General features: G+C 42.1%; 12 protein-coding genes and 2 long non-coding RNA genes across 14 annotated transcripts; 8 read left to right on the forward strand and 6 right to left on the reverse strand.

Annotated features, from left to right (window-relative positions):
• Positions 1–3,289: 3,289 nt before the first annotated feature.
• Positions 3,290–6,515, reverse strand: ccdc122 (coiled-coil domain containing 122; the record flags this gene model as incomplete). Its single annotated transcript, XM_079581740.1, has 7 exons — positions 3,290–3,406; positions 3,629–3,702; positions 4,763–4,879; positions 4,958–5,038; positions 5,172–5,489; positions 6,158–6,270; positions 6,500–6,515. 7 exons carry the CDS (start codon positions 6,513–6,515, stop codon positions 3,322–3,324), a joined length of 804 nt encoding a protein of 267 aa, XP_079437866.1. The 3' UTR covers positions 3,290–3,321.
• Positions 6,516–6,773: 258 nt separating this feature from the next.
• mtrf1 (mitochondrial translational release factor 1) lies at positions 6,774–10,487 on the forward strand. Its single transcript, XM_079581562.1, has 9 exons — positions 6,774–7,268; positions 7,345–7,442; positions 8,493–8,574; positions 8,644–8,751; positions 8,824–8,996; positions 9,061–9,178; positions 9,246–9,382; positions 9,797–9,895; positions 9,974–10,487. Exons 1-9 carry the CDS (start codon positions 6,920–6,922, stop codon positions 10,106–10,108), a joined length of 1,299 nt encoding a protein of 432 aa, XP_079437688.1. The 5' UTR covers positions 6,774–6,919; the 3' UTR covers positions 10,109–10,487.
• A 285-nt stretch (positions 10,488–10,772) lies between these two features.
• Positions 10,773–15,027, reverse strand: wbp4 (WW domain binding protein 4; the record flags this gene model as incomplete). The annotated part of the gene is made up of 10 exons (XM_079581741.1): positions 10,773–10,980; positions 11,075–11,283; positions 11,361–11,566; positions 11,644–11,719; positions 12,116–12,186; positions 12,274–12,567; positions 13,013–13,142; positions 13,324–13,386; positions 13,649–13,721; positions 14,921–15,027. The coding sequence occupies 10 exons, from the start codon at positions 15,025–15,027 to the stop codon at positions 10,773–10,775; spliced, it is 1,437 nt and encodes a 478-aa protein (XP_079437867.1).
• On the forward strand, positions 14,901–27,332 carry LOC306982107 (glycerol kinase). The gene is made up of 21 exons (XM_079581905.1): positions 14,901–15,118; positions 16,297–16,370; positions 16,439–16,545; positions 18,629–18,706; positions 18,782–18,861; positions 19,774–19,911; positions 20,150–20,259; positions 20,346–20,412; positions 21,236–21,253; positions 22,766–22,801; positions 22,875–22,942; positions 23,014–23,056; positions 23,297–23,377; positions 23,581–23,659; positions 24,594–24,690; positions 24,790–24,874; positions 24,946–25,066; positions 25,567–25,710; positions 25,778–25,864; positions 26,353–26,439; positions 27,079–27,332. Exons 1-21 carry the CDS (start codon positions 15,026–15,028, stop codon positions 27,087–27,089), a joined length of 1,704 nt encoding a protein of 567 aa, XP_079438031.1. The 5' UTR covers positions 14,901–15,025; the 3' UTR covers positions 27,090–27,332.
• A 4,842-nt stretch (positions 27,333–32,174) lies between these two features.
• Positions 32,175–33,580, forward strand: LOC306981795. The gene is made up of 3 exons (XR_013794149.1): positions 32,175–32,282; positions 32,348–32,424; positions 33,497–33,580. It is a non-coding gene; the product is annotated as an uncharacterized lncRNA (long non-coding RNA).
• A 587-nt stretch (positions 33,581–34,167) lies between these two features.
• On the forward strand, positions 34,168–36,515 carry nfkbiz (nuclear factor of kappa light polypeptide gene enhancer in B-cells inhibitor, zeta). Its single transcript, XM_079581533.1, has 7 exons — positions 34,168–34,310; positions 34,370–34,516; positions 35,287–35,350; positions 35,435–35,604; positions 35,672–35,782; positions 35,849–36,016; positions 36,434–36,515. Exons 1-7 carry the CDS (start codon positions 34,266–34,268, stop codon positions 36,470–36,472), a joined length of 744 nt encoding a protein of 247 aa, XP_079437659.1. The 5' UTR covers positions 34,168–34,265; the 3' UTR covers positions 36,473–36,515.
• Positions 36,516–39,624: 3,109 nt separating this feature from the next.
• On the reverse strand, positions 39,625–40,449 carry LOC306981899. Its single transcript, XR_013794156.1, has 2 exons — positions 40,385–40,449; positions 39,625–39,744 (listed from the first exon to the last, which is right to left on the reverse strand). It is a non-coding gene; the product is annotated as an uncharacterized lncRNA (long non-coding RNA).
• An 11,995-nt stretch (positions 40,450–52,444) lies between these two features.
• On the reverse strand, positions 52,445–65,559 carry LOC306981926 (uncharacterized protein; the record flags this gene model as incomplete). The annotated part of the gene is made up of 5 exons (XM_079581665.1): positions 52,445–52,722; positions 53,194–53,514; positions 57,016–57,142; positions 65,181–65,473; positions 65,556–65,559. 5 exons carry the CDS (start codon positions 65,557–65,559, stop codon positions 52,445–52,447), a joined length of 1,023 nt encoding a protein of 340 aa, XP_079437791.1.
• A 13,092-nt stretch (positions 65,560–78,651) lies between these two features.
• On the reverse strand, positions 78,652–88,440 carry LOC306981846 (actin-related protein 3-like). Its single transcript, XM_079581572.1, has 12 exons — positions 88,311–88,440; positions 86,763–86,818; positions 86,299–86,423; positions 85,376–85,486; positions 85,020–85,115; positions 84,827–84,934; positions 82,766–82,909; positions 82,504–82,677; positions 80,986–81,078; positions 80,793–80,918; positions 80,552–80,635; positions 78,652–79,456 (listed from the first exon to the last, which is right to left on the reverse strand). The coding sequence occupies exons 1-12, from the start codon at positions 88,352–88,354 to the stop codon at positions 79,361–79,363; spliced, it is 1,257 nt and encodes a 418-aa protein (XP_079437698.1). The 5' UTR covers positions 88,355–88,440; the 3' UTR covers positions 78,652–79,360.
• A 1,201-nt stretch (positions 88,441–89,641) lies between these two features.
• Positions 89,642–92,302, forward strand: LOC306982000 (sulfotransferase 2A1-like; the record flags this gene model as incomplete). Its single annotated transcript, XM_079581742.1, has 6 exons — positions 89,642–89,780; positions 90,010–90,221; positions 91,274–91,400; positions 91,555–91,649; positions 91,943–92,117; positions 92,187–92,302. 6 exons carry the CDS (start codon positions 89,642–89,644, stop codon positions 92,294–92,296), a joined length of 858 nt encoding a protein of 285 aa, XP_079437868.1. The 3' UTR covers positions 92,297–92,302.
• A 1,050-nt stretch (positions 92,303–93,352) lies between these two features.
• On the forward strand, positions 93,353–96,108 carry LOC306982001 (3-beta-hydroxysteroid sulfotransferase-like; the record flags this gene model as incomplete). Its single annotated transcript, XM_079581743.1, has 5 exons — positions 93,353–93,491; positions 93,589–93,800; positions 94,875–95,001; positions 95,868–95,962; positions 96,094–96,108. 5 exons carry the CDS (start codon positions 93,353–93,355, stop codon positions 96,106–96,108), a joined length of 588 nt encoding a protein of 195 aa, XP_079437869.1.
• Positions 96,109–97,102: 994 nt separating this feature from the next.
• LOC306981850 (sulfotransferase 1B1-like) lies at positions 97,103–97,447 on the forward strand. Its single transcript, XM_079581576.1, has 2 exons — positions 97,103–97,259; positions 97,329–97,447. The coding sequence occupies exons 1-2, from the start codon at positions 97,109–97,111 to the stop codon at positions 97,436–97,438; spliced, it is 261 nt and encodes an 86-aa protein (XP_079437702.1). The 5' UTR covers positions 97,103–97,108; the 3' UTR covers positions 97,439–97,447.
• Positions 97,448–97,809: 362 nt separating this feature from the next.
• On the forward strand, positions 97,810–104,089 carry LOC306982002 (sulfotransferase 2A1-like; the record flags this gene model as incomplete). Its single annotated transcript, XM_079581744.1, has 6 exons — positions 97,810–97,948; positions 98,120–98,331; positions 99,979–100,105; positions 101,040–101,134; positions 101,207–101,380; positions 103,994–104,089. The coding sequence occupies 6 exons, from the start codon at positions 97,810–97,812 to the stop codon at positions 104,087–104,089; spliced, it is 843 nt and encodes a 280-aa protein (XP_079437870.1).
• A 1,557-nt stretch (positions 104,090–105,646) lies between these two features.
• LOC306982122 (ly6/PLAUR domain-containing protein 1-like) lies at positions 105,647–121,395 on the reverse strand. Its single transcript, XM_079581926.1, has 4 exons — positions 121,141–121,395; positions 115,037–115,171; positions 108,208–108,474; positions 105,647–106,040 (listed from the first exon to the last, which is right to left on the reverse strand). The coding sequence occupies exons 1-3, from the start codon at positions 121,187–121,189 to the stop codon at positions 108,221–108,223; spliced, it is 438 nt and encodes a 145-aa protein (XP_079438052.1). The 5' UTR covers positions 121,190–121,395; the 3' UTR covers positions 105,647–106,040; positions 108,208–108,220.
• Between the last annotated feature and the right edge of the window lie 501 nt (positions 121,396–121,896).

Genomic DNA, 121,896 nt, shown 5'->3' on the forward strand with positions numbered 1-121,896 from the left:
ATGGACACAGATCCAAATCGACCAGAAACCTAAAAAACCCATACAAACACTGGGTCACTGAAGCATTATTTTAAAGGGGCTAGATGCAAGTTGGCCATTTTATACTCACTACTGCCACCTCAGGTCATACGTGTAGCTGCAGCTTCTATATTAAGCTCGTGCATGACGGCAATTCTGACCCGAGGTGACACCTTTTTGAGTGACAGTGCAGGATTTTAGAGGCAGTTGTGGTGAACAGGTTTGAGCTCATTCAGGACTAGAGGAGCTCAGAATGGGAACTATCAGATCCCGAAACGAAACACTTCATTTGGACAATCAGCTTTCTCTGGACAAGGCACTAAAGCCTGGAACTGTTTACCCACTGACCTGAAGGGAGAGTCAAACTGGGTCCTTTTCGAACACAAACTTAAAGACTTTTTAATCAGAGGTCAGAAATGTGACCATGACCATGACATGTAAAGACCCAACTGGGGACGGACATTGGGAATGTTGTAGTATGTAACATGAGTTTATGTGACATACTTGTCCCTATTCAAATAAACTTAAATAAAATAAAATAAAAAATTCCTTAGGACATTGCTGGAACATGTAGGGGGAGGAAAATACATAATTTTAACATTTAAACGCTATATAGTCCCTTTAAACAAAAGTCTGGGCTTAGATTTCACACATTCTCATCCGAGAGAATGGATCCTGACATAGAAAAAGTGAGCTGTGTTGATTTGTATAAGCCCCACATTTGTTCCGTTTGGTGAATATTTTGCTCTAAACTGGTGCCACCGAGACATGAGTGGCTTTACTACACCCCGGCTCGTATTAAACACACGGTGCACTTAACAGTGACACAAATGTGGCGACAGACTCACGTCCCTCGTGGGCAGTGAGTGATGGCGGGGGGACATACGGCGGGCATGCTCTAGTGGGTTCGCACTTCAGGTGAAAGACACAGAGCTCAGACTTACCATAATTATAGTAGCAGGAAATTGTTCACTTTGTGCAATAATGTTGAAACATATATCATCCTGAACACAGCACAACCTCCAAGTGATATCAGTCAAACTATCTATGGCATCCAGTTCATCTTACAGTCCAATGGAGTCACTAAATAAGACAATTGTAATCATTCTGCCTGCAAAAAGCTTTTATTTTAAGTTCATATCAAAATGAGTAAAGCTAACCGTTTAACTCCACAGACTACACTCTCCGAGCCCAAGGCATGATCGCTGTAATATCTTCTGCTTTTACGTAACTGTCCTGACCACTCAGACGGCAGAACGCGAATAACCCACTGAGGCGTGCGCAGCTAACAGGCAAACCCAGCCAAACGCCGCGCCAAAACCCCGGGCCCGCTTGGACAAAGACGCTCCGCTCGCTGACGCACTTTGGGTGAAAAAGCTCCGGGATGCTCATTCAGGGCCGTGAATCGGTTCGGTGTTTGTGGACGGAGGAGCACAGGCACGCCCTTGTTAGCCGCCCAGCGCAAGTGTCCCCTCGCAGAATGTCAACGCGGCCAGTGGAGCAGAAGCTGGAACACTGTGTCCCGCAGCAGCAGAGAGAGACACTTTGCTGAAGGAATGTACTCCAGTATTGTTCACAGACACTCGAGTATTGGTAAAGTATCATGGGGAGGAGTAGGAGGTAACTGTTCAAGTAAGAGAAAATGCAAAAGATTGGCATAAGCAGGACTGAAGACAACGGGCTGCACAACATATCGCATAAAAAATATCGCATTGCTATATTTGGTGATGCAATGTCCGATCAACACTCCACTGGACATATAAATGTGTGGAAGTTCAGTTTTAGTTAAAGGCACTCTGCGTAACATTTTGGAATTATACAAAACATGCTACTCATAACAAGTTATTCACAGAAAAGGCTTCTTGTAGGTCGGTGGTTAATTAAATTCATTTAAATCTCATATTTGGCTGCCTTTTGTCGACATCTCCATGTACAGTCAAGTCGTAGGAGCAAAGAAACATGTTTGTTGTCAATGTTTTTTTTCCAACAATAACAATATCTGTAATAAAATCAATGCTTGCATCTTCTTCTATTTATGGGGTGAAATGCTACGCGGTGTGGCTTTAAACATTTCCTAATTTAATTCAATTTTTGTCTCGTTTTGGTCCTGGTGTGGTGTTTTTAAGTCCACTTTGGGCACAATTTGCTGAAATACGAGTTACTTGCGACTTGTGTTTAATTAGAATGGAACATATTGTGTTGAAATGAAGCTTCAGTGCGAATTCAGCCTGGATGGCGCACCTGCATCGCCTAATCAACGCCAGCCTTTACCAATCACAATCACGTCAGCCAATCCTCGCAGATGCACAGGCCGCTTCAGCCACTCATTGCCCAGGATCCCCTTCTTAAGCCTCCCGGTCAACCACTCGGCCGTGCTGTGACCCTCCTCCACCCCTCCTCCTCCGCCAGGCCTCTCCTCGGTGTCGTCAACTGGCCGCCCCAGGTCTCGTCCTACCACCACCACCAAGGAGGATTCCGGCTATTTTCCATATTCCACATCATCACTGCAATCTTCCGAGCTCAAATCAAGATTCACGTTCAATAAAACTAACGCAATCTGTCTCGGAGTCTTTTCAGGTTGAAATGGTTTCGTGAAATATTGCAGTGATATCACAATTTTGCAAGTTATTTGAATATGGTGCTATAAAGGAGGACTAAACCAGGACTAAAAAAGGACCGAAGCAGGACTACTGTTAACGGATGAATATTTGGACAAAAGAAGTGTTATCAAAAACACCAGAGAGGGGAAGTATGTTGTTGGAAGTGTACCCTGTCTTAGAAGTACAATATGTTCCTCCTGTACAATCGCCCAGGGGTTTACACTGCAGCACTTATGTATTCCTGAAAGTCTCTCCTGCTCTTCTCACCCTTTCACGGAACACCATCCTGTCTAATAAAGGCTCCGGGCCAAAACTAAAGTACAGTATGTTCAAAAAGTTACCCCCGCATATGCAACCTGCTAATATGGTCTCACTAACCAGCCACAAAAATACATCCCCCAGTCTCCGAAATGTGAAATATCAGTTTAAATCTGGAGACAAATGTGCGATGGTTGGTCAAAAATCTCGGTTTAAGATGTAGCCACAGATTATTTGTCAAAGGGAACACATATTGCAAACAAACAAAGGAAAGGCCTTTGTGTAAAATGTGGAAGATGCAACAAAGATGTCACAAACTTTGCTGCCCCCTGTTGGCCTCAAACAGCAACTGTTCATCCCCGCCTGTTACACAACCAGAAGGGCTAAGTAAGGCTTTTTATGCGTAAATGAAATCCCTACGTGTAAAACAAGCCGGACGTGCCGTTCATTTGGGAGCTGGGGAGGTGTCCAGTTGTCTCTTGAGCTCGGAGATCTGTGTCTCCATGTGGTGGACATCAGCGGACATCTGCCTGCGAGTGCACACACAAAGAGCTTTTATTTTCTTCTCCTTCAAGCAAAACAGATGCACAAGTGAAAATAATCAGTAGATGGGTGATGGGTCACAATAGGTGTTCAAAATAGATTACTATATCGACTAATCGTTCGATAAATGACAGATAGACAATAGATTTTTCGTCATATTGTCGTCATATGTTTTTTCAACTGTGGTGTAATGTGAAAGAGCTCGTTACCTGTGAGACATTTGTGCTTTGCTCAGTTGGCAATGGAGACGCTTCAATATGGCCTCGTAACGTCTGTTCTGAATCTGCAAAGTACAAGGGAAAATAGTCGATACCTGTGTACATTTTGGAATTCTGCAGAGGGGCATCAAATACAGTAAGATAAGTAAGATAGTCTCAATAAAGGCTGCACTAATTGAGCCTGAACTGAATGTCGACAAACTGTTTGCTATTTCAATCGAGTGTCTGGATCGTAATTTTTATAAAATCGTAAATATATTTGCAAAATCACTGAGGTTTTCCATCTGACGGAGATTTACTCATTTTTTCCCGAACACAGCCTCAAAGAAAAACGTAAAAGAACCCAATAATGTGCAAAAGTTTAGTTTTACTCCTGATTGACCTGTTTCTGTTTCATTTTAGCCTTTGTTTTGGTAATGACTTCATTTTCAGGAAAAAACCAAAAAAACTTTTTGTACATTTTTGTTTAGTCTATTGGCAATACTTAAGAGCAAAACGCCGGATTTCTGTGCAGAGTTCAGTTGATTTAATCATTTATCATATATTTCTTTCAAAAAATATCAGGAAAATTTGAATTAGGGTTTGGCCCTGGCCCGCAACCCACTAAAAATGGTCCCCTTTGGATCCCGACCCACCAGTGGCAAGAAAAATGTGTGCTACATCATATTGTTTTATTGTAGCATGTGTGTGCTATTTGACCAGGGTGCCAATATTCGTTCGTAATGAGGTTTATTGGATTTGTTTTTTCCTTTGTTTTTTTAAGAATTATATCAGCTAATGTCCCCCATTTCCCACGGAGTGACCCCTACAGCGGGACTAAAGACACATACATACATCCAGATGGAGCTCACAAACCCCATTACTTCTGATAAAGGGGTACGTGGCTCCTAAAGGTTGAGAACCACTGGTGAAAGTATAAAAAATATATATAAAAAAAGTCTCCAATTGCTGTGTGTATCCTTTGATTCACCTTTGGATCCAGAGCGCTGCCTCATCGGCTTTTGGGTGTGCGTGTCTTTTTCTTTTTAAGTTGCCATGTGTCTATCTCAGTCCGATGGAAGACCTTCAGCTAACATTATAATGACGATAACATGGTGCGCTCCTAATATTAGCTAATACCCAGACCTCTATGTCTTTCTTAATCTGCACGTGCGTCTCCATTTCCTTTTGCAGTTTACTTCTTTTCTCCGCGATGGCCTTTTTCTTCGCAATGATCTGCGCCTTCAAATCACTGGTTTCCTTCTGTGGGGAAAAAAAACAAACCACAGAGAACATTATATCTCAATTAAAAATCCAATACATCACGACATGCATTCATACCTTTGCCATCTGCGCAAACTTTCCACTGGGGTTCTCCAAATCTTCCTTCAGCTCCTCTTTCTTCTGCTGAAGCCTCCTGACCTGCATTTGGACAACTATGTGAAGAAAGTTGATTGAATGTAATAGAGAAGAAGTGAAAAGCAAGTGCTGGTATTGGGGAAATCGCCACAAGAGGGCAGGCTTTATCCACAACCTCCTACATCTAGCACCTGACCTGAGCTCTCTTCTCCTGCAGCTCTTTATGGGCCTGTGTCTGACCGAGCGCGGACGCCACAGCAGCTCTGTGTTCCTCCATCTTGGCCCGGTAAGCGGCGAACCCAGCCAGGGCGGTGGAGGCCTTCTCCCGCTCCACTTTGATGAGGCTCTCCAGCTCGGAGTTGTCCACAGCGATGGCCGTGCTGCGGTCCAACAGCACCTGTGTCTGGTGCTCCACATGCTCCACGTCGCTCTCTAAAACCAGGAGCGTCCTCACTTTGGAGCGCAGGTCGATCTCGGTCTGAGTGCATTTGGTCTGTACTTCAGTCAGTGTGGCCTGCAAAGCAGAGTTGGAAAGTAACCAAGTCAACACACATTTTAAAGTACTCAGTTATATGTTGAACGCAGGAGTTTTGTCAAGGATCAGTCTGGGGACGCGCTGTGAACCTGAAAACCACAGTACATTTGTTCTGATCACACACCAATAACAAAGACTGAACAAAGACTGAACACAGCCAGCGGCTCATTCAGTCTCTTCTCAAAAACAGCACAAGTCCTTATCAAAATAATGAACGTAATCTGTGTTATATACTGTTACTGTATTATTACTATTACATTTGAAAGGGGATACTTTCATACTTTTTTACTTGAATATTCATCTGATCATTCACTAAAGTCCTTTCTTTGCTCCTGTATTAGTGTTCAGCCTGATCATCCTCCCATGAAGATCGCTGGATCTCTTGTCTGCTGGACACAATCTAATCTTTCACAGTAATCTTCCATTTTTGCAAATACAAGTTTCATAAAAGTAAAAATGACCAAATTGACACTATTTTTTGTAAAGTAGGAAAAGTTCCCCTGCACAGAGCAAGTTGTGCGACCTTAAATGGGAGACACTATGAGGTGCAACAGCCATAATAATGCAAACATGGGGGAGGATGAGAATATTATGCAGAATGCATTGCATTAGTATTACAAATTACAATTAATGATGAAAATATAAACCTGCAGGGACTGTAGAGTCCTTTCTTTGTCTTTCAATGCTTCTGTTTGGGCAAGACTATGTTGGCTGACGTCCTCCACCGCTTTGGATAAAGTAAAGTCAGGGTCATGGGCTCCTGAGAACACAGACCAAAGTTAGGACAATAACCAATGAATATAACCAACACTTATTGTTCCTAATGACAGGCGGGTCAAGCTAGCCAGAAATGCTAACAAAACATTAGCTTTATAATTTATACTTCGAATATAACACATTTTATGAAAAATAATGGCTAGCTAAATATCCGTAGCACACTTGTATTTTAAAACAAATAGGCGAACTAAATATTACATTATGTTACTAACCATTGTCCAGTGACATTTTGTTAAAAAACACTTTACAACCACGTTGGCAAAGTTTGTCTGCGAGCCGTCTGTCTGTTCGCGCTTATTTTTGTATTATTTATTTTTAAACAATGTTTTTCTTATTTTTCTTATTTTGTAGAACTAACTTGAGGGCAACGTTAAATAAGTTTTTATTGAATGCGGTAAATAATCTTAAATGTCACTTTCTAACTAAACTTTTGCGTTGACGTCCCGGCCTGACTAACTATACTACATTACCCATAAACCAATGCGTCAAATGTGCTTCCTGGTCAATGCCGGTCACGTGGGTGTCATGGCAAAACACATAACAAGAGAAGTCTTTTCTGCGTGACTCAAGCCGTTTAACTGAGTATTTTATTCCATTTTACACCTTCCTCGGCTGATAATCAATGCAGTCAGATGCTGGTCACTCGGTGCGCTCGGTTGAACACTTTGTGTAGAAGTTTGACTGCGAGAGGAGAAGGATGGAGGTCAGTGGTGCCTTCTGGACCTTGGCGGTGCACACCGTGGCGCTCCTGTCACAGAGCTGTGGGAGACCTGCACAGCGATGCTTCTGTGCAGAGGTACATCCAGCAGCTCATGGAGGACTTCACCAAGCTGGACCAGAGGCTGCAGCACGCGTGTCTGAGCGAGGCCGACAGGAGAGCCATTCTCAAGAAGCACACCGAGCTCCTGCCACTGGTCAGTGTGTGCCAGAGGATTGAGCAGGCTGTGGAAGACCACCAGGAAGTGCTGTCTCTTTTACAAGGTGAGTTCATTTTCATAGAGGTTTGACAAAAATGTTATAGCAATACAGCAGTGGCATGGTTGTTTGTGTGAACTAGGTTCTGCTGGGACCAAAGATGAAGATGAGCAGTTGACCCGTCTGCTGAAGGAGGAGGAGACTCAGCTGTCCCAGAAGATCTTAGATTTGAGAAAAGAAGTAAGTTTTGTCACTGAGAATTTCTGAACATTATGGGTGAGCAATATCTACAAAAAACAAGAAAGAATTCCAATAGAATAATCCCAATTTCAATATAATTTCATCCATGTAGACTACACAGAAAGCAAAATATTGGCTTTAGGAGGTAATAAAGCTGATCTGCTTCTTTTAAGAGTTCCCACTTCACTGTGATTGGTAAAGAAATGTTATTACTACATTGTTTTATCGTAAATAAAAATAACAATGATGGTGGGAAAACAGAACTGCAAAGAAGAATGGAAAGCAGCTCATAGTTCATCCTGATCGCTCATATAAACAGGGGCGGACTGGTCATATGTCCATTCTGGAAGCGCACAGAAGGGCCACTGGCTCTAGGGCCACCGGTCTGGCCTCTCACTTTACCTTACCCTTCCCCCCGGGCGAAACCGAGCTTTACCCAAATCTAAAAGCTTAAAAGAAAAGCATCCAAAAACAAAAATGTGCTGGAAAAGCAACAAAAAAAGGGACAAAAACACAACAAAATGTGACGAAAACGTGACGACAAAGCGATGAAAAAACTACAATAACATGAAAAAAAAAAACGAACAAGAGACGAAAACACAACGAAAAAGTGACAAAAAAGTGACGAAAACACGGCAAAAAGCCACAAAAAGTAATGAAAAAGCAACAAAAGCATGACAAAAATGCAGCAACAACGTGACAAAAAGTTACTATAAAGTTATTATCACTTTTCTAGATTTGAGCTTTCAAATGAGGCGCTACAGTGTTGCTCTCCAGTCAAGAAGCCTTTGGATTTGGGTAAAGCCAAACTGGAGAAAATGCTGTCGGTTAAGGCGGGTGGTAAGAGGTTAACGTATGTATTTGTGTCGCATCTACGCTTATTTGGGCCAGACTGGCCAGAGTCCAGGGCTGTTTTTCAGTCCCAGTCCGCCCCTGCATATCAATGTGACCATCATGACTCAACTGTATGTCATCACATCACCCAGTCATACTTAATATATTATTTATTAAAAATACCTATCTGAAGATACCATTTGTCTTTTTCCTCAGATGGTAAAGACCGTAGTTCCCACTGACCCTCTGGACTCCAGTAATGTTTTCTTGGAGGTTGTGTCGGGGCGCACCACTGGAGGCAAGTGAAGATCCAGGATTCATCTGGGAATGTAGCACATGCGTCCACTGACTTGCCTTTGTCCTTCAGGAGACATCTGTCAGCAGTTCACCAGCGAAATGTTCGACATGTACCAGGGCTACGCCAGTTACAAAAACTGGGACTTTGAGCTCTTTAACTACACACCCTCAGACTATGGTGAAGGCTCTATAAAATAATGCAATACTATCCATTTTGTTGTGTATATGTTAACTGAAGTCTGTTCTGAAGGCGGCCTGCATCACGCGGCGGTCAGAGTAGCCGGGGAGGGCGTGTACAGACATCTGAAACACGAGGGGGGCACACACCGGGTGCAGAGGATCCCTGAGGTGGGCCTGTCGTCCAGGATGCAGCGGATCCACACAGGGACCATGACCGTCATCATCTTACCACAGCCACAGGAGGTGTGTACCATACAACATCCAAGCGTGTGCTGAATACATATTTGAACAAGTCACCGTGTTACAGTTGAACATCACTGTGGACCAGAAGGATCTTCGCATCGACACGTTCAGGGCCCGAGGGGCTGGGGGTCAGAGTGTTAACACCACAGACAGCGCTGTGCGGATTGTGCACCTCCCCACAGGTAAAGCTCACACAGCATCAGGAGTTTGTAAGGTTGTTTGAAATAACCACTGAACTGTTGTTTGAAGGGATCTCAGCAGAGTGTCAGCAGAGCCGCTCGCAGCTGCAGAACAGAGACACTGCTCTGCGCATGTTAAAGGCACGGCTGTACCAGAGCCAGGCGGGGAAAGAGACTGAGCTGCGGCACACTGCCAGGAAACAGCAGGTACTTGGAAGAAAACTCATGCCATTGTCATAGGGGAAACAAACAAGCCCCCTTTCCCCATAGATACAGACAGCAACGTGTCAAACAAGGGGGCGTGGTCTAGCCGAGGGGGGACGATAAACATATTTATCAACACCAATAAAGTCAAGGATGTTTTTTCATGGCAAAACCCCCCCAAAAAAACAGCACTTGTTGCTAACGTTAGCATATGTAGCATGAAGCTTCACATAGTTTCCTGGTTAGCATTGTCCGTATTTTAAGAATTCATGGGTTGATGAACCACTTTGCTCCTCTCCATGTTTCTGTATCTTCATGTAGTAAAAAAATCTAATCATAATTCAGCGTTTGTTAAAGTAATGGTTAAACATGTTGAGTCATCACTGGTTCTCTAACTGCATGTTGCCGTTTTCACAGGTGGGAAGCCGGTCTCAGTCTGACAGGATTCGCACGTATAACTTCAGCCAGGATCGAGTCACAGATCACAGGACGGGCTACACGGTCAGGGACATAAAGGTCTGTTTATTCACATGGCCGCCTCAAACAACAGAACTAATGGGTTTGAGCTCAACTGCACTGCCTGGTCTGTTTTAGGAGTTCATGAAAGGAGAAGAGGCTCTCGATGACCTGATTGTGAATGTCCTGGAACAGGCGGAAGTAGATGCTCTGTTGGACTTGGTGGATGAGAGCATGAAAACAACAAAGTGTGAAAACGCCACTGAAAAATAGCTTTATATCATATTGATATTTGGAAGATGCACAAAAACGTTAAAGTGTGTACTGTAATAAAATATTTTACTTTGTTTAACTTTATTTGTTTTGCAGCGTTTTGAGACTTAGCTGTGATTGGATCAAGCATACCTCGTATTAGCCAATCAGCATTAAATACCACAATCCTTTTCCTGAACTACAACTGGAGCCTTTCCATATTGATGGTACTGTGTTCATGAATTTGCCCTGTAATATCCATCTGGCTTTTGCAGATAATCTCTCAAAAAAAAAGAAGGTTAATGAACTTTTACAATCTGATTTATAAAAAAACAAACAACAGAGGTCGAAAATGCAGGTTTTACACATAACATGAACCTAGGAAGTTGTTTGCCAAGAATATTGTACTGTCCAAATAATTGCAACCTTTACAATTTGATAGTTCATGGTTGTTTAAGTCAAGCCCTGGTTCCGACTCTTAAAGCTGCAATTCCAATTAGCGCTGACGACAGTGGTTATCGGCTTCTGTTGATGATTGTGGAGGTTTTTTTTGTATCTAGTCACATACAAACACATTGAAAAACTTGCGATTCGTAAAACATCCAATTTGTTGTGTCCAAAGAGGTAAAAGTTTCCAAACGAGTGTGCACTTTCCATGTGCTAAAGTTCCCTAAACACTGGCGCGTCAGTCGTCCTCGTCTCTCTGCCGCAAGCTTCTGGATTTGCCGTTCTGCGTCTTCTTCTTCTTAAACGACACGGGGCCGCTGCTGCCGACGCCGTCTCCCAGAGAGGTGATCACGCGCGTCTTAAACTTGTGCTTGGGCTCCGGAGGAAGTTCCAAAACCGTGTCCTCCACGGCCTGGACCTGCGGGAGCTGCCAGTCCACGCTTGTACTGAGGAGAGAGCAAAAAGTTCAAGTTAAAGTTTTTATTACTCAGCATAAAACATTCACATTTGTTAATACATTGAAGAAGAAGAATGACTTACTATGGATCCTTCTGCACTTTGATGCGCTCCCAGGTGCCATAGGGGTTGCGGGGCCGGAACCTTCCGGCGGGAGTCTCGTCCTCCTTCTCTTCCTTCATTTCTGATTCAGTTGTTCCGCTCTCCTCGCTCTGGTCCTTCTCCCCTTCTTCAGGAATGTCCTCGGCAGCTTCTGAAGTCTCCTCAGAAGAATCAGCCTCTGCCTTCCTCTTCCTCTGCAACCACAAATCAAGAGGATTATGGTCACTTTCTCTTTACCACCGTGGGTAAATCAAGCTCAGTTTGGTACCCTGAATTGGACTTTGGGGACTGTGGGGTGTTGGCCTTCATCTTCAGTGGTTCCAGTCGATGGCTGCTCACTCGTGGCCTCTTCCTCCGCCTCCTCTGCCGCTGCTTCCTCCTCCTTCTCTGTGTTTGGCGGCTCCCCCTGACCCTCTCCCTGCTCGCTGGGCACTGCTTTGGGGATATAATCTGCAGGCTTTTCCCAACTGGATGCTAAGTTATTACAAATATATATAAAAAAAAAAAATCAGGGATGAATCATGCCACTGTGAAAATATCCTCCACCTTACCTCTTGTCACAGTGTTGTAGTAATACGTGTGTCCTTCTGGGCTGACCGCTTCCATCCAGGCACAAACAGTAGAGATCTGAAGAGAAAGTTCCATTTACACCTTCTTAGTGTTAGCCTTTTTCTATTATTTACAAAGACGTGATGATTTTGACTTTTTGGCAGGATTTACATGAAAAAAAAACTATGGTTAACTTGATAAATGTCGCTCAACGTCTATAAAAGTGCCCTGCTCCAGTGTAAAGAGACAAAAAAGAGCTAACAAACATCACACAGAAAAGTGACAAGCACGAGTTACTTAGTACTGCTTTAACCTATTGTACGTGTTTTTAGTGGTAGAGGAAACCAGAGTACCCAGAAGAAACCTATGCAGACCCCGTCCCTGGTGGGAATCGAACCCAGACCCTTTAGCTGTGAAGCACACGCGCTAACCCCTTTGAAAGTGGTTTAAATGATTGTCAGAGGAAAAGCGTACCTCAGTGGTCCCTGGTGGTGGTGGTGCGTCATTAATTCCTTTGAATCCCTGTGGTTTGTCCCACCGAGACTCTGTTGTGGTCCACACAGCACAAATGTGTGATCAAACATGTCCGCCGTGTTCAAACTGTGTTACAAATATTCCTGAAATACACTTACCGCCGGAGAGTCTGTTGTAGTAGTATATGTGCCCGTCGGTGGACATCGCCTCCACCCACAGCGCAGGCTCAGTGCGCTGCGGAACATGCTGCGGAATATGCTGCGGGTGCGGTAGATGCGGTGGATACTGCGGATGCGGTGGAAGCTCAACCGGCGGTTTGGGCTCCGGGGGCTTCGGCTTTGGCCCCTGCTTTGGCCCCTGCTTGTTCGTCTGCGGCTGTTTCTGAGGCTGCTCCGTTGGTTCAGGTTGGTATGTGGGCGTTGTGGATGTCGGGTCAACCTCTGGGCCAAACGCTGGAAGAAAACACGGGGGGGCTTATTTCGAAAATGAGTTTAGTTCACTGTAAACGAAGTACAGATAAAGTACTGGGACCAAAACAACAACTCCTCCTCCTCCTCCTCCTCCTCCTCCTCCTCCTCCTCCTCCTCCTCCTCCTCCTCCTCCTCCTCCTCCTCCTCCTCCTCCTCCTCCTCCTCCTCCTCCTCCTCCTCCTCCTCCTCCCATCTCAGTCTATCCACTATGGTTGGGATTCTTACGTAGATTTTTGACTGACTTAACTTCTTAGATCGATTGGTGAAATAGTGGTTTCTCAGAGGAAAAGCTTGACATGTTTTCAAATGTAGTACTCTTGTATTGGTTGAGCAAACTTTAAATTCTGTTATCGTCACAGGCCTATCACTGATTCCCTTTAGCTCCTTTGTGGGACGATGTAAAATGGTAAAAACCACCCGCACGTACATGTACTCCCCTGTATCCCCATCCGTTTCAGGTCTTCCTCATAGGCTTTCGCCGCGGCTTCCTCCATCGCCGCAAACTGTTTACACATCTTCTTTTCTTGCTTGGCCTTCTGGACGCTCTTCTTTTTAATCTGCGGGAGGAAGACAGACCAAGGCGGGTAAACAGGAGCTTCAGTACCCGATAACTGCGAGACAAAACTACACCAAGAAGTAGTCAATTCAACAAGTTAAAGTAAACGTCACTGAGTCCTGCCTGTGCTGGGTTTTAACTGTTTGTGACATGAAGTGCAGGTGTATAAGAACATTTAATACCTCTGCAATTTTGGCTGCAACATTCTCCTTGTGATTCTTCCCTCTCTCGTGGAAATCGACGCTCTGCGGACCAAAAGGAAAAGAACAGATTAAGGAACCATTTGTGCCACTTTTTAGATGCTGCCTAGGAACTATCTTTTGAGCATTAAGGAATCAGCCCATGTTTCTTCGAACTTATAACAAATAAGTACAGGCAGGTAAGTTAACACAAAAGTCAGCTCTTTAATTATCATAAAGTCACCGACAATGCAAATCCCGAGCGGGTTATCAAAAATAAATCATTTATGTATTTAAAACTCATCTTTAATCTTTAGTGTTTACTCACGGGCTTGTTGTCCGCGATCCAGCACTTGCAGTACTGGCAGAACTTCCTCGGTTGTGATTTCCAGTAATCAGCCCTGAAAAAGGATGGAAGATATTTGTGAATTTTGTGGTCAGCACGCAGCCTAGAGCACAAACTCAATGTACTTTGACTAAAACGTTTACAATGGGTTATTACATTTTATAAAAAGCGATGAAGGACAAGCCAAAGCGTAACAATATTTGGATAAATTAGTCAGAAGAAAACCCCTTCAAAGCATTTAGGAACTGCACGACAACAAAGTCCACTGGCGATGACGTCACTATTAAGCGACGTGAGCAAAATTGTTTATGTTTTTTTATTTTTTATTAAAACCATTAAATGCTACAAAATACAATTCCCCCCCCCCCCCCCCCCCCGCCCCCCCATAAGAAAATGTATAAATTTATTTTAGACACAAACTTATTCTGGGATATTTTCGCCCTCTTCCGGGTAATTGATAGAACACAACGACCGCAAAAAACACTGAAATCTTGATGGCAAATGGGAAACAGTATTGAAAAACCTTGAAATGTCCGTTGTGATCTTTGTGTACAAATGTAAATCTAAATGTGATCTCTGACTTTTTAATTTCCTTTAAAGTGCCTCAGTTTTTTTTTTCTTTGTTTTTTTTTGTAAGACTCAAGACTCAAAACTAGCTGTTCTGTGTTAATGGACATTCACTGGAGAATAAAAACAGATTAACTGCTGAGCTCTTCCCAAAAGATGGTGAGAAAGACTGTTGTGGAGCGGAGGGAGCTGCGCGGGAGGAAGAGGAGGTCGAGCTGAACAGTGCAGGACACCACGCTCTGAGGCAGGAGGAGCTTCACCGTTTCAGAGGACATTCTTCTTTTCTTTTTCATTTATTTATTGATTAGAAAACAGTAGTAATGTCTTCACGCTTTTTTCCCCCTATGTGAGCAACTGCCTTGAGCCTAATTTAACGGTTTTAAATATGTGCTTTACGTTTGTAGAAATACTAAACTTTTGACGAGCTTTTACATCGTCCCATATGGTCTAGCGGTTAGGATTCCTGGTTTTCACCCAGGCGGCCCGGGTTCGACTCCCGGTATGGGAACGTATCTTTTTCAGTCTTATTTCGGCAGTTGTCAATGTAACGGTTTTTTTTCCCCCAGCATCACATCCAGAGATTCATTTTCAATTTTTTAACAACACGAAAAGGCGACGAGCTGAAAAACGAATCTCGCATTGCGTCATCAGTGGGAGACGGTGACGACTGAGCTGTGCGTCAAAAACCGGTTGACCTGCGGTTTATATCCTGAGCCTCCGCGGCCGGTGCTCCCCGGTTTGAGCCCAGGTTTGGAGTCCCCTGCGGCCGGTGCCAGAGCTCCAGAGCTGCCCATGAACGGGACCATGGCTGCGTCCTCACACCGGGTACAGCTGGGGCCGCTGGTCGCCGCCATCGACCAGGGCACAAGCTCCACTCGCTTCTTGGTAAGACTTGACAGGGCGGGGGTCTGATGAAGGCTATTCAACACATTTCATTATGCTTTTTAAGATCCATGTTTGTAATGACATAGTAATATCCTCCTACAGGGGTTGAGAATGTCCACATTTCTCGTAGGAAACAATAAATTGCCTAAACTCTTTGAATGTTGATGTTTTTTGCAGAAGGACTTTTTGATATAGAAATCTTACCTTTTAATTTAATGATGCAAGTTTTTCTTCCGTTCAGCTCACGCATATTTAAAGGGATATTTCAGGATTCTTGACATAGGGCTTCATTTCCTAGTTATCCAGAGTGTTGTTGATTTCTGGAGATATTTTTTTCCTTAAATTCACGCAGTTCTTATATTTGAAGAGCTTCGTGGCGCTAGGCTAGTGCATTTCTATGGTATCAGCTAGCCTGCATTTAAAAACAGTCGGACCCGCTCCACAGGGCACCTGAGGCAAATCACTTATAACACCAGACTAACCATATAAATCATTATAAATATTTTGCATTTAAAAGACCTTATATTTGAGCAGCACCAACTTCGTGGGTGTAACCTACGCAGTGGCGGAGTGATCTGCGAGAAACTAGTCCCTCAAAATGCAGTAATTCATGTGATTCAGCTCTTTTTCAAACATGATTCTATCGACACAGACATTTATGTGGTAAGTCTGGCGTTATAAGTGATTTGCCTCAGGTGCGCTGTGGCTGTGTTTAATGCAGGCTAGCTGATACCATAGAAATGCACTAGCCTAGCGCCACTAAGCTCTTCAAATAGAAGAACTGCATGAATTTAAGAAAGAAATATCTCCAGAAATCAACTACATTCTGGATAACTAGGAAATGAAGCCCTATGTCAAAAATCCTGAAATATCCCTTTAAAGCATTAGTGTGTGTCTTACAATCTTACTCCCATAACCTTTTGGAAGTTCACGTTAAGGGTTGAGTTAACCTAGTGCTAGTGCTGTGATATATTTATAAGTGAGAGAATGGCTGCAGTCATAGGTGAGAGCAGTGAGTGCACAGCTGTTGTGCCTTCAGCCACCTTTGTGCACCCGGATGAGACATTTTCTCCTGACATTTTGGATTATTGCGCTTTATTTAGAACTAGTACTAATACCGATCTGCCTTTTTCTTTCATCATAACCACATTCTAATGCTGAGTTGTGTGTTTTTGTAGGTATTCAATTCCACTACTTCGGAGCTGCTCAGCCATCATCAAGTGGAGATTAAACAGAGCTTTCCCAAAGAAGGGTGAGCCGCAGAGCCGCCACGTCGAGCCGAATGTGCGACAACGTGTCTTTCATTGTTGTGTTTTGCAGCTGGGTGGAGGAAGACCCCAATGAGATCCTGCAGTCGGTGTACGAGTGCATGGAGCGGACCTGCGAGAAACTCACTCAGCTCAACATCGACATCTCAAACATTAAAGGTGCATCATCCCTAGACTAACAACGTTATTACTACAGAGAATGTCGCCTAAAAATATAATTATTACAGAGAATGTCGTCTAAAAACATAATATTTACAGAGAATGTCATCTAAAAACACAATATTTACAGAGAATGTCATCTAAAAACACAATATTTACAGAGAATGTCATCTAAAAACACAATATTTACAGAGAATGTCATCTAAAAACATAATTATTACAGAGAATGTCGTCTAAAAACACAATATTTACAGAGAATGTCATCTAAAAACATAATATTTACAGAGAATGTCATCTAAAAACACAATATTTACAGAGAATGTCATCTAAAAACACAATATTTACAGAGAATGTCATCTAAAAACACAATATTTACAGAGAATGTCATCTAAAAACACAATATTTACAGAGAATGTCGTCTAAAAACATAATTATTACAGAGAATGTCGTCTAAAAACAATATTTACAGAGAATGTCATCTAAAAACATAATATTTAAAGAGAATGTCATCTAAAAACATAATTATTACAGAGAATGTCGTCTAAAAACATAATTATTACTGAGAATGTCGTCTAAAAACATAATATTTACAGAGAATGTCATCTAAAAACATAATATTTAAAGAGAATGTCATCTAAAAACATAATTATTACAGAGAATGTCGTCTAAAAACAATATTTACAGAGAATGTCATCTAAAAACAATATTTACAGAGAATGTCATCTAAAAACATAATATTTACAGAGAATATCGTCTAAAAACATAATTATTACAGAGAATGTCATCTAAAAACATAATATTTACAGAGAATGTCATCTAAAAACATAATATTTAAAGAGAATGTCATCTAAAAACATAATTATTACAGAGAATGTCGTCTAAAAACATAATATTTACAGAGAATGTCATCTAAAAACATAATATTTACAGAGAATGTCATCTAAAAACATAATATTTAAAGAGAATGTCATCTAAAAACATAATATTTAAAGAGAATGTCATCTAAAAACATAATTATTACAGAGAATGTCATCTAAATACATAATATTTACAGAGAATGTCATCTAAAAACATAATATTTACAGAGAATGTCATCTAAAAACATAATATTTACAGAGAATATCGTCTAAAAACATAATTATTACAGAGAATGTCGTCTAAAAACATAATTATTACTGAGAATGTCGTCTAAAAACATAATATTTACAGAGAATGTCGTCTAAAAACATAATATTTACAGAGAATGTCGTCTAAAAACATAATTATTACTGAGAATGACGTCTAAAAACATAATATTTACAGAGAATGTCGTCTAAAAACATAATTATTACTGAGAATGTCGTCTAAAAACATAATATTTACAGAGAATGTCGTCTAAAAACATAATATTTACAGAGAATGTCATCTAAAAACATAATATTTACAGAGAATGTCGTCTAAAAACATATTTACAGAGAATGTCGTCTAAAAACATAATTATTACTGAGAATGTCGTCTAAAAACATAATATTTACAGAGAATGTCGTCTAAAAACATAATTATTACAGAGAATGTCATCTAAAAACATAATATTTACAGAGAATGTCATCTAAAAACATAATATTTACAGAGAATATCATCTAAAAACATAATATTTACAGAGAATGTCATCTAAAAACATAATATTTACAGAGAATATCATCTAAAAACATGATTACGACAGAGAATGTTACAATAAAACAGAATTATTACAGAGAATGTCATCTAAAAAGATAATATTTACAGAGAATGTCACCTCAAAACTGAAATATTACAGAGAATGATGCCGATATTTCTAATAAAGGACTGTAATATAATTTTAACTCTTGTGTTTAGGCTTGATTCTAATTGAGCAATGATGGTAATTAATTTCTCATTTATTTATCTAAAAAAAAAACTATATGTCTGATAGTTGTTGGAGGCTCGCCAATGACCTCCGAATAATCTGGCCCTGTAAAAATAATTGAATAGCCCTACCATGTACTTTTCCCACACACATACTGTCAGAAATGTGAATGGCCATGGCTCAGCTGTCCTTTACTGACCGCTTGTTTGAACTGCGCAGCTATCGGAGTGACCAATCAGAGGGAGACCACGATTGTTTGGGACAAAGACACTGGGGAGCCCCTCTACAATGCAGTCGGTAAGGACACGAGCCATTATTATTTCCACATTTATTGTAATAGATACATGTCTTAGGAATGTGGTATGGTTTTAGTTTGGCTGGACCTGCGGACTCAATCAACGGTAGAAAATCTGATCAGCAAAACTCCCGGAAGGAACAAGAATCATTTAAAGGTGACGTATTAAACTTGAATAGTAAGGCTGTAATGAATGATTATTATTGTTTAAAGTTGTTGTTGTTTTTTTGGCATTTTATCCAGATCTATGGGCCAGAAAGTGTTGACTAAATTAGCAGTTAATAATTGTATAGATCTACTTAAACACAGTAAATGTACTAACAGTAAACAGTAACACAAAGCAATAATTGGAACTGCAAGAATAATCACATCTATATCACCATTTGTCACAATTGGTGAATTTCTTGCTCAAATTTGCTCAGAATTGCTCAAATGTTTTTACTGTGTACATTTGTCAGGAATAGAAAATCTAGGTTAAAACAAATACTTCTTCAATCTTTTGCTCGATTGTTTGCCTGTTGTGTCCAGTTTGGTTTTGAGTGTCAACAATTTCCCTCATTCCTCTGTTTGATTGAATGTTTACAATTCTTGTTAGGGCTGAACGACATGGACAAAATTTCATATCTCGATATTCATGCCAGATATCTCAGTATCGATACGATATAACTATGGGTTCGGTGAAAAACAAGCATTTTCAGAAATATATAATATATTTCAACATAATACAAAAGAGTGCAAGTCTATATCATTTATATCATTGCTTTTTCGATATTAATATCATGAATGTTGTTCATATCTCGATATCGATAACGATGTATCTTTCAGCCCTAATTTTTATGAAAGTAAAAATGTTTTTGCATTTGCAGCATCAAAAATATTGTACTTAGGCATTCATATTGCATTACAGAGGATTCAATTTGACTTGCTGCCGCCTGTGGAAACCCTGTTACAAAATATACATTCAATATACAATTCAATTTGATATTTATCGCTGTCTTAGCAATAGTTTGGTGAGAAATAGTGCTGCCAATCTGCCTTTGTTGACGGTGTTGCATTTCTAATGTTGCAGCATAAAACGGGCCTCCCCATCAGCACGTACTTCAGCGCAGTCAAGCTCCGCTGGCTCATGGACAACGTGGAGGAGGTGCAGCAGGCCGTGCTCTCTCACCGCGCCATGTTCGGCACCGTGGACTCGTGGCTCATCTGGGTAATACTCAAGTGTCAAACTTAATGCGCTAATTGTGTGCAGTTTTTTGTCATGTGGCAACAAAGCATTCTAGATATGGAGCTGGAATAAATAGAGGGCAGGTCAAAATTCTAAGTTTAGCGTCAATCTTTACCGTGACACAGACGCTACTGAAACTCGTAAACCAAGGCTAAGATGTGCAAAAACGGCTGTAAAATGTTGTAGTGTAGTAACGTCGAGCCCTCCCTGTGTGTCCCAGTGTTTGACGGGGGGGAAATCGGGCGGAGTCCACTGCACAGATGTGACCAATGCCAGTCGAACTATGCTGTTTAACATCCACTCCATGGACTGGGACCCGGAGCTGTGCGAGTAAGTCGCCATCTTTGCTCATTTAGATTTATTCTAAAGACAAGCACAGATGAAACGCCAGTGTAAATGTTGTTTGTCGTTGTCAGATACTTCGGTATTCCAATGGAGATCTTACCCAAAGTGCGAAGCTCTTCAGAAATCTATGGCCTTATGGTAAGAATGCTGTTTTGTTTGTATTGCTTAGGATACACACTATTGAAAATGTTCTATTTTTGTCATTTGTGATTAATGGAAGACTCGTTGTACAATATGAAGTAGGGCTGGGTACTGCTAAAAGTGACCTCTGTACAAAGACCTCCAGTACTTTGTAAAGCCAAAGCACTGTGTTTGCCCAAAGAAATTGTCTGTATACAACAGGCCCATTATACCCTTCTATGATTTTGAGTTGTTCGTGCTCTTGTCCAATCCAATCCACTTTATTTATATAGCACATTTTATAAACAAGTGTTTCCAAAGTGCTGCACATAAAATCGTCAATATAGGAATGAAAAATAAATAAATATAATGAAATCAAGTGAAACCAAACTATACATTCAGCTAAAACGATAAAATAAGATAAGATAAGATAAGAAAAAATTAAAAAAGTAAAAGAAAATGTGTCTCTTTCCCTAATACTGTATGCACAATAGGATAATCTTTCAGTCATGTCATTCTGACCATTAGCCTAGCTCCATATCTGCCGCATCAAATGATGGGACAAATTTTGCTACGGGGACAATAAAGGTCACCTTATTAAGACAAGCCTGATAGTGATTAGTATTATAGTAATGAATCAGTGTCAACAAGAGCCTCTTGATATAAACATATCCCAAAGATTCGGCTCCATTTAGAGAGTCATAAAGCTCACCACTACAGCTGTACCCAGCCCTGATCTGAAGCTGTTTTTACATGGTCTGTTTTGGACTTATGCATGACGGTTGTTAAAAAAAACATCTTAGGCATTTTCTGTGTGCCATTCTCTCTTCTTCTCTGGTAGAAAATATGCTCTAGTCGGGTAAGTAGCCGCAGCCATCTCTCTCCTCTTCATTCCTGTCCGCTAAAGTCAAGTCCCGCCTCTCCTTGGTCAGGCTAACACCACCGCATCAGTCAGCGCATTTTCAAGACTAACCCTTTTTATTCACAAAGGGAAGGGTGTGGCTTAAAGGGTTTTAACTACACTCAAAATAAAAAAGAGTAAATATACATAAATAAATGTTTTCATGAATTAACACTTACTTAAGCTTTTTATTGTTATTCTATGCTGATTAAAATATTGCAATTCTTAATTACCTTAAACAATTAGGTCAAATAACAGAGTATTTTGACAATACAACATACATGTTTTGAGTGTACTAGCAATTTGCTCCTAACCAGTAACACCACAACTAACCATTCTGACTAACTCATGAATTAGACAAGGTTGCCCAATTACTCTCCTTTTATTTGCTGCAACAAATAAACAATAGACCTGACAAACTGCAGCAACCCCAGATCAGGAGTTAGTTACATGGTACAGGAAGTACTTATAAAAAACTTTAATTATATGTATATTGTCTTTTTTTTTTTGGCTACTTTTTTCTTCTACTTGGGAAATGTTGTTTTAAAGCAACATAATACTTGAATAGATAAGTGCTTAAGCAAGGTAGCCCACTGCTTCTATGAGTGGTTAGCCTGGCTACTTTACTTTTGGTCACGGTGGTGATGATACTCCAGGATCAATTGTTTAGTAGGTTTTCTGGTGTGAGCAGTGAAAATATACAAGAAACTCTGAACACAATTGATCCTGGAGCATCATCAGTCGTACAGCCACTGGGTCATTCAAAGGTCAAACACAAACCCCGACGTTGTTGGAAATGTGCTAATGGACCCACATTGCTTGTGTTGTGGAATGCTGCGGACAAACACCTACGTCTTTACTCAAATCTCTTCACTCTTTCGCACTCCTTTGGTTCGCCAATATCACACACGTGGGAGTGAAGAGGTTTCGAAGGGTTTCCCTAAACATGTGTACATTACTGTGTTTTGTTTTGGACTCCGGTCACTGTTATTTGGCTTTGAACCGTCAAATAACAGACACGATCTGCCTATGGTGATTTTGGTGTTTGGTGTAAACATCAGTGTAGCCTGGCCAGTCAGTCCTTTTTTTCTTTTTGAACACAGGAGAATGCAGGTCAAGGCTGCATTATGTGAGAAAACAATTATTTTAACTTTGCCAAACCATTTCTACACTGCCCCTTCTATTGAATAACAAAGAAATATTGTAATATTGCAAGAGGAAAGGACTGGAGGCTCGGCTGGCCAGGCTAGTAATGGTCGCTTATAGTGCAGTATGTAGCCTTTTGACCAATCGTGTGCTGTTTGTCAACTTGCCTTACTTGCCTTACACACACTTCATTGAAAAGTTAAAAGGTTTTCTATTAAACAAAAAACAACAACCACATGAATATTAAAGACGAGAGCATCTAAAAACCACAACAGTATTCTAAATTTGTTTGGTAAGCATTCATTCATGTACCTTTTTCCACAGAAATCGGGAGGCCTGTCAGGAATTCCGATATCAGGGGTAAGAATCGACACAAGACAGTGTTTCGTTTGTTGTTGAACTATAAACCCATGTGTGATTCTTGGTGATGCAGTGCCTGGGGGATCAGTCCGCCGCACTGGTTGGACAAATGTGCTTCCAGGACGGTCAGGCCAAAAACACGTGAGTACCGGCGCTGCTGGACTGTGCGCCGCAGGTTTTCTCAGCTGAACTGTGTGTGGTTGTTGTTGTAGGTACGGGACTGGCTGCTTTCTGCTGCGGAACACCGGATCTAAGGTGAGCATCACAAATGACTGCTTTCACTGATGCACTCGAGCTGCTATGGCAACTCAACTATTAAGATTTCTTCTATTTTGTTCTAGAAATTGACTTTGATTGAAATGATGTTACTGTGACGTGATTGTATTGTATGTAAATAAGAACTACATGAAGTTACAGCAGATGAAGTACATAATGAATTTACCGAAGAGATTCTAAATGTGCTCCCCGGTACGTGTCGTGTGTGTGCTCTTTCAGCCCGTGATGTCTGACCACGGCCTGCTGACCACAGTGGCCTACAAGCTGGGCCGAGACAAACCTGCCTGCTACGCTCTGGAGGTACAGTCCAGTGTTTCACAACATGTTTGTAGAGCTATAAACCTGTGGGATAATAAAGTGGCACACAGACAGGACCAGTCAGTGGGCTGTGGGCCAACTACCAAACTCTGGGTCCCAAAGCTGCTCCATCTGAGAAGGACGGGTCTAAAGTGCAGGCGTTAGCAGGTTCTTGACAGCTTCATACATGATGCTACTTTGTGCAGGGCTCCGTGGCCATTGCTGGAGCTGTGGTGCGCTGGCTGCAGGATAACCTGGGCATCATTGGCTCCTCTGAAGAGCTTGGTATGTATGGCGTCTGTCACTAGATGGCAGCAAACATCTCCTTTTCTCTCAGTATATACTTTATATACAATAATAGGCATTACATAAAATATCCTTTGTCAGAATAATAAATCATAGACCTATTGCATATTATAATACAATAGTTCTACCTCTTAACGTCTATTACAGGTCTATGCATTTCTATTAACAAGGTTTAAATTTAGCTTTACATTTAAATTAAAAGGTTTTGGTGATATTTAGGCTAAAATGGTAATTAAAACAGACTCTTTTTTAAACAACTGAAAAGTAGCAGATATTGTTCAGCTCCATCTGATTGTAAAGCATATTCAGATTCCTTTATTATATTATGTTTAGGAGCTCTTAAAGTCATAAGCACTAGGAGCACATGGCTAATTATTCTACATAAATACATACAAGATCGCCGTCATCGCTGCTGTTTGATTTACTTCTGCCTGAGTCTGATTCTGTAAAAACGAAATGACGGCACTGTAAAGTAAGCAAGGAGCTTCTCTCTGACATTATTATGTTCTAAGCAGCTGCAGAGCGTGCTCGGCGAATGATCAAGATGCTGCCGTTAGCGGTAGTAGCTTAGCGATAGCATTAGCAGCGCTGCGGTAAGCCTACAGGCTGGAGCCGCTGCAGATTCACGACCATCTTTTAGTTTATCAGTCCCAATCCAGTCAATGAATCAAATCAAAGCAAATGAAATGAAAATCCCACTCTCATATACTGCAAAAAGCAGCTGAACAGAGGATGCACTTAGATGCAGCTGGATGCAATGACACATGTACGGCGACTATGAGAGGAGGCATTTTGGCCCGACAACTGCGCATCACTTTTCTAAACTGCACGGTTAACATAAGGACGCCATATTAAATTTGACGCCCTGTTGTTTACTTTTCTTTTGAATTACTCTCTGCGTGTTCTTGTGCAGAGAAGTTGGCGGCCTCCGTGGGCACATCTTACGGCTGTTATTTCGTCCCGGCCTTTTCGGGTCTGTACGCACCGTACTGGGAGCCCAGTGCCAGAGGGTGAGCCCACACTCTCCTCGATCACCTTTCACCTTTTGCTGGACTGCTGAGCCAACTTATTAGAATAGAAATGATGATGAGTTTCTTTCTGTTTGGCAGAATCATCTGCGGCTTGACGCAGTTCACGAACAAGAGTCACCTTGCTTTCGCGGCGCTGGAAGCAGTCTGTTTTCAAACCCGAGAGGCAAGTTATTTAAAGCAAATGTGCCAAATATTCTTTCATGCACTGACACTCCTTTTCCCGTTCTCCTCCAGATTTTAGACGCGATGAACCAGGACAGCGGTATCCCCCTCACGCAGCTGCAGGTGGACGGAGGAATGACGTCAAACCGGTTACTCATGCAGCTGCAGGCCGACATTCTGTGCATCCCTGTGGGTACGAGACACAAGTCAAATCTGAAAGAGAAAGCGTTTGGGCCCTGATCTCACCTGCTCCGGCACCTCAACTGGTTTGTGGTGGCCGCGCTTTGCATAGTTTTGCATAATCTGGAGGAGGCCGACTCTCAGGAGGAGCGCGGCCAGCTTTCACACTCCAAAATGAGCTCGCCACTTCCTCAAACGGTCCACGTTTTCTTATAGCGAAAACAAACAAGTGTCTCTCTTAGTTTCTCTTTCTCTCTGTCTGATGCTTGGGCTCACTGAAATATTCAAATGACCTGTAGCTAAAATCAACTGTTAATTTCAACTCAACTATGCAGCTGTTCCGTGTTGTAGTGTATTCAGTGTCACGACCTTCCAGCTGAGAACCACTGTTTAAAAAAAGGGACATGGTGAGACAACTGGGTCAGAACATCTCCAGGGCTTTTGTGGGGTGGTCAGTGTGATAAAAGCCTGAGAGCCTAACTTGTGTCCCTGCTGTGTGGCCTGCCTTGACAGTGAAGCCATCGATGCCCGAGACCACAGCGCTGGGGGCAGCCATGGCGGCCGGGGCGGCTGAGGGGGTGAGCGTGTGGAGCCTGCGCCCCGAGGACCTGAGCGAAGTCACCTCAGAGAAGTTCGAGCCACAGATCAACCCTGAAGGTACCCACATTTACCGTAAGGGCTCAGGGTACTCGAAACCGTGACTGACTGGAGGCGTTGGTTTCAGAGAGCGAGCTGAGGTACGCCCGCTGGAAGAAGGCCGTGCAGAGGTGTATGAACTGGGAGACCACCGAGCCGGTCGGCAACGGGAATGGTACGGCTGCGTCATCCTTTCACAAAGACTTGACAGTTGTTTATTTTGTCTGTGAAGTGGCCTGTGTCTGTCTAGTGTTCTTGTGGTTGTGTTGATACAGAGTTACTGAACCTTGTAAAACAAGTCTGTCTGTCTAGCAAAAATGACAAAAGTTACATAATCGAGAGAAAAAACCCCACAACCGTTACCATCTGCTATGTCTCATCACATTTTAGAGATCTCTTTTAAATTTCCTTTTCAGCAAACTCCCTCACTACAAATCATTTGAATAACTGTGAATTCAGTAGTGGCTAAAATGGCTTTGACCATTATTTTTGCATTAGGGAGCAGCCTTCGTACGACAGAATACACTTTTAGCCTTCATCAATGAATCTTCAAAGTAGGAATGTGTGGTACAAACGTAAATCGGATTTTTATACAGTTGTATTTCGGAGCACATGTGTAGGGTCTCTTGTCATCCATCTCTTCTTCTGTGTGGTGACCTCCAGGTGAACCCAGCATCTTCTGCAGTGTTCCACTGGGCTTCTACATCATGGGCAGCATGATCATGTTGGTGGGAGCCAAGTACCTGGCAGGTCAGACTCTGTCTTTGCACAATATCATGCTCTTACATAATATGTCCCCCTGATCAGGCAGTCAGGGTTAGGTTTAGGGTCAGGGGTTAGGGTTATGATTCACTCACATTGATCTATATATATAGAAACTAGTCTTGGCTTTCTAATGAGGTATCACACTGGCATATAACGTAATGTAATGTATATATGTAAGCTCTCCTGACAATACGCTTTGAGATTTGGATATGCAAAATTGCTAGCCCTAGCCCTTTACATTTTATCAAGAGTAGGGCTGCACAATTCTCCACAATCAAATCGAAATAGAAGAAGAAGAAGAGAAATAGCAGTTTTAATGATAGCAATTAGCAAACCACAAAGGCTGCAATTATTTGAAGTGATATATTTGCTTTGATATAATGTGCTCCATGTCTCCATCTCCGTACTTCTACGAACATCTGAAATCCAATCGCTAGCCTAATCCCCATTACGATGCATAGGAGAAAAGTTGCAATTAGGTCACAGTTTTCAAACTTGTGCAGCCCTAATGAAGCATAATCTATGATCTCCACATGGTGCCGAAGCCATAACAAAACACAATCTATAATCATTCGTCCTGCAGACTCGTCCAGATCCAGCTGAAGAGTATGTTTGTGTGTGCAGGTAACGACTAGACTGTGCCTACTGGAGGAAGAGGACGTCCAGTCGTGTCTCTGACATTCCACCTGCCCGACCCGACCGCCGAAGGACGCTCCGCACATCGCACTATCGGACAGTTTTAGTTAGACTTTGGAAAGCTTTTTGCTACTGAACTCAAAGGAAATCGGTACTTCTTAGTCGTAGTATCCATGCAGTATTGTTTGTACTTTTGTTCTGAGCCGGTTTGCTTGAAGTTTTTTTTTTTTTTTTTTTATATTCCTACTGCGCTGCCAACCTACCTGTGGTGAACCTGCATGGGCGTGGCCACTGTGAGATAGTCGTGCCACGGGCTGCTTTGTTTTGTACTTATTCTAGCTTCAGGAAACTTTTAGAGCACTTTATGTTTTTTTTTATTTTTTCTAAGTTCATTATTTTTTGGGAGTCACTGTCAGTAGATGGGGGAAAAAAGAGAGAACGCTAAAGGCCATGTTGAGTAGGAGTTGAAGGAATCGAAGGGCAAATATGTGCATGAAGTAAATGCAGATGTGGGATTTTTATAGTTGTATATAATCAGAATGTTGATGTTTAAAGCCACACAACGGAACATTGACGGTTATATGTCACAAGAGCCGCAAAACTGTCGTAAACTAGGGCTGGGTACTGTTAAACAATACCAGTACAGTATCGGAAGAAAATAATAACGTTACCCAGCCCTAACACAAAAAACACATCCGCTCTGCAATAAAGCATTTGAGAACCTGTAGTCAAAAAAAAAGAGAGAGGCCAAATCGGACACAGTAAACTACACACGCTTTAAGAGGGATTCTTGAATAACAGAAGCACTTACGATGGAAAAATAAATGTTTGTATTTTATTTTGGTTATTGGGTAAAGTTGTGCAGTGTGGCTTTAAGTCATCTTCCATGTGCATTTGTTTTGTCTGCTGCTCTGAATGAAATTGAATGCACTGAATTGACAATAGGTTGCGTTCACATGAGATGTCGTGATGGAATCTGAAGCTTTACCTGCTTTATGGGTCATATCTCTGAAATGATCAGACCGACCTACATGACACATTGACCTTGTTTGATGTTATTTGTGAAATGGCCATGAAATTTGACAGAAGAGGTAAACAAACTCTGTCCCTCGGCCTCTTCCTGTTTTTGCATGAACGTGACGGGGCGGGCAGTGAGTTACTGAAGCACGGTCTACATTTTAACCAAAGCATGATGGATGTACATACTTGACTGGAGGATACTTCTGTGTTACAGTGGGTGTTTCTGTTTGAAACTCACAGATAAGAACAAAACCCTTAACCATCACAAGTTAAACAAACTCTGACTTTGATCCAGTATTTGCATCCTACGTAATGGCTTTAACATTACATTGGATTTCATGTCAACTCTACCGATTATTCCGGTTGCCTAAACCTACCCGATTCCATAATTTGTTTATGCAAAAGAGGCCCCTATGCACTCCCATAAGCGCACACTGCACCACATTTTCTACCTTTGCCAAAACAAAACCTGCTCCTCATTAACAGCTCCATGGAGACGAGCTGGAGACGTCCCGCTCCCAGTAAAGTTTACACTCAGAACCGAAGAAGAAATGCTCATATATATTTTTTTTCATTGGGTGAAACGCAGTGTGACTTTTACTACTGGCTGCGGGTCCTGCAGGCACTAAAACCTTCAATTCCAGCATATACATTTGTCATCAGTTTGTTGCCTCAGTAACCCCCTCTCCGCCGCGAAATCCTGAACTGCAAGGTGTCAAAAAGTGCTTGCAAAACCCAGTGAGGTCATAACGGTGTGAGGTCACTGACACATTTGTGGACAAAACAGCAAATCTCCAATAAATTCTCCAATGTGTACCTAACCCTCATTTAAAGGGACAATTGAAAAAAAGTAGGTTGGAGCCTGCCCATTGTCTGCGCCATTGTGTGGAAAGCTGATACTTGAGCCAGTGTGTTTTGATAGAGATCTGTTTGTTCCGTGGAGTTATTTATTAAACTGTACAGCGAGCTGCTGCAGGCTCATGGATCAAAGGTCTGTGTGTCACTGTGTACTCTGACATCAGTTTTACTACTCTTTTAGGAGGTCACTTATCAACACAGGTGCTAGATAGGAAGTGCAAGCTGGAAAATAAGTATATGACTATCTTCCAGCGAGGTACTCCGGTTTTCCTGGCCTACCAACTCATCTGGAAAGACTTGCACTGACACGTTTGCCTCGCTTCATTCACACAATCCTGTTTTTTTTTTGATCGTTTCGGTTGCTGAAATGCTCCCATGTGTATTTCACAGATTTCGTTGCATCACACAACAGTCTTCACCATTTTTGAAGGCCATATACTTTGCAATCGCCCCATGGAGTTTGGTAATTCCATAGTTACCATGGAGATCCGCCATCTTTGCAGCTGTTAGTTAAAAGTGGAGAAAATAGCCGTGGAACAACTCGGTTAGCTGCTGAGTTACTGCTGGTAAATACATCTAACTCACTGTGGTGTCCAAGTGTTTTAATGTGAACAATAACTCCAGTATTTTAACTTTTAAAATCACCATTACTTTACAATTGCTGCTAATCCCATAATGCTTAGCGATATGCAGAAAAAAAACTTAACTTTCTCCCATTTCTCCACCATTACTTTACACAAAATGCTGAATTATGAATATATTTTCCTACTAAATACAGATATAGGGACATGGAGAGAAGCAAAGTGGTTTAAAAGCCCATAAAACGGACAATGCTAACCAGGAAGGAAACGTTAGCTTCACGCTACATGCTAACGTTAACGAGTGCCGCTTTTATTTCGCTTCTACTGAACAATTTGCTGTGAAAAAACATCAACCCGTACTGCCTTTGCTTTACAGAGGCATTAAGACCAATGAATAAACATCTCACTTTAAACGTAAAAGAATATTTGTGATAGTTTTAGCCAATTTAGCTCTTCCTTCGCTTTCTCTGTGGACATTTCGACAGCCTTTTACAGACACTGCTGAACACAACACTGGACTCGTTTGGCGGTGTTGGCTTGTTTGCTAAGCAGTGCGGAGTGATCTGATGGTGAAAAAATGCGAGCGTTTCCTTGTAGCGGGGGGAGCCCCAGCGGAGGAAGCAGTTCACAGGGGAGTGGTTTGGCAGCAGAGCTCATATTGTACACTGTGGGAGAGCGGCGCACCACGGCACAGGTAAGCTCTCAAACGATCTGTTTACTGTGGACTTTAATGGGCTTGGCTTTTAAAGTGCTTATGACAGCCATTTTCACCATACAGTAGTTTAACATATATTTATAATTATCATATTTAAGGTGAGATTCTGGGTCTAGTTTGCTGCAGGGGCGGACCGGCCATATGTCCATTCTGGAAGAGCACAGAAGGGCCACTGGCTCTAGGGCCACCGGTCCCGCCTCAACCGAGCTTTACCCAAATCTAAAAGAGACAAAAAAAAGCGACAAAAAGAGGATGAAAAGTCAACAAAAACGTGAGAAAAACACAACAAAAAATGATAGAAAAAAATCATTAATAAAACAACAAAAATATGACAAAAATGTGGCGACGTGACGAAAAGTTTCCGTCACTTTTGTAGGTCTTAGCTTTCAAATGAGGCGTGACATTGTTGCTCTCCAGTCGAGAAGCTTTTAGATTTGGGTAAAGCCCAGTATATAAAAAACATGAATCTAAAAGGAATTCTGTAGAGTATGGTGTACCACAAGGTTCAATTTTGGGCCCATGATTATTTATTTATATTAATGATTTTGCTTCTGTTTCTACGACAACCTTTCCCGCTCTTTTTGCTGATGATACCAATCAACAAAATAATAATAAAAAGCCGAACTGGGGAAAATGCACTCGTTATTGTTAGGGCGGGGGGTAAGAGGTTAAAATATGTATTTGTGGAAGTCACAATTACGCTAGTTTGGGCCAGGCTGGTCAGAGTCCAGGGCTGTTTTTCCGTCCCTGGTTTGCTGACATATTAAAGGCACTATATCTGTTTGTTTTTTTCCTCTAGTATTGGAACAGAAAGTATATTGTGAGTTCAGACACAGTTTGTGGGAAGAACACTGTGATTCTTGCATTTCTGTGACAGTGACCCTGCAAGTTGTGAAATGTGTGAAGAATCGGCATGCTACAAATATGGAAAGTAATGGTGGTAGGCTATATAAGTTTTCCCAGTCAAAACTTATATGATTAATAAGTTTTGACTGGGAAAAATAAATCATATTTTGTCTCGATTCGGGGATTTAACCCTTATAATCAACAACTCATTTCCAGTTCTGAAAAACAAAACAAAAACAATTCAGTATGAGACTGGACTTTCTACACTTGAAATCAAGCTGGCTGAAAACATGATAAGTGAAACCAGATTGCTTCGCCTACACCCTACAGTGTTCTGAATTAATTGATAAAATTGCTTTGAAATGGCACTTGAGGAGACTTTGCTTTATTTATTCATTTATCCCTTGTTTTCCCTTTATTTTTTGTGATGTTTATTTTTGATCTTCCTTGTTAAACATGAGCTAAGTTTCTGCAATGTCCAAAAGATCCAGTGTTGCATTCATTCTTCACCAAGGTCTTGTATTGATGATTGTATTGATGATGGGAGAGTGTGATCATGGCGCAAAGCCTTCTCCAGCACATCCCGAAGATCCTCAGTGGGGGTTAAGATGGCCTGATCCATGTCACCATTCACACTAGTTTCATAGTTTGACTCTGTCAGGCATCGGGAGGTGTTTGTGTGGAACTCTGCCTGTTTTTCATTGCCTTGTTGGTACAAGCATGAATAAGATGTGATGAGTAAGACTTTGTGACTGTCTTCAGGTTTTTGTTCTGGAAATTTCCATTGTAATCATAATGGATTGAGTCAAGGATGTTTCAGAGGCTTCTCCTCACAGATGTCACTCTCTGCATGCCATGTTCCATAGAAACATGACGCTAACTTCTCCAGGATACTCTCATTGCAATAATCCAACAGTATCCAGGACACTGTGTCATGGAAACAGAGAATCCTGATATCTGACTCACTGAGCATGTGCAAACTTAAAGCTGCATTATGTAACTATTTATGTAGAAATACCTTTCCCACAGCGATTGTAGCTTGAACCTGAGTTTTTTCTTTCTTTCTCTTTTGCGTTGGCAGCATCAGGCCCTCCTCCACGCCGCTGGAATGATGGACCTGCTGGATCCAGGCTGGGGCGACGGCTGTCAGGCTGGACTCGTGCCAAATGAAGGTATGGAGGAGCAGGTTTGACAGAAGGCGTGTTCGAGGCTTATGTCCGTGCTTCTTATGGAACAGGATGTGATTTCGCTGGGGCATGGCCAGCCGCGGACCGCAGGACAACAGTCAAAGACCTGCTCAAGATGAAACGCCAGGTAAAGGCTGGAAAAGTCTTCCATTTAGAGGTGGATAGGATTTATGTGTAAGTACAAATCATGAAGTTGTGTGTACGATGGAAACGTGTACATTTGAGAGCTTGCCATACTGTCAATGGAGCTTCCACGGCCTCTGTTTGAACATGTTTACGACATACAGTATAAAACTTGTGAAGATAGACCCAGGGGCGGACTGGCCATATGTCCATTCTGGAAGAGCACAGAAGGGCCACTGGCTCTAGGGCCACCAGTCCCGCCTCAACCGAGCTTTACCCAAATCTAAAAGCTACAAAAAAGCGACAAAGAGGATGAAAAGTCAACCAAAACATGAGAAAAACACGGACAAAAAAACACTATAAAAACGTGAGAAAACACAACAAAAAATGATAGAAAAAAAATCATTAATAAAACAACAAAAACATGACAAAAATGTGGCGACGTGACGAAAAGTTTCCATCACATTTGTAGGTCTTTCAAATGAGGCGTGACATTGTTGATCTCCAGTCGAGAAGCTTTTAGATTTGGGTAAAGCCCAGTATGAAAAAACATGAATCTAAAAGGAATTCCGTGGAGCATGGTGTGCCACAAGGTTCAATTTTGGGACCGTTATTATTTATTTATATTATGATTTTGCTTCTGTTTCTACGACCACCTTTCCCGTTCTTTTCGCTGATGATACCGATCAAAATAATAATAATATAATAATAATAAAAAGCCGAACTGGGGAAAATGCATTCGTAATGCAATTTCTCCATCTGTGAGATCAATAAAGTACCATCTTATCTGTTATTGTTAGGGCGGGGGGTAAGAGGTTAAAATATGTATTTGTGGAAGTGTCACAATTACGCTAATTTGGGCCAGGCTGGTCAGAGTCCAGGGCTGTTTTTCAGTCCCAGTCCGCCCCTGGATAGACCTGAAAAAAGCTACAGTAACTATGAAGCCCCATAATTGGTCTCATTGTGAAAGAATGAGGGGCTAAAGAATGATGATCTCAAACAAACCCTCACAACAGGAGTTTTCTTTAGATGCAAACCCAGCAATCCTCATTTTCATTTTCTTACTTATTTTCCAGGGTCCTTGTTGTCAGTGGTTGGAGCCTGAAGACCCCTGTCCGTCACCCCGACCTCACTGTAGCCCAATGCAAATAAACACCGTCAGCGTCACCCCAGGGGCTCCCATCCCAGCACGCATGGATCTGAGTCCTACCCATGCCCTCACAAACCCACCCTCACCTTACCCTAACCTGCCTGGGAACCTCCACCTACGCCCTCCAGGCTACCCCAGCATCGCCCCAGGAGCTCCCGTCCCGGCACGCATGGATCTGAGTCCTACCCATGCCCTCACAAACCCACCCTCACCTTACCCTAACCTGCCCGGGAACTTCCACCTACGCCCTCCAGGCTACCCCAGCATCGCCCCAGGGGTACCCATCCCAGCACGCATGGATCTGAGTCCCACCCATGCCCTCACCGACCCATCCACACCTAACTCATCCCTACCTGGTCTCCATTACTCCGCCCCCCCAGTGCCCCACCACAGTGCACCCCCGCAGCAGCAGCCGGCCGGGGCCCACATCACCACACTGTTCCAATGGCAGGTCCAACAGCAGCTCAACAGAATGAAGGGCGTTTCTTCAGAGCTGATGAACATGCAGGATTCGGAGGGGGACACGTGAGGCCTGAACACAACTCAAAACAATCGACAATAGAATAACAGCTCCATATGCGTCCAGTTATTGTATCCTACAGGTACTGACCCCTGACTGTTGTCTCTCTCCCAGGGCCCTCCACATCGCAGTGGCCCAGGGGAAGCGAGCCCTGGCTTATGTTCTTGCTGCCAACATGGCTCTGAGCGGGACGCTGGACCTCCCCGAACATAACGGACAGGTGCGTATGGATGTCGCCCCTCATGAAGATAATCCCGCTGAGTCCGCTTTGTTTCCCAGACTGCCCTGCACATCGCGGCGGCCACCGACCAGCCCCTGGTGGTGTGCGACCTGCTGGAGTACGGCGCGCACGTGCACCGGCGGGACACCTGGGGGCGCACTCCTCTGCACGTGTGTGTGGAGAAGGGCCACGTCCTCTGTCTGCAGGTAAGACCACACTTTTGAATATGTAGGAACATTCAGGTCAGGGTCTCGACTGTTGGGAGACATGTGACACCTTTGAACAATATCTGGATTTGACTGAATTAAGTGATAATGGTTTAATGAAGCTCATGATGTGAATAACATTAGTGGCAGATTGGAGAGAATTTTTTACTCATCAAAAGTACCATCTATGTTTAGCATTTACCACGTGGCTATAATGTGTTGTTTATATCCTGATCTCCTATTATCCTATGATCAGAGAAACATTTTTCATTTTAACCACACAAAGAGTGTGGTTAACCTCTTAACTCCCACCTGAACGGATCCCATTTTCTCCAGTTTGGCATTACCCTAATCAAAAAACTTCTTGGGGAAAAAACACCAAAACAGCCACAAAAAATGAGAGGAAAACAAGGATATAAACGCAACAAAAATGTGACAAAAATTCAACAAAAATGTGGCAAAATTCAACAAAAATGTGACAAAAATTCAACAAAAATGTGACAAAAATTCAACAAAAATGTGACAAAAATTCAACAAAAAAAATGACAAAAACTCAGCAAAAATGTGACAAAAAAAAACTCAAAAAGGTGACACAACACAGCAACAATCTGTTAATCTGGGAAAACGAGTTTATCTCTATTCCAGCTGTAAAAACAAAACAAACATTCACAACTTCCTTAACCTTTTATCCACGGACTGTGCCCTTGGATCCAGATAAAATTCTAGATAAATATGTTTATGCCAGAGTGTTGACTCCTTGTTCCCCTCAGCGCATGCTCCAGACGCTCAAGGCCACAGGGACAGACTTCGATGTGGACATGGTCAACTATGACGGTCAGTGCCAGTGGACAGAGCAACAGCAAGTCAAAGAAATATGGCGATAACTCTGTCAGTCTTTCTCAAATGTGCCTCCTGTAGGTCTGACTTCTCTGCACGTGGCCGTCCTGGCTCACAACGCCACGCTCCGAGAGGCCGGGCGGCTGAAGTCCTGCTCGGGCGGAGAGAGGGAGTCTCTGCTGAAGAAAGCACAGGCGTCTCTGGAGTGTGTGAAGGCTCTGCTGCAGATGAGCGCCTCCTGTGGGGCCATGGTGAGCGCTGCACTCAGGGGGTGAGTGGAGTTTGTGAAAAGGTTTGATGACTGTGGTTTTGGTGCAGGATCAGAAAAGTGGGCGGACAGGTCTGCACATGGCTGCAGAGGAGGCCAACACACAGCTCCTCAGTCTGCTCCTCAACCAGCCCGGCTCACTGGCCGTGGTCAACCTGCGGGTAAGTCACGCCAACATCGAACTACAAACACAAGCAAATATAAAAGGATCCTCGTGGCTTTTTCAGACGTTCAGTGGGAACACTGCCCTGCACATCGTCTGTGCTCATCAGAGCTGTAGGAGCCAGCTGGAGGCAGTGCACATGCTCCTGAGGAGAGGGGCCGATCCAGGGGCCCGCAACTATGAGAACGAGCTGCCCTACCATCTGCTGCCTGAGAGGGGCAGCACAGAGAAGGTACTTAAAAGAATAAACCACCAGTTTTCCATACTGAGATATGTTCTTACCTGAGCTAGACGAGTTGATGCGTACCTGTCTGTTCTTTGTGCGTGCACTCAGTCAGCAAATGTTGTTAGCGTTTAGCCTCTACTAGCATAGGTACAGTGCCAAACTGGGGGAGGTTAGAAGCTACCAAGCTGTACAGTTACGTGAGCCTTTACACAATCCAAGTCTAGTTTCACAAAATTAAACATTTCCATTTTCTAAGCGGATAAAAAAGGGAACTATATTGTGAGGCGTAGTAACACCTGGAGTACTTCGACACCCGTGCAGTGATATCGTTTAAGTACTCAACTACTCGTCAAAGATAAGCTAAGAACATATCTCAGCTTCGTGTCCCACACTGAGATACTGAGCTCGTCCTCTGTGTTGCAGATTCGGCAGGTCCTTAGAGGGAAGTCCCTTCACATGTAACAGACCACTGTCAGTCAGACAGTTACTCTTCATATTTGCCTTTGGGCAGATGTCTGTGGTTTCAATGAAACACATGTTCATTACTATGTAATGTACGTTTGACTCGCCATTAATTATTGTTCCGTATGTAAAGAAATTGAAAGTTTGAAGTTACTTCCCTAAAATAGTAAGTGTTGTACATGTTTTGTGAACCAATAATTGTAACCTGTGTATCACCAATGATTAAAGTTGTGCCTTTTCATTCATATGAACAGAACTCTAAACTTTACATGTAGAGATATTAATTTGATTGTGTTCAGTCTTCTTTTGTAAAAGCCAAATAAAAATGTTTAAAACGTTTTGTCAGTCTTTCTTTTTTTCTGGCGAAACATCATGACTAATATTTGTCAGAACCACCTAAGTGATTCTTAGTTTACAGTCGGTTCTGGTCAGTTCTGACTCTTCAAAATTCTCCAAAGCCTAAAACAGCAGAGACTTTGCAGGTGAAGCGGTGATTGGCTCTGCGGCTGAGAGACCCGCCCCCTGACCAATCAGCGTCGAGCGTCCCTCCAGAGCCGACTCTCTAACAGCGGCGGTTTGGCAGATGATCTTGTGGAGCGACCCAGCGTAAAAGAGAAACTTTTCTGCTGATCAATAAAGGTTTATTGTTGTATTTTATTTGTTTGCACTTTATTATCATGTACATTCTGTAAATAAACAATGAAAAAACTAAACACACAATATTTTTAATTACTTAAAAACTTCATTTTTGATTTTTCTTTTAAAATAAGTAAAGCACAAGTTCACTGAGCACAAATGTAAACTACCAGGCCTATAAAAGTCTGAAACTTTCATCATTTTTAAAAACATTTTTTCGAGTCTCACGAGTCATTTTGCAGCTTCTCCAGAGCTTGTTAGAGAGTAGGCTCGGGAGGGACGGGCTGCGCTGAGGGAAAAGTCTTTTCTATATTATTTACCGTAAATACCAGATAAAACGCGCAAGAGCTCGTTGAGGAAAACAGCACGAAAAAAGTTCTTCATCTTCATCATGATAATAATAATAAAGTGAGAGATACTTTTACAGAGACTTTTTGGATTATTTAAACTTTATTCCTTATTGTGACGACGAAGAATTTTGAAGAGTCAGAAAGTTACAAAAGCACTTATTATTATTATTATTATTATTATTATTATTATTATTCATTATGAGCCTTTAGCTTTATTTATCAGGGCTGTGACGTACAGACGTAAATCTTCATGACGTCATCGTAATGATACTCGCTGAGCTCAAGTTTAAATCTAGACTTAAACTTGTTGAACAAGAGAAACCGAGTTTATTTCGTTCCCAAAACAACATGAATGAGTTTGATGAAAATGTCCTGTATAAAACCAGGCTCAGCTGTTCCAGCTCAGAAACACTGCGGGCAGATCAGCGCAGCCCGTCCCTCCCGAGCCTACTCTCTAACAAGCTCTGGAGAAGCTGCAAAATGACCCGTGAGACTCGAAAAAATGATTTTAAAAATGATGAAAGTTTCAGACTTTTATAGGCCTGGTAGTTTACATTTGTGCTCAGTGAACTTGTGCTTTACTTATTTTAAAATAAAAATCAAAAATGAAGTTTTTACGTAATTAAAAATATTGTCTGTTTAGTTTTTTCATTGTTTATTTACAGAATGTACATGATAATAAAGTGCAAACAAATAAAATACAACAATAAACCTTTATTGATCAGCAGAAAAGTTTCTCTTTTACGCTGGGTCGCTCCACAAGATCATCTGCCAAACCGCCGCTGTTAGAGAGTCGGCTCTGGAGGGACGCTCGACGCTGATTGGTCAGGGGGCGGGTCTCTCAGCCGCAGAGCCAATCACCGCTTCACCTGCAAAGTCTCTGCTGTTTTAGGCTTTGTTTTTAGGTTTTTTTTTTTTCAGTATCTCTCAATATATGTTACCCTCATGTCAAGGCAACTTTATTTATACCGCGCATTTCGTACACAAGGCAACTCAATGCGCCTTATGAAAAACAAACACCCCGAACTGACGCTGATCTCAGTGTTGTTGTTTCCTGAGCGACCACATGGGGTCAGTGAGGAGCTGCTCATCCTCCTCCGGGTGAATGGAGTAAAATACAAGTGTTTATTTAATTACAGATCAAACTAAAGAAAAGTGTTCATGATCCAAACCTTTGTTCTTTCTGACAAACCTCATGATTTTTTACTTAAAAGATGCGACACAAACACAAGCAGAAGTTTAATAGAACAGTTTTATATTAATCTGATATAATAAACGGTTCATCTCATTTTACATCATTGGATCTTCTCACATAGACGACGGTAACGGCGCAGACACAGAACACAAAGAGAACCCTGTGAAAGAACCGGGCGGACCAGGCCAGACCTGGAGCCCTGTCGGCACGAGAGGGCGCCAGGTCTGGCCCTGTTTGGATGAACCGACGGGAAACTCTCACATTAGAAGCAGAAGTGAATGAGTGAATCAGTGAATCAGTGAAGGCCGTGATGAGTTATTATGGGGTTTGTGTTCATATTCACACAGGATGATGAGTCACTAAACTCACCTCCTGTGTTTGCTCATTTACCGCTGTTTGGAGACAAACTCTTTCTTTTTCTTCCACGTCCGGCTCGAGAACAACACGTGATACAAATAAACAAATTTGTCCCGGGCTGGTTTGAGTTTCTGATCCTGTTCCAGACTGATCCTCTGTGTGAAACATATGGGGGGGGCATCACTCTGGTCTCACCAGGCTGTACCAGGGGGTAGAAGAGCTCAAACGTGGGACTCGTCCAGGTCCAGGTCCACAGGGGACAGGGGCAGGGGGAGCCGGCGTGGAGACCTCCGGGGGGAGGCGAAGGACAGCAGCGGGGCGAGGAGGGGGTTCTCCGTGCCCTCCTCGCTCAGGTGCAGCAGGGTGTCGGAGCGGGGCAGCAGGGCCGCCGTGTCCTCGTCTCCGGGGCTCTCCCGGACGCTGCGGGCCGGTCCGAGGGCAGGCAGCGGCGGGGGGGCCGAGGAGGGCAGGGGCGGCGGCGGAGGGGGGCCCGGGGCGGGAGCGGCGCTCAGGACCGGCAGCGGGGGAGGGAGGGGGGAGGAGGTTGTGGACAGGGGGAAGGGCGAACAGGTGCGGTTCAGAGGGAGGGGCGAGCAGGTGCGGGGAGGAAGGAGGGGCGAGCAGGTGCGGGGCGGAGGGGTGGGCGTGGAGGGACGGGAGATGGAGGGAGGGGGGGGCAGGCTGCTCCGGAGGCCCCACTGCTCTCTCTTCTCTTTACTGCTGATGGTCGGGACCTGTGTGCACCAAACAAAGACACATTAGGGGACGGGTGGAACACAGGTGGAACACGGGGGGAACACGGGGGGAACACAGGTGGAACACGGGTGGAACAGAGGTGGAACACAGGTGGAACACAGGTGGAGCACAGGTGGAACACAGGTGATCAGGTTAGTTCTTTGGTTCTGACATGGGCCAAGGTGCAGAGGTTCTTAACTGGTCGGTTCTCAGTGGGTTGTTTGTTTTCCTGTTCGCCTCATGATAAATGGAACTTTCTGTAATTGATCTTCTGACATGTTTGAACCTCCCTCACTCACAGGTGATCACGGCCCAGTTCAGCTGTTTTTAGGAGCCACATCAGAAGGAACGAACCGATAGTACTTTCTGAAACACCTCCTAGTACTGAGAACTCACACCAAAGTCAACTACATGTGTCTTAAATTTAGTCGACTAAATTTACTTGCACTTTTAGTCGACTAAAACTAGACTAAAATTGAAGATATTTTTTTGACTAAAACTAGACTAAAATCGAATTACATTTTCGTCAAAAGACTCAAACTAAATTAAAATATGTTGTCAAAATGAACACTGATCAGAGGTGACGTACAGTAAAGCTGGTCTGAAATGCCTGGATGTCAGTGTGTGCGTCGTCCTGACCTGTGCGGGGCCGGGCGTGTGCAGGTCAGCGGTGACCGTGGATGAGGAGGGAACCTCCAGAGTGGCAGAGGCCGGACTCGACTTGCGTGCCTCGAGGGTGGGGTCCAGAAACTTAATTTTTAATTATTATTTTTATTATTAAATGTGCTCCTGTTAACAGTGGTTGCGCATGAAACACTCCAGGGTGGGGGCGAGGGGGTGGGGGGTTTGGCGCAGTGGCTTGTGGGATGGCACATAGCTCCTAATCACCCGTTAGTTAGCATCAGAGGTCCCTATGCTAAAGTGGCTATGATAGTTAGCATCAGAGGTCCCTATGCTAAAGTGGCTATGATAGTTAGCATCAGAGGTCCCTATGCTAAAGTGGCTATGATAGTTAGCATCAGAGGTCCCTATGCTAAAGTGGCTATGATAGTTAGCACCAGAGGTCCCTATGCTAAAGTGGCTATGCTAGTTAGCATCGAGGCTCCTTTTCCTAACTACTTCCTAACTGACTTACCAATTCGGAAGCATCTTGTCATGGCGGACGCTGACGCACATCCGGTTTGGCTCTTACCAACCTGCTGTTTCGGACGCAGCCTTACAGTTTTCCATTTGCCTCGCAGCGCAAAATGAGAAACCAGGATCATGAAAAAGCCCCCACCATATAACATTACGCAGCATGTTTTGAATTATATCTGGTGTGAATAAACATTCATATCTCACAGGATCTTATTGACTAACTCTGCTCTCATGAAGCACAAACAGCCCCACAGTCGGTTCTGGTCAGTTCTGGCTCCTCAAAATTCTCCAAAGCCTAAAACAGCAGAGACTTTGCAGGTGAAGCGGTGATTGGCTCTGCGGCTGAGAGACCCGCCTCCTGACCAATCAGCGTCGAGCGTCCCTCCAGAGCCGACTCTCTAACAGCGGCGGTTTGGCAGATGATCTTGTGGAGCGACCCAGCGTAAAAGAGAAACTTTTCTGCTGATCAATAAAGGTTTATTGTTGTATTTTATTTGTTTGCACTTTATTATCATGTACATTCTGTAAATAAACAATGAAAAAACTAAACAGACAATATTTTTAATTACGTAAAAACTTCATTTTTGATTTTTCTTTTAAAATAAGTAAAGCACAAGTTCACTGAGCACAAATGTAAACTACCAGGCCTATAAAAGTCTGAAACTTTCATCATTTTTAAAAACATTTTTTCGAGTCTCACGAGTCATTTCGCAGCTTCTCCAGAGCTTGTTAGAGAGTAGGCTCGGGAGGGACGGGCTGCGCTGAGGAAAAAGTCTTTTCTATATTATTTACCGTAAATACCAGATAAAACGCGCAAGAGCTCGTTGAGGAAAACAGCACGAAAAAAGTTCTTCATCTTCATCATGATGATAATAATAAAGTGAGAGATACTTTTACAGAGACTTTTGGATTATTTAAACTTTATTCCTTATTGTGACGACGAAGAATTTTGAAGAGTCAGAAAGTTGCAAAAGCACTTATTATTATTATTATTATTATTATTATTATTATTATTATTATTATTATTATTATTATGAGCCTATAGTTCTATTTATCAGGGCTGTGACGTACAGACGTAAATCTTCATGACGTCACTGTAATGATACTCGCTGAGCTCAAGTGAATCATGGAGATGTTTAGTTTAATCTAGACTTAAACTTGTTGAACAAGAGAAACCGAGTTTATTTCGTTCCCAAAACAACATGAATGAGTTTGATGAAAATGTCCTGTATAAAACCAGGCTCAGCTGTTCCAGCTCAGAAACACTGCGGGCAGATCAGCGCAGCCCGTCCCTCCCGAGCCTACTCTCTAACAAGCTCTGGAGAAGCTGCGAAATGACTCGTGAGACTCGAAAAAATGATTTTAAAAAAGCTTAAAGTTTTAGACTTTTATAGGCCTGGTAGTTTACATTTGTGCTCAGTGAACTTGTGCTTTATTTATTTTAAAAGAAAAATCAAAAATGAAGTTTTTACGTAATTAAAAATATTGTCTGTTTAGTTTTTTCATTGTTTATTTACAGAATGTACATGATAATAAAGTGCAAACAAATAAAATACAACAATAAACCTTTATTGATCAGCAGAAAAGTTTCTCTTTTACGCTGGGTCGCTCCACAAGATCATCTGCCAAACCGCCGCTGTTAGAGAGTCGGCTCTGGAGGGACGCTCGACGCTGATTGGTCAGGGGGCGGGTCTCTCAGCCGCAGAGCCAATCACCGCTTCACCTGCAAAGTCTCTGCTGATTTACGTCTATACATTACAGCCCTGATGAATAAAGCTACTTTCTGGCTCTTCAAGATTCTCCAAATCCTAAGGAATAAAGTTTAAATAATCCAAAAAGTCTCTTTAAAAGTATCTCTCACTTATGTTCCTCTAATGAAGCACAAACAACCCGACATGACAAAGACACAAAAGCAGAGGAGTTTAATAGAACAGTTTTATATTCATCTGATTTAATAAACGGCACATCTGCTGCAAAGGATGTATCAGACGAGACGTGTTTTTATTTTAAAAGCATCTCTCACTTGATGTTCCTCTAATGAAGCACAAACAACACAACATGACATTCTGACCGAACAGTCAGTCCAAGTCCAAGTATTTGAACCCAGTGAAGATCCTATCGTGTTAAATTCATTCAACCAGCTCCAGTTTGGAGGTGGGCTTAGCTCAGGGAGTAGAGGAGTGGGTAAAGAAACCAGTGTCGCCCCTGATCTGAGGCTTGTGAGTTCAGACTCATCAGGCCTGGACACTTGTCTTAAAATGAACTTGTTTTACTATTAAGTGTCATTACTAAATTAGACCCAATTTCACAAAAAACACTGCCGCTCTCAGAACCATCAGGCTCAAGTCAAACTGACACAGAGAACAGAGCTCCCTGAGAACCCAGGACCTCCGGGAACGGGACACTTTTTAAATCCTGCAGTTTAACAACATCAGGTCATGTGTTTATTTTACTTTACTTTAGAGACGTACAGTTCCTTTTGTTCAGACTATAGATGTTTAACTGGAGTTGTTTGGAGAAGGTCATAGCTCAGTGACTAGAGCAGATGGTTCAAGAGAAAAAAAAACAACATCCAAAGGTTGAGAGTTCGATGCCCGCTCTCTCCCAGCAAGGAGTAATTTTCAACTATAGTGCAGTTTATTCTTTACAATTGAAATGTAGTGAGCCGGACCAGCAACAGGAGGGATTGAACCCAGGACCACAGGGCAGAGGAGACTTCCTAATGCCCTTTGATGGAACCACTCGACCACATCAGCACGGTGTCCATTTACTTAACTAAATGGATGTGTACATTTAATTTTGTTCACATTAAAAACATTTAACTGGAGCGGTTTGGAGAAGGTTATGACTCAGTGACTAGAGCACATGGTTTAAATGCATCATCCATGAGCCGAAGGTTGAGAGTTCAATCCCAGCTCTCCCACAGAAAGTAGTAGCTTTAAACTACCGTGCAGCTTATTCTTTGCAGTTGAAATGTAGCTAGAGGGACTAGCAACAGGAGGGGTTTGAACCCAGGACCACAGGGCAGAGGAGACTTCCTAACACCCTCTGCTAGACCCACATCAGCACACCATCCACTACTGTCCTGGGTTTATTTGACTTAACTAAATGCATGTGTACAGTTCATTTTGTTCAGCTTAATGACATTCAAAGCATTGCGTTTGTAAAAGGCCATAGCTCAGTGAGTGGAGCCATGGCGTGACATCTGTTATCCAAAGGCTGCGAGTCAACTTTCTCAGGAAGTACTTTTGGACTGTAGTGTTGTTTGATTCAAATTTCACAGACAGAAGAGAAAACAAAAGGACTATGACCCAGGCGGGACTCGGACCCAGCACCTCTGTGCAGGAGAGAGGCTTCTTAAGTCAGGCAGCTGAACCACTGGACCATCTGAACACTCTGAGTCATGAAAAATGTTCAGTTCATTTAATGGACGGACACAGGTCATGTTTCTTTAGGCATTACTGTGAACTATCACTACTGTGAAGTATTTGTTTCTGTGAAAATATTTTGACATTCCAATAAATAACGAATATTTGTAACAACTTGGTTACTTTATTTAGAAACAAAGCCGTGTTTCCCGGAGGAGCTGGGGACAGGGACGGGGTGATGTGTGAGCACAAGCCTGACGTCAGCCACCACGGCAGAGCCAATGATTCAAAACAAGGTATATTTTTTAACCACAAGAGGGCGACACACAGTAAAATTACGATTTAAACCAACATGCATTTGAACGTCAGTACTATCAAACACCCATAATACAGACGGCATCTCTGGAATCGCCCATATATGGTCATGTTTGAAAACAGTTAAGTGGGAAAACAATTTTGAAAAAATCTAAACTTTCTTTAATTATTCAAAAACTGCTTTAACAAATGCAGAATTATGAATATAGTTTCTACTAAATAAAGAAACAAAGACATGGGGAGGAGCAAAGTGGTTCAACAGCCCATAGATACATAAAAAAACGGAGAATGCTAACATGATGCTACATGTTAGCATCGGGCTAAAATAACAGTTAGCTAGCGCTAGTAACAACTGCCGTTTTTTCACTTCTACTGAACAATCTGCTGTGAGAAAATATCCATATGGGCCTGATTTACACTTGACTTTATTTGTTTGTGATAAATAAGTTCATATTCCAGCAGAAAATGGCTAAAAAGAGTGAAAAATTGTGTTTCCCAAAAGATTCTATTTTCCCCCTCAGCGAGGCCACGCCCCCTTCTATGGCGAGATGCCGTCTGTATCTTGGAGGTTAGTTGTTTCCCAACTGTTACATTATCATTTTATTGTTTGTTTTTTCCCTTTGTTTAATCAGTAAATCGTTGGAGGTGGTCATTTCCTGTGCAGTCATGTGACTCTTCAGAGAATGCAGCTCCTATCGCCATGGGAACTTACCTGTTCATTGTTTACATTTAAAGTGCATTTAAATCAACGTTCTGATGTATCGCCATGGCAACAGAATGTACTTATAAGGACGTTGTGTGTTCTGTGCCAACTGTTAACTCATAACTCATTCGCAAGTGAAGATCGCAGTGACACAGCTGTTGTGAGCTCCCAGATTATTACGGTCTTATCTCTTAACGTAAGACATTCGCAAGATGAACAACGCACAAACCGCTGTGATACAGACGACAGCAAGTCGCAAGACAAGACGGCTTCAGCGAAGGGCTCTGGAACGCCAGGCAGCCCTCGCTCAAGCCCCAACTACAGCTGGCTCGGAGAACTGCGACGTATTACTGGAAGCGTTTTGTGAAACAGTGATGGAAACGTCTCAACAGGAAACACATCTCCTGATGGAAAACCCTCTGCCGGACACAGAGGAGACTGTTCTACCGGACACACAACAAACCTCTGCACAGGACACAGAGGAGACCTTTCTACCGGAGACACAAGAAACCTCTGTACAGGACACAGAGGAGACCGTTCTACAGGAGACACAAGAAACCTCTGTACAGGACACAGAGAAGACTGCTCTACAGGAGACACAAGAGACCTCTGTACAGGACACAGAGGAGACTGCTCTACAGGAGACACAAGAAACCTCTGTACAGGACACAGAGAAGACTGCTCTACAGGAGACACAAGAAACCTCTGTACAGGACACAGAGAAGACTGCTCTACAGGAGACACAAGAAACCTCTGTACAGGACACAGAGGAGACTGCTCTACAAGATTCCCAATCACAGAGTGTGCAGAGGGAACAAACTGAAGCAAATTGTCTGCCAACAGTCCATGATTCTCAACAGAAAGCACAGACCCTCATGGAGACTGTCGAGAGGTATGAAATTGAGACAAATCCGCCTCCGATTAACAATAGATTCAATGTTGTGGATGCAAATCAAAGCCAAACCTCCCGAGAGGATCTTCTTAAACAAATACCGCTCCTGAGAGCACAGGTAAAGCAGCACGCAAAAAATCTTAAAGACGTAGACGACGTAATTGAGAGATACAAAAAGGAGAACGGAGGTGTTTTGACTAAACAGATGGAAAAGACCAGGGAAGCGGTGCAGAAAGACTTCGAAGCGTTCAAAGGAAAACTAAACGCTGCAGAAGAGAAAGTAAACAGTCTCCCAAATAAGCACGACGTCGATCCTCCACAAGAGGGGGGCCGTGCGGCGTCCAAACAACGGTGGTCCTCCAGTGAAGCAGAAACAGACGACTTTTGTCCACACGTAAAGAAAATAAAGTCTCTCTGTGAACAAGAGGAAGTTAGAGCAGCTGCTCTGCGCAAAGTGGAGACAACGGAGGAAGAGAAATGCAGCGCCTCTTTGCAGTCTCTAGAGAAGATTAAAACCCTGCAGGATCATGCATGGGGACTACAGCTGGAGGTCCATAGACTAAGAAATGAGCTCCATGATGAGAAAAGGGCAAACAAAGAGGCCCAGGACAAAGTCAAAAGTCTGGAGGAGCAGAAAGTTGAAGCAACAACGGTTACTGACAATAATTCTCATGTCATGGATGCAGGAGAAAGCCAAACCTCTCAGGAGGATCTCTTGAAGCAAATCCAGCTTCTGAAAACACAGGTGAAGACACAACAAGAGCAATACGACACTCTGCAGTCTTTCCACCAGCAGTACCGTGACCAACAAGGTGAGAGGATGAGTCAGACTTTGAAGAGTCACGAAGGGCAGCTCCGAGCTCGAGACAACATCATAAACCGACTGAAAAAGGAGAGGACTGCTAACTACAGTCGACACGAGGAGAAAGCCAGAGAGGCAGAGAAGGAAGAACGAGAGGCTTTAAAAACAGCCAACGCCTGCCTCAAAGGAATGCTTAACGCTGCAGAACAGAAAAACAAAGACATGTGCAATTGGATCAAGCACTACAGTGGTCGCCGACAGGACGGGGACAGTCCGAGCCGACAGGAGAGGCGTGACCAAGAAGAAGGAGAGGCTGCTGAGAAAAACTATGCTCCTCCACGGGACGACCTTTCTGAGCAAGTGGAGCAATTAACATCTGCTCTTCTTGAACAAAAGAAAATCACAGCAGCTGCTCAGAGCGAAGTGGAGAAACTGAGAAGCAGCACCTCCGTCCAGGATCCGGAGAAAATAAGAAACCTGCACGATAAAGTGCACAGACTACACATGCAGGTGAATAGATTAAAAGTTGAACTCCGTGAGGAGCAAAAGACATACAAGGAGGCTGAGAGCGAAATTGTCCGTCTGAAAGAAGAGAGATCTGATCTTCTGACTGAAGTAGATTATCTCAGCACTTCTCTCAGTACTGCATTCACTGAGAAGGCTGACTTAGAGGAAGAAAGGGACAGGCTACACTTGCAGATCAACACCCTCAAATCTGAAATCAGTGAAAAGACGTCAGCTGACCACGAGGCCCTGAGCAAAGTCAAAAGTCTGGAGGAAGAGAAGGCAGGACAGCAGGCAGAAAGAGATGGATTAGTCTTGAAAGTGCACAACCTCGAATCTGTCCTGCTCGAAAAGACTGCAGCTCTGCGAGAGGCCCAGCGCAGAGTCACATCTCTAGAACAGGAGAAAGGTGATCTGCGGACCTCAGTGGAAACTCTCAAAACAGCCTTAAGCAAGCAGCAAAAAGACACAGAAGTGACCCGCTCCAGAGTGACCGAGCAGGAGCAGGAGGTCAGAGAGCAGAAGGCCACGGCACAAGCCTTAGAGCAGGACTTAAAAACCATGCGGGACATGTTTAAGACCCTGGTCGAGAAGTCCGACGCCACTTTCTCTGCTCTCAAGGACCAGAAAAAGAAAGTGCTGGACCTCAGCCGTGAAATGGAGCGTCTCAGGGCCGTCCACAGAGAAGAGGTGAGCGCGTTGCAGAGCTCAGAGGAGGGGAAAAGGGCAGCGCTGCAGCGGGAGGTACAGAAGCTTTCTGACGCTCTGAAGGCTTCACAGGAGAACAAGTCTGCCCTGCTCACACGCAACCGCGAGCTTCAGGACGTGCTTCAGGAGACGGAGAAACAGCGCCAGAAGAAGAAGGGCTGGTTTAGGCTTTAAATTATGCCTCTGAATCTTCTCCAATCCTAAACCACAGCGTTGAAGGCTAAACCAAACAGTTTGAATCACAATTAGACGTCCAAAAACAAAACTGACACTAAAAAGGTTACTGTGAGCTCCTTCTGTTCATCTTGGACAAAGAAAATGAAAGCTTTCCACACGTCTTAGATGTTTCTGCACCTGCTAACGCTAAGCCTTCCCAGAGGTGACAATGCTCTTGGTGACGTGGTGATGAGGCAGAGGTCAGGCGAATGGACACACCAGGTCTGTCTGACTGACCACAGCTGAAAACACCATGTCAACAGGAGCGTCGAGACCTGTGAGCCTGGCGTGTCGTCAGCAGGTAAAGAAATGTCTGAGACTTGTGTGAGCAAAAGAATTGGCAACTATTTCAAGAACTAAAAAAAACATAAAAATCATCCAGTTCTCTTCTTCAAAGGGCTGAAGATGTAAAGTCCCATCAGATGGTAGATTGGGCAGTGACATACTCTCCAATCTACCATCTGATGGGACTTTACATCTTCAGCCCTCTGAAGAAGAGAACTGGATGATTCGATGATTGAACGTTGGGCAGCTATGTATGAAAATGTCCAGATGAATTGATGGAACTTCTGTGTTTTTAATTGTCACTTTAATTGGAACTCAATTTGTAAGATATTCAATTTTTCCCAAAGTAGGTCAAACCAAAGCTAAAGTAACGGAAATCAGGATCATAATCAATCACATAATCACTGGAGACAACTGCTGTCTGAGGGTCAATGCTCTTGGTGACGTGGTGACAAAGCAGAGGTCAGGCGAATGGACACACCAGGTCTGTCTGACTGACCACAGCAGTCAGCAGGTAAAGAAATATCTACGAATTGACAACTAACCCCTTTAATTAATACTCAAATTGTTTGAATCTAGATTTTCCTAAAGTAGGTCAAACCAATAATAAAGTAACCTAAATCAGGCCCATAATCAAGTCTAAATGTAGCTTATTTTGCCCATACTAATAAATTAAATACTAATAAATTAAATACTAATAAATTCAATTCAATTCAATTCAATTCAATTCAATTCAATTCAATTCAATTCAATTCAATTCAACTCAATTCAATTCAACTAAACAAACAAACAAACAAACAAACAAACAAACAAACAAACAAACAAACAAACAAACAAACAAACAAACAAACAAACAAACAAACAAACAAACAAACAAACAAACAAACAAACAAACAAACAAACAAACAAACAAACAAACAAACAAACAAACAAACAAACAAACAAACAAACAAACAAACAAACAAACAAACAAACAAACAAACAAACAAACAAACAAACAAACAAACAAACAAACAAACAAACAAACAAACAAACAAACAAACAAACAAACAAACAAACAAACAAACAAACAAACAAACAAACAAACAAACAAACAAACAAACAAACAAACAAACAAACAAACAAACAAACAAACAAACAAACACTCAACTCAACTCAACTCAACTCAACTCAACTCAACTCAACTCAACTCAACTCAACTCAACTCAACTCAACTCAACTCAACTCAACTCAACTCAACTCAACTCAACTCAACTCAACTCAACTCAACTCAACTCAACTCAACTCAACTCAACTCAACTCAACTCAACTCAACTCAACTCAACTCAACTCAACTCAACTCAACTCAACTCAACTCAACTCAACTCAACTCAACTCAACTCAACTCAACTCAACTCAACTCAACACATTAAATAAATAAATACCCCTCCTGGAGCTGCCACCTTAACGTGGTGGAGGGGTTTGAGCACCCAAATGATCCTGGAGCTCTTGTCGGGGGCTTCGTGTCCCTGGTAGGGTCTCCCATGGCAAACAGGTCCTAGGTGACGGGTCAGACAAAGAGCGGTTCAGAAGCCCCTTATGAGAGACCGTCCTCCTGTGGACCCACCACCTGCAGGGGGAGCCATAAGGGGCTGGTGCAATGTGATTTGGGCAACTCCAACAGCTGCCCCCACGACCCGGCAACGGACAGGTGCTAGAAAAAGGATGGATGGATGGATGGAAATAATAAATGAATAAAAAATAACCCTGCCCAGGTTAATATACACAAACTGTTCAAGTAATGAACTGATATTGCAAAGTGTACAATTGAGCAATACGAGATGCTGATTTCCTCTGTCAGCGACATCCACACAGAAACAGCAGTATACACAACCACTTTGTACAATACAGCAATCAATACATAAATAATAAATAAATAAATAATAATAAACTTTCACACATACAGTACAGGCAAAGATATCTCAAATGTAACATTATGATTTATATCTGCAAATCTAATCCAGTTGAGTGTATTTAATCGATTGGACCAGTATGAGAGATAGAGAGCTCCAACTGAATTATATCTCTGTACACTCTAAAAAGTAATGACTTAACCCAACGAGAAAAATTGAGGCAACCCTCTCCATTGGTCTTTTTACATTGTATCAACTGAATTGAAATTGTCTTCAACTGATCGCTTCTTTCAATTTGAGGTAACTTGATTTTCTCAACAGTAAAACCTTTTATTAACTGATTACATACTCAATAAATATCTGCATTGATCTACATTTTTGAGTTGCTTCCATTGATATTTAATTTTAACCCATTTTAAAATGTTAACAGCTTGAATTTCTTTGTTATTCACAATATTTTTAAGTTAGCTTAACATAAATTTATCTTGCATTCTAACATTTTTAGTTGCATTTTACAAAGAAATGATCACAAACAAACGTATGATTTGACAAACTGCATTCATTGTGTACTTGAGCGAATGGCTGCCTCTCGACATACTTTTTACTAAAGTATGTTCAAAATACATACCTGAAAATGCGAGTCTTTAATTTTCCTCTTTTTGATTTTTCTCTTCAGTCGCTCCTCCAAACCATGATCCCAGTTCCAATAGCTTCAACGAACAAAGATCCAGCTGTGCCATGAATGTAGACTTTTTTTTTTTCATTCAGCTATAAAATACACAACACAAACAATTATCACAGTTAAAAAGCCCAAAATAAATCAATAAAGGTAATGTATTGCAATATGCAAGACTTGAACAATCCATCCTAGTATAATACAAAGTGATAGACATGAAATATATACACAAATGCCTAAAGAAAAGTGAAAAAATAATAAAATGAATTACCTGTGATGGATTGAAAAGGGCAGGCCTTCACAGCAGACTTCGCAGATCGAGTCCATTTTGAAAAATGTTATCGCAGAATGTTACAAACATTGGTTTCCTTACTCAGACAGGCCAAAAAAATCTATTTGAGCAAAGGGAGAAAAAACTAGATTTTCACTGTAGTTGTTTTAATGAGAAAATGTCTCTCTTAACAAGGGTGTATTTTAACCTAATTCAACATCTTGAGTTTTTGAGTGAAACTAAAGATTAAAATCACAAGTAAAGCACTTAAATTTGAGCTGTAGTAAACAATGCACATGTTCTGCTTCCATTAACACAATAATTAAAGTCATTGCAACAGAGTCCATGGATGAGCCAATCCCTCACAGTCAGAGGTTGCACCGTCTTCCATCAGCGAACTACCGTATTTTGTGAGGCCAGCGAACAATATTCGGCGTTTTTTTGTTGTTGTGAGATTTGATTTCAACATTTTAAAACTCTGTATAGTCCCTTTAAAGAGACTAGATGCAAGGTGATAATTGTATACTCACTACTGCCACCTCAGGTCATACGTGTAACTGCAGGTGTATAAACACTTCAGAGTCCTCATTCTACAAATTAGGACATGGCTGGAACATGTAGGGGGATGAAAATACATCATTTTAACAATTTTAAACTCTGTATAGTCAACAAAAAGACAAAAACATGCACATTTTTAGTTTCACAAAAATAAATATCTTTATTCTTTACAGTCTGAATGACGGTTTTCTTGGTTGCTCTTGGTCTGGCTCATCCTCTGGGACCTTCGTTGCCGTGGGAAACCCCGCAGGAGCTTCTTTCACACTACAGCTCCCAGAATCCTTTGAGCGCGCTAACCCCTCCGCCACGATAAGGCGTCAACCACAGGAGGGGGATGAGTAGGGTAATCATAGGGGAGACTAGTGTACTAAACTACACTATTTCAGGGCGGTGAAGTACATTAGTCTCTTGGTACTGGGGGTTGGGGGGGTTGGGGGGGTTGGGAGGGTCGGGGGATTTCAAACAAGAGGTAGACGTTAAAACTTCTGAGCGATATTTCTGACGTATTTCTTTCTTTCGTTGCAAACATGAGTAGGTAAGGAGTAAACTTAGTAAAATCAGAGTTAAAGATATAGAAGCTATAACGCCGTCTCTTCGTCTGGGGAGATCTTCCTCGACCCTTTGTTCCCGGTTGTGTCCACCTGGTGGATCTAAAAACACAAACACAAGTAAATATTAGGATTTATATATATCAATGGTTAAGGTGCACTGTTCAGATCATTTTGTCCAGTATAACTTGTTCTATAGATCCTATTGACCACAGCTTATTTTGAAAGTCAAACTTTTTTGCAGAAAACAAAGGCATTGACCTTTTATTAGGAAGTATATGAAATCTAGAAAACAGTTATATAGTTATATATTAAAAGCAAAGATGAATAGAAGTTCCTTTTGCTGCTCATATGTAGTGATAGGAGGTGATGATGCTGACGCCCATACAGCCGCTGGGTCTGGAAAGTTCAAATATCAACTTTTCACATAAAAAGTTGCATTGTGCACCTTTAAACTAATGTTATTGTAACTAAGCATAACTTTATTTACAGTGAATGTCTGTAAATAACCTTCCTAATTCCCTCACTGTTTGTTTTGGATCTCAGTAAATTTGACCCGACTGCTTTTCTCACCTTCAACCTTCAGCTGGACGACATGGCAGGACTCTTCCCTGTCGCTGCTCCCTGGGGTGTTGAACAGCACCCTGCACTCGTACTCCCCCGAGTAGTTGCTGCTGGTGTTGGTGAGGACCACGTCACAGCCGAGCCCCGGCTGAACCCGGCCGCGGTAGGACGGGTGCAGGTAGGAGTGCGGGTAGCCCTCCCTTTGGTCCCAGACGTACCCGTCCTTCTTCAGGTCGGGCCGGGTCCACTGGAGCACCATCCACTCGGGGGGGCAGGGGCAGGGGAGCACGCACTGTGCTTGTTGATGAGAGCATGTGATGTTCAGGGGAACTGGGAAAGACAGAAACAAGTATTCACAACTGTTATCATCCATATATATATCCATCTGTGAGATCAATAAAGTATCATCTTATCTAGTATCATTTAATATCACTGCAAGAAGATCCAAGAACAACTTCTTTTCAGCTCCTCCATGAAGAGTTTACAAACTAACTTCAGAAGTAGAGTCGCCAAAATAATTATTCAACCAAGAGCACACTGCTTAACCCCTTAACTCCCACCTGAACCGAGCACATTGTCTCCAGTTTGGCTTTACCCCAATCCAAAAGCTTCTGGGAAAAAGGTGAGAAAATAAGACAGAACTGAGACGAAAACAATGATGAAGATGTGACAAAAAAGTGAGAAAACTTTGACAAAAGTGACAAAAAATGGACAAAAAAAATGTTACAAAAAATTGACAAAAAAATGAGGAAAAATGAGGAAAGAGATTCATTCAGATGAGTTTTGTAGATCTTAGCTTTCAAATGAGGCTGGCCTACCGGATTTGGGTAAAGCTGAACTGAGGAAAATGCTCTCGGTTCAGGCGGGAGTTAAGAGGTTAAATATCATATAACAAAAGAGGTCCCTATGCTAAAGTAGCTATAGTTAGTATAGTTAGCATACAGGCTCCTTTATCTTTCTCCTTCACTCACAGCTCTATTCGGATGCTTCTTATCATGCCGGACGCTAACGCCCATCCGGCGTTTTACTGGTATCGGATGTAACCTCACTCAATGCCCACTAACTTCACGTGGTTGGCATTTCCCGTCAGCGTCCAGTAAGGAAGTGAAACTCTAAACATCACAAAAAACGGCCAAACTAAAGAAAGCTGGGTACAATCGTTAGCTAAAACTTAAATTATGTTAACTGTGTTCTAGAAACACATTGTGTCTAGTGTGTCATATTCTGTCAATGTACGGCATGAATCTTACTTTATGATAAAAAATATGAAGCGCACTTAAAAATGGTGCAAATGTTTTTGGATGTTGAGCTTGTTTTTCTCTGTTCATAACACACGAGTCACTTCTTCCCATACACCGTAAAGAGGAAGTAAAGTCCGTTGCCGCCTTTCAAATAACAGGAAGTAGGGGCAAAAAAACTGCGTCACAAGTATATGATATTTATATAGTCAGAAACAACTGATGATGGCACTGACTTATTCAATCAAACTCTGAAGTTATAAGTGGTTTGTGCCATAAGACCTACTTGGATTTTTCTTCATTTTTTTTCCATTTTAAGTGCTGAAATCAACAAGGAAAAAAAACCTGCATTTTTATCTGCTGACACAGTAGAGTAAAAGTACTGTATAGTAAAAGTAGAAGTACCTGGAGAGTCCTGTTGCAGGGCGTGGCTCCAAACTACCGAAAAGAAGAACAGAAATGGTCCAGATCTTGAATCCATGACCGTAACTTCAGAGACGGCAGTTTGAACCAGCTGAGGGGAAATGGTGGAGCGAGGACAACCAGGAAGAGCAGGGGTTTCATAGAGGAGAGGAAGGGGCGGGGCTAAGATAAGAGGAGGGAGGAGCAAGACAAAAGTGTGTAAAGTGTGTAGGTGCTTGAAGTTCCTCTGATTACTACTTCCCTATTGTTACTTTACTCTGAAAACTACTCCCATTACCATCACTATATATTAAGAGAAGTCACAGAATCAATTAATGCAAAATAACTTTATTTTTTACAGTGTGTTACCATACATTTAAACAGTGAAATATTAGGACACAATAATATAAATATTCTATCTGGTGAATGGTGAAATAGTGTCAGGAGAACATCATGAGACTGAAGTCCATCTGCAGGTGCTTGGTTGCTCTTGGTCTGGCTCATCCTCTGGGACCTTCGTTGCCGTGGGAAACCCCGCAGGAGCTTCTTTCACACTACAGCTCCCAGAATCCTTTGAGCGCGCAAACCCCTCCGCCACGATAAGGCGTCAACCACAGGAGGGGGTGTGCGGGTGAATTTCAAATTCTAAATTCTATTCTTGGAAAAAATGTGTCTGTAAGTGGGAGGATTACTCACTCATTCATTTTCCTCCCACTTTAGGCGCTTCATTGTCCTATAAATTGCCCTATAAAATAAAAAAAATATATATTTTATATATATAATATATATATAAAATATTCACCCGCATAAAGATTTTAAAAATAAATAGATAAAAAATATCAAAAAAATGTCAGTCTTCTTGACCAACATAATTTTGCGTTATATTGTTAAACATATTCAAATTTAAGTGAAAATGATATTGCGTGGGGCTCAAATTTTGTTGTTCGTTCCTAGGGTAGAAAAAATAAACATTATTTTTTTTATTTTTTTTTATTTTTATCAGGACGATGTACAGTTACATTATGCTCGTGAGCAAAGATGCTTGTACCAGACTGTAGCTTTTTCAAGCTACTACTAAAGCCTCGACATTATCCCAAATCTTCATGACACCCCCCAAAATGTGCGTTTTCATGGAGATGTACATGGTTTTGATCATAAAACACAAAAAAAGTGTGACACCATTAAAATAAACAAAAGCATACTTTTGGGTTTGAATGGAGGTGCAGTGATTTGTGTTGTGGGGAGGGCTGCTTATTTATTATATATTACTTTATTATTTTCCACTACAAGTTAAATGCTGTCCTGAGAGGAAGTGATGTCAGAGCGATTGCCTGGCCATGCTTCTGAAACGTGACAACAATCGGCACATGCACCCCCTCCCTTACCTCCCTCCCTGTGCCGCAGGGCTGAACTACAGAGCAACTACTCTATTTTATGCTAAGTATAATCACATTTTGTTTAAAATAGACTATGCCTATAGTTTACATTTTATTAGACATAACAATGACACTAATAATAATAAGTATAAATGTATAATCTTGAAGCCGTCATGCGTGATATCTTGGCTGATCCAGGCTCGAGCATAACATCTTACCTCTAGTGTGTTGTGTGTAAACATGGCGATTGGACTTCTCTTTCACTTTATGGTGAAGTGTTATGTGACTGACTCTGTTATTGAAGAACATCTGTATTTATATAGCGCCTTTCACAGACATATAGTCACAAAGCGCTTTAGTGTTTGTAGCTTCAGTTTCCCCTGGGGGAGACTGACAGAAGCACTGTCGTGACTGCACACGTCTGCACCAACGGTCCCTCTGACCACATCACTCACATCATTCTGGCCTATTGTACATGTTTTTAGTGGTAGGGGAAACCCGAGTACCCGGAGAAAACCTACGCAGACACGGGGAGAACATGCAAACTCCACACAGAAAGAACCCGGGACCTTCTAGCTGTGAAGCCAGAACGCTAACCGCTGTGCTACCGTGCCGCCCAGTGTTAGAAGAATGAATGTGGTCTTTTTATGTGGACTACGGATGGAAACTAGCTATTTAGCTTTAATCTGGTGCAGAACATCTCTGTCTCTTTGAGCTGAATGTCTCTGTACATTGTCCCTTCAATAAAGATTAAAGTAAGTAAGTAAATAGACCTCATAAACACTGTGTCCCTATATACCTTAAATGATTTTGACTTGGAGCTGGAGGATTTGGTGGATCGTTGGTGACCCGGCTGGTCCTGATGTGTTGAAGAGCCTGTTCTGGAGGACCCAGTTCCTGTTGGTGTTGAGGGTCCGCAGGCGTCTGCCGCAACTGCCGCAACTGCAACAAACACAAACCAGTGTTCACCAGTGTTCATTTTCTTTTAAACGTATTAGTCTTAACCGTCTTATATTTCAGGATTTTTTTTACATAGGGCCTCATTTCCTAGTTATCCAGAGTGTTGCTGATACCTGGAGATATTTTTTTTGTAATTCATGCAGTTCTTATGTTTGAAGAGTTTCGTGGCGCTAGGCTAATGCAAGGCTAGCGCATTTCTATGGTATCAGCTAGCCTGCATTAAAAACAGTGTGACCCGCTCCACAGAGCACCTGAGGCAAATCACTTATAACACCAGAATAAGAACACCAAAAATAGAATAATGTTTGGAATATAACTGAATAATAACTGAATGATTGCATTTTGAGGGACTATTTTCTAGCAGATCACTCCGCCGCCGCGTAGCTAATACAACCACGAAGCTGATGCTGCTCAAATATAAGTTATTTTAAATGCAAAATGGTTAAAATTACTCTATCCACACAGACATTTATAGGTGCTCTGTGGAGCGGGTCAGACTGTTTTTAATGCATGCTAACTGATACCATAGAAATGCGCTAGCCTTGCATTAGCCTAGCGCCACGAAACTCTCCAAATATAAGAACTGCATGAATTACAAAAAAAATATCTCCAGAAATCAGCAACACTCTGGATAACTAGGAAATGAGGCCCTATGTCAAACATCCTGAAATATCCCTTTAACCTGCTTGTCAAGATATATGTGCCTTCCGCATGACGTCACGCCAACTAAGTGACTCCATCTTGATGCATGCAAATGAACTCCAGATAAACTCACACCAACGTTTCATTTAAATCTACATTTCAAAACCGCTGAAATGCCTGAAACCTGTTGCGTCTCATCAAATTATCAGCCTATTGAAAACTACTGTAGCATAGAAGGATTTACTGTCAATGTGAGATTTACTGTTCGTCAATCTGTGAAAGATGGGTATCTATACAACGAGCTGGGTGTGTTTTACAGTATTATTAGCCTGCTGGTTTAGCTGGTTTTACTCCTAACAATGAGAATATCCTTTCTTTTTGGTGCCATACAGATGTATTCTAAACCCATCCTGACTCAAAACATCTGTATGCAGAAAGGCTTTTATGCTTTTAAAGATTTTCCTGTGTATGAAGACGGAAAATCTATCAAGAAACTATGTACTATGTAAATATGGCCAAACTCGAGTGAAGATATGTTGGACGAGAACTTCACGCCAGTAAATAACTCGGCTGAAGCGTGTCTGGGCCTGTGATATCCAACTCTGACAGTTTGTTTGCATCTCCTTGTAAGTGAGTTGTAACAGATGTAGGAGAAGAAACACGGCACCATTGTGTCGCAATCGCTTTCTGTTGCAATCGCCATTTTTGTTTCCCTTCAAAATGTTGCGTACTTGCATTTCTACTCACGTGACTGGGAGACGCCTATAGTCAAACAACTCTTTTTAGTTTAGTCCGTTACGTTATATGACGACTAAATGTGAACCATCTATGACACCCTTCCCACATGTGCAGAGCAGCAAAATGTTTTTACTTCATAGTCAGGTGAAAGGAATGTTTGTGCTTGGCTGTGGTATTTCCTGAAGTTCTGTACGTTGGTGTCTTTTACCAAGCCACATAAAAAAGCTTTATAACAGAGTAGGTAGGTATAAATACTGTATCGCATATCTACTATCTAATATTAAAACTGCAAAATACAAATCCATCCCACCAATCTTAATGTTAACATAATTTAAGGTATATCAAGATGCATCAAATATATATTTCTATATATTTAGGGTGATTGAGTAGTCCATACCTGAGTCCAGTGTGGAATCATCATCATCAAAAAAGTCTTGAACATTTCTAAATACATATTAAATTTTGGGGGTAAAGAAGACGCCCAAGAACAGGCCCTTTATACACAGAAAAGGAGGTGGAGTCACGGTAAGGAGGTGGAGTCAGGGCCAAACCATTTTTAGTGGGAAAAAATTCCAGTACCTATGAGCTGAGCAAAAACCTCTGGCGTAACAATTGTCACACTAGCTTTCTAGTGGATATATCCATCCATTTTCTTCCACTTTTCCGTTGCCGGGTCGTGGGGGCAGCCTTTGGAGCTGCCCAAATCACACTGCGCCAGCCCCTTATGGCTCCTCCTGCAGGTGGTGGGCGATTCTCAGGCCTGTTGGTCTCTCATAAGGGGCTTCTGAACTGCTCTTTGTCTGAGCCGTCACCTATAGGACCTGTTTGCCCTAGAACTATTTTTTCTGCAAATGCCAAAGTTTTACATCAGTCGGGACCCAATGTTACCCTCGGATGACAGGCTCAAACAACCCAAATAAAACCTTTATTTTTCATACATCATACAAAAATATTGTGTTTTCCCACACAAGTTTTTATTGAACAAGCAGTAGAGATGCCTTTAAATCTGAAATTCTGTGCAGTTTCAGAGGGAAAATATTGAAAAAAAGTTCCCCCACTGAAAAAGGTTCCGCAAACTTTTGGGTCCCAACCCACCAGTTGAGAATCACTGTTTTACGTTACATACTGTATAGTAGGACCAAGTGGGATATTCTGCCAGGGCATTTTTAAAATACTGACACCATATTCTTGCATTTTTAGAGTACTGTAAAAGGAATTTGATCTCTTATTTGCATAATAATGTTTCTCAAAATCATCTTGAGGGCCAGAGGTTCTGTGCTCATGAAACAAACCAGTTCAGATGACTTCTTTTTGAAAACCCTTGCAGGGTAATATAATACAACACACACTCAAACCCAAACTCCTGAAGAAATAATGTTCCAGCCCATTTTAGCACGTCCTCAAGACTGCTATTGTACATGTTTATGTTTAATATACACAGTTTTGTGTTGGCCTAATTTCACCTATGTTATGTTATGGACTTGCTGTTTTTTTGTGTGAAATAATTATGGAAAGAATTGAAAACAAAAGCCATATCGCTGGACCCTGTGAACTATGTGTACATGTTGTGCAAAGTATTTGTTTTTGTGGAAATATTTTTTAACATTCCAATAAATGAGGAATATTTAGCAACGTGGTGACTTTATTGAAAAAGAAAAAACGTCATGTTATGCTCCGTTACGCCACAAGAGGGCGACATTATACCATGAATGGCACTTTAAAGCTACTCAGGCCCAGGGGCGGACTGGGACGAAAAACAGCCCTGGACTCTGACCAGCCTGGCCCAAATTTTCCCAGTATTTTCTCCAGCTCGGCTTTACCCAAATCTAAAAGCTTCTCGACTGGAGAGCAACAATGCAATGCCTCATTTGAAAGCTAAGACCAAAAAGAGGGATTCTAACTTTTTGTCAAGTCGCCACATTTTTTATCACATTTTTGTTGTTTTTTTCATTACTTTTTTGTGGCTTTTTGTTGTGCTTTTGTCACTTTTTTGTTATGTTTTTGTCACGTTTTTGTGGCCTTTTCGTTGCTTTGTTGTCGTGTTTTTGTTGACTTCATCACATTTTTTTGGTCATTTTTCGTGTTGCTTTTCCGGCACATTTTTGTTTTGTTTTCATCCTCTTCTTTGTCGCTTTTTTGATGCTTTTCTTTTTAAGCTTTTAGATTTGGGTAAAGCTCAGTTAACCCCTTAACTCCCACCTGAACCGAGCACATTTTCTCCAGCTTTACCCCCAGTCCAAAAGCTTCTGGAAAAAAGGTGTGAAAATCGCAACAAAACTGAGACGAAAACAAGGATGAAAATGTGAAAAAAGTGACAAAAAATGTACAAAAAAATGACAAAAATGGACAAAAAATTGACAAAAAAGTGAGAAAAAATTGACAAAAAAGTCACGAAAATAGGTGAAAAAAAGTGATGAAAAAAAATCTGATGAAAAGTTGGGACCAATATTTATTTTAAATTCCTTAAACATAAGTGAAAGGAAGAAGGAAATGTCCATGTCCCAAGCAAAGAACTCGGACTCACTCACAGCCAGAGTTAGGCTACTCAAGCACAAGTACTTAGTAACTTTCTGAAGCGACTTTACTTTGGGAGAAGTTTTTTTTTACTCACTGCTTTCAAATTGACTTAACTTTCTGGTAGTTCGTTCAAAGACGTATTGTTGTTTATGATGTTGTTTTGTGTTGTAAGTTACTCAGTAGCAGAGGTGGGAGACTCAGTCAGACTCCAGTAGCAATTTTTGGGACTTGAGACTGACTTGACCAAAGCTCCAAAAAGACTTGACTTGACTTGGGACTTGCTGTTTGTGACCATTGACAGTGGATTGCTTCTAAATATACTGTCAATGTTTGTGACTCGAGACTTAAAGGAGCTATATCCTGCTCTTTTAGCCATTCCAAAGTTAAGTATAGACATTTATATGATATATTGTACCTCTACCACTATGGAGAACTCATTTTTGTGATAAATATAAGTGTTTTCTGGAGGTATTTTTCAAACCCGGAAGACACAACGCTTGGATTCAGTTAACTCCGCCCCCTCTCTCCGCACATACAACTTTACCGTAATATAAATAAACAGCAATAAGAGAAGTTACTTCACGATGCAGTAATACGGAGTTGACATCTGCAACACAGCTTCATAAATGGCTAACACACATGCTAATATGCTAACACACATGCTAACACACATGCTAATATGCTAACACACAAGCTAACACACACGCTAACACAAGCTAACCCGCGTTTGGACTGACTCACCGCTCTGGTCCATCGCTGTTTACATTATGGGACTCGCGTTGGTTATAAAAGTTAATCCACTTTGATTCTGGCGAAGGTTCCCCAAACATCCATCAGAGACAGTCACAGAAAAACAATATTTTGGTGATAGTCGCTGAATCCAGGAGAAAAAAACAGCTAGACGAGTGGCCTCTTCCTGAAAAAGGTTGAATAAACTCCCGTCCTTGAAGCCAAACGCGCTTCTTTTTCTCTGTGACATTATCGTTAGGTAAGAATAAGAACAGGTGTGTCCAGAATAAGTAACGAGCTCCATCTTCAGCTGCAGCGCAAACATGACTGATCTGACGCTCAGGGGATGTGTTTGTTTTGGCCACAGCTGACCTGGAAGCACCTCGGGCACATCCTTTTTATTTTTTATTATTATTATTATTATTTTTTTCTCTTTGTTTCTCTCTTACGACAGAAATAATGAAAACGCTGTTTTACAAATTAAAATCAGGCCGTAAGCATAGAATTAAGACATTACATTACAGACGTCGAGCACTTCCGTTCCGCTGTGACGACACAACTGAACACTCAGTCGTTCACCAGGAGAGGGCGGAGCAGCTGCTCAGAGAGCAGGAGGGCGGAGCCTCAGAGAGCAGGATTCAGGAGGATTACTGAGAGCTGCGTGAATGAAGCCACAAACCACTCTGGGGGTGTTTTTGATAAGGAAATAGCATAACAACATGGCTAAAAGCTCCAAAAAGTCGATTTTGCATGATATAGGACCTTTAACTTGGACTTGAGGCCAATGACTCTCCATGACTTGCTGTGACTTTATAGTTATTATTTATTTGAGTGAAACTGTCGAAAGACCAGGATTCATTGCGTAAAAGCGGCGCGAAAAGGCAGGAGGAAATACGATTAAATATTCTTTGGATGCATTAGAAGTTTTCAAAAGAGAGTGAAAGTTTACAGCATTTAGAGGCTATTTTACGCATCCGCACACAGCCCAGTGACAGCGGGACTGAAGGTTGTGCGGAATCTATTTTGAGCAGGGGCGAATCCGAGTATACAGGGGCTGGGGCAGTACAGGGGAACCACTGACAGAAACTGTATGGATAGACTCAAACAGACAAAAGCAGCGATTAGGAAGATTTATTGACATGTATATTAGTTTTGGCGATCAGACCCCGGCGGTAACATCGATGTATGAAAGTCAGTGTGGATGAACAGGTTGGAGTTAGGGATGTCTTCCCCCGGAGCCTGGACACTGGTGGTGGTATGGAAGATCCGTGAAGCTGCAGCAGGGAGAAGCCTTGGATGGAAGAGGCGGGGATGGGGTGGAGGCGGGTCGCAGCGCAGCTGGGAAGCGAACGAACCATGATTGCTGGGGCTTAAAAGCGGGACCGAGGGCGATGATTGGCTGCTATGGAGGTGCGGCTCTTACGCTGATGGCTGAGGTGGAGGTGTGGCCCTCTCGGAAGCGATCATTGGCTGGAGGAGGTGATGCTGAAAATAGTCTCCCCGGTTGAATTAACGCCTAGGCTTCATTTTTGCGTACTAAAACGATACAATATCATCGTAAAAATTAACAAGTGACAACCATTCTATATATTTTCACTGTTTGATATTAACTACAAAAGAGTCAAGTCTGGGTCAGCCAAAGAGCCCAAACTATACAATTTCAAAATCCCAGGGTCCAGATTAGTTCTGTGTGATTCTCAGTGGTGTGCCGTTCTCTGCTAGCCCTGGCCAAATGAAGAAAAAACAAGTGTAATGGTATATCTAATTTGTAATTTATTTATATAATGTACAGTTCAGTACATTATATACTGAACAGTTGAGGTGTAACTGTAAATTCCCACCCAAAAAAATGCCTTGAACACCTCTGATGAGCTGCTCCGCCTCAGGGCCTGCTCCACAGTTTGAGACGCCCCTGTGTTGTCAGGCCGCACTCATGACTGACACACAGCGTGACTGACAGAATTATCAGCCAATCAGAACTCCATGAACAATGGCAGTGCGTCCCCCCAGGCTCCTTCGCTTTCCTCGCCTGGGAAAACCGTCAATGTGACTGCGCATGGGCAAGACTTTCCAATCTCATCTCACATAGCACCAAAACTGTAAGTCTAGTGTCTTTTTGTTACTTTGGATTGTGCGTTTGGTTGATCTCTGGATGACTCATGGATTTGGCAGGTTATTATTAAAACCAAATAAATACATTGTCTTAAACTCTGGGGTGTGTTTTGTTGTGTTTGTTCAGTGTTTTACTCACATTTTGAAATATATCATCAGAGAGAAAGCAGAATCAGACTCAGAGAGACCCAGACTCCCACTGGACTCCCCTGTGGCCGCTGTGCAGAGATGGACCGAGGAGTTGGCCAAGAAGACGAGTCTTTTGTAAACAAACACAACACATTACAGCACAGGTGCTCGTCATGTAATTAGAATATCATGAAAAAGTGCATTCACTTCTGTTATTCAACTTAAGGCGAGACACTGCAGGTGAATAGGGAAAAAATGTATATTTACAGATATCAATGTGAAACTGTTGCTGTAGATCACTGGCATAAATGTGAGAAAAAAATACATGGCAAGTTTTCTGTCATTTTATCTTTTCATATAAGAACAAGGTGTTTTATGCCTAAAAATGCCTCAAATTTCCCATCTTTCCGGCGACGAAATCTGAATAATGGACAGAGCTACATTCAAATTTATGGTTTCATTTTATTGATGAATGAGTTACCAAGACGTTTTCAGAGGGGATTTTGGATTTCTTGTTTAGTTTTAAAATAAGTTTAAGTTTAATTTAGTGGAAAAATGTGTAAAAATTTAATTTTCGCCTTTTTTTTTTGACATTCAAAACTCAATAAATGGGGCTTAGGGATTAAATAATAAAAAATCCCTCAGAAAAATTGTTCCAAATATTGTTCAGTCCAAGGCTGGAAAATGTGAAGTCTTTAGGTCCGACTGACGTGGACATAGTGTCGCCACAATGACAGAAAAATGTGTTTTGAGAAAAAGGCCTTTGAAATTGCATTCTCCCATATAAGTCTATGGGGGAACATTGAATCAGCGCAATATTTAAACATGTTATTGTGAAGATTAGGTATATTTTCTGTTTCCGGGTGAAAGCTTATATGTTCAGAGACCAATTTGGCCCAAAACCTGAAAACTGAAAAAATTTAGTTTTGCCTGTAGTGTCTCCCCTTAAAATGTGAAACTAATATATGATAGACTCATTCCATGCAAAGTGAGATATGTCAAGCCTTACAGTCCACATTAAAATATGGTATAACAAGGTTTTTACAAGCTGAGCCATAATAATCAAAATGATGACAAATAAAGGCTACATATGTAAGTATATAAGTGCATGGTTGTATTATTTACCAGGAACTTGATGCAGCCGCTCCGTTACATTCAGTCTAATGGTGGCAGTTTTTTTCTTGGCATTAGGGTAGGTCTGGAGACGATAGGATTTGCTGTCCTCCTTCTGAACACGTGTTACGACGATAGATCTGCTCCCAGGGACCCAGTGGATGCGGTTGTTTTGCACGCTGTCGAGTTCATTCTCCAATCTGAGTAGAACTGCATCATTATCATCGGTGAGGGTACCATGCTTGCCGATGTCCACTCCGCTGGCTAAGGTAACGTTGTCGCCTTCTGTCGCGGTTATCTCTTCTAATTGAGCGGATGCCGTCTCCACAGCAACTAAAAGGGGAAAAAAAGGTGAAGACAAAGCAGTTATTTCGTTACATTTATTATCTGAATACACTTGTTTTTGCCCAATGACGCATGCTTGCTAGAAAAGTGTGAGTGACATGCATGCACCACCACAAATGGCCATTAAAAGCCATTTAAAGTGTGGGAGGATCACTTTAAGGGGGGGTTTGGAGGTCCTACCCCAAGAAAGAGTTTATAATTCAGATGTGATTTCCTGCATTCTGGTGGATTTTAGATCAGAAATAATACTTTTAGCTGGTCTATTTACTGCTGTTAAATAATTGATTTTCTGAGGCCCCCTTCAAATTGGGACCCTTCAGCAAATGCCCAGTGAGCCCCCTTCATCGTTACAGCCCTGCCAAAAGGTACAATGAAACAGCTTTGTGCATGTTTGAGGACAGTCAGTCACATGAAGGTCAGACCCACGTTTAAAATCACGATGACCTGATATCACTTTTAAAAACATTTGCGTTGGTCGTGATTCCACTTGAGTGTTTTAAGTCCTGTCCTGTTTCTGTTGCCTCATGTCAGTCATTCTACTTCTTAATGCCAACAAAAAGCAAGCAGCATGTAATTAAGAGAATCTTCTGGGAGTATTTTTATAGCATGTTTGATTAAACTTTCTATATAATCATTCCTTTTAATAGCTATCAGAGTCACAAAAAGAACACTGTATAAAGTAAAACAGCATTAAACTAGAAAAAAAGCAATAAAACTCTATGCTCTAAATTGTACAATATGCATGATGAGCACACACAGGACTTTGCATCATACTTTTTTGTCAGGCTCAACAGAGAACACACAAAAAAATATATGGAAATGCCAGAGTGCTGCGTTAGGAAAAAAAGAAATACATCAATGACTCTGCTGCTCATGTGAGCTCATTGGGCTTATGCACATGAGCAAACGTGCCTTCACCACAATGGTCTCTTCTTGTAAACGACATCCTGTATTTGATTCAGCGGAATTCTCCACCTGCTGCTCTTACATCTGATCATGACAAACTCCCGCAGTATGAAAACCTCTGCTTTAAGTAGCAGACTCCCTACTCCTCAGTCCACAGATCTAACTGGACACTTTACACGCACAGAACATTGGACTGTGTCTTCACCCGCTCTGCATCGTGTCTCCTGCTGTTCCAAAATCAAACCTTTCCTTTTTGTCCCCACGCCGTTTGGCCACGCTGGGGGTGTTGCAAACGCCGGACCACAAATAGCGCAAAAGGACCATAAAAGGACCGCTCTCACAAACACACACATAGGAACAGAGGAGCTGCAGCACGTGCACAGATAGAGCCCAGGTGGTGCCTTTGCCCTGTGCCCTTTAGGTGCCTTTCTCAAGACCTGTTTTTTTTTTCTCCCCAAATTTAAGTATTATTTCTTGTACTGTTCTTAGATATTTGCCCTGCTAAGCCAACATGTGCTGAAAATACAGTCTTAATGTTCAGCAACTTCATATCGCGCTTCATTCCTCCTCCGCCTCTGAGCCGCGGCGGCGCTGACGCTCCTGATCACAGAAGGGCAGCTGTGCTGTCCCCGGGTTTCCCCCGTTTGAGAAGATGGTACAGCGCGACATGACTGGATTATTAAAGGGAAATAAAACGAGAGGGCCGTCAGGGCGAGGACGTCTGCGCCGCGTGTCGAGACCGTCCAGACAAAGTCAGCATTAAGAAGTCAGGAACTTCAGCGGTTCTGTTTTGTCGCGCTATAAAATGGTCTGAAAATGAGCTGTAGTCAGGGCTGAGCGTGGACCAGGGCCAGAGCAGAGTGAGCTGAGCAAAGGAGACAGAGGGGAGAGAAGGGAGAGAAGGAGAGAGAAGGAGAGAGAAGGAGAGAGAAGGGTGAGGAGCTCTGGACATTGTGCCTCTGTGGGAGGTGCACGGAATATGAACCGAGCAGTCCAGTGGATTATTGTTATTTACGATATTTTTGACATGGACAAAGCAACCAAGCCCTTTTGTCTTGGTTGAGCACCTGCCCCTCAAAATGTCTGTGCACGCCACTGGTCTATGGGACAGGCACACGAACAAGAAAACAACGCGTCTGCAGCCGCTCGCTGCTAAAAGAAAGTCAGGGATGTACACTGCTCACAAAAACTTAGGGCACACTCAAAAAACACATCCTAGATGTCAATCAATTCGATTTTTCGGATGAAACTCTTTATTCATAGTGTAGGGCAATGTGTTGAGAACAAAATAACATAAGAATGATGAATGGAAATCAAATTCTCAGCCCCTGGAGGTCTGGATCCAAAATTATGGTCAAAATCAAAGTGACAAATCAGGTCACTGGTTGATCCAAATTCTGTAGAAATTCCTCCAAACGAGTCTGTATCATCCTCAGTCGTGTGTGTGGCCTCCACGTGCCTGAATGCACTCCCTACAACGCCTGGGCAGCTCCTGATGAGACCACGGACGTCCTCCTGAGGGATCTCCTCCCAGACCTGGATTAGAGCATCAGTCAGCTCCTGGACAGTCTGTGGTGCCACGTGGCGTTGATGGATGGACTGAGACATGATGTCCCAGATGTGCTCTATTGGATTTAAGTCTGGGGAACGGGCAGGCCAGTCCAGAACATCAATACCTTCATCATGCAGGACCTGCATCCCGGTCCCCAATGCCAGTCAGGGAACCTCTGGCTCGCACATGGAGGGCTGTGCGGCCCTCCAATGAAATGCCTCCCCAGACCATCACTGACCCACCACCAAACCGGCCATGCTGGATGATGTTGCAGCAGCAGAACGTTCTCCAGGGCGTCTCCAGACTCTGTCACGTCTGTCACAGGTGCTCAGGGTGAACCTGCTCTGATCCGTGAAGAGCACAGGGCACCATTGGCCAATCTGCCAATCGCTGTGTTCTCGGGCAAATGCCAATTGGGCTGCACGGTGTTGGGCAGTAAGCACCGGCCCAACGCCCTCATACCCCCCTCATACCCCCCTCATACCCCCCTCATACCCCCCTCATACCACCCTCATACCACCCTCATACCCCCCTCATACCCCCCTCATACCCCCCTCATACCCCCCTCATACCCCCCTCATACCCCCCTCATACCCCCCTCATGGAGTCGGTTTCTGACCGTTTGAGGACCAGCATGCACATTTGTGGCCCTCTGGAGGTCATTTTGTAGGGCTCGGGCAGTGCTTCTCCTGTTGCTCCGTGCACAAATGAGCAGATAGCGGTCCTGCTGCTGGGTTGTTGACCTCGGTCGGCCCCTCCAGGTCTCCTGGTGTACTGGCCTGTCTCCTGGTGTCTCCTCCATGCTCTGGACACTGCGCTGGGAGACACAGCAAACCTTCTTGCCACAGCACGAATGGACCTGCCATTTTGGATGAGCATCACTCCCTGAGCAGCTTCTGTGGGTTGTAGATGCTCCTCATGATGCCTCTAGTGGTGAGAACACTGGACAAATGCAAAAGTGTTCCAAAAATACGGTACAAAGGATGAAGACAGGGAAATGGTCTGTGGTCACCACCTGCAAAACCATTCCTCTTTTGGAGTGATCTTGCTAATTGCCTCTCATTTCCACCTGTGTCTGTTTAATTTCCACAACACCAAGTGAAACTGATTCACAATAAGCGTGGCTTCCTAACTGGACAGTCTGATGTCCCAGAAATTTGACTGACTTGGAGTTACATTGTGTTTTTTGAGTGTGCCCTAAGTTTTTGTGAGCAGTGTATTTAGCGGGTGTGGCGTGAGAGACTCAAATGCGTGTGGCTCACGAGGACACGTGAGAGTTGTTTTTTACAGTCAAAGGTATCTGACGAGAAGGTGACACCAGGATTAATCTGTTATCCCTAAAATCGACAGTGCTTTCGAGGGTTCGCAGATCTTACTTCATCATTGTTTGTCTGCTGCTGTTCATCTGATTGCAGACTATATTCTTTCAAAGACTCGTAAAGGTGTGAAAAAGAAAAGATAAGGAAAGCACCACGTGAAAGTCCGGGCAGTCATAGTACTACTAATCTACAACTCACCACCGGAAAGAGCCAAACTCCAAAGCAACACGACATCCATCTGTAGGTGATCCAATGAAGACTTGTCCACACTTGTCTGCCCTTCACTCTAGAGTGAGAGCGCAGGCTGGAGCTGTAACGCCGGGCTCACACCAAGCGGGGCAAAAAAACGCTTTCCGTCGCTCAGCTTGCTCTACTTCCTTGGCCAGCCCCCCCTTGTGCAGGAGCTCGTGGAAGTGGGTTTGAGACGCGGCTTTTGCTTTTGAATTTGAATAAAACATTTGGTTACTCTTTCCTCTGTACTAAATACTGTATATATAGATAGATAGATAGATAGATAGATAGATAGATAGATAGATAGATAGATAGATAGATAGATAGATAGATAGATAGATAGATAGATAGATAGATAGATAGATAGATAGATAGATAGATAGATAGATCACATCCAAATAACACTTATTATATTAATTGCCATGCTGGTCATATTTGCACTTTCAATTTTGAACATTTCTACTCACTGCGCCATTGCGATTGACTGCGGAAATGCGGGAAGCGAATGTAGAAATTGCATAAACTCTTCAAATTGCATAATCTAATTTGCATAAACTGCATAAAGTGGTAAAATGCATGAATGGGTTAATTTGCATAAATTATGTAAATTGCATAAACTCTTTAAAATTCAAAAGTCCTAAATGGCATAAACTCTTAAGTTGCATAAACGCTTTAAAATGCATAAACTGGTTAAATCCCATAAAGTGGTTAATTTGCATAAATTATTAATATTGCATAAACTTTTATATTCCATAAACTGGTCAAACTGTTGAAATGGCCTCAGTGCTTGATTGGCAGAAACTGCACAAATGGCTGAAAGTCCTGGAGTCTCCCCATTGGCTGGATTCCCCCATACACACTAATGCAAAAATTTCAAACTCCCGTATAAAAAACCTGGAAAACTGCAGAAGGACAATTTTTTCTCAAAACCCACAAGTTGCATAAGCTGAACATGCACAAAGTGCAGAAATTGCAGAAAATGCAGAAAAAAGTGCAGAAAAGCATGGATTTGCGGCAGCCCCATTATAAGTCAATGGGAAAAATCTCCGACATTTTGGCCGATTGCGGAAAAACCGTAAGTTGCAGAAGTCCCAAAAGTAATAGCACCCTTCTCCTCAACATGCGGAACGTTTTGATGCATAACTTGCATAAATTGCACAACGCATGAAGGTGCTGAAAGCTCTAGAAAATCGGGAAAAAGATGGAAGAGGAATAATAATAAAGAACATGAAAACCAATAATTGACTGCGGAAGAATTCCGTAGTCAATCAATAAAAGAAAAAGGAAACCCAACTGGACAGAGGAAGGTTTGCTTCTGGCTCAATTGGTAAATGAGAGAGAAGCAAACATGGGAAATGTTCCTATAATTTCAATGCCTAATCTTAAAATGTGCAGTCATCTCATCCCACTAGACATTTGTAAGTCCGTTGCACACATGACTCATTTTACCCATGAGCAAACAGTTAGTTGAAAGCGAAAGTAGTGCCTGACCGGGAGAAACCTGACACCAACAAACTCACTAGCTTATTTGAAAATGTCTCGTAAGATGTGTAATGGAAAATAATATGGCCTAACTGGAACATCTGACAAAGAGAGACTCAGCTAACAGTAAGTGGCATTATGCTTCACTGATATCTGAGGGAAAGTGTATCAGCCCCCGGTTTGTGGTTACAAACACGTAAATGTCACAGATTATCTCTGCTAGTCAATCCCTCAATAGACTCAAACATCAGCTTTGAAAATGATTCAAAGATTTCTAACACCAAGACTGGAGAGGAAAAGACATGAACAATTGAACTAATACATGAAGTACAAGCCTTTAAGGACTTGCTAGTAGAGGTCAGACCGGGTTAGATCCCAGTCACTTGTTTTGTGGAAGATCTGATCGGCTTTTTAATGCAATTTTCATGCCTCAATACCATATTTTTAATGTCACAAATGCAAAAAGAAATCTTGGCATATGTTATTTTGTAGGATTTGTAAACAATCAAAATGGAGGAATGAGGGGAGGACATTTTGATATAAATTAGACACTGCAACTTTTGCAGGTGCATGGAAATTGTATTTGTTTAAACATTTTTATCACATAGAGCTAAAGAGAAACTTAAAGTAAACGTTTCTCTTTGTGCTACTTCTGCTTTCTGATTGGACGAGACAAAGGCAGATGTTTATGAAATTTACAATGTACAAAACACTGCAGACCCTCACTTTAAAAACAAAGTAGGTTTTCATCCAAAACACATAATAATTTTTATCTTTGCTCTATTTTAGTCTGTGTTTACGAGAAAACGATTAATCGATTACTGAAATAGTTGACAACTATTTTTAGAAATCGATTAGTTGTCGATTAATCGATTAGTTGTTTCAGCCCTAATGCAAATTTGAATCAAATTGAATGGTCTTAATTGAGGCATAATTCATTTATTACGTTTTTTAATGCCCTGCGAAAGACACATGTGAAATCTAAATCACATGTGTCTTTGCAGCCACTTGTTGCCAGATTCTATTAGCATTTCACTTGGTTTTCTTTAAAAACCTGCCTTTGTAGTTCAACGTTTGTACCGTTTCTGTTTATTTTTATCCACCAAACACGAGGCCTTGAACGATATATTATTATGGTATCAATGTCGAGATATGAATTTTCAAGATATTAATATCGCAAACATAACGATATAATGGATATAGATTTCCCACATCATCACAAACATCATTTTTACAATTGCCCTTGAATAATTCCCCATGATAAGAATTCGTCTCTGCTAGTGTGAATGATAACTCACGTGCAAGATGTAAAACATTGTAGCGCAGCCCAAAAGGGACAACTACTGTTTGAAAATATTACATTTTTTGATTTATTGTTTGGTGACTTTATGTTAATGACTGGCAGTGAGCTCTCATTAATAAAACTGCACTCGTTTGTATTATGTTTAAATTTTTCTGAAAAATGCCTGTTTTTCACCGAACCCGTAGTTATATCATATCGATACAAAAGCGTTTACATTGTCATTGAATCGAGGCAGAGGAAGTTCCTAGAGGTTCCTACTGTCTGCGGTAACACTCCAGAACAATGAAATTCACTTGCTGTATCTAGGTTTACGCTAACGTATGCTAATTGTGGTGAGTGACTACAGTGACTCATAAATCCAAATACACTAGTCATGTGAAATCTGGAATATAACCTTCTGCAGTGTTTGGTCGGGCTGAACGATATGGACAAAATTTCAGATCTCGATATTCATGGCAGATATATCGATATGATATAACTACGGGTTCGGTGAAAAACAGGAGGCTCTTTGTGCTACTTCCATTTTTGATTGTACCTGCTTAAAGGAGCTATATCATGCTATTTTAGCCATTCCAAAGTTAAGTACAGGCATTTATATGATATATTGTACCTCTACCATTATGGAGCACTCATTTTTGTGATAAATATAAGTGTTTTCTGGAGGTATTTTTCGAACCCGGAAGACACAAAGCTTCGATTCAGTTAACTCCGCCCCCTCTCTCCGCACATACAACTTTACCGTAATATAAATAAACAGCAATATGTGAAGATACTTCACGATGCAGTTATACGGAGTTGACACCTGCAACACAGCTTCATAAATGGCTAACACACATGCTAATATGCTAACACACATGCTAATATGCTAACACACAAGCTAATATGCTAACACACATGCTAATATGCTAACCCACGTTTGGATTGACTCACCGCTCTGCTCCATCACTGTTTACATTGTGGGACTCGCGTTGGTTATAAAAGTTAATCCACTTTGGTTCTGGTGAAGGTTCATCAAACATCCATCAGAGACAGTCACAGAAAAACAATATTTTGGTGAAAGTCTCTGAATCCCAGAGAAAAAAACAACTTCGATTGGCCTCTTCTTGAAAAAAGTTGAATAAACTCCTCCTCGTAGCCAAACGGCTTCTTTTTCTCCGTCCGTGACATGATCGTTAGTTAGAATAAAGAACAGCTGTTCAGAATAGATGACAACAAGCTCCATCTTCACAGCTGCAGCGCAAACATGACTGATCTGTTCAGATGCTCAAGGCAATGTGTTTGTTTTGGCCACAGCTGACCTGGAAGCACCTTGGGCACATCCTTTTTTTTTTACTCTTTCATCTCTCTTACGACAGAAATAATGAAAAAGCTATTTGACAAATTAAAATCAGGCTGTAAGACATTACATTACAGACGTCGAGCACTTCCGTTCCGCTGTTACGACACAACTGAACACTCAGTCGTTCACCAGGAGAGGGCGGAGCAGCTGCTCAGAGAGCAGGATTCAGGAGGATTACTGAGAGCTGCGTGAATGAAGCCGCAAACCACTCTGGGGGTGTTTTTGATAAGGAAATAGCATAACAACATGGCTAAAAGCTCAAAAAAGTCGATTTTGCATGATATAGGACCTTTAATGCTGATTTAAGTTTAGCCCTTCTTGTGTGTTTTGACTGAACTCTTTAACTGTTCAGTCATCGTGTGTCTATGGAAGACCATACACAACACTGACCTAGTCTACACTTTCTGATGGAAACAGCTGGCTATTGATTTACTTCTACTGATGATGACGAATTACTCACTATTTGTTCACTGGATTACATTGCCAGTGTAACCGTAGGGAAGGCAGGGGTCTCCCTTTTTGTATGGTATGAAATAAACACGCTTTAGGTAAGCCTGGCAAAAATAGGAACAAAGGCAGGAGTAGTAAAACATATGTTCTTTTATTAATATTTAACAATGTGTTGAAATGATGTTATGTTATGTTTAGTGGTGGGCCGTCATCGGCGTTAACGCGAGACTCTTATCCGGCGGATAAGAGTTGGGAGTTTTGAATTTGTTGAAATATTCTTTTCTTTTTACTAAAACTTGACTGAAGTTATTGTCAACTAAAACTGGAGTAAAACTATCACATACAAAGACAAAAAAAGCACTTTTGTCCAAAGACTAAAGGGCAGATAAAAACAAAACTACATGTATACATTATGCTGGGGGTAGGCCTATAATTCCCTCTTAAACCACATGAAGAGAGTTCATGACAAATCAAATCTATAGGTAATATTTTTAACCGCTCAAATGTGAAATACTAAGATTCAGGAAGCCCACACTTCGAGCTTAAGGGAGCTCAAGTCTGATCATTAACATTGGACATGTCGCGTGCCAACAGTAATCTGACAGTGCACTTCAAATCAAAAATGTGCCGGAAAAGCAACAAAAAAGTGACATATTAACGTGGCCAAAACATGACAAAAGGCAACAAGGGGGAAAAAATGGAAAAACCAACAAAAGCATGACAAAAAACATGACAAAAAAAAACCATAACAACAAATTAATAAAAAATGAATAAAAAAGTAATGAAGTCGAGAATGTTTTAAATTTGGGTGAAGCCGAGCTGGAATTAAAGAGGGGGTATTATGCTTTTTTCAATCACATAGCACCAGTCTATATCACACTACAATGATGAGCAAACCTTGTGTTGGTCTGTAAATGCAGTAAATTAGAATAACTGCCTTGTATAAAATGTCTCTCTCAAAATGGCTGTAGTGAATGTCTTGAAATAGGCCTCTGTCTCTTTAAGAACCTCTGAGCCTTTCCGACACGCCCCCTCCACACGCTGTCTGTGGCATCAGTGGGGAGGGGGTTCTGCTGAGGAGCAGTGGTTGGTTACTCGGCTGGTGACGAAAGCTCGGAGGCGTCTCCAGGAGGTGGGGGCGTTCCTAGGAGGACTCAGGCAAACCTATCCCTAAAATGGCCGCCATCAGAGTTTTTACAGATTACTCAGAAATACGTGAATGTGCCAAGGCAACACTTCAGGCATGTTTTTAATGAGGGAGTGACAGAATAACATGATGTAAAGCTTGAAAAAGTCAATTTTGCATAATACCCCCCCTTTAAGGCGGGTGGTAAGAGGTTAAAACATGTCTTTGTGGAAGCTGTTAATAGTTTTTCCACTTTTATTTAAACGAACAATGCATTCAAATCACAAAATACAGAAACACATGGGGACATAATGTGGTTTGGATAAGAAACTGGCCAAAAGATTCGATTTCAGAAACTGTTCTTTGACATGGCTTAAGGCAAAGGCGCCTGTGCTCAAGATGATATGATCCGGACATTTCAGTGTTGTGAGTTCATCTGCCGCCCTGGCATTTGGAAGAATTATGTTTTCGTGTGGCGCAGGGCTCGACACTAACTTTTTTCATGACCGTCCCGACACCGTCCCGAAAACCATTTGGCATCGTCCCGAAATGGATGTGAACCGTCCCGAATTTTATAGAGCTCTCGCTCTTTTATAGGGAAGAGGGGAGCATGCACACTCGCTTACATAAATATTAGGGCTGCAACTATTGATTATTTACATCATTTTGTCGAGTAATCAGATATGTATTGCATTTATATTGAAAAACTACATTTCATGACTTTAGAGCAGATTATAAAAGGAGAAAAAATGTTTTTAACAAAGGATTTTTCTGCTAGAAATAACATCATTTATTCGTAATTTCTTAGTTTGTCCCAAAAGCAGCAACATTTGACGCTCATTAAGAGACGCCTGTCCTCATGTCCATGACGAGGAGCGAGAGCAGCTTCAGTGTCTTTTAAATCAGTACTTTTATTCTTATTCAAGTGAAGTAGGTCCTGACTGGAAACAGAATCTTGAAATGTTCTGCTGAAGCTCAGGTGATTCATTTCTTTCCCAGGATCTCAACCAGAGGGGTTTCCTAAAAGAGGAGAAACATTTTAAGTATTTTTGTCATAGTATTGCTATAGCAGGGATTAATGTGTCAGTGTTTATGGTTCATAAATGTATTTGTTGTGAGCAATGAAAGGATGGATATGAGAAATTTAAAGTACAGATGAAACAGTGTGACTGTTGGAGTTTTATTCTGCTTTTGAAATAGTGTGACCACCATAAATAGTTTAAACAGACCAGTGGGACAATTTGGCAGAACTTTGAAGTACAGAGAAATTAGTTTAGTTTTTTATAGATCAGGGTTTTTTTTTTATCCCACTAAAAAAGACCAACCTTTTCATTATTACAACTTTTATAACACTAGCAAGCAACAGATTGCAATATATTATTAAGCAGTTAAACACAAAAATCATGAGGGCTTCAGTGATAAAGTGGGACATGTTAAGCAGGAGAACGACATGGCTCTGCAGGACAGTCAAAAGAGGGACAGGTGGTCACTCTACGTAAATCTGTGTTTTTATTTATCTTAATTTAAATCGTAGATACAGCGTAAAGATATTTAGCGCAAACCACTTTGAGTAGATACAGTAGGATGTAAAGGTCTGTGTTTGGTGAGGGGGAAAGGAGAGAAGTTACCTCATGTCACACTTTGAAGTAACAGTGGATGAAAGTGTAGATCGTCCTGATGGTAAATCATCACTGATGCCGTTGTCAGTATTGTTGTGGCGGTAGCGGGGGAGTCGGGTCCTTTAGCCTCGTTCGCCTCCGTCCCGTCTTCGCCTCTCGTTGCGGAGTTTCTTCTTCTTTGAGCCGTGTTTTGATGATTACAACAGCCTGGCTCTGCCCGGCTACGAGTTTTAGCACTGCGAGCTCCGCTCTGGTGTTTACAACCATAGAGCTGTGCTCTTGGGAAGCGGCCGTGCGGAAACAAGCGCCACTTAGTTCCGAGCGCGTAGGCGGCCCCGTTTCATACGGTTTTAATGAGAAATATTACTTAAGCAAATCATCGAAGCGGGAAAATATTATTCAAAGCATTTTACTAATCGAGTTCATCGATTTAATCGATGAATCATTGCAGCCCTAAAAATACATATATATTAAAAAGGCCTATCGTCCCGAGACCGTCCCGGGTAAGATCTCATCTCGTCCCGTGCATTTTTTTTTTCCGTCCCCGGGACGACGGGACTACGTTAGTGTCGAGCCCCAGGCGTATGTGGTGTAACAAGTACAACCCGCATCAAAGCGTTTCGTTTTACTCAATGGTAGTGCTACTGCAATATTTACGGTAACTGCTTGGTTTCCCATGAAATGCATGGCACATCAGTCAATACACAATCACGACTTCAAAAAGGACAGGCGGCGCCGAAACAAAAGGAAGGGGGTTGTTAACAGATGATGATTTATGAAAAAAAAAATGAGGAAGCTGCAGGAGTGGGTGTGAAGGCAAGTAGGTCTGTGTAGATAGATACACAGCTTTATGAATATGTATAGTTTTAAAGAATGTGTGTTTTGTATTGCCCTGTCATGTTTTGTTTAAATAAATAAAAAGTTAAAAAAACACACAAAAAGGACTAAAAGGTGTGCACAGATAGAATGGGGGGCAGAACATGTATTTGAGGAGATAGACAGGACAGACATGGATTTTACATTTACAGCATTTCTACTCACAGTTTTAGTTTAATGATTTTACGGAGCTTGGAGCTACAGAGACCTCACTCGTGGATAAATCATCACAGTCATAAATTGCCGATTCACGATCTGAGGACTTGTTTACCTGATGTAACGCAGCTCACTCTGTCAAACCAAAGGGACTGTCCCACGTGGGGTATTTCCTTTACAATCACACCCTTTGATAATCCACAAGGGAAAGACATTGAGGTGTCTCTACACAGGTAATGCCGACAGGTCATGTTAAATGATTTCCCCAGTTGTGTTTTTAGTTTGTGTTGTGCTTAAAGGGGCTAGACAGAGTTTCAACATGTTAAAAATGATCTACGGGCTTAATATAGAAACTGCAGTTACATGTAAGACCTGAGGTGGCAGTAGTGAGTAGGAAAATGACAACTTTTAGTAGAATCTGCACCCTTTTGTTGCTCTGACGGACGCTCAGTTGATTCTAGAGCCAGTGCTTATTAAAAACAAAGCATTTGCCTTGTGTTCTTTCTATATTTTGTAAATGATGGTTCTGAAGTTTATATATTGATGAGTAAGTCGACTGGGAATCATTATGTTGGGCTTTACATAATACTGGGTGCATGTGCTTGTTAGAATTAACTTATTTTAATCCCGCTTTCATTAAAACTCCCTCTGTGCCAAATAAATATATGATCTGATGAGGGTCGTGCCATTAAAACTTTAAACACCCTGACTAAAAAAATATGAACATATTTTAAAATCAAGACAAAAAAAAATACACTTTTAACCATTTATTTTTGTTTCCGATTTGACTTCAAAAGTACAAAAAAGAAAGAATAAGCAGTTGTTTTTTTTCCATCATTAATATTCCTTAAGCATACGATAAAAATCATCTTGAACACCCAGTTTGTTTCAGAATGTACATAAAATAAAGGAGCGAGAAACAACCCACACGCCAAAGTGCGTTTATACAGACTCAATAATGACATACTACAACCCTGGAACTACACAGCGGCTTCAGGAAGTGTCCACACCTCCGTTTGTTCCTATTTTAATATGCTGAAGCCGAAAAATTATTCTTTATATGCTTTAAAAAGCGGCCTTTCTGTAGATTGGCAATGATTGTTAAATGCAATAATAGTTCTATATTTTTCATATATTTTCAAAACTTTTTAAACGTCCATTTTCATTTTATTATTGTAGGGTGATTAATGTCGAATTTTTACCAATGGACAGAATATTTATCGACGTTAATATCAGACGGCTACATAATAAAACACAAACAATTCAAAGGAGGTCTGAAAACTTGATGAACCTGCTGTATAGGAGGCAAATCCATTTTTTTTTTTTAATCCAACTTGCGGTAAACATTTCGTCGCCAGGAACCCGGCCGCTCCTCCGTTTGGTCCACTCGTAGGTGCAGCCCCGCGTTGCAAAGGCTCCTGGGTAATTCTTTTTGCAGCGTCCTGGTGTCCAGTCCTGCTCGGCGGACAGAGAGAGAGAGAGAGAGAGAGAGAGGGAGAGGCAGAGGGGAGGAAGCCTAGGACATGACTCCGAAGACGGGGTTGTGGCGGCAGATGCTCGGCCCGATCTCCTCGTAGTCCTTCTTGGTGTGGCACACTTGGTAGAACTCGGGCTGCGGGGAGAGGAACGCCATTTTGAAAACGCCATATTGGTCTAAAACAGCAGAAACTACATATCTGGTACTTTCACTTCCTGATTGTCAAGCGATAAAACTCTTAAAGGGGGGTATTATGCAAACTTTTTCAAGCTTTACATCATAAGGCCTTTTCCCATTGAACAGAGTCATATGAAGTTAACCCCCTAACTCCCACCTGAACCTGAACCTGAACATTTTCTCCAGTTTGGCTTTACCCCAATCCAAAAGCTTCTGGAAAAAAGCTGTGAAAATAGCGACAAAACTGAGACGAAAACAATGATGGAAATGTGAGAAAAAAATTATGAAAAATTGATGAAAAAGTGGCAAAAATGTCACAAGAAATTGACAAAAATGTGATAAATATGTGACAAAATGTGACAAAAAAAATGAAAAAAAATTGATTTAAAAAATGACGAAAAAATGACAAAAATGTGACAAAAAATTGATAAAAAATGACCAAAAAAATGACAAAAAACTTACAAAAATGAGTTGAACACCCAACAGAAAAATTACGAAAAATTGATGAAAAAGTGGCAAAAATGTCACAAGAAATGGACAAAAATGTGACAAAAAAATGACAAAAATTGGATTAAAAACATGATGAAAAAATGACAAAAATGTGACAAAATGTGACAAAAAATGACATAAATGTGACAAAATGTGACAAAAAATGACAAAAATGTGACAAAAAAATAAAACATTTGATTTAAAAAATGACAAAAAAATGACAAAAATTTTATTAAAAACATGATGAAAAAATGACAAAAATTTGACAAAAAATGACTAAAAAAAATGACAAAAATGCGACAAAAATTTGATAAAATATGACAAAAAAGTTACAAAAATGAGTTGAATACCCAACAGAAAAATGATGGAAAAAAAATCTAATGACGTGAGGAAAAAGATCCTCTCAGTTCAGGCGGGGGTTAAGAGGTTAAATATGGTGATTGCTTTAGCTAAGAATCCTTGAACTCCATTCAAGACTAACTAAAACATGATCTGCAGGAGTAACATCTTATGTGAGTGTCAGACGAAGCGGTCAGTAAAAAAAGGAAAGGTGGAGACGCTCACCGTGGACGCCAGCATGGAGCCTCCGAACCACACGGCGTACCTCTGCATGTGGTGGGTGACGACCTGGACGTCGATGGGCTTAGGCTGCGGGAAAACACCAGTGTTACACAAGGAAAGGAGTTCAAGAAGTTCCAAAAACAAACAGGACAAATAATGGCAGCTGAATATGGTAGAAATGAGCTAATTGTAAAGGCTTTATTGGATATTGATCATAAAACTGGTGCATGTTTTCCCAGGTCACCTTGAGTTTGCCTCCGCTGAGCTCCTCGCTGATCTTCAGCCGAGCGTCCACACTCCTCTTCAGGTCCCTCTGCAGACGGCGGCCGAAGTCCCTGAACATGGTGGAGCCCCCGGAAAGCACCACGTTCTGGAAAAGCACAGTATAAGTTACAGCGAGGGTTCGACGCACACGCGGGCGGCGCAGAGGCGTGTACCTTATAGAGCGGGCGCCGCACGTCGATGGGGCAGTTCTGGATGACCTCGTCCACCACCTCCGAGATGGGCTGGGTGAAGTCTGGGTTGGCGAACTGCACACAAACACATGGGTCAGTCTGAGCCCAATCTTTTCCTAAAGGAGTGCAGGCGTATTCCTAGATGTCACCAAAGGGGGGCGACGATACGCCATGAACAACCAACTGATTTAGAAATTCTATGGATGAAGAAGGAGCAGTGAAGGAATCTACGCCTGCTGAATTAACATTGTCACCACTGTTCTGATGTGTTTTGTGAGACGGCACATGTTTCTCTTTTTCCTTTTTCTCTTAAAACCACACTTTAAAAGTAAAATAAATGGCAGTAGTCTCTTTGTATCAGAGGTGGGCAAACTAATGCAAACTAATAACTAACACATGCGCTCATCCCACCCTTCAAATTCTTAACCCCCACCTGAACTGAGCACATTTTCTCCATTTTGGCTTTACCCAAATCTAAAAGCTTCTTGAAAAAGTGTCAAAATAGCGACAAAATGAGATAAAGTGAAAACGCAAAAACAAAAAGGCTATGAAAAATGGACCAAAATCTGACGAAAATACAATAGAAAAGCGACAGAGCAACAAAAGGAGTAACAGAAAATTGATGAAAATGCAATAAAAAGCAATGAAAACCAAAGTCCAAAAAGTGACAATGCAGCAGCAACATGAGGAAAACTGTTTACATGAGTTTTGTAGGTCTTAGCTTTCAAATGAGCCTTCTGTACTTGGCCTATAGGCTGTGAGTTCATAGATTTCCTATTATTATGGTCACATCGCATGTGAGGCTTCCCCGACAACACCTCCTTACCGTCAAACACTTTCAGAAAAACATTTCCTGTTTCTGAATGCACCGCATTTCATGCTGCTGTTCAGTGAGGACGAGGGCGCCCTCTGCTGGTGACTTTATAAACTGCAGAGCTACACCAGTGATGAAGAAAGTGCTTTAATCAACACCTGGGAGGAAACTAACGCCAGTGACCGTGGTTTTACATGGAATGCTGATCATGAAAAGGCCGTTTAGTCGGACGTTACGTTTTTTTAAAAGGATTATAAATGTTGGGGAATTTATCTAAACAAATCTCATTATATTTCAGGGTTTACATGGGCAGAGGCAGTTGATTCTAATGCTTTTTAATACTATTTTGAATGCCAAAATATCACTGTTTAAAGCCACAAACGCAGGAAGAAAATCAGGGTGTATTTCATGTCTTAAGATTTGCAAACATTTCACCAAAGAAGAAAGAGAAATGAACAAAACGAGAAACTTTCTAGCAAAAAAATAGTCAATTACAGCCAAAACTGCAGCTGAATATGTTTTAGGCGGCCATTTTGGTATTTTCAATTAACTTAAACAGTAAAACTTGTTGAGCGATGTCATAGTTTTCCAATAAATATAGATTTAATTCCAGTTTGAATCCGACGTAATGCTTTTTAATGACATGTAAGAAAGAAGCCGCAGTAGTCAGTGTCTAGAGTCAGTACCTCCGGGTGGAAGAAGATCTCCGGCCCCAGGAAGCGCTCGTAGCCCACGTCGATGGTGAACTCCTTCTTGGTGATGGCGTTGACCCCCGTGTACTGCTTTATCCACTTTGACCCGTCCGTGTCGTACTTGTTGAACTCTTTGACCAGGTCGGGGCAAACGTAGCTGAACCGCTCCTGAATCAAATCAAAACATTTCGTTCGAGCTGCGTTCCCCGGTGTGTGGTGTGTACGGTCCTGATGTTTGACTCTCTGGGGAGTTTACCTTGACGGCCTTGGCGGTCTCCAGGCTCTGCTCGGGGGGGATGCCCACCTCCCGGTCCCTGAGGAGCTGCTGGGTGAAGTAGGTGATGTCCCGCCCGGCGATGGGGATGTGCTTGATGCAGCTGCCGATCACGTAGCCCTCGGCCTGGACACACACGGGACAGGAATTTAAATGTGGAGGTATCAGTTTGAAACTTTTGATGGAGATTATGGACTATGAGGAAACAATGTCAGTACCAAGTAACTCTGGCAGTACCAAGTAACTCTTCCCCCTAGAGGCCATAAGCGCAACTGCAGGTGTAGTAGCAAGTTACGATTTTTTTTAACTTATTAATTGTCTTGGAGAGTAAATACTACGCTGACAGGAAAGGCGAAGAGAGAGGGTTACTGTGCATCCAATTATAAAAAAAATTCACTCAAACTTGGCTGTAAATACTGTTTAAAGTGACGTTAGCCCGCCGTTAGCTTTGCCCGTTAGCATGCTAGCTTCTTCTTCGTGATTCCATTAGTGTGTATTGTTTTCTCCGCACCAGTGGCAGTCAAGTTGCAAACATGGTTTTCTGTCCAGAGACACCAGGGGGAGATGAAAGACCCTCCATACATCCCATAAACACTTGTATTACCCCCACAGGGACTACGGAAAGGATTCATTAAGGTAAACACGTTACTTAGTACTGCTTTAACCTCTTAACTCCCGCCTGAACCGCGAGCAGTTTAGCTTTACCCAAATCCTGTAGACACCTCATTTGAAAGCTAAGATCTACAAAACTCATCTAAATGGATCTTTTTCCTCACGTCATCAGATTTTTTTCCATCTTTTTTGGGGGGTATTCAACTCATTTTGCAGTTTTGTCATTTTTTTAATCATTTTTTTTGTCATTTTTTTGGTCACATTTTTGTCACATTTGTGTCACATTTTTTGTCTTTTTTTAATCATTTTTTTTTGTTGTCATTTTCTGTCTTTTTTGTCATTTTTGGTCACATTTTTGTCAAAGTTTTCTCACTTTTTTGTCACATTTTTGTCACATTTATTGTCTTTTTTTAATCTTTTTTTGGGGTAATTTTTTGGCACATTTTTTGTCTTTTTTTTAGTCATTTTTTTTTGTCATTTTCTGTCTTTTTGGTCATTTTTGGTCACATTTTTGTCAAAGTTTTCTCACTTTTTTGTCACATCATCATTGTTTTCGTCTCAGTTCTGTCGCTATTTTCACACCTTTTTTCCAGAAGCTTTTGGATTGGGGTAAAGCCGAACTGGAGAAAATATGCTTGGTTCAGGTGGGAGTTAAGGGGTTAAACGATACAAACATGGTATCAAAAAAACGCTTAGGTTCCACTGGTATTGAAAAAGCAGGTCGGGGAATTATGAAATATTTAGATCCAAGTTTTGATGCTGTTGGTCATCAAAAATGGAGGAAAAATTTGAGACAATCGGGGGGAAAAGCTGAAAAATTTGGGGCAAAATATAAAGGGGGGCGGAAGTGGAAAAAAATTAGAGAAAAGGAAAAATTGTAAATATTGGGGGGGAAAACTGTGTGTGTGGGAATAATTGGTAGGAATAAGGAAAACTTGGGGTAAAAGCGGAAAAAAAATTTAATACACTGGGGAAAGAAGCAGAAATATTGCGGAAAGCATTGGGGGAACATTTGAAAATTTTTGGAAAAAAGTAGGTAAAAATGGGAACAAGTAGGGGAAAAAGTGGACGAATAAAAAGGCAAAAAATCTAGGGTTATGGGGAAAATTTGCTTAAAAAATATGAAAAACGTGTTGTTTTTTTTCCTGCTCTTTTGTAGTTAAAGTTTCTTGGTTGGTTCACCTAACAACACTATACATATGTAAAATAAATGAAAAGGAGGTACCAGTATAGTCTTCTGTCATTTCTGTGTCATGTAAAAATAAATAAGGCAGTTCTATAAATTGCACATACAGAAATCTTAATAGTGCCAGCTTTAGATTTAAGGTTTTATTTTGTGACATATTAGTTACAAAGAAATTGATTGATTTTTGAGGTTGAAAGCTCAATACATCAGGCCTACATTAACCATAAGGACCGAAAGTGCTGTACCACAGGGATGACGTGCGTGACCCCGTCCCCGCTGTCGATCACCGTCCCGGTCAGCGTCCTCTCCCCCACCTGCCGGGACGTCCAGGAGGCCGCCAGCGCCAGCACCGCCTGCGGGGACACGAGACACACCGGCGTTTAAAAAAAACAAAACACAGAGAGTACGAAGTGTCCACGTGAGAGGAACGAGCTGTACCTGCACGGCGATGTAGAGTCCCGGGACGTTGAAGGACTCGAACATGATCTCGGCCGTGTACTCCCTGTTCTCCGGAGTGTTCAGGGGAGGCTCCGTCTGAGGGACACAACACACACATGATCAAATATTTATTATCCATCACTCGTCTGATGTCCCTAAGAATTAAATACAATGAAACGTAGCTGGTGAAAATCAGCGCCTCCTGCTGGCAGATTTATGAAACGTACCTTTGATGGCATCATTAGGTCATAATGTGTTTTAAATATTGATGCAGCTGCAGTCCCTGTGGGATCTAAATCTACAGACGATGTGAAGCGGCTTCATGAGTGGAGGGCCGTTGAGTCTTCAGCTCTTACCAGGAGGAAGTAGTGGTCTTCAGGCTCTGCCCGCAGATACTTGAAGATGATTTGCTCCATGAAGCGCTCCATCAGGTCCCAGTCCTCCACAATACCGTGACGGATGGGCCACTGCAATTTGAATGGGACAATTCAGGCCTTTTTAGAATAGAATAGAATACCTGGACACCTTTGTCTTGGTGTTATAGGGTTTTAATTTTCTTCTTCCAGTTTTTGCTAAAACATAGTTAACACAATTATATTTAGGATTTGCTAAAAAAAATGTAGTGACATTTATAGATTCACTTCCTTATTAGACACTGACAGGAAGTGACAGAGGCAAACTATTTTAAACAGTTGCCGTGTCGACCACGTTAAGTCAATGGGAAATGAGTCAAACTGTTATGGACCTTTATGTCACTTCCTGTCAGTAAAAATGAAATTAAAAATGAAAATAATGGCCATTTCTTCACTAAATTTGCTGCTTCAATGAAACATAATGATAATTGCTAGCATGAGCAAACTTCAGTTAGCCGTGCTGAACGATATGGGAGAAGCCATCCTCACTTTGTCCATCCTTAATATACAGTCTATGATTTAGAGACATTTTTCACCCAAAAAGAAATGATTGTATCCATTTAATTTACTGTGTGAGGTGAGCAGTATGGCTTTAAGGTTTAAACTAATGTATGTATGGAGAACAGGTAAAAGCAACTCATAAACTGCTGCTGGCACAAAAACAATAGAAGCATTAAATAAAAGGACTAGTATTGATATCAACAGGTTTTAACTCCAAGCTTCCTCCACCCTGCCTAGTTACTTTCAAATAATCGTCTAAATAAGTTATAAAAACATGTATATTACAAGTTTTTGGCCAAATGGTTCAGCCCTAACCAGTTTGAACCAGGAGGATGTGAAGTTTGAAGCACTGAAAGAGGGTTTACCTTTGTTGCATAAGACGGTTTGTCAATGGCCTCGTCCCCGATGAAGAAGTCCAGGTCGTCCACGCCCTTCATCATCCTCCGCTGGGCCTGGTCGCCCACTTTGGCCGACTCTTTGATTGCAATACCTAAACACAGACATATGCAAAGTACATAATAAATACATCATAGAAATACAGTAAAAAAAAGGTCTATTTTTAACATTTGAGTGAGAAGAAATGCTGGAACAATAACAGAACTACGATTGAAAATGACGTAAACCAAAGAGGAAGTTTCAAAAACAAAAAGGCTGCACAGACGTTTTCCATTGTGAAATACACGTACACACCGAGCCGAAAAGAAGAACTAGAATAATAAACAATCGCACCGTGAATAAGTCAAAACGGTGCAATAAGGAAATATGTTGTGATTTGGACGACAAAGATACTGAAAAAAAGAAAATCTAAACTTGATGCAGCTTTACTCACATGAAGGAATGATGAACTGCGGCTCCGTGTTTCCAGCAAATCCGAGCTTCGTGTACCTGAGAGAAAAAAGGAGGTGTTTCAGACAGATATGTATTCATTCCCTTCATTTAACCTCTTAACTCCCGCCTGAACCCAGAGGATCTTTTTCCTCACGTCATCAGATTTGTTTTCCATCATTTTTTTTGTTGGGTAGTCAACTAATTTTTGTAACTTTTTTGTCATTCTTTGTCACATTTTTGTCATCTTTTCACCAATATTTTATCACATTTTTTGTCATTTTTTTAGGCACATTTTTGTAATTTTTTCATCAAATTTTTGTCATTTTTTGGTCCATTTTTTGTGACATTTTTGCCACTTTTTCATCCATTTTTCATCACTTTTTGTCAAATGTTTTCTCGCTTTTTTGCTACATTTCCATCATCGTTTTCATCTCAGTTTTGTCGCCATTTCCACAGCTTTTTTCCAGAAGCTTTTGGACTGGGGTAAAGCCAAACTGGAGAAAATGTGCTCAGTTCAGGTGGGAGTTAAGGGGTTAAAATCACAATGTGGGAAGCAACAAGAGTCCAAGAAACATTCAGGGTCACACTTTAAACTGACCCTTGTTTCAACATCTTAACCCCCACCTTCACCGAGCACTTTTTCTCCAGTATTACTCAAATCTAAAAGCTTCTCAACTGGAGCTTACAGCTTATAGGCCTCATTTGAAAGCTAAGACCTGCAAAACTGATCCAAGCTGACTAAAACTAATTGTTTTAGTCACGGTTCTGTTGCATTCATCACATTTCCATTTGCTTTCTCATAGCATTTTTGTCACGACTTTATCACATTTTCATTGCCGTTTAGTATAATTGTGATTAAGATGTTAAAAAAGCAACAAAAAAAAACAAAGTCATGATGAAAACACAAGCTTAGATCAGTTTTGTGGGTCTTAGCTTTCAAATGAGGCTGTAAGCTCCAGTCGAGAAGCTTCTAGATTTGGGTAAAGCTGAAGTGGGGACAATGTGCTCGGTTAAGGCGGAGGGTCAGAGGTTAAACAACTAGTCAGAGACACTCCTTTGAGAAAACCACTTTACAACTGTTTCCTGCTCACTTTTCTGCACAGACCAAAAAGGTTCTAGCATTTTCCGTCCCCGTTGCTTAAAGTATACAATACAATAACTTAAAAGATATAATTTTACTAACAACAACAGCTCTAAGATGATTGTGACCTTTGTTTTATTCCATTTCGCCAGTAAACAGAGCTCTTTCATTTACTGAAGCAATCCAGGAAGTAGCACTAGCTGCCTACGTGCACGTCCATTTCCATTATGAGCATTAGCTAGCACTAAAACCACCAATTCCCGCGTTCCTCCCCTGAATTTTATGATGTTTTCTGGTAAAGATACAGGATAGAAAACGGTTGAACACACGGGTTTCGTCAGCAGCACCGTGCAGACCGACGGGGAGCGGCGGCACTGGGCGTTAGCTGCAGCCTGACAGCCGCTTCCTCTGCCTGCAGCTAATGCTAATGCTAATGCTAACCAGAGTTCTTCCTCTTTGGCGACTTACCCCGTGCCACAGTCCACCACACAAGCCGGGAGCCGACTCGCCATGGCCGCTGCAGCTGTCTAGTCGAGCTGTTAACCGAAAACTCTGCGATCGGGTTTACTTCAGAGGTACATTCATTGATTTGAGGCGTTACGGATCCGGGCAGCTTCACGGTTTGGGCAGCGCTTCCGGGTTTGGGGAGAGCTCTTCTTCTGGTCTTTTAGTAAACAGTAAGGCGCGCCCCCGTGTGGCCAAAAACTGTAATTAGATGGCTTACCTCTTAACCGAGCACATTTTCTCCAGCTTTACCCCAGTCCAAAAGCTTCTGGAAAAAAGGTATGAAAATAGCAACAAAACTGAGACGAAACAAGGATGAAAATGTGAAAAAAGTGAGAAAAATTTGACGAAAAAGTGACAAAAAATGTACAAAAAATGACAAAAATTTGACAAAAAACTGAGAAAAATTTGACTAAAAAGTGACCAAAAAATTACAAAAAAATGACAAAAATGGACAAAAATTTGACAAAAAAAGTGAGAAAAATTTGACAAAAAATTGAGAAAAAAATTGACCAAAAAGTGATAAATAATTGACCAAAAAATGGGAATAATTTGACGAAAAAGTCACGAAAAAGTCATGAAAATTTGACAAAAATGAGACGACTGCCCAACAAAAAAAGTGATGAAAAAAAATCTGATGTGAGGAAAAAGATCAATTTAGTTTTGTAGGTCTTTCAAATTACACTAGCCTACAGGATTTGGGTAAAGCTGAACTGGAGAAAATGCTCTCGGTTCAGGCGGGAGTTAAGAGTTTAATAAATAGGATTTATGCACAGAAAAAGTATTTTGGGGGTAAATTTTGTCCCTCACTAAACTAAACTAAAACTAACTAACTAAACTAACCCCCTAACTAAAATATCTTCCCACAGCTCTGCACAGTGGAAAAGGTAACAATTATTTTTACTCCGGTAAGAGTACATGAGTGTCTGTGTAGGTTTTCTCCGCACACTTTCCCCTCCCACTAAAAACATGTACAATAGGCCAGGATGAATGCGAGTGTGTTTGGGGACATGGATGGAAATTAGCCTAAGGTTTACATGCATCGCTCTTTCATTTGTTAGTTAAAAATTGGACTGGAGTACTGTGTGTATTGAGTAACTGTCTGATTTACGATCCAGTAGTGACGAACATTATGAGAAAACAAACAAGAAAAAGGCTGATGTAAAAATCCTATTGAAGTTGCAAGTAGCCTGTGCCAGTACGTTGTGTCCTGCCTTCAGCCAAAGGTCACTCAAAGCACTCTCTAAAGTCAAGCCTGTGTGACTGTGACTGTCCTGTTGCTGCTGCTCTCAAACATGACGGACTTTCGCTTCTACCATTCCTACAAAGGCACGGGCCTGGTCAGACATTTCTACACTCCGGAGGCACTGGAGTACTGGGACCGCTTCACCTTCAGGGCAGAGGACGTCCTGATCGCAACCTACCCCAAATCTGGTAAAGTACGCTGGGGTTAGAAAGTCTTTTTTTCATGATGACTTCACATGCAGTACAAACAACCACAAAAAAACATCAACATGACCCAAGAGTGCATTACAATAGACATGACCGTTTTGAAAGGAGGATCAACATTCATAGTGACAACATTATTCAGACCCTATAATGCTATAAAAAAATCTACTTTCATGTGTACTTTTAATGTGCCGTTGGACTGTCTGTGACCCAGGCAGGCACTGGTGCGCGGAGCTGGTCCCCCTCATCGTGAGCGGAGGAGACACCAGCGTCGTGGACACGGTCAGGTCCAGGGATCGCTGTCCCGGGGTGGGGGAGAAGGAGGGCATCCCCCTGCGCCTGGAGGACAAACCCTCTCCTCGCGTTATGACTGTGCACTTCCAATACCAGGCCATGCCAAAGTCGTTTCACGAGGCTCAGCCCAAGGTAAATCCACCTCACGGCATTGACGCTGGTTTTGTTGTGTTTGTGAAACGTACTTGGGGATTCCTCTCTGTGAAAAGCCGGGATGTTACAAACTAACAATGAAAGTTACTAGTTAGTTGAAATAAGATAAGACTTTATTGATCTAACACAATGACAATGGAGAATTGCACGTGTTCAGCTCTCGAGAAACACACAAAGGGTGCAAACAGACAGGAAAATGTGCCTGCAAGTAACTACGCACACTTTATTTATACAGCGCCTTTCACAGACATGGTCACAAAGTGCTTTACATGAGACAGTTGTACATTCACTCCATACTCGGTGGAGGTAAGCTACGTTTGTAGCTTCAGTTTCCCCTGGGGGAGACGGACCCTCTGACCACCACCATACATTCACTCACATCATTCATCCTGGCCTATTGTACATGTTTTTAGTAGTAGGGCAAACCAGGGTACCCAGAGGAAACCTACACAAACACAGGGGAACATGCAAACTCCCGCAGAAAGGCCCCGTCCAGGTGGGAATCGAACCCTGGACCTTCTAGCTGTGAAGCGAGAGCGCTAACCGCTGCTAACCACTAACCGCTGCGCTACCGTGCCGCCCAGTGGTTTTGCAAAGAAGTTATTGCACACGAGTTACTTTACAGTGATGTTGTACAGTCTGAGGAGGGTAAAGGACCTGTAAAGGACCTGTAAAGGACCTGCAGTAGCTCCTTATTGCAGTGACGGTGTCTCAGTCTTCCGCTGAAGGAGCTGCTCAGCTCCTCTACAGTCCTGTGCAGTTGGTGGGAGGTGTTGTCCAATATCACAATATTGCACACCCATATCGAGTTTACGGTGAAGCCTCTGCCCTTTTTAGGAACATGCTCTGTAGGACGAGTCAAATCTGCCATCAGGGATTCTCTCTGGACTCCGTGTTAGTGTAAATGTGGCGGCGCGACGAGCGGTGGTGAATCTTAATCAATAAGGCCATGAGTAAAAAGCTAAAAGACTTGAATCCACACTTGACCCGACTGTCGCGACTGTATCACATCTGCACGTTTTTCCTTGCAGGTGATCAACGTCCTGAGGAATCCCAAAGACGTCCTCATATCTGCGTTCCATTACTATGGGATGTGCAGCTTCCACCCCGACCTGGGCACGCTGCAGGAGTTTCTGGACACGTTCCTGGAGGGGCACGGTAAGAAGAAAGTTTGCTCCAGTCTGGTTTTAAATCAGTGAGTCTGATGTTCATGAGGAATCCCTTACATAAACTATAAAGGCGTCCAATGTTTCGACAACCAAAACATGCTCACTGTAGAGCTTCTAAATGATGGCTGTGTAATTGTCCTCAGTCTGTTTCGGTTCTTGGTTCGATCACGTGAAGAGCTGGCTGAATGCTGAGGATAAGACGCGCATCCTGTACCTGACCTACGAGGAGATGCTGCAGGTGAGGCCACACAGCGCAGGGAATCACAACCTTTCCCTCTTTTTGGACTTTTTCTGGTGGACTATAAAGGTAATTATCAAACACAAGTTAAGTCAGGCCAAAATCGGGTCCATGTGGATGTTTTTTTCACAGCAAAATGTTCAGTAGAACTATTTTCATGCTATTTTCATGCTAACGTTGCAATCAAATTCCCAAATAAGCAGTGCCTACAGACTCCAAACCTTCTCGTCTTGTACTAAATATTTAGAATTTTTGCTCAAAGTAATTATGTGACTCGTTTCGTTTTGCGGCAGGACCTCCCGCGGGCTGTGAGGAAAATGGCGGAGTTCTTAGAGAAGCCCCTGGAGCCCGACGTGATCGACCGAATCGCGGAGAAATGTCTGTTCAAGAACATGAAGAAAAACGACATGTCCAACTTCAAAGACGACCCGCACATGGACCAGAGCAAATCGGAGTTCCTCAGAAAAGGTACGTGGTTCTTCCCTCTCATACTCCCATTGACGCCTATATTTTTACGATAGTTTCGTCGTGTTTCAGGCATTGCCGGAGACTGGAGGAACTATCTGTCAGAAGAGGAGGCTCAGCACTTTGACGCCGTCTTTGAAGAGAAAATGAAAGATGTAGATTTTGAATTCACGTGGGATTAAAAGCATTTCAAATGTCTACAATAAACGACTGAGTGAAGCTGACTCAAGACGTTTGAAATGAGCTCATCGTGTCCTCAAGAAATATTGGCACCCCTGGTATGAGAAAGAATGGAAATCTGTCACTTTAGACAAATGGTGGTGTTACAGCAATGTCAGCTCTCCGCCATGAGGATCATAGAAGCACGTTCCTCACCCATTGGCAGCGGCCCATGTGAAAAGAGACATTGTTATATGATGGTAAATTTAGGGTCACACCGCCTTTGCTCTGCCCAATCCCGTCAGATCTCAAAGCTAAGCAGGAAGAGTCTTGGTATGGGATGGTTGGTGGTGGCACAGACTGCAGTAGCTTACCGCCTCCGAGTATGGAGTAAAAATGTGCACATGGCCAAAATAACATTGCTCCACATGACGGTTAAAAGCTGCAACTTGATCAACTTTTCCTTCATCCTTTTTTCTTTAATTCCAACAGATGCCAGTCTACACCCGGACACACCAACAACCACGGGGGTACCTCAGGGGACTAATCTGGAGATCAGAGTCGCCATACCCCTGGGCCAACTGGTTCCCAATTCTCCCAAAATGATCTCTTTGGCGCCTACCGTACTTGGTGGGATGAGACTCCCCATGGCTTTTCAGACGCACCCAGTAATTCACCATGATTTGCTTCCTCCTCAAGTCGAGAGCTCTTCTTCTGGTCTACAACTTCGTTCCACTGAACAGGAAGAGGCGCCCACGTGTGGCCAAAAACTGTGATGGATAGACTGTTTTTTTGTCTGAAACCATTGTTCAGAAAGTATTAAATAATTTTACTCAAGAAGCAAAATGTTGCGACCACAATAATGACTCAAATAAGAGTAAAAAAGTACCTTGAGCACGGTGTGTGTTGAGCAAGTGTGAGCGTAAAAGTCTGATTTGTGGTGAGAAAAATGCTATTCCAGTTATGCAACATTCCAGACTTGTCAGGGTACGCTATAGCTTGTCTCATGCATCCAGGCCAAAGCACTGAGAATCTCTAAAGTCAAGCCTGTGTGACTCCTGTTGCTGCTGCTCTCAAACATGTCTGACTTTCGCTTCTACCATTCCTACAAAGGCACGGGCCTGGTCAGACATTTCTACACTCCGGAGGCACTGGAGTACTGGGACCGCTTCACCTTCAGGGCAGAGGACGTCCTGATCGCAACCTACCCCAAATCTGGTAAAGTACGCTGGCAGCAGAAAGTCTTGAGAACAATGAAATGTTGACGACATTATTCAGACCCTATAATGCATTTGAGCGTATGTCTGTGACCCAGGCAGGCACTGGTGCGCGGAACTGGTCCCCCTCATCGTGAGCGGAGGAGACACCAGCGTCGTGGACACGGTCAGGTCCAGGGATCGCTGTCCCGGGGTGGGGGAGAAGGAGGGCATCCCCCTGCGCCTGGAGGACAAACCCTCTCCTCGCGTTATGACTGTGCACTTCCAATACCGGGCCATGCCAAAGTCGTTTCACGAGGCTAAACCCAAGGTAAATCCACCTCGCAGCATTGACGCTTGGACAGGACGGCTGTAGCGCCACCCTATGGTTCGATCATCAGGGCCAACAGAATTGTTTTGGGGCACTCCTGCATTAGCTTGTTTGTCTTTCAAATGTTCGGAAACAAAACAAAAGGAGGAAGCGAGACCGCAGCATGGCGACCAGATCCACCTTAAAGGAAAATGAACAGAGGTTAGTTTAAGAATTAGGCTCCTTTAAAGCTACACTAATAGCCCTTTTCCACCAAGCTGGTGCCGGTGCTGGTTCTGGGCCAGTTCCAGTTTCAGAACCGGTTCTTTCGTTTCCCACTGAAAAAACGCTGGCTCTTGGTTCCAAAATCAGGTGCCGGTTGGGAACCAGTTAAAAGCTGGACCAAGAAACGAGCACCAGTGATGTCAGCGGCTGGGGGCGTGGCTCTCTCCTCCAACAAACAATCAATATTAGTTAGTTTGTGCTTAGAACTTCCTGGAGAAGCCAAAACAGTCTCTGTGGAGGAAACTGTTGTTTTGCTTTATGCTCTTTAGCTAAAACAAGAGTTAGAAAGAAGAAATCAAAATGTTAACGGCTGCTGTGACTGAAACAAACTTATTTTTCTGTATTTTGTAACCAGAAGTGGCTGTAGTAAGATGTTGCTATCCATTTTTGATGTTGACTTCCCAAAGCGTTGCTATGACAATAGGCACAGCTCTCATTTTGGTGGAAAACCAAGTCAGTATGGAACCAACCCGGCACCAGAACCAGCTCTGAACCAGCCCAGAACCAACACCTTGGTGGAAAAGCCCTATAAGCGATCCCGAAAGAAAATCATAAAGACATCGCTTAAGGCAGCTTTAAAACAGGGCTAAACACGAGGCAACGACCGAAAACGCCAGTGAAGAAGACAGAGGTAGTACGGATGAACAAGGGTGGGCTTTTATACTTTTGGGGAGATGCCGCCATCTGCTGACCGATTCAATAATTAAAATACATACGTTTAATAAAGTTCATAAAAGACATGTCATGAAACCGATAATGCCACTCACAGTTGATACTTTACGAGACTGTAGCGACTGTTATTTCTTGCAGGTGATCAACGTGCTGAGGAATCCCAAAGACGTCCTCATATCTGCGTTCCATTACTATGGGATGTGCAGCTTCCACCCCGACCTGGGCACCCTGCAGGAGTTTCTGGATACTTTTCTGGAGGGGCACGGTAAGAAGACAGTCTGTTCCCGTCTGGTTCATGAATAATCCCATGTGTGGTGAATGAGAGGGGGCTGGAAACAAATGAACATGACTAGCACCTGGTCAAAGCACACAAAAACACAATAAAGAAAGTCTTCAGGATTGGCTGAAAGAATAAGTTAGAGACGGACACAACCATTTAGGAAAGGGGGGGGCTCCCCCTTTCCTTTTAGTGTAGCCTATTGCCTTCAGATGTTGCCTGATGATTTCTGAATGATCACATCTTGACCCAATGACTAAATAGAGTCTGCCTGTGTGTAATCTAATGTCAGTTCAAATACAGCTGCTCTGTGATGGTCTCAGAGGTCTGTTAGAGACTATTGTGGAGCAGAAGCATCATGAAGTTCAACACCACACCAGACAGGTCCGGGATAAAGTTATGGAGAAGTATAAAGCTGGGTTAGGTTGTAAAAGACTTACCAAGCTTTGAACATCTCTCAAAGTACAGTTAAATCCACCATCCAGGAATGGAAAGAGTCTGGCATCACTGCTAAACTTACTGACCGAACAAGGACAGCACTGGCCTTATGGCAGAGTGGCATTTTGGAAACAAAACCATCAGAAGTCCTGTTTGCAGTTTGCCAGAAGCCATCATGGAAGGAACATTGTGTCTTCGAGCAAACAGCAAACGGGACTTCTGATGGTTTTCTTTTAAAAATGGCTTGTTCAAGCCACTCTTCCATAAAGGCCAGATTTGTGCAGTTTATGACTAATAGTTGTTCTGTGTACAGTTTCCCCCACCAGAGCTGTCACTCTCTGCAGTTCATCCAGTTATAACTAATAACCTATAATGAGGACAATTATACAATTATAAAGCTGCATAATTGTCCTCAGTTTGTTTCGGTTCTTGGTTCGATCACGTGAAGAGCTGGCTGAATGCTGAGGATAAGACGCGCATCCTGTACCTGACCTACGAGGAGATGCTGCAGGTGAGGCCACACAGCGCAGGGAATCACAACCTTTCACTCTTTTTGGACTTTTTCTGGTGGACTATAAAGGTAATTATCAAACACAAGTTAAGTCAGGCCAAAATCGTATCCGTGTGGATGTTTTTTCACAGCAAAGTGTTCAGTAGAACTGAACACGTTAGCATGTGTAGCATTAAAATAGCTTCCTGGTTAGCATTGTCCATTTTGTATGATTTATGGGCTGTTGAACTACTGCGCTCCCTCCATTCACTTTCAGCTGTTAAACTGCTCCATCCTGACGATTTGGTTCATATTTCTGAATGAGAAGCGATGAGCTCAGTCAGTGTTGAGTTTGCTTTTTTCAGGCTCACTGCTGCAATGCTTTCACCACCAGATGGCGCCTATAAGCCTACCAACACTGCGTGATACAATTTGTTAAAGTGTGTGACACAAGCTTTGAGGTATCATCTACCCATCACTATTTCACGCCATATGCTAACGTTAGAAATGAGTGCAGTTTTTTTCACTTCTACTGAACAATTTGTTGTGAAAAAAAATCCACATGGACCCGATTTTGGCTTGACTTTATTGGTGTGGGATAAATACTGTACGTTTATAATCCACTAGAAAACGACAAGAAAGAGGGGAAAATGTGATGGTTGCCTTCCCTTTTGACTAGGCCACGCCCCCTTGTAACATGACAGTCGGGTGTTTTTATTTACTGCTAACACATGCGTCGCCATGTTGTGTTCCCCAACTCGGGGCTAGTGAAGATCATCCGACTTTCCCAGACGGAAATCTGACGTCGAGGGGTGTCCATCGGACATTACGACTTCCGAGTACAAATGGGACGCACCATTAAAGACCACTAGACAGGAAGCAGGTTTGCCCACTGCTTTGCGGAGAGAGCCCCCTGCTGTCCGCTACACAAATATGGTCACTTCCTTTGTGGACGACGCCAGCCGTGAAAGTCCAAGAAGTTACAAATGTACTGTACGCTACAAAACTTTAGGCCCAGCTTTCTCCTATGAGGTTTCAAAACACTATTGCAATCCCCAAATAAGCAGTGCCTACTGACTCCTTGTACTAAATATTTAGAATTTTTGCTCAAAGTACTATGTGACTCGTTTCGTTTTGCGGCAGGACCTCCCGCGGGCTGTGAAGAAAATGGCGGAGTTCTTAGAGAAGCCCCTGGAGCTCGACGTGATTGACCGAATCGCGGAGAAATGTTTGTTCAAGAACATGAAGAAAAACGACATGTCCAACTACAAAGACGACCCGCACATGGACCAGAGCAAATCGGAGTTCCTCAGAAAAGGTACGTGGTTCTTCCCTCTCATACTCCCATCGACGCCTATATTTTTACGATAGTTTCGTCGTGTTTCAGGCATTGCCGGAGACTGGAGGAACTATCTGTCAGAAGAGGAGGCTCAGCACTTTGACGCCGTCTTTGAAGAGAAAATGAAAGATGTAGATTTTGAATTCATGTGGGATTAAAAGCGTTTATAATGTCTGCAATAAACGACTGAGTGAAGCTGACTCGTGACGTTTGAAATGAGCTCATCGTGTCCTCAAGTATATTGGCACGCCCGGTATGTGAAAGCCACGTGAAAGCATGCCACAAATACGTTGGACCAAAACTGCAAAATATTAAGGACAATCAGCAGAAAACATGAACATTTTGTGTGAAATGTTAAGCTGGTCCGGGTTCAATTGGGCCCCTTTGTGTATGGTTTGTCATAAAATGGTTTATTGTGTAGACTTGACTATAGGTGCACACTCTGGCACAAACCCAAAAAATCTAGTTTGACTACTTCCCTGAGAGACCAAACCAGTAAAGTTACTCATTGCAGCAACTGCTCTCAATCATGGCCGATCCACGGTTCTACCTCCTTTACAAAGGGATGTACATGCCTGTGTATTTCTACTCCCCGGAGAGCCTAAAGTGCTGGGAAGAGTTCGCCTTCCGCTCCGACGATATCATCATCGCAACATACCCAAAATCAGGTACTGTAGCTGGCCTGCTCTCTGTTGTAGTTTATCTGTCATGGATGCAAATTATCTCACCAAAAAGATGTCTTTTGTTTAAGTCGTGTGTGCAGTGTTCATTTTGCCAGTGATTTGTCAAAAGTATTTAATATAAATCGAAATTCACGCCTCCTTTTGACTATATTTCAGGTACGAACTGGGCTTTAGAGATTGCGCCCCTGGTAATGTCCGGAGGAGACCCCAGCCTGGTGGACAGCGTCTCCACCTGGGAGCGCAGTGTGCTAGTGGGACAGGCGAAGGTCAGTCTGACGGATTTGGACTCCACGCCCTCCCCGCGCATTTTTGCCACACACTACCACTACAGCGCCATGCCACGGTCCTTCTTCCAGGTCAAACCCAAGGTAAAGTCTGGCAATGGAGAGTCTTTCTTTTAAGGCAGTGGTTCTCAAACATTTCACACCAAGAACAACCTCGCAAGTGCCACCAAGAATAAACCAAGATGGATCTTAAAGGGCTTTAACACCTGAATTGGACTAATCCATCCATTTCCGTCCTTTTGGTCATGACTCAGATCTCATGACCATAAGTGAGGGTAGGAATGTAGGGCCAGAATTGTCACACAGGTCAGAGCAATGTGTAGAAAAAAATAAACTCTTTGGAGCCTGGCTTTTAAGCTGTGTTTGTGAGGTGCAAAGAATCCATTGGAGGCCGTTTAACAAAGTTTCTTTTGCCGCATCAAACAGCCATGTCAGGTCTCCGCCATGAGGACCAAATAGAAGCGCTTTCTTCGCCCTTTGGCTTTGCCCCAACTCCTTCTTCACAACGGTCCGATACAGCGAGCGCATCACTGCTGCCGCCGCACGATCTACACGATTTGGTTAAATGCATTTTTATGTTTCCACAGCTCATAATGAACCAACCAACATGCATTGATTGGATGCTTAAAAGCAGCATTTGTCAGATTTAACCAAGCACTTCCCTGTCAGCTGGAGTTTGATCTGTATGTGGCGTATCGAGTGGGGGAGCTCGGTGGCTGTTGACCCACCACTCAGTACATAAAGTTCCTGAGACAACGCAGTCAACCCATAGGCAACAAAGGTCTGTTAAAATTGACAGGACAAAGGCAAGTTAAGAAACAGATGATTAATTTAGTTAAATAAATCTCTTTAGACATCAGGACCCTACAACAGCAAATTAAATGTAAGACAGAGGCTTTATGATGGGAAGGCTAATATAGCACAGATTACGAGCTTGCATACCAGGTGAATGGGTGCATTGCGCTCTCCACACGAGCCACTCCGTGACCCCAAGCATCCGACCCTGCCCAGCTACGCAGAAGCCTCCGGACCAGCGCTAGCAAGCTGAAAATAATTGTGATAGATCTGTTAGATCTGTCGAAAGGAGCAGCTGAGGTGGCTCGGGCATCTGTTCCGGATGCCTCCTGGTCGCCTCCCGCGGGAGGTGTTCCAGGCATGTCCTAGTGGGACAAGGCATCGTGGAAGACCCAGGATATGGTGGTGGGACTATGTCTCCGAGCTGGCCTGGTGTCGCCTCGGGGTCAGAACAGCTGGAGGAGGTGTGTGTGGATCGGGAAGTTTGGGCATCTCTGCTGAGACTGCTGCCCTCTCGACCCGCCCCGGATAAAGCGGAAGAACATGGATGGATGGATGGATAGATCTGTTACAGCGCAAGAGAAGCAATGCCCTGTTTATGGACATTGTTTTTGCTGATTATAGGATTTTAATAAAATGTTTATCAAATATGAAAATGTAAAATGCCTACCACAGCCAACGGATGTGACGACATCGCGATCACTCGTATCATTTCAGCACAAACACCATCGCTCTGGCTAACCAACGATGCCCAATGGAAGTTGACTACGAGTTGCTGGCTTTATGCCTCCAACACTTACGTAAACCAGCAGGAGTGGTCTCCCCAAATGCAAATGCGGTGCTGCCACTGAAGGACATGCTCTTCTTGGAACTTGGAGTTACTAGTTACTAGGATCGTATTTCAATCTTGATCCGAATCGTTATCTTTTCATGCAGGTCATAAACGTTATGAGGAACCCCAAAGACGTGCTGATATCTGCGTTTCACTATTTCGGAAGTGTGAAGTACCACCCCAACCCAGGCACCCTGAGAGACTTCCTCCACAAGTTTCTGGACGGACACGGTAAGTAGTTCTCTTGGAAGGAACTGCTGTGGATTGAAGAGGCCATACTTAAAGGTACTATACTTTTTTTCTCGTAATGAAACTAAATTAGTTTTGTCCTCCTTTAGTATATATTGTATATTATTGTATTGTACATTTGTGGGAAGAATCACTGAGCATCTAAGTAAGCATTTGTACCAATTTCATGAACGTGCAAGCTAGTTTTCGGCATTTCTGTGAAATGCATCTGACCACAAAGAGTCAAACAAATACATTGGACCAAAACTGCTGAATGGTAAGGACAATCAGCAGAAAACATGAACATTTTGTGTCGAATGATAAGCTGGTCCTTAGGGTTCAATTTGGCCCCTTTGTATATGGTTTGTCATAAAATGGTTTATTGTGTAGACTTGACTATAGGTGCACACTCTGGCACAAACCCCAAAAATCTAGTTTGACTACTTCCCTGAAGCTACGTCATAAAAAGAGACCAATCCAGTAAAGTTACTCATTGAAGGCTAATGCTAATTTGATGCTAACAAATGGTACAATAGTGCAGGCATTTTTATGGAACATGCTTGACGCCAGCAGCCATGACTGACTTACAGGACTGACTTGTTTACAAGAAGGAACACTGTGCCAGAACAGGCTTGGCTGGTATTCAGTTGCTTACACTGTATTAAATGAACTGATATTATCTCTGGTTTTGCACTGTCCCAGTACAAAATCAATTAGCTGCAAACAGTTTTAAAAACAAATGATGCAAAATCGATTTGTTGAACATGTCGTAAGGTTCCCCCCTCGAAAAGTAGTTTGCTTTATCTCCGTAAATTTGAGTAACCCTGTACATTTAGGCCGCCTCTTTCTCTGCAGCAGATTTGGAAACAGGCTACACTGTATTACTATATCATGTCAAAGATAGCAAACCCAAAACCTTCACAGGCTTCTTTTCCAGTTGCTTTCGGTTCGTGGTTCGATCACGTGAAGAGCTGGCTGAGTGCGGAGGATAAGACACACATCCTGTACTTGACCTATGAGGACATGCTGGGGGTGAGCTTCCAGATCAGACGTCGCCAGCTTTGTTGAAAATGTCTTGGACTCTGACTGTCGTTTGTTTGTGAGGACCCAGGACCTCCGGCTGGCGGTTGGAGGATGGCGGAGTTCTTCGAGAAACCTCTGGAAGCCAAAGTTATAGACGAGATCGCTGACAGATGTTTGTTCCAGAACATGAAGAAAAACAGCGGCAAACCGTCCGGCTCGAAGGACCATTTGCCAGTTCAGGTTTTTTTAGGAAAGGTACTTTGGACATTTAACCGCTTAACTCCCACCTGAACCGAGCACATTTTCTCCAGCTTTACCCCAATCCAAAAGCTTCTGGGAAAAAGGTGTGAAAATAGCAACAAAACTGAGACGAAAACAAGGATGAAAATGAGAAAAAAGTGACAAAAAATGGACGAAAAAGTGTCAAAAAATTTACAAAAAAAATGACAAAAATGGACAAAAATTTGACGAAAAATTTAGAAAAAATGGACGAAAAAGTGATAAGAATTTGACGAAAAAATGCGAATAATTTGACGGGAAAAGTGACGAAAAAGTGAGATGACTGCCCAACAAAAAAAGTGATGAAAAAAAATCTGATGTGAGGAAAAAGATCAATTCAGTTTTGTAGGTCTTAGCTTTCAAACACCCAAATTTGGGTAAAGCTGAACTGGAGAAAATGCTCTCGGTTCAGGCAGGAGTTAAGAGGTTAAACAAACGGTGAAAAGGGAGCGAGTAAAAAGTGAAATATTCCCATCCCGTGTTCCTTGTGGTCCAAAGTTGTATGCTACTGTGCTACTTTATAGTGTCCCTAAAAATATAAAATGGAGTGCGATCAGTCTGACTTGTGGAGACACGGGCATGATTGTCTTTTTAATATGCCATTTCAACCCATAGAATTAAAGCCAGCAGAGGGCGCACTTCTTCCTACCTTTGGACTGGTGACTGGGCAGCACAATGAAAACACCTTTAATATAATGTGTTGTATTTCAGGGATCACCGGAGACTGGAGAAACCATCTGTCAGAGGAGGAGGTGCAGCACTTTGACGCAGTCTATGAAGAAAAAATAAAAGACCTGGATTTTAAATTCACGTGGGATTAGACCGTCACCAAAACACTGCAGAGTTTGTCATTTCTCCCTAAATTCGCAATGTTGAAGTAAAATAATGCAGTTTTTTAAAAAGCTACTTATTAAGGGGAGACACTACAGGCAAAACTCAATTTTTTCAGTTTTCAGGTTTTGGGCCAAATTGGTCTCTGAACATATAAGTTTTCATCCGGAAACAGAAAATATGCCTAATCTTCACAATAACATGTTAAAATATTGCGCTGATTCAATGTTCCCCCATAGACTTATATGGGAGAATGCAATTTCAAGGGCCTTTTTCTCAAAACACATTTTTCTGTCATTGTGGCGACGCTATGTCCACGTCAGTCGGACCTAAAGACTTCACATTTTCCAGCCTTGGACTGAACAATATTTGGAAGATTTTTTCAGAGGGATTTTTTTACTATTTAATCCCTAAAGCCCCATTTATTGAGTTTTCAATGTCAAAAAATAAGGCGAAAATTGATTTTTTACAAATTTTTACACTAAAAACAGCTTATTTTAAAACTAAACAAGAAATTCAAAATCCCCTCTGAAAAAGTCTTGGTAACTCAATAAAATGAAAACCATAAATTTGAATGTAGCTCCATCCATTATTCAGATTTTGTCGCCGAAAAGATGGGAAATTTGGGGCATTTTTAGGCATGAAACACCTTGTTCTTATATGAAAAGATAAAATGACAGAAAACTTGCCATGTATTTTTTTTTCTCACATTTATGCCAGTGATCGACAGCAACAGTTTCAAATTTATATCTGTAAACATACATTTTTTTCCCTATTCACCTGCAGTGTCTCACCTTTTAAGTTCGGCATCAGGGTTATGGTTTGCCTTGACCCAGTGCCCCAAAGCCAGTGGGTCAGGGTCACATGAGTTTCTTGTCCTCAAGAAATATTGGCTGCCTTGGTATGAGAAAGAATGTTGTGGAAATCTGTAATGTAAGACTATAATCATTTTAATCACAGATGCTTTACTAGTGAAGTTAAGTGTGTATTTTTGTCCTGGTATACTATTGTTTGGTTTGTCATTTTATTTGGGCAATGAACATGTCAATGGCCACTAGTTATTGTGATTAAAGTTGGGACACATCTTCTAAAAATGTTGCAGGAAAGTTGATTTAGTGAAAGAGCTTATACTGTGTAGACTTGACTATTGGAGCACACTGTCTGGCGCCAAGCCCAAAAGATCTGGTTTGACTCCTTTCCCTGAAGCCATAAAAGAGACCCAGTATAGTTGCTCACTGCAGCAACTGCTCTCAATCATGGCCGACCCACACTTAAACCCGGAGCTTAAAGGGACTATAAGGAGTTTAAAAATGTTAAAATTAAGTATTTTCCTCCCCCTACATGTTCCAGCCATGTCCTAATGTGTAGAATGAGCTCAGACCTGTTCACCACAACTGCCTCGAAAATCCTGTACGGTCACTCAAAAATGTGTCACTTCGCCCGAATTGCCGTCATGCACGAGCTTAATATAGAAGGTGCAGTTACACATATGGCCTGAGGTGGCAGTAGTGAGTATAAAATGGCGAACTTGCTTCCAGCCCCTTTAAAGTACTGGAAAGAGTTTGCATGTTTGGTGTCAATATTGGTGGGAGCACTTCGTCCAGTTCCAGTTGCTTTTAGTTCGTGGTTCGATCACTGGCTGATAAGTGGGATAAGACACACGTCCTGTACTTGACCTATGAAGAGCTTCCAGATCAGACGTCGCTAGATTTGTTGGAAATGTCTTGGACCCTGACTAATTTGTTCGTGAGGACCCAGGAGCTCCGGCAGGCGGTCTGGAGGATGGCTGAGTTCTTAGAGAAACCTCTGGAAGCTGAAGTTATAGACGAGATCACTATTTGTTCAAGAACATGAAGGAAAAACAGTGGCAAACCGTCCGGCTCGAAGGACCATTTGCCAGTTCAGTTTGTGAGAAAAGGTCCTTTGGACATTTAAACAAACGGTGAAAAGGTTGGTCTATTTCACTTGCGCAACAAAGAAAACACCTCCATTTTGCGTTAATAGTTGTGAAAACCTGGAGGAAGTGATAACTTAAAGCAGTACTAAGTCACGTGTTTACCTTAATTAATCCTTTTCGTAGTCCCTGTGGGGGTAATACAAGTGTTTATGGCCAGAAAACCATGTTTGCAACTTGACTTTACCGGAGCAAGCAATACACACTAATGGAATCACGAAGAAGAAGCTAACATGCTAATGGACAAAGCTAACTGCGGGCTAACGTCACTTTAAACCGTATTTACAGCCAAGTTTGAGCGAAAAAAAATATTTCCATTGTATAATTGTGTAGCAGAGTGGGATATTGAGGGTCGGATAAATTATATGAAAATAAAATTTAAGCCAAACAACGCCACCTAAGTTTAACTTAGCACCAAAAGCACACAGGTTCGTTGATTGAGGCAGAGACAGAAGTTATATTTAAGTTAACAGTTTTTATTTTGTTGTTCATACGTTAGCTTAGTTTCTGTTCATTTCATCAGTGTCATGATTTTCTCAATTAAAAACAAAACCACATCTCCGTAGTCCATGATGGCGGGAGCTCACAACAGTACTACAGAGGAAACTACATTAGGATCTTTGCTGACAATAAGTTTAGGACAGAAATAATCTTGCATCTACTACCTGGCATCGCAGAGGACGGGGCATCACGGCACAAACGCCACAACACGCTAGACGGAAGTCCGAGAGCGCGCAAGGGGAAGTTGCGGAGTTTTTATCGGCTAGCACGCTGGCGCCGCCTTGTGGTGCAAAGTGCACCCTGTTACAATTGGATGTACAATATCCCTCTCTCCCTTCGCCTTTCCTGTCAGCGTAGTATTTACTCTCCAAGACAATTAATAAGTTAAAACATCGTAACTTGCTACGACACCTGCAGTTGCGCTTATGGCCTCTAGGGGGAAGAGTTACTTAGTACTGCTTTTGGCTGGGTAACACCTCATTTGAAAGCTAAGACCCACAAAACTGACCTTTTTCCTCACGTTGTTGCTGTGTTGTCACCTTTTGTATGGTTTTTTTGGTCACATTTTTGTTGAGTTTTTGTCACATTTTTGTTGAGTTTTTGTCACATTTTTGTTGAGTTTTTGTCACATTTTTGTCACATTTTTGATGAATTTTTGTCACATTTTTGGTGCTTTTTTCCCAAGAATCTTTTTGATTAGGGTAAAGCCAAACTGGAGAAAATGGGATCCGTTCAGGTGGGAGTTAAGAGGTTAAAGGAACATAAATGTTGAATTCACTTAGGCTACATTCATGTCTTTATTGACAGCTTTCTTACCCTCGTTTTTTTCACTCCAAACAGGTTGATGAAATCCATAGGCCTCTGTACCAAATCCTTTCTTTATTGGATATGTATGTTTCACATCCGATCTTTATGACACTCATCACCTCATTGTCTCCAGCTCAACACCGACACACAACAAATTGAATTCCGATGTGTTGTAGGAGATGATAAACCATTTATTTCACATTTTTTACAATCAAAGTGCGTTCGGCGTCCTGACGGAGGCCCCTAAGGAACATATCTAACACAAAAATAACAGGAGAATGGCACGCAAAACAAGCATCCGACCATGTAAATGTACAGTCCGTCCTGCGAGTGCCACGTCCCGGAGAAACCAGCGCGATCCGCTCCGTCGCCAAGACTCAAACGTTCGACGGGTTTGGAACGCGATTAGTCCACAGTCACTGTGTTTATATCCACTCTGCTGCGCCGTCTCCGACAGTTCATTTGTGCGGTCGAAATGCCAAAGAGAGGAAGCCGCCTGTCATCCTGTACATTTGGAGCCGCACGTTTCCGGATCTCGAGGAACTATGGCAAAGAAAAGGCAAGGAATCATTATTGTGTTTCAGTTATTTCACATTTTTACATTTAGGCGGCTCATGAAATGTTTATACATTTAAAAACAAAGAGGAGAGTTTACACCAACATATGAGGACTTTTTTAAATGTATGTTTTGCTCAACAAGCCGAGATTCCCCAGCTGGTCTGTCTATGAGCAGATTTCCAAATCCTTATTCCAGCCACAAGGGGTCAGTAAATCATCACAGAGGCGGGTTTCAGGGAACATGTACTGTGTCTTTGAGTAGTTTTAATATACAGTACTTTTACTTGAGTATTTGGATGTAGCAGTAATGTTAAAGTGATTGGCAGCATTGCGTTATTCTTTTCAGCCTGAGTGAATAGTATGAAAGTCACAAGAGCTCCGTGTTGATGTAACGGAATGCAACTTTAAATAACTCATTAAATAACAACATTGTTTTTTTTATTTGATTTCAGCGTGTATTATTTGGAAACATCAGGATTTCCATATTTTCTGTTTTGTTTTGTCCAATTTTGACACTAAAACACACATTCAAAATGTTATGCTACAATTTGCTACTGCTAACAGTAATGTATCAAATACACTCTGTACTCACTGCTCTTTACTTCCACTTGAGTTAAAATCGTAGTAGCAGTAGTAGTAGTAGATCGCAAAGCATCATGGGATTAGTAACAATAATGAAAGGTAAAATAATGGAGTTTTTGTTCACATTAAAACACTAGAACACCAGTGTGTTACATGTAGCCTATTTACCAGTATTAACCCAAGACGTAACGGAGTTGTTCCACGGCTTTTATTCTTCACTTTTTATGCTTTTTGCAGCTAATGTTAGTCTGTGGAAAATGCAAACGGCCACAGACATGGCAGATCTTCCTGGTAAAGGTGGATTTTTCCCAAACTCTATAGGTTGTGTAAACAGAAGCACATGTCGTTAGCCACATAGCATAATTGCCAAGTCATTTTGTCTTTTTTCTTGTTTTTCAAAAACAGTGAAAAATTAGTCAATTATGCTATGTGGCTAACGATGTGCTAAACCAGGGGTCGGCAAGTTAGCTTGGCGGAGGTTGATTTTCTTCATTGTAAAAAGACCAAAGGCCGGACCTGCCAATTTAAGCCCAAAGTAAAGCACCATTTTCTACAAATGCCAACGTTGTCTGTACATGATTACAGCCATACTGTTAAACGACACCAGAGAAAAAAACTTTAGGTTCTAAAGCAGGTGGGGGAAAAAAAAACAGGCTTTGATACTGTTAGTTCAGGGACAACATTGAAGGAACAGACTTTGTTTCAGCGCAAATCAAATTGTTTTCCCCATTTTTTCCCCCTATGTTTTCAATTTCTTGCCCAATGTTTCCCCCATTTCACTCAATCATTCTTCTGTTGTTTTTGCAATTGTTTTTTTCCTTCTTACTAATTTCCCCAAGTTGATTCCCTATTTTTGTCCTTTTCCCCCCAATAAAAACAGTTTTAACACAATTTTTCCTTGTTTTTAGCCACATTTCCCCCCAAATTATCATCAAGCTTCACACATTCCCTGTCATTGGAGATGAACCCGATATTATAAATGTGCAGATCTTCCACACATTATTGATCTGTTTTCTGGTTCTAGACGACACATATTTTAGAATAGTTATCAGATAAAGCATCGTTCGGGTACTCAACCCTACACATGACCTAATTGGGTGTTTTGTTTAGAAATTTTAATTTATTTTGACTGTATTTTCCACATTTTTAGCATACTGAAACAGGCATTTGACCTCTGATTTGTGTAATAATTTCATCTTCAAAATCATTTAAAAAATCCTGAGTGCCAGAGCTTCTATGCTGGAGGGCCGGATTTGGCCCTTGGGCCTGACGTTGCCTACCCCTCTGCTAACCATAGGCTAAAACCCTATAAACACTGGCAAACATTTAGCCTCATTGTCTGATTGTGTTTTGTAAAATAGAAACCCAAATTATACACACCATCGTCTACTTTTTTTTTTTAAGTCGCATTTTTAATCTTGTGCATGATTACGCCTAAGAAACGAGCCATTAAGCCTGTCGTTTGTAACCAACTCTCTGCTGAACAATGAAACAACACCACAGATGTTTTCTGATTTGATAAACTGGCACATTTTCTGCCTGTGCTTTCGAGCGGCCCCTGCTTCATTACCAGGTGTGTGTATCTACGTGGAGAGCAGCAGCGTGGCTAGCGTAGCCGTGGCTAGCGTAGCCGCGCCCAGCAGCGTTAGCAGGTGTCGCCCGCCCGGTCTGGAGGCCGCGTTCTGGACGGGCCTCTTCCGCTTGGGCCCGTTGCAGAGCGGGGTGTTGCAGCAGGTGATGCACACCGAGTTGAGGCGCCCCGTGCAGAACTGCTGGTACCCCGAGGAGGCGATCAGGCACGCCCCGGACGACGCGCACGACTTTCGGTAGTGGATTCCTACGAGACAAAGACAAGTGTGTGAAAATCCAACATGGCTGCAGGGACGAAAGTAAAGGATAAAAGTGTGAAAATGAAAATGATTCTCATAGTAACAGCATTTTCCCATATAATTAGAAAAGCAAATTCTTACTCATATGCGCTTTAAAATGAAATGTTCAAGGAATATACAGTACAATGCTAAGTACTGCAGTTACAGGCATTGCCCAGTAGGTGGCGGTGTATACACAGGAAAGAGGTTCAGTGCCAACTACTTTCCAAAGCGTGTTTATGCTGTGACCTGTGTGTACCCGAACACAGAAAGTTTATGACAGAAATTTCAGATAAAGCTGAGAAAACCGTAGCGTTCAGATTTTAATTAGGTTGGAAAATAAAGTGTCATTTTCATAGGACTTCACAGCTCCGGGTATTGACTTTCTGTCTGCTTGGGTTTAAGCGGCCTGTGTCAGTGTGGAGGTCTGCGGGGGGAGGAGATATCGGGTTGTGACTGGGGCCAAGTGCAGTAGTGACATTATCTTGCTCTCCACTGCTCCAGGGCGTTTCTCTGCTGTGTCATTGCAGTGGCTCCCAAATACTTTTGTGTCTCTACCTCCTTTAGCTTTCTGTTACAACCTGAGCGACACAAAGTATGACTACATTTACTTTAAATTACTTGAATTACACAACATTGAAACAGTGAAACAAAAAAGCAATGTATGGTCCACAAGAGAACCACAAGATCCACCCCCATGCCTGGAAGAGATAGATCCAGGGCTGAAGGGAGATGATAGTGATGTAAAACTATCTTTTGAATTCTATAGAAACAGACTATCCTACATACAATAAGCTACAATACAATAGACAAAAGAAAACATTCCCATCTCACATGCAGTTCATGACGACCTCTAACCGACTACAGTTCAGTCCATGGCCCACATTCACCCTACGACTGTGGTTTCCAAAATCTTCACACCAATATTTGACTTACTAAGTACCACCAAGTCATAGATAATCCAAAAAGCACCAAAAATTCATCAAAAATCCACCAAATTATATGTCATTAGGATGTAAACCAAGTCTAAACCAGAACTTAAATGCATTACTATTGTGTATATATGAAAATAACAAGACGAATAAAGTCTAAGATTACAGAAACCCCCCCCCCCAAGTACCACCTGAAGAAGCCCAGGAACCACCACGGTATACATATTAGTGTAAGAACCTCTGCCTTAAGATGAAAGCCGTGTTCCTCATCTATAATGTCTGAGCCATGGGAGCATAGTTTTCTTTATTTGTTTTATAAGATAATCCTTTATTGATCTCACAATGGAGAAATTCACTTTATATACTATATTTGGCTCTCAATAAGGATGTGCAAAATAGACAGGAAATGTAGTTAAATATTAAAAAGAGGAATATTATGTACAATGAGTAAAAGCAGAAATATAAACGATAAGAAAATGAAATTAGAATTACATAAAAAATAGAACAGATTACATTATCAAGGTCAGTATTGGCAGTGCAAAGTTTACAGTCCTTGTGCAGGTTGTCAATAAGTGGCGCTGATACAGAGATTATTGAACGTAGTTTTGCAAAGGGGGGGTTACTGCACATGTTACTTTACAGTCTTGTACAGTCTGACAGCACTGAGGGTGTCTCAGTCTGCCACTGAAAGAGCTGCTCAGCTCCTCTACAGTCCCGTGCAGTGGGTGGGAGGTGTTGTCCATGATGGAGGTGAGCTTGGCTAACACCCTCCTGTCCCTCACCTCCTCCACAGAGTCCAGGGGGCAGCCCAGGACAGAGAACACATATTAAATAAACACCACAACTGACTCAGGTAGTGTTTCTGTACTTTTTCAGTTGATAAAAAGAAAAGGATTCCGTGACCCGGGCCACTATTTGTTACCCAATGGCATCAAACATGTACTACACAGCATTTAATCCCATTGGAAAGTTTTATCACACCAGAAAGACCCGTGACGATGACCACCAGGAGGAAGGAACATGTTTTTACTTCCAGACTCTCACAAAGCACGAGGGCGGACATTTTCAAAAGAACCAGAAGAGTTTCTTTATAGCTTTAAAATCTGCATCGAGGCTTTTGTCCGAGTCTGAAGAGTCTCTGCTTCAGCCGTCTCTGCCCTTCAGACTCACAGTTCTCCTCAGACAGGTTTAGATGGAAGAGCAGGGCTCGTATTGAGGCGTAAAGTCGAGTTGAGAATATATTCAAGCACATCGCAGATATTTTTGAGAGACAGTACGGCAGAATCCTTATCAATTTGACTCAAGAAGAAAATATTAGCGTTTGAAAAGTACCATAGCCTGCTTGTAGCACAAATACACTAACCTTATACAGTAGCCTTTGTGTTTGGTGCAGAGTTTATAGAGGATCAGAGGCAAATAGTTAAAAGAGAACTTCAAACAAACGGCTAAACCTTCCGAAAGTGATTTTACGACATCTCATCCATTCACCTGCAGCCCTGTGCCAACACGAGGACTCCGATCGACCTCCACTCAACTTTTCTTTTTGCTTATCGGGAAATGCCATCAATAATATACAGCGCAGATCGGCCGTCTACCCGCGATGAATCACGCGAACTCTAGCTACGCGCTTCTGTTTTCCGTAAGGCAGCACGGGCTAATCTAATGCCCGTCGCGGGGAGTTGATGGAGAGTCTTTTGTGTCGAGATGAATGGGAAGACGGAGACGGTGTCATCCGAGTTCACCGCACTTAGACGCAGCTTGAAGAAATGAAAAGCTTCTGTTTGCATGTGCTTCCTGTGCGTCCATCGCCCAGATAACCTTCATTGTGTCTTTTCTGGTGGAGCTCGTAATGACGTCTTCGAGTGGGGATGTGCCGGAGAAGAAGGGTCAGGAGGTGCAGGGAGGAATGAAAGAACACAAGGTTTACGGAACAAGACGCTGATGGGCATAATATACCGCAAAAAGCAATCTCGGAATAGCTGCTGAAAGAAGTATGTTTGTTCTTGATTTTGAGAAGTTAAGTAAAATAATCTAGCCAGGCTACCTCTTGTGAGGTTGGTAGGGAATGGGACAAACCGACACCCATGGGTTGATCAAGACTAGGGGAATAATAGATCCCTTCAGTGTTGGAATATTTGCAATACAAACTAAAACAATACTAAACAAACACAATAAAAGCAGGGGAAACAACTACGCCCTAGTCTTCCCTGCAGTGACTTTTTCACTGGGCACATCAAAAAGTCAAATGGATCCAATGTCTTTTATAGGAGCGTTTGGATTTCATTTCCGACATCCTTTAAATGTCATTTACACAACAAAGATAATTCCTTAAGTGTTTCTAGACTTGTTTATGGCCGCCCCTCCCTCTGTAGTCAGCAGTAATGTTAACCGTCTGCACTGGTCTACATCAAGCTAATGGCCATGGCTCAGTACCTTCCAAACTCCTGCTACACCAACAAAGTAGTTTAAAGGAGTTTAAAGGGTCCCTACAACAAGTTAAATCGACTTTCTCTGAGGTTTTGGACGTTTTTCTTTCACGTATTACACATATTACTGAAGGAGACCCAAACATAAGTCCAATCATAATTTAAAAAGTCAGGATAAAGTACAATATAGGATCTTTAAAATCCCAACAAGATGGCTGTGTATGTGCAGAGGAAAATCATTTTGAATTTGAAACACAGTCTTTTATGTTTCTGTTATTCCAATGAATCAACTGCTAAAACTACAACGCTACATCATAAATGTCAAACTTGTTTTTATTGGACAGGCTAAATGCTTTGCAACATGTACTTTTACACAATTGGGTTAAATAATTTTTTGGACAACACTGAGTAGGGATGGGCGATACCAGGGATTTTTGTTGTGATTTGATAGGGCCTGTTTTGATCCTATCGATTCCAATACCAAAACTCTAGAAATGAACAAGACCAAAATGTTAAGCTTGAACTTAGTGGAGAAGAGTCAGAAAAAGGTCATTTCTCCAAACCACTAATGATAGTTAATCTAAACCTTTTAAATAATGCAGGGAAAAACCAATTAAAGAGTCAATTCAATAAGTATTGATGTTTGCTGGCTTCAGTAATATCAATAATTTGGTATTGATCAGACCAGTGGTTCCCAAAGTGTGTGTGTAGCTTATCTCCAAAACAAGTACAATGAAAATAATATATTTTTCAAGGAAATGTACGTTTCTTTGCTACGTTTTATGACTTTAAACCAGTAGCCAACAGTCATGGCTAAATGTTGCTTTTAAATGTAATTCTCGCTGTAAAACAACAAATTCATTCATAAATATATTTTAATTGGGGGGGGGGGCCTTGAGATTTTTTTCTGACTTTTTTCGGAACTGGCTGGATCAGATCATCACTAAGTCAGAAGCCAACAAATGAGTTATTGGCTTAATCACAATTATGCTTTCAAGCCGTCTCAGCCTTCCCAAGAGTCCAGCTGCACTGATATCATTTATACAAACATCCTGGACAGCCATTAAACATCATGCTAAATGTTGTTAGACTTGTTTATGGCCCGCCCCACCCTCTTTGATCAGCTGGAGTAGCTACGTTAATTTGTCTTGGTCTACATCAAGCAAATCGACTTAATGACTCCTAAAATGGTAGCAATTCTGAAGCCAAAAATTAGACGGACCTTAAAATATTTCCCAAAAAATCCTGAAAATCTCAAAATTCATTGAGCTTCAAACACCAAAAGATAGGACTTGTTGTTATAACTATGGCAGCACAGAAATTCGCAAAGTTACTTGAAGCGATGTCTTATAACAGCCAGAATGACCAAATCTGCAGCTAAACATGAACTTGAGACCCAAAAATTTTTTTTGCTTTACTGTAGTTTCACTGTTTGTATTTTAGTCTTCTCTTGGTCCATTTCCGCCAACATCACTTACAGAAGCATTTGGGACGTCCTTTAAACGTTGTACGTTAATCTGCCTGGTCGACATTAAGCAAATCGCCAACATGTCTCAGAAAAATGTAACAAATCTGAAGCTAAAAAATTATACAGACCTCAAAATATTTCCCCAAAACATCCAGAAAATCTCTAAATTCAGTGAGCTTTTAGCTGTAAAAGATAGGACCTGTTGTCATAACTATGGCAGCACAGAAATTCGCAAACTTACTAGAAGCAATGTCTTAAAAGGCAAATCTTCAGCTGGACTTTAGACATCAACAGATTCTGGTATGAGTTTGACCGTTTCTTTTTCAGCCTTCTATCGGTCCAATTCCGCCAACATTACTTACAGAAGCATTTGGGACATCCTTTAAAACGTCATAGTAGCACGCAGACAATTCCTTAAGTGTTTTTAGACTTGTTTATGGCCGCCCCTCCCTCTTTGGTCAGCCGAAGTAGTTACGTTAATTCGCCCCTAGTCCACATCAAGCAAATTGCCTTCATAACTCGTATCCCCGCGGCCTGAATGACAAAAATGACACGGAATCGTCGCGCGTCTCCGGTTTCTAGACGGTCACCTTCTATCGGGGAGATAAAGAGAGCTCTAACTTTCATCCCGGTGCCGTTGGGTGGCCCGGGCGGCGCATTAGCGGACCCGAGCCATCAATCTCCACTGACTTTATCCGGGATTATATCAAGTGCATTACATTTGAGAGGGCCAGCGCCGCGGAGTACCTCGCTCGGCTCCCCTGGTGCGGTGTGTTGATTGATTTTTTTTTTTTTTTTCTTTAGCCAATGGTGAAGCGCTTCATGCAGCAGTACGCTAGCTCATAGTTGTTCTCATCTCTTTGACCTTGGGGAACGGCTGCGCAGCGGGAGGAAGGCATTAGCAGGAACGCGGCTGGTTGAAAATAAAAATAAGTGGCTTTCTTCAATAACAATGGGTTAGTATTTTGAGTTATCGCAGCGGGAGAAGACGATTTGAAGGGTTTGATTTGGCAAAATGTGTTATTCTTCCACTATCTTTGGCTACTCTGGTCATTTTATGTGGGATTTGGAGGTTGACCAAGCAACACTGGTCCGAAAAACACGAATTCATTTGCAGGTGAACACTGAGGTGTGAAGAAAACAAGTGTGGGTGAGAATAAAGTGCTAAAATCCTTTATACAATTACAATGATATCACAGTATGTGCTTGGGCGAAAATCTAATTGGCCACTCTCCAGTTGGATAAAGGTATACGGGCAAATATGAATGTGCATTATTTAGAGAAACCACAAAGTCAGCAACAGGGGCTTGATATATAAAGAAGCAAACCGGCTAAAAACATGTGGATTTCTATTTTGGCAAGCCCTCACTAGTCACTATGAGCTTTAATCATGGTGAAAAAACAACAACCATCAAAACAAATTCAATTGTGGCTATAAAAAGTAAAAAAACTCATTCTTCTCTCCAGAGTCACACTGCTTCATATTTAGGTATTCTTGGCTCTGTTTTCAGCCCACTTTAGACCAGTTACAAGCCAACAAATGCCTACAGTGATCTTTGAGACCTCAGTTTTCACCAAAATCTTTATGAGACTAACATTTGACCATTCGGGTAAGAGGAGGAAGACTTTAATAAAACTAGCCAAAGTGGTCAGTGAGCAAAAACGCTAGCCATGGTCTTTAAGGGTGTCCTGTCGAGTCCCGTACCGTTGGGTTTGACCAGCACCTCCTTCTGGCACATGTCCTGCACGTTGACGGTGCAGTTGACGATGAACTCGGGGGTGGAGCAGTCGTTGGTGCTCATCTCCTCACACTGGTAACACTGGATCTGAAGGACATCTCCTGCATGGCACACAAGGGAAAGCGTCAGATTTCAACAGTAAATCCATATCGGTTGCAAGAAATCGGCACCGAACACGACGAGAAGTGGAATATTCTTTGCTCTAAGTTTTAACAGAAGTAACGTTTTGAAGAAAGCGGTTATTTTTTGGAAGAACAATGGATTAGTGAACGTTTTGGTAACTCTTTATTAATATGTAACTGGCAAAGGTTTTTGTTAACGAAAGGAAAACTGTCCATGGGTTTTGGTAGAGCTGTATTTTTAGCTTATACTTTCATAAAAATCCCAATTGGGTAAAGCAAACCCCCCAATCCAAGGCCACCAGAGCTGGGTTTCTGTGGGAAAGACAGTAGAGAGAGTCCGCAGTGGCTCTGTAATCAAGCAGTGCTTCCAAAACTGCCTCAAGCATATAAAAAGAGACTGAGTTTTGACAGAACTTTATTCATTTCGGATTGAATATACTCATTCGAATTGGTATTCAGCCTCGCTTGCCCTTTTTTTATGAGTAAAAGCATCACGTATTGTTTTGAACGGAGTGAACTATTTATGCCCTGACGCAGTGGAAATGGCTCATTCAGCATTATATGTACATTGGAAATTACGATCGCCCGGAGCGGTTTGGGGCAGTTTTTGAGAGCCTTTTAGGCAGATTTTCCTTCGCCTGAGTGCGCCTCTGTGTTTAAAAAGTCCACACACCCTCACGCAGAAAGTTCCATCATGTTCCAATGAGTTTTACAACCTCAAAATGGTCCCAAAGTTTGCTAGTTTTCATTGAATTGTCTTTCCTCCGGTCCAAGTGACTGTTATTGAGAAGAGTCAAATCAATTGGCATCGGATGAAGGAAAAATCGAAGGAGACTGATGTAGAAACTGATCAAATTTGGGTAAAGACCTGGCCAACGAATTATTGGAAACTGGAATGATCGACTCTTCCATCCTTAGTAAAAAATAAACGATCTTTGAGGAATGTTTAACCGCAATACTGGAACGGAAATCAATCTGGCAGAATCTGTACTCAAATCAAAACCACGATCCAACGAAATATGAGTGTGTGACTTTGTCTTTGAGTTGTCTTTTGTTATGTCAGTGTTTGGCAGTCGAAACTGTATTTCAATCTTCCCTCAAACTGTTAATCCTTCTCTTGCTTGGGAAAAAAAGTTACAATGCGACTCTTGTAGGAGTTTAGTGCCTCAACATCTTTAGAAACCTTGACGGACTCTTTCGGAATGGCAATGCCTGAAACATTCCTCCGACTGCCTTTGCTCAAATGAAGACGGCGTTTTTAATTTCTGTCGGATCCCCTTTTCGCTTTCACAAATGATTAGCAGCCTTGTTTGACACCCTTTTCCCATTCTCCGACTCTTTGTGCCGAAAGCTTTTATAGATTTTGCTTCCTTAGGCGCCAACGCTCCAAAAAGGGCTCGTGCAATTGGATTCCTCGTTTCAACACTTGTCAGATTCCAGAGGCGCGAGTAGGAGTCTGAGGAAACTGTCCCTGAAAGGTTTACAAATGACATACCTACTTGTGAACAAACTTTTTATTCATGGTTAGTTCCTCATTAGTTCATTATCAGTTCATGAAGAGCCTGTGTTTGTTAGTTCTTTATAGCTGTGCCTTATAATGACGTGTTACAGAGTCTTGGGGGACTTTGTAGGTCTATGGTGGCAGAGAAACGGAGAGGAGATTTCACTGAGGAGATTCGAAAACGTCTTCTTTACGGGCGATAAAAGAGCATTTACAAAGAGGCTGAAAGACGATGGCACAGCTGCAGGCCTGAGGTTGTGAAAAGGTTTTGGACAGCTTTGGGATTTGGTCAATGTGGTTTTCAACGACGAGAATTTTTCACTCTTAAGAAAGTGAAGCTTTTGTCAGGATTTCATTCATTTAGTAGGGCTGCACATATTTGGAGACTCGTATCTAATTGTGGTTTTGTTTCCCTGAAAACGACTCTGAAACGCGATTAAAGATACAATAGAACCTGTTGAAATACAAGATACAGCTAAACAAGCATTCGATTGGAAGTCTGTCTATGGAAGTTTGTCCTGTCATTATATACTTAGTCCTGCCTCTAAACCAGACGTACAACCCGACTTTTGACTCAGATAATACGTGCAGTTTTGGGCAAAACAAGTTTAACAGGTTAATCATTAACCTTATTGATTGGTCAGTCTGACATTATTCTGACCAGAACTGCCTAACAGTACTTTGACCAGAACATTTATAGGACATTTGCACAAACAGCTTATATAACCATGACAGAACAGAAATCATATGGCAAAGTACAAGTAGATGGCCTCTCCGAAGGTTTTTATAACTTTTATGTGCTGGCAATAAGATCGGTTTCTACAAACCTGACTGATTTAAGACATGCCAGACTTTTTTAGAACAGACTAACAAACTTAGTTTTGCCCTTACTGTAAATGCAGAACTTTTGGATAATATAACATTTTATCAAAGGTGACAGTGTTGCTCCCTGAAAGTTGTGAAATCTAAACATCTGAAGAATGAGGATGTTTTAAACGTGGACCACTGCAAAAAATGTACAAGGTAAATCTTTGTTATAAAAAAAAAACAAAAACAACTGGGGCCTCTAACATTTAAAAGAGGAGACAGATTGCAATTTCCAGATCAAATTGCAATTTCCATTCAATAGCAATTATTCTCCAGGTCGGTGGAGTGTCCTACGTTCCCGGTCACGAGATCGAGTCATGACCGAAAGGACAAGATCACAGATCAAGCGGTCAAAATGAGTTTCCTTCACTGGGCTGCTGAGGGTGAGGAGCTCATGGTGGAGCCGCTGCTCCTTCACATCGAGTGGAGCCAACTGAGGTGGCTCAGACATCTGTTTCAGATGCCTCCTGGTCCCTCCCTCAGGAGGGCATGTTCCACTGGGAGGCCTCACTGAAGACCCAGGTCACGCAGGAGGGACTATGGGCCCGGCCTTGTTCTCTATAGCGACATATGACATTTTGCTTTTAGTAGGAAGGAGTGCACTTAGAGATCTTGCCACTTGGTGGATTTAAGAGACACACTTTGTCCTCCAACCAGATCGACTCCACGGCCAGGAAGGGGGAGGGAGAGGGGTTGTAGGGGAGTGGGGGGTGAGCATGTGCATTTGTTTCGCGTTTACGGCCAAGCAGTGGACGGCTGTAGCTCTTAGTTTTTAGCTGTAGTTTTTAGTTTGACCTGTGAGCGCCTGTAATGCTTAAGGAAGAACACAAGGCAGTTCTGGCCCTTTGTCTCTGGCCCGGAGACGCCTTGGCATCCACCCAGAAGACCCAGCCACGGACGACCGAGTGTGGAGTGAATGAACAGTGTTGTACTATGAGAAACCTGTGACACAGGCTTGTAAAGCGCAATACAAGTGTGAACCATTATTATTACAGTCTCAGGCGTTTGACCAAATCAGCACTATTTTAAACTCACAGCTCAATATATTTCATTTATTGGAAAATTGTTCTCTCAATAGTATTTTCTTGTTTACATTGTGAACGTGCAGATATTTATCGCGTTATATACAGCCCGAGACCCGCCAAGGAAGCTGGATTTCAGCCCATGACCCAAAAGAGTTTAACACCCCTGATGTAAACCCACTAATAACATATTGTAGATGGTGAAGGAGCGCAACGAAGCAATTCCACTTTCAAACCACGATGTTTCCTTCCATCTTTTCTCACAAAAATTCAAACGTTGACACGGCGACATCCTCATCACGTCCCTCCCCGGGTCCCGCACTGATCCACATATAGACCCCCGCGTCATCTGCCCTTTCTGTGTTTAAACACCACGGCCACTCGCACCCCGGCGGAAGAAGAAGAAGAAGAAGGAGGAGGAGAAGGATATCGCCGGCGTAATTATTGAAATGGCAGGGGTCGTTAATCTCGGCCATCAAAATCCAAACCGTAAAGGTCTCGGCCAACAAGCCTAATAACGACGAGCCAGACATCAAACGTCCATTCATCACCGCGGGCCACAAATCAGAAAGTCCCCGAGCGGCTCGTCGGGCGGGGCGGCTGTTTTTTTATCATTAATAACCCGGGAGCGGAGCGAGATAAGGCCGGGACGGGTCAGGATTCAGTGTTGTTTTCGGAAGAGTGAAGATCAGAGGACGAGGAGAGCGGCCACTTTTGGGGAAAAAAAGCCCAGTTCACGACGACACTCCTCCTGCCTGGGACTATTGCGCCGTCATCCACATTTCCGACACTGATTTTCACTAAAAGGTACCTAGTTACTTCTACGGGCAGTGATGGGCACGACGTGATGAAAAGACACTCGCAAAGCCGTTCACTTCCAGCTAACAAATCGACGGCGCCGTGAGGAAACCCCCGGTGATGGATTATGGGCTTTAAAAATGCGGCGGACGCTTCGGTGTTTCGCCAATGACGCACGACAATCAAGGGAGAAAACTCGAAACCGCGTGAGGGATGATCAATCAGTCGATCAATGATGGATGGATCAATGAGGGCGATGAGGAGGACTACTCCACGGTCGGTTGACGAGGCCAAAAAGGTCTCATTTTCCCCGAGTCTTGTTTTTCGACACAATCTGATGGGAAAACGGATTGTAAAGAGATCATATAAGGTCCATTCCGGGAACCTTTCGGGAAGACTGGCTCATTTTTAGATGGATTATATTTCGTTTTATGCCGGAAAACTCGTATGATCCAAGACCTGACTGACTTTTTAATCAATGATCCGAAATGATGCAGGAACTGAGTGAACGAAAAAAGTGTCGGGAATTGCTTTTCAGCGCAAAAGCTTGTTTCTAGATTAAGTGCATAAATACATCAAAACGACTCAAATAAAGGTAAAACGTCCCTAATGTGAGAACCTTTAACTCATACCTGTGCTCTGCTCGTCTAATCGAATTGAGAGGAAGAAAGAAATCCAGCTCACGAAATAGTCGTCGGTCGCGGCATTTTTTCCTCACATCGTGCAGCTCTGCTCAAACACTGAACCATTTAGACCACAAGCACTTTTTTGTATTATTTTTTGGTCACTGCAATCGTCCGTCGTCTCTCAAACGTTTAAAACCGCAGCTCGAATCGCAAAACCAAACCCCAATGAGACGTTTCCGTGGGACTTAAAACCGCCTTTATCTTCCGTCTTTACCGTTCATTTAGGCCAGTGTTTTTCAACCTTTTTTGAGCCAACCACCAGCAGAAAATGTTAGAAAATGTAGCTCTGTAGCCTATATTCAGTCATCGAAGTGTCTTGAATAGGAACACTGTATAGTCTCGCTAGCAACAATGCCTCAAAGCATCACTAATTCTCTTGTCTCAAAGAAATTAACTACCTGATATGGAAGAGTGGTTACTCTGCTGATTATTAGACAGCACAGACACTCGAAACGGTACATTATTTGTGGATAATAATGCATTTTTCTTCAAAAAACCATCTAGGTGAAAGTGGATAATTTCCCAAGACACAACAGACAATATCGGCAGTGTGGTTGAAAAACACTGATTTAGGCTGTGCCGAGATTTCGGGTTCACTCGCTTTAGAAGAAAAAAAAAAATCGTATCTTCACAGTTTCGATATTCCGATTATTTTTTTCATATTTTCCCAATAGGAGGTGCTCATTTTGCAATATCGCATGAAAAAGATGCAAAAATGTAGAATATTTCGTCTGCATTGAATTATTTTTTTTGTAAAGTGAATGATCTTCGTGGCACCAACACATTCATCCAAATGAAGCCTTTTTTTTAAATCGTACTTTTATTGCAAAATATTCGAAAGTGCACCTTCGATTTAAAAACTCTAAACAACAGACACATTATCTCCCATTTTCTCGTAAAGATTCAAAACCGGGGTAATTTTGACTTTAAATTGGGAAAATGTGAGATTGATGATTAAGATTTCCCTCCGTTCCGTCCACGCTTTTCCGCTTTTTCTGACGAACTAAATCCTCTAAAACCCCGATAAAGTGTCACGAGAGTTCGCAAAGTTCCGCGGCGGAATGTGGGACTTACCTCCGTCGAAGAGCACTCCAAACAAAGTGGCGAACGCGAGCAGCCGCATCCTGTCCGGCCGGTGGATGGGGCGCGCATGGAGGGGAGAAGTGGAGTCAGGCGGAGGCACCGCGGAGGGCGCCCCGGGAGAGGGGGAGACGGTCCGCCGGCGGCGCTGCGCTCATCCTCGGCTGCGCTGGTGCAGGTTTGAGGGAGAGACGGTGCGCTCGCTGGTGGTGGTGGTGCCGACTGCTTCTGCCTCCGCTGTGGCGCGTGTGAGCGAGGAGAGGCTGGCGAGGGGGAGCGCGTGTGCGTAAAAAGGAGAGAGACGCGAGAGGACGTCGTGCCAATGTGGCGTCACGTGGGGCAACAACGATTCAGGTTTTTCCCCAGTTCAAAGCCGATGTTTCCCGAACTTTTAACCCCCTTCACCCCCGCCTGAGCCGAACACGTTTCCTCCACTTCGGCTTTACCCAAATCTGAAAGCTTCTTGAACAAAAGCGTCAAAAATAGCGACAAAGGCGAGGATGAAAACGCAAACATGGGTCAGAATTGGACAAAGACGCGGCGACAACACAACAAAAAAGTCACGATGTTGAAGGTCTTAGCTTTCAAATGAGGTGCGACCCTGGACTAGAGGCTGTCAGCTCCAGTCCAGAAGCTTTTAGATTTGGGTAAAGTCAAACTGGAGAAAATGCGGTAGTGGTAAGAGGTTAAGTTCAAATGTCTTCACAAACAGCTGTGCATTAGTTTGTGGATTAAATCACGCTCGAATCA

This window comes from Gobius niger (assembly GCF_951799975.1).
Source record: "Gobius niger genome assembly, chromosome: 23".
Classification (NCBI taxonomy): domain Eukaryota; kingdom Metazoa; phylum Chordata; class Actinopteri; order Gobiiformes; family Gobiidae; genus Gobius; species Gobius niger.

What these genes read in the sequence shown, in the direction of transcription:
- mtrf1 (XM_079581562.1), top strand. Translation starts at nt 6,920, where the DNA reads ATGCTGGTCACTCGGTGCGCTCGGTTGAACACTTTGTGTAGAAGTTTG. An exon ending in AGTGCTGTCTCTTTTACAAG is followed by an intron (nt 7,269 to 7,344) that starts GTGAGTTCATTT and finishes TGTGTGAACTAG; the next exon opens with GTTCTGCTGGGACCAAAGAT. An exon ending in GATTGTGCACCTCCCCACAG is followed by an intron (nt 9,179 to 9,245) that starts GTAAAGCTCACA and finishes TGTTGTTTGAAG; the next exon opens with GGATCTCAGCAGAGTGTCAG.
- LOC306982107 (XM_079581905.1), top strand. Translation starts at nt 15,026, where the DNA reads ATGAACGGGACCATGGCTGCGTCCTCACACCGGGTACAGCTGGGGCCG. An exon ending in TGCGGAACACCGGATCTAAG is followed by an intron (nt 23,057 to 23,296) that starts GTGAGCATCACA and finishes GTGCTCTTTCAG; the next exon opens with CCCGTGATGTCTGACCACGG. An exon ending in CATTCTGTGCATCCCTGTGG is followed by an intron (nt 25,067 to 25,566) that starts GTACGAGACACA and finishes CTGCCTTGACAG; the next exon opens with TGAAGCCATCGATGCCCGAG.
- nfkbiz (XM_079581533.1), top strand. Translation starts at nt 34,266, where the DNA reads ATGGCTCTGAGCGGGACGCTGGACCTCCCCGAACATAACGGACAG. An exon ending in TCCCCGAACATAACGGACAG is followed by an intron (nt 34,311 to 34,369) that starts GTGCGTATGGAT and finishes TTTGTTTCCCAG; the next exon opens with ACTGCCCTGCACATCGCGGC. An exon ending in GGACATGGTCAACTATGACG is followed by an intron (nt 35,351 to 35,434) that starts GTCAGTGCCAGT and finishes TGCCTCCTGTAG; the next exon opens with GTCTGACTTCTCTGCACGTG.
- LOC306981846 (XM_079581572.1), bottom strand. Translation starts at nt 88,354, where the DNA reads ATGGCGAGTCGGCTCCCGGCTTGTGTGGTGGACTGTGGCACGGG. An exon ending in GTGGTGGACTGTGGCACGGG is followed by an intron (nt 86,819 to 88,310) that starts GTAAGTCGCCAA and finishes TTTTTCTCTCAG; the next exon opens with GTACACGAAGCTCGGATTTG. An exon ending in TGCGGCGCCCGCTCTATAAG is followed by an intron (nt 80,919 to 80,985) that starts GTACACGCCTCT and finishes GTGCTTTTCCAG; the next exon opens with AACGTGGTGCTTTCCGGGGG.
- LOC306981850 (XM_079581576.1), top strand. Translation starts at nt 97,109, where the DNA reads ATGGCGGAGTTCTTAGAGAAGCCCCTGGAGCTCGACGTGATTGACCGA. An exon ending in ATCGGAGTTCCTCAGAAAAG is followed by an intron (nt 97,260 to 97,328) that starts GTACGTGGTTCT and finishes GTCGTGTTTCAG; the next exon opens with GCATTGCCGGAGACTGGAGG.
- LOC306982122 (XM_079581926.1), bottom strand. Translation starts at nt 121,189, where the DNA reads ATGCGGCTGCTCGCGTTCGCCACTTTGTTTGGAGTGCTCTTCGACGGA. An exon ending in TGGAGTGCTCTTCGACGGAG is followed by an intron (nt 115,172 to 121,140) that starts GTAAGTCCCACA and finishes TGTGCCATGCAG; the next exon opens with GAGATGTCCTTCAGATCCAG. An exon ending in GGTGCTGGTCAAACCCAACG is followed by an intron (nt 108,475 to 115,036) that starts GTACGGGACTCG and finishes TTTGTCTCGTAG; the next exon opens with GAATCCACTACCGAAAGTCG.